This window comes from Crocodylus siamensis, chromosome 7, assembly GCF_052110815.1.
Source record: "Crocodylus siamensis isolate JL-2025a chromosome 7, ASM5211081v1, whole genome shotgun sequence".
NCBI classification, from domain to species: domain Eukaryota; kingdom Metazoa; phylum Chordata; order Crocodylia; family Crocodylidae; genus Crocodylus; species Crocodylus siamensis.
The window spans coordinates 53,455,892-53,560,012 of NC_143401.1; the positions used below are offsets into that span (position 1 = coordinate 53,455,892).

The 104,121-nt window shown below is 42.2% G+C and overlaps 3 protein-coding genes and 1 long non-coding RNA gene across 5 annotated transcripts; 3 read left to right on the plus strand and 1 right to left on the minus strand.

Moving 5' to 3' along the window:
• The first annotated feature begins 26,111 nt into the window (after positions 1–26,111).
• Positions 26,112–31,312, plus strand: SRGN (serglycin). Its single transcript, XM_090057582.1, has 3 exons — positions 26,112–26,245; positions 27,960–28,107; positions 30,135–31,312. The coding sequence occupies exons 1-3, from the start codon at positions 26,155–26,157 to the stop codon at positions 30,346–30,348; spliced, it is 453 nt and encodes a 150-aa protein (XP_089913708.1). The 5' UTR covers positions 26,112–26,154; the 3' UTR covers positions 30,349–31,312.
• A 5,338-nt stretch (positions 31,313–36,650) lies between these two features.
• On the plus strand, positions 36,651–63,081 carry VPS26A (VPS26 retromer complex component A). Of its 2 annotated transcripts, XM_090056978.1 has the most exons (9): positions 36,651–36,781; positions 39,577–39,726; positions 44,205–44,280; positions 46,368–46,524; positions 52,322–52,486; positions 53,146–53,252; positions 58,405–58,473; positions 60,218–60,360; positions 61,000–63,081. In XM_090056978.1, the coding sequence occupies exons 1-9, from the start codon at positions 36,779–36,781 to the stop codon at positions 61,111–61,113; spliced, it is 984 nt and encodes a 327-aa protein (XP_089913104.1). In that variant the 5' UTR covers positions 36,651–36,778; the 3' UTR covers positions 61,114–63,081. The 2 variants fall into 2 exon arrangements, with proteins under 2 accessions (XP_089913104.1, XP_089913105.1); XM_090056979.1 differs by lacking the exons at positions 36,651–36,781; positions 39,577–39,726; positions 44,205–44,280 and adding an exon at positions 45,134–45,205.
• Positions 63,082–63,391: 310 nt separating this feature from the next.
• LOC149859806 (uncharacterized) lies at positions 63,392–71,701 on the minus strand. The gene is made up of 2 exons (XR_016443472.1): positions 69,644–71,701; positions 63,392–65,607 (listed from the first exon to the last, which is right to left on the minus strand). It is a non-coding gene; the product is annotated as an uncharacterized LOC149859806 (long non-coding RNA).
• A 234-nt stretch (positions 71,702–71,935) lies between these two features.
• Positions 71,936–101,300, plus strand: SUPV3L1 (Suv3 like RNA helicase). The gene is made up of 15 exons (XM_090057255.1): positions 71,936–72,299; positions 82,433–82,510; positions 82,829–82,936; positions 85,126–85,240; positions 86,224–86,392; positions 91,132–91,243; positions 91,584–91,661; positions 92,720–92,811; positions 93,817–93,997; positions 94,399–94,492; positions 95,562–95,781; positions 96,169–96,249; positions 97,606–97,782; positions 100,157–100,305; positions 100,748–101,300. The coding sequence occupies exons 1-15, from the start codon at positions 72,068–72,070 to the stop codon at positions 101,235–101,237; spliced, it is 2,376 nt and encodes a 791-aa protein (XP_089913381.1). The 5' UTR covers positions 71,936–72,067; the 3' UTR covers positions 101,238–101,300.
• The last annotated feature ends 2,821 nt before the right edge of the window (positions 101,301–104,121 follow it).

The window sequence follows — 104,121 nt, forward strand, 5'->3', positions numbered from 1 at the left end:
AAGCGGATGGCAAATCGAAGCAGGACCCGGTTTAATATTCGACGTGGCTGTCGAATTGAATATTACCTGCTCTGCACAGCCCTACCTGGCACACTGACGCTGGGGAGTGAAAGCCCCGGTGCACTGGATGCGGCGGGAGGGCCGGTGGCTGGAACTTCCAGCCTGAACAGGCAAAGATGCCTCCAACCTGCCAGGCAGGGGCGGGCCAAGCTCAAAACATAGCAATCGCATACCATGGGTTGAGAAACACTGGTCTAGCATATCAGCTGGTATCTTACCTTTTTTAATATCTGCTTTTGAGGCATTTTCTTAGTCCTCCTGTAGCTTCTCCTTGAGGGTCTTCTGCTTTCAAATCTCAATTTAAGTCATCTAACTATAACTCTATACATCACTGAGTCAGGAAGCTACATCCGAGGGTAAGGACAACCACCAACATACCACAGAGTATATGGACTACATTTTCTCTTAGCTTAGGAGATGGAAGGGCACTTGCTTTTCTCCATTTCTTTTTTTTTCCCACATTCAACCTGCACAAATTAATAGCGTATGCAAGATGATGCACTTATTTATGCACTATCCTTGAGTTAAAGATACTAATTTGCAGTAAATATCACTTAAAATGTTTAGCAGGTAGAAAGACTGGATCCTTGACTGCTGGGATATCCTTGACTGTTTTCCAGGTTTGATGGCTACATTTTCACTGGTTAGTAGGTGTTCTGTTTATCAATAGCTGCTTCCAGTAACTAGGTAATCTAATTTCAGCTCCTTTATGCATGCGTATAATGTGCACAGTAATTATAATTAGAAGGTACCTCTCAAGAAGTACTGAAGCAGCAGGTGGTTTTGGGTTCTAAACTTTACATTCAAAACTCCTATATGTTGTTGAAACAGGCTTAGCCCTTCTCATTTTCAAGTAGCTGCATTGAATTCCATATAGTTTACACTTTGAGTATTTTTCAGGTGATGTTCTGTGATAAAGATGCCATTGCTCTTTTAATAAAAGCTAAAATGTGTCTTGTATAGCTTGCTACTTCAGCTCAACTGCTCTCTACATGCCATATAGTCTGTGGTATGTTGGTGGTTGTCCTTACCCTCGGATGTAGCTTCCTGACTCAGTGATGTATAGAGTTATAGTTAGAAAGCTTGTTTGGAACAACTGGGGAAGAGAAGGTTTAAAGAAAGCTACAATAAATATCATAATCATATTTTTTTATTATTATGCTGCTATGACTTGTTTTAACAGCCTTGTCAATGCTCAAGTTGGGAGCCAGGCAATTGCTAATCACTTAGATTTTTTAGATGAGTCAGATTTTATGTAAATGTGTGAAAATCAGGAAAAAAATGTACTTTGAGACATCGAAGGAAAGCGGTTTACTGCTATCTATTGACCAGCTCATCTCCTGGTTAATATTATTGATGGAGATTGGATGGCTGGCTTTGAAAAACTGTTTGTAGCTGATATTCTAAACTTCCTGTAAGTCACCATCTTTGGTTTAAAATGTATCTGTGGTTTTCAAGTTCTGATCTCTCTCTGTGTTCTCACTGCTTGTTATCACTTAGGGTTATTTTCTGCTCTTTGAAGATTGGATCAGATGTAAAATTCTTGTTTAAATATTCACATAAATGATTTCTTATGAAACCAATATCTTATCAGTGAAGCAGTTTTTCATTTCATTAATTAGACTGAATTGCACGTTCTCATAGTTGCACCAAGTCAGTGAGATTAAATGATACTGAATAGCATATGTATTACATGTACAACTCAGGCACCAAGAAGGCTATTCAAAGTAAATAAGAGTATCCAAACCTGATCATACATGTAACAAAGGTAAAAAATGTGTCTAGGACTGGGTTTAGCAACAAATTGGTCATGGGAAAGGTAGTTTATCATCTCAGTGCTGGAGCCAAGAATACTGATAAATTTGCAGACCACAAGCAAAAGGGGCTGTTTGAGCAGTGAGAGAGATGGGGGCGTGGGGAATGGTATTAGACTCTAATTCAGGTGCACCCAGTCTACATGCAGAGGAACTCAATGAATGCAGGTGATTATAAATTACCCATGTTGTGGACTCCAGTAAAGATTCCACTACCTTGGCCGTAGCCTCTCAGGGAATGGCTGTGAAGCTGTGTGTGTTTCTTTGGGATTCTCCTGTTTCCCTCTGGGTTGTGTAACCTTCAATTCAATATATCTTTGTCTTTCCTTTTTACTGCAGGAATTACAAGTCTGCCTGTTGGTCTTGCAGCAATACAACAATTTAATAAACCATTTTCCTGCCTACTTCTTCATCCTCCTTGGCGGCGGATGATATTACACCAGGTCTGACTGCTCACGTAGGTTCTTAGCCAGAATGCGGGACCTCCATCTAACCCAGGAGGTGCACAGCCCCACCAGGGGAGACGCCTTGTTGGACCTGGTGCTGGCCATGGGAGATGACCTGGTCAGGGGACTGCGGGTGCTCGACCACCTGGACGACAGTGATCATTGCCTGCTGGAATTCACCATCCAGCGCGAGGTGGCAAAGGCTTGCAGCAAGGCAGCAACCCTGGATTTCAGGAGGGTGAACTTCACCGAGCTAAGGAGACTAGTCAGGGATGCACTGAGGTCCCAGAGGGGAGGGGAGCCAGGTGTCCAATGAGAGTGGTCGCTCCTCAAGGAGATGATTCTCCGAGCCCAAAGAGAAGTAATCCCAACGAGGATCAAAGGGAGCAGGATGGCACACAAGCCCCCATGGCTCACCAAAAGCATCTGGGAATGTCTCCTAGCTAAAAGGGAGGCATACACCCAGTGGAAATGAGGGAACATCATCAGGGATGACCATACTGCAGTTGCTCAGGGATGTAGGGGGGCAGTCAGGAAGGCCAAGGCAGAGATGGAACTGGGACTAGCTTCCCAGATTAAGGACAATAAGAAGTCCTTTAAATACAAAGCGGGTAAAAAGAAGGTTCCAGGTAATGTGGGGCCCCTGCAGGACACGTTAGGAAACTTCATCGTCACACCAGACGACAAAGCCAACATATTTAACGATTTCTTTGCCTCCATCTTCCTAAGCAGGGACTGGAACAGCTGCCCCCTGCTGGGCCCCCCTCAGGCCCCAGGGGAGGCACACCTGGGCCAAGGGTTAGTGAGGAACTAGTTAGGGAGCTTCTGGAGGGACTGGATGTGTTCAAGGCAGCTGGTCTGGACGATCACCCTAGAGTACTAAAGGAATTGGAAGAGATCATTACAGGACCCCTGGCGCGGCTTTACGAGCACTAGTGGTGCTCTGGCATGGTGCCAGAGGACTGGAAGAGGGCCAATGTGGTTCCCATCTTCAAAAAGGGGAAGAAGGAGGACCCGGGAAACTATAGGCTAGTTAGTCTTACTTCGATCCTACGCAAGCTGTTCGAGAAAATTATGCTGGCACATATCCATGAGGGGCCAGCAGGGGATTTCATGCTTAGGGGCAACCAACACGGGTTCATCAGTGGCAGGTCCTGTCAGACCAACCTGGTGGCCTTCTATGACCAGGTCACCAAATCCTTAGATGCAGGGGTAGCAGTGGACATAGTCTTCCTGGACTTTTGGAAGGCCTTCGACACTGTCTCTCACCCTGTTCTCATTAAGAAACTGGGGGACTGTGGTGTCGACACCCACACAGTCAATTGGGTTGCCACCTGGCTGGAGGGCCGCACCCAGAGAGTGGTGGTGGATGGGTCATTTTCAGCCTGGAAGGACGTGGGCAGTGGGGTTCCGCGGGGCTCAGTCCTCAGGCCTGCACTGTTCAATGTCTTCATCAGTGATTTGAACCCTGTTCAAATTTGCTGATGACTCTAAGATGTGGGGGGATGTGGGCACTCTAGAAGGAACCAATAGGCTACAGTCAGACCTAGACAGGTTACAAGGGTGGGCAGATGAGAACAGGATGGGATTCAACACAGACAAGTGCAAGGTGATGCACCTCGGGAGGAACAACCGGCCCCATATCTACAGGTTGGGGAACTCCCTTCTTATCAGTACAGAGGCAGAAAAGGATCTTGGAGTCATCATTGACTCCAAGATGAACATGGGCCGGCAGTGTGGGGAAGCAGTCAGGAAGGGCAACCGTACCTTGTCATGCATCCACAGATGCATCTCGAGCAGGTCCAAGGAGGTGATTCTCCCTCTCTGTGCGGCACTGGTCAGGCCGCAGCTGGAGTACTGCATCCAGTTCTGGGTGCCGCACTTCAGGAGGGATGTGGACAACATGGAGAGGGTCCAGAGGAGGGCCACTCATGTGATCAGGGGGCAGCAGGGCAGGCCCTATGAGGAGAGGCTACGGGGCCTGAACCTGTTCAGCCTCCTGAGGAGATGGCTGAAGGGGGATCTAGTGGCCTGTTACAAACTAGTCAGGGGGGACCAGCAGGCACTGGGGAAGTCCCTGTTCCCCCGAGCACTGCCAGGAATGACCAGGAATAATGATCACAAGCTGGCAGAGGGTAGATTTAGGCTGGATATCAGGAGGTGCTACTTCATGGTCAGGGCAGCTAGGGTCTGGAACCAACTTCCAAGAGAAGTGGTGCTGGCTCCTAGCCTGGGGGTCTTTAAGAGGAGGTTGGACAAACACCTTGCTGGGGTCATTTGACCGCAGTAAGCTTTCCTGCCATGGCAGGGGGTCGGACTAGATGATCTACTCAGGTTTCTTCCGACCCTAGAAACTATGAAACTATGAATTGGAACATTACTTCATTTAAGTATCTGAAATAATACTTTATCCTTTCTTCATCCTTTCTCTCCATGTTTAGATTTTCTTTTCCTCTCTTGTCATGTCCACACAGTCTGTATACTTTCAGGGAGTAACTTTGTCTTTACTTCTCTCTCTCTCTCTCTCTCTCTTTTTTGTTAGTTCACTTTTTCCTCTGCACCTTTTAATAGCAGCAGCAATAGTCTTTACTTTCTTTCTCCAGTAGTTCAAGCTCCATTTTCCTTGATCGTTCTATAATGTCTCCTTCCCCTTGCTCATAGTTACCATCACTCTCTCTTGCCTCTATCTTTATTCCAGTTGCCCCCTTTATGAAGTGCAGCATTCACTTTATGTAGTGCTTTTATAACTATAACAACTTCAGAAAAATGCCCTGAGGTAAATAAGAAGCATCTTCCCAGGTATGTACAAGGGAAGCAAAAGGAGAGAATTTGGGTGACTAGAACAAGGCCATAGAGTAGATATCAGAAATGGTTAATATTACCATTCAGTCTAGTTGAATCTACTAGGCCATGCTGCTATTCAGCTAGAAATTAGTTTTGGTATGACAGGTGAGATTAGCCTCAGGGTTTATGGAGGCCCAGTAATGATGTTGAGAACAAATGCAACTACATTTTTGAAAACAGCTGACAAATGCTCTTGAATTTTACAGTTGCATATTGAAGCCATATATATACTGCAAACTTACCATGCCTAAAAAGGGCATCTTCTTGGGAAATTTGCACTCCAACTATGGGTCTACCTGACCCTCATGTTGTCTGTTCCTTTGATGACCTTCAAACCTACTTGTTTTCTTGCTCATGTAGAACTGTCCATCCTTCTTCCATTTCATTATTCCAGGCTCTCAGATTCTTTAAACTGGAAACCATATTACTGAAATACTGAAGTACATTGTTGCAATGACAGATGGCTGGCTGGGCTGATGCTTTACTACCTGATGAATGGGGGTTTGAAAGACTTACCCTTCAACCACATAGTGTCACTTGGTTTTTTTGCAAACACTGAATTAATGGGAATACTTTTGTTTCAATGGCTCCTCCATCCTATAGTGATAGATGGAATTAAAATACATACATTACATAGACATTTCTATTCTTTCTTCAGTGAGGAAGTGAGGAGGCTTTTATAATAATGTTAGTCTTGAAACTATTGACTCAGCATAGAAGAAGCTACTTTTGTCAGCAGTACACCAATGTATTTTTGGAGGTGTAGAGACTTACAAGAATGTGCAGGAAGACTGTAAACTTGTTAGGGCAGAAGTCATCTTTTTATGCTTGTACATTACCCATCTGTAGTTGCTACTAGTAATACACCAGCAAACCCTGCATTCCTATTTTCAGATATATTTGTTTCAACAGTTATTGTTGTTTACAATTCAGAGCGCTAGCTCTGAGCAACTCAACAGTACTAATGATTATATCAAAAATATTTTTGCAGCAGGAAATGTATGTGGGCTGTTATTTAACAAAATGTAAATTGTGCAGGATTTCAGTGAAGCAAGTTTTTAGAAAACAGACTGAGTAGAAATCTGGCACACGCAATACATAATTATTTCAAGACACAGTATTATAAACCTGTGACATCAGCAGTTTTCTGTTCCAATTTTTTAATATGTTTTTATGCAGGTGCATAAATATTGACAGATGATTCTTTGATCTTAGAAATCTGGAAGATAATTTAATCTTTGTTACAAGGTGAGCCTGAATGCTGTTTTAGGTCACCAGTATTCACCCCAACAAAGATAATATTAGACAGAGCTTAGGCTTCAGAATGACAAGAATGTTGAGAGGTGGATATTTAACTTATTATGATTTTACTTATTCAGAGTGCTAATTCAGCTTTACTTTTTTAAACTGTAAACAACACGTGACATAATGAGAAGCTCCAACAGCTGTTTACCAGCTACAAGAACTTTTAACTTCAAGTTCTCTGTGTACATACAATGTTGTTCTTATTATAGATCTGTGTAACATCCAGGAACTGTTTTCCATTCTTCACTGCACAAAAAGGGGGAATGCAAGTCAAGGAGAAAAATCTTAAGCTTGTAATTACTACCAATGAAGTTAGCAGCAGCACTTACATTGATAATATGTCTTTAAGTACACATGCAAACACATATCAGGCTGAAAGCAACGTTTTAGAGTGAATGTAACAGGCAGGCAAGTACAGACCAGGTCACTGAATACAATTGAAAAAGCCAACTTGTGTCAATTCATGAAGGGGAAATGGAGATCTTATAACAGATCTGTACTGAACTATTAAAAGTTAAAGTTTATCTTATTTTAACCACTACTAGTGAAAAGATGTTCTGATAAATTTGTAGAACTCCTGGGTGTGTTGATAAAGAATACTTTCTCTGTAATTCTTGATAAGGTAAACTTACTAGCTTTGCTAAATGTCATGCCTCCAGTATAACAAACTCCTCTATTAGCTGCAATTCCTCTTCCCAATAATTGAAGGCAGGTATTACAATAGCCATCAATTATCCTCTGTCTTCCCTTTGGTAACAAACCATCATGGGGATGGTAGGCAAGTAGCATTGACAGTAGCAGCTGCTGCTAATAGGGGAGTGAAGGTAGAGACTGACCCACTGACCTAATAACTTGCAGATATTTATCGTCTCCCCTGGAGCTAAGTCCCAAGGGTGTAGTTATTTGAGGCCTGCATGCACATTTACAAGAGTATTTTTGGTGTTTGTATGTTTAGCTTGGTGTAGGGGTAAAAGAGAAAACGGGAATAAAAGGGTAATTTCTCGCATGTGCAGAAAGGGAAACAAACATTTAATAAGCAGATAACTTCATAAAAGTCTGGCCTTGGTGTGATCACTCATATGTACAGAATGTTTTCAGAAACAACTGTATTTACTTGAATCCAATATGAGGGCTTCTTCCCCATTTAATGTGGTGGGGGAAGCACCTTGCCTTGGATTCAAGTATGAGGTGGGGGGTGGGAGGGCAGGCAGTTGCTATAGTTTTGGCTCTGCCCCCAGTCTCAGGCCTGGGTCAAAGCCAGAGCTGCTGCTGCCTGGCACCTCTCTCCCTACCCATGTAGCCTTAGGGCCCTCGCTTGCCTGCTCTCTCTTCCTCATTTCTCCCTCCTACCTTCCCCGTCTCCCTTTTACCCTTGCTCTGGCAGGCTCTAACCTTACTCCAACCTGGACATGAAGCATGTGCTTGCTCTAACCCCATCCCTGCCCTATAGGAGCAGCAGGGGAGATGAGGAATGGGGACCTGATGCTAGGGGGAGGGGGCAAGTGGTGAAGACAAACAGGTGGCAGAGAGCAAGGTACATGGATCAAGCTGCTGGACTCCCCTCCCCCTGCCCCCATGCCACCCTACTGCCTCCCAACCACCTGTGGTCTACTGTTGGCTCCCCTGAACTGCTTTCCCTGCTGTGGGAAAGATGACCCTGAAATAATAATTAGATTCTATACAAGGAAAATTATAACAAATTTGTACAATTTTCCATGTATAGAATCTAATTATTGCAGGGTTGTCTTGGATTTGGGTAAATACTGTATTTTATCATTACTATGTGATGCCTTAGTTTAAATACTGAAAACACAGAATGACTAGTCTTAAAAGGTAAACATAGAAATACTTAGGCCAAGAGGTATTGCAGCCTACTTTACAGGTGCTGATCTAACGCTGACAACAACCTGCCACTTAGTGTACAGGGGCAGATCCAGGGTGTGGCAAAGCCGGGTGCAGGAATAGCTGCCCACACTGTGGGAGCCTCTGGGGACTTTTTAAAACCCCAAAACATACAAGAATCCCACCTTTCATTCCACAAGGCCGGTCTCCTTCCTGCCACTTACTCCCCACCTGCCACTACTGCTTTCCAAGCTTCAAAGTTACTCCTGTCTGCTTCCCCCAGCTATGTGGGGGCTGGGTTCAGCTGGGAAGAGTCTCGGAGGCAGTTACAGTGAAGGGCAGGGTGTGTGGTTCCTACTCTCTGCGCCTGCTGCCATAAGTAGCAAGGCGGAGCAGAGAACCCAGCCCATCATCGCTGCTGCCACTGTCCCAGCTGAGCCCAACCCCCATGCAACCCTGCTGAAGCAGGCAGAGGGAGCTTTAAAACTTTCTCTGCTCCTGGGGAAGCAGCAGTGGCAGGTGCAGGAGTATGGGGGAATAGGGATGGAAGGAGACATGCCTTTTGAGCACAGTGGGGAAGGGGGAATTCTTACATGCTTTTGGGGGTTTAAAACAATCCCCAGAGGCTCCCACACCACAGTTCAGTCCAAAAAGGGGAGTACAGTCACACTACTGCACCCTCTGGGTTTGCCCTGAGTCTGTAATACCAAGTTGAGGGGAAAATTTATGTTGTAATGAAGGTAGTGAGTTCTTCTAACAAAAACCTACAATAGAACAGCTATGTAATATCTTTGACCAGCTGGACTGGGAGACGATTAATAGGTTGATCGTATCATCTACTCACTGCTAAAGTGATGTACATGGAAGACAGTACAGTGAGTCATTGCTAGGCTTGGCAGAATTTGATTTTTATTTTTTCAATTATTTAGACAGCTAAAATTGATGTTTACTCTAAAGCATTTATTTAGATTTTAATTGATTTTAAATTTTCAGGATTGCATGAAATTCAGTTGTGGGGGACAGGCAATTTAGTAATGACAGTATACGGTTAAAAGCTTTATAAAAATCGCATCTAAAAAATATCAGTAAATCATACCTGCTTTATATTATTCTGTACATTCATCAGGAAAGAGCTGGGCAGGCAGGGGTAGAAGAGGAGGTCAGTGGTACTCCCAGAGCTCTGGTATCTATCATGGGGTGAGGTGCTGGTGCTGGTAGCACCAGTGACAGCAGCAGCAACCGTGGCAGTGGCTGCCCTCACTGTCCCACACTTGGTGGGCCTGAGCCAGGCAGGAAACTGCTGCCACACAGCTGGAGCCTCAAATGCCCATGGCCTTCCTCCACTCCCTTTTTGGGTAGGGGTTTGTTTAAGTATCCTGTTATCTCCTTTAGGCTAATTGCTTAATTGAAGAATAGGAAAGTTAGGCCTCCCACTGTTTTCCTCTTTAACCTCTCAGCCCTCTGTCCCTCCAGCTCTCCTTTTCCACTGTCCAGTAAATGGGTGAAGGGTACTTGTTACAGTCCTCTTCTATAAATTTCAGTGATTGCAGACAGGAATATTTTCCCGTCAGACTGTGTGAGGTGAAAGTGCAGTTTATCAATGTTTACTGATAAAAAAGGGAATCCTGCCAAGCCTAGCCATTGCCTTCCTGGTTGTGTCTAACTAGAACTGCTAAAGGGTATTGCCTGTAATATGAAAACTTGGCCCTCCCTTATTAATGACATGTATTGGCATGTCAAGGGTTGTTCTATATGTCTGGTAAACTCCATCTAACTCAGAGGTGGGCAATTATTTTGGGTGGAGGGCCACTTACTGAGTTTTGGCAAGCCATCGAGGGCCACATGATAGGCAGCCAGGGGCAGATGAATATTAATTTTCTAAATTTTTTAGGGGCCCCACGTGCTGGAAGAATGGCCTGGCAGGCCACACCCAACCCTCGGGCTGCATTTTACCCACCCCTGAATTCTAACTCCTTCTACAGAGTCACCAAGGAGGAGTGGTATGATGATCCCTGCAGAGATGGAAGCAATCGGGAATCACTCAGCACATGGTTGTGTGAAGCTGGGATGGAGGAAGTGGCTCCTGGGCTCAGTTTTTTACAAAGGCATTTGGTTGCTAAGTTCATTCACAGAAGCAGGTTAGTTAGAAAGCTCTACAATAAGACCTATTTGCACTGTAGGCACCTAAATACCTTTATAAATCTGGCCCCTGGATTGTTTCCATCACTAAACAGCTGTATGTAATGCTCTGTAAAGATGTAAGTAAGGGTTGGGTTCTGCTTTGTCTCATGGTATGTGACTGCATATGGGGCGTTCTGTTTTTCCAGACTACAGATTTTTAGATAGCTGATTCATTCATTCTTAACAGCTACAAGCTAATTACCACAAAAGCAAACTCAGTTTGTGATGTTCTCAATAAGCTGCCATATTAAAAGGTTATATCCGCCTTTGTGAATTATTACATTTTTAAATAACTTTTTAGCTAATTCTGGTATTAGTTATGCTGGAAAGTGTTAATAGTTGCCATCAAGTAACTTTCTTTGATATAGAGATCAATTGCTGATGACTTTGAAGTGAGGATAAATAGAAGGAGCTAAAGCCTCTTTATGGAATTGGATAACAGGAGGGAAGTGAAATTTTCCAGGAAATCAGCTGTGTGATAATACCTAAGCAGAGAGAAATTGTGTGGGGTTTCCCTGGGACTGGTTGCAAGATCAGGGGCTAGGGGACTCTTTAGAAAGCTGGGTTGTAGGAAAAAGAGGCACTAGTCTGCCTTAGTGAAGGCACCCCCAAGAGACAGCAGGAGGCCAGAGCCCCTGGTGTACAGGACTGGCTGGAAAAGGCAGGCTTGGGGACCACAAACAAGGAAAGTACAGCTGAAGCAAACAACAGCAGGTAATCAGGGCCATGACTTCCTGTTCATCCTTTGTAAACATATAGGAATGCACCCAAGAAATTCCTCACAACTACCATCAGTTTCTTCTACTGCAACCAATGTGTTAAGGTCCCAAATATGGACCAAATACTTGGGCTAAAAGAGAGCCAACAGCATGTATCCATCTCTTCATCATCACAAGCTCCACTTACTATACACATGGGATTAAGCTTTATAATTCATATGGGAACATCATTCTTAAATCCCAGTTAATGATGGCAGAATTGGTAATTTTACAGTCTGGTCCCAATTAATAATATGCATGTTATAGTCCTTTAATGACCTGGGAGGTAAATAACCCTGAGAATTAGGACTAGCTGGGTGTTTCATACTTATTTAAATGTTCAAGATGTTTATTCACTGCGTAATGGTTATTCCTGGATTTTAAAAAAAGAATCCCAGACCTGCAACAATGAGACTTATGTGTCTGTTTGAAGGATCAGACACCTCATATTACAAGAAAAGCTGTCACCCCCAAACAAAAAAACCCCCAAAACTAATTATTTAGAAAAATGTAAAGCTCTTAATCTGCTTTCCATGTGATTTGACAATAATGTTAGTACCTTTATCCAGTAGCTGTAAGAAGTTAAGGTGGAGTAAGGTGAATTAGAAAGAAATACAAGATTTCTGAAAATGAAGATACAGCATACAAATTTGTAGGATGATACTTTTAAAGCTTTGATAAAATGCTTGAAATTCCCTTTCTAAAGGTCAGTTAAAAGTGCCAAAAAGAACCCCAAAAGCATGAACTGATTTTTAAACTACTTTCTTCCTAAAAATTATTTAGGTTGCAGGATTTGACATTTCAAATACATATGTAATCTATGACAAACTCATTGAGAATATAATGACTATTTTCTCCACTGGGGATTTAAAATATTTTGATTTGAAGGTTATTATCTTATTAGTTTTTAATATCTATACAACAGTGCATTACAGATGATATCATAGGTATGATATTAATATGCATACTGTGCCACATAAGAACAAACTGCATTAATTTATTTTCTAAGATTTGTGTTTTCTCCCTCAAGAACTTGTTTATTTTTTAAATTGTCTCTATTTGGGAAAGCAAATGATTTATTGGGAAATAAATAACTGCATGATCATCCAGTACTCGTATTAAATGTTTCACAAATACTATGCTGGTAGTGCTGGTAATCATGCATCCAGAATCAGTTCATATCTAAGCAAGTGAAAGTGTTTCACTGAAATCTGAAAGTGTGTGCTATTTCAGATTAATCCTACAGGAACAATAGGATGCTGTTAGGATACTATTAAATCATCCTGGCTAAGCAATGGGGAAACAGTCAAACTAGCCTTTTGAGGATACTACTGATTTTAACTGTTGCTTTACTCAGTTCAAATGACTACATGGATGAAAGGCAGGCAACAGTTGGGTTCCCTCTCAACTAAAGTATACAAATGGCGAGTAAGAGATGTTTCATCTCATTTCATTTTTACATAATTACAATTCAAGCAGAGGTATAGAAGATTGTCTCATCTGTGGGAAGCTGGAAGTGAAGCAAGGTTGCAAGGGATAAAGATAGTGTTTACCGAAGGATCATTCAGTTAAATCTTATAGCAGTCATATCTATTTACTTTACCCAGTTACAAGCACTTTAATAGGTTAAAATTTGCCAAAAATCTTCTTCAAATTTTGTATGACAATTTTTCCTTATGCCTTCATTTTGGTTGTAGCCTGTTTTGGTCCCCCTACTAGCCTGTGTTTTGCCTGTCTGACTTCCAACACAAGTGTTTTGAAAGGATGTTTGGTATTATGGAATGTGTGAAACATCTTATGGGTATTTGCAGTACAAGATGAAAAGATGAGAATGTTGCCATAAATAATAAATGTTGATATTTTTGTTCTAGTTATGGTTACTGCACATATCAGAGAAAACTGAGAGGGGGATTTTATAGCAGCCTTCAACTACCTGAAGGGGAGTTCCAAACAGGATGGAGCTGGACTGTTCTCAGTGGTGGCAGATGACAGAACAGGGAACAATGGCTTCAAGCTGCAGCAAGGGAAGTTTAAGTTAAATATCTCACTAGGACGGTAGCAAAACACTAGAACAGGTTACCCAGAGAGGTTATGGAATCTTCATCTTTGAAGATTTTTAAGACCCAGCTAGACAAAGTCTTGGCTGGGAATATATAACTGGGGATGGTCCTACTTGGGCAGGGAGTTGGCCTAGATGACCTCCTTGTAGCAGGCAAACTGAGTTAAGCTAAGGCTTTTAGTCATCATCTAAGCCTTCCTGGAACTAAGCAATACACTTGTACAGAATGACTTATAAGGCAGTGGAAAAAGTGAGTGCTGTACCTGGTTCACCTACCATACTAGTCGCATCAGTTTCCCTAAAAGAAAATGAAATCAAAACCTGAATAGGATTGGAGTACCTTATCTAAAAAGATGAGGTAAGAAACTTGAGGATTGGATAATTTGGGATAAGAAAGTTACAAAAGTAATGGGCAAACAAAGGGACAGCTGTGTTCATGCTGTTACTCTGGGAAGATGTGGGTAGTCATGTAACTTCTGCTTGAACAGTGGGAAAGGCAGAAACAAACATCCCACACACCCAGTGAAGGACCTGAGGCTCATACCACTGCAGGTCACTGCTGTGACATCTAGAGCAGTAGTCTCCAAAGTGGGGGGTGCGCAACATGATCCATTGGGGTGCAGGGAGAAAATATTAGAACTTCCATTTAGATGTATATTTATATAAATAAATGTATATTGGGGGTGCGTGCTCAAAAAAATTTTATTGATAGGGGTACGCAAATAGAAATATACATATATTGGGGGTGCGTGCTCAAAAATGTTTTACTGATAAAGGTGCGCGATCAAAAAAATTTGGAGACCGCTGATCTAAAGGAGCCACCCGCCAGGTTGTATTACAGGGAGGGAACTTGTAATAGTGTTTAGGAATTACTATTAAAGTTCACTTGATACCAAATTGGATGAGGGGCCATGTCAGTCTTTGGGGGTCTCTGGCAAAAGCAATCCTATTGATAACACTCCTGAGGTCCCTCCCAACCCTAATTTTCTGTGATTCTGTGATGTCAGTGAGATGTTGAATCCCCTTTGCCTTGTTTTCCCACCATCTGTTCTTCATCTTGCAAGTCCCCCTTTGGACCTCTGTCTTGAGTTGTTGGAGATTAACTTTCTTTTGTTTGAAATTGATGTCATTCTGCCAAGCACGGGCCTTGTGGTTGCAGTCTATCAACTCTTCGGTCTCCTGGTCATTCTCATCGAACCAGTCTTGATGTTTTCTGGTAGAGAATCCAAGTGTCTTCACAGGCACTGATGGCAGTGGACTTGAAGGCACTCTAAGTGCTGCTGACATTCTCCCGTTGTTGTTGATTGGAATTCATCATTTCTTTTTGTTGATGCACATGTGGAAGAGGTCTTGCTTGATTGGGTCTCAAGTCCTTCAATGCTGATCTTCCATTGGCATTGCTTCTGCTGCAGCCATTGTTTGGGAGCCAATCTGAGTGACGTAACCAAAGGTATGAGTCAGTGATTGGTTCAGCAATTGTCAGCTCCTAGCATAGTTCAGATGATACGGATACCTTTGTGATCCTAGGTACGAACAGAGATGTAGTCAGTCTGGTGCCAATGCTCAGATTGCAGGTGTTGCTATGATGTATTATGCCTGTTTTTTTCTGGCAGAACAGAGTGTTGATGGTGATGAGTCTGTTTCATGCATTTGATAAAGAGGAGGATGCTGTTGGAGTTGACTTTTTGTACTCCTTCCTTGCCAACGGTTCCAGTTCACAGGTTTGAGTTGTTTCCTACTCTGGCACTGAAATCACCAAGAAGAATAAATCTATCTCTGTCTGGAACATCAGAAAAGACTTAGAAATCCCTGCCTTACTGTATGGAACTGAGATGTGGACCAAGTACAGGAGACACCTCAAGTCATTGGAGAAGTATCATCCATGCTACCTGCAGAAGATCCTTCAAGTCCAGTAGAAAGACAGATGCACCAACATTAGCATCCTCTTGCAAGTAACCACTACAAACATCAAGGTGATGATCATCCAGCATCAACTTCACTTGAATGGCCATGCCTTCCAGATGCCTGACTCCAGACTCCCAAAGCAAGTCTTATTCTCTCAGCACGGTAAAAGCATTTGCTCAAGAGGAGGGCAGAGAAAATGCTTCAAAGGTGTCTGCAAGGCCAACTCGAAACAATACAACAGTGGTATCAGCTCATGGGACACTATTGCCCAGGACTGCCCCAAATGTGGCAAGAGTCTCCTGCATGGATCTCAATACCTTGAAACCTTATGACGACAAACAGAAGGCAGAAAAGCAGGCAGGAGCAACAGAAACTGTGCATTATGAACTGAATCGAGAATCACGAGCCCCCCACCCCACACAAACATGTGCCTGAGTTGCAGCAGAATCTGTCAATCCCAGCTCCATCAGTCATCTTCAGACCCACAGATAAGACAATCATGGAAGACGACCATCCTTAACTGTGAGGGATTGCCAAAGAAGAAAGAACAGTTACAGTTTAATCAAATGAAAGTAAGGGGATAAGGACTGCATGTGAACAGTACTCTAAGAAAGTTTATGCTTAAAAGTTTAGAGAATTATTAACAGAAGAGGAAGGCAGTTCAGCTTTTTTAAGTGAGGTCAATGCTAAGCGCAGTATCTATTTGGCTATGAAAATATCTGTAGGCAGCAGACATTGCCCAAACATTCTTTCAGAAAGTGTCTGTGTCAATTTGTTTGAGCAGGTTTCCCTCATACTCTGACCTGCTCAGTGTCTGTCTAGTAGCCTGTTCCCACCAGACCTGCCAAAGAAGTTTTTTGTATTCTGTACTCCCACTTTGACATTCCAGTGACAAGATGGTAATATTTACCCTGTTAGGATCAGATGGACTTCTAAAGTTTTATGGTGTTCTTTGGCGTGTTTATTATTGTGTTATCTTGTGGGTTGTTTGTCTGCTATTGTAAACTGCTCTGTGCCATTCTGGATTGGGCAGGATACAAATCTAAGCAATTATATTATTGTTATTGCTGCTGCTGGTACTACTACTAGTTCTACTAGTATTAGTACCGATGAGTACCCTTGGACAAAGGCAGGACACTGAGGAATCCATTTTGTTGATGGAAATTGTATTTTTGTTCTGAATAAATGGCCATGAAGTAGCATGTGGCCTTTTCTTGGTAGATAATGTTGAGTGTGAAGTGCATCACATGTAATCTTGTGCAATGGAAACAGCCTTTGTTCTTGCTGATTAGCAGCTTTGATGTTTTAGTCATATGGGCTTCTGTTTCTCTTATCTGATGTGAGACTTTATCTGAAAATTGGAAATTAATAAGATCTAAAAGTTAGTAATGACTCTGTTAACTATATTTTAAATCTTAGAAAAGATTGTTAATATTAACATTTGTAGGAATTTGGAAAACTCTTTTCTAGCTCTTTGCTTGCAAAATCAGGCATTTTACAATAAAAACCTGTATATCTGGGGTACTGAGCTCCTTGTGAGCTGTACTTCCTCCTCCTTAGCCATCTCTGCTCTTGTATTTCCCCACTCAGGGAAACCCTGACAATGACTCCAGGATATCCTCATCCTGCTCCTCCTTCCACTGATTTACCTTGTTCACAGAGCTGGTATTCTTCTCAGCTTGGGCCACCATACTTCATTATCCTACTGTTTCCGGAAGTATCTCTGCCTGTGTGGAAGCAAGAATCCCAAGCATTTAATCCAGCTTTTTGTAAAAGGGGTGGATTTTTGGCACTGAACTAAACAGACTGCTGCTGTCCTATGTCTCAATTATTATTTTAGGGCATTGCCTCATGCACTGAGGCAAATATGTGGTCATGAACTGCCTATCATGATTGATAGTCTGACTGCCAATAGATCTCCTTTTCTCCTCACACCTGTACATTGGCTTCAGACTAGTTAATAACAGTTTTGTAGAAAGGCCTACTAAGAGAGTACCAACAGAAATGCAGCTCCCTGCTGTAACTCAGAATGCTTTGCAGGAAGTATTCTGAGTTGCAGTGATCCCCCAGACTAAACAGAAGTTGGTCCCAGGGGGGAGGGGAGTCTAGCTGCTGGCTTCAAGTCTGCAGCCAGTTTCCCCCAGCCATGGCCAGGGCTGTCTTCTAGCTTGTCCCTGTTTCAGAATGGGAGGGGGGAAAGGGAGCTGAGGGAGCTCATTCTAGGGGTTCCCCAGCTGGCTCTGGAGCGGGGGTGGATAAATTGGAGTCCCCAAATCTGGGAGGGCTCCAATTCACATGCCCCACCTTCCAGCAGGGGCTGAACCCTTCCCCCTGACTGAACTCGCTCTGCTCTCTTCCCCCCCCGCATTCTGAAAACAGGTTGGCAGACAGTGCAGACAGAAGTTACAGAAGATGCTCTATTTTGAAATATCTTAATCTGCCCCCTCATGGAATGAGGGGTCAGATTTTCATCAGATCAGTTATTTTTTTAAGCTGTCTGCAGCTGTGCATTTGTTTGGTCATGGCTATAAACTGCTTTCTATGGCCAGATCAGGCGAAAATTATCACTTCTGTCTGTACCCAGAGACATGCCAGGAATAGAACCAGATTAAACTGAATAAATTAGGAGGTTCATCACTGTGAAAATAAGCATGAAGGTTCAGCTTTATTGTGTGTTTTCAGTGTCATTGTAGCCTTCCACCCACCTAAACGCTAGTACAAAAAATTGAGCAGATGACAGAAGAAGTGATGGTTACACTGAATTATACACAGTATATCTCTCTGCACCACTGACTCTTATGCCAGCTATCTCTGCCACCACTGGCTCAGGTAGAGAAAACCACAGTAGTTTATCATGCCAAAAGGAAGTCTGACTTGCATGGTGATTATATTGCCCTTTAGGGCTAGGAACAGACATTCAAAAAGCCTAAGCCTAAATTGATTCAATCTTTGCAGGTTAGTCTAACCTGCCTTGGCTGAACTGGTTTGTAACTGGACAGACATTCTCTCTGGACTGAGGAAATTCAGGCACATGCCTACAGTGGCTCAGGCTAGAAGCTGGGGGCTGCTAGAGCAGCCCTCCCTTCCCTTGCACAGTACTGAGCTGAGGGGGGGGGGGCATGGTTAGGCCCTGGCATGACCTCTGATTAGGGAGATTTGCCTGCACCATCCCAGGCTTTTCCCTGCTGGCTGCTCAAGGGGTGGTAGTGATGCTAGCACTCTGAGGAAAGCGGGGTGGGGTGTGCAGTGCATGCATCTGTTGATGATATGGAGCTTTTCAATTTCCCTCTCCCTGCTTCTTCATACTGTCAGCAGCAAACTGACAGGGAAGCCAGCAGGGAGCTGCTAACTGTTTATCACCTCATCAGCAAAACAGTAGCTTCTCTCCATTGGTTAAAACTCTTCTTAAACAGCTTACCAGCTGACCTATTGATTACCTCCAAAATGCCCTATCTGCCTGTCCCACTGAAATTGGACACACACAAGCACCTCTTGGCATTGACTAGCATACCACATGCCTATGGTCCAAAGGGCTGGGGTCCGTGCTGTGGAAGATGGGGAGGGAGGGGGAGATTCCTGCTTGAGCAGCGAGGGGGGGGGGGGGCGGGGGTAGGGCAGAAGAAAGCCAGGCAGACCCTGATGTACCTGTAGTCTTTGCCAGAGCCCCAGACAGGGAGCAGAGGGGAGGGGCCAGCCCTGCTGTGGAGCAGAGAGCCCTGCCGGGATGCTGCAGGAGTTTGGCTTATCTTAAGCAAGGGGTCTGGGACAGACGCTGTATAAACAGGTTTGACCCAAATCAGTTACATCTGATACCACATTCAACCAAGCTAATCTCAAACTGGTTTCAGCCATTTTCAAACCAGTTTATGTGCACTGAATACCTGCTTGGGTACAGGTTAGATCAGTTTTTGATCACTTAAATCAGTTTGTGTGTAATGTCTGCCCCTAGACTAGAACCTTGGATATTCATGAATGTAATGTTTCACAGTTGTCCCGGAGGACCACCAATTTTCTCAGAATTCTAATATTATAAAAGCCTAAGTCTGTCTGCTTGTAACACCTTATTCGTGCTCTGATTGGCTGACAAACAGCCAATTAGAGTGCAAACAAGCATTTAAACAGAAGCTGGTGGCAGTGGAGCGCCGCCATGATGGTGGGGACTCGGGACAGAGGAAGGGGGCAAGGCCAGCACAGCTGGCCTCGCCTTCCCCACCCTGCTCCCTGGAGGTGGGGGCAATGCAGTGGATGGAGCAGGTGGCAAGGATGAAGCAGAGTGCAGGGGCGAGTCCACCAGAGCTGGCCTTGCCCCACTCTTTTTTGCAGGTGATGGCAGTGGTGATGCAGGAGGGAGTGGATTCGGGATACCGCTGGGGGGTGGGGGCAGGCCACTGGCTTTGGCCTCGGCCTCCCCTCTCCCCTTCCATTGTCACCACTGCCTACAGGGCCTGACATGGAATGAGATGACAGTGGAGTGGGGAGTATTGGGCGTGCTGTCACGGCAGTGGTGGGGGGAGGGAGGAGTGGGCCCGGGCTCGATGAAGGGGAGGACTAGGCCCAAGGGTGGGGAGAAGCTGGGCTGCTGCGGCTGGAGAAGTAGCAGGCCTGGACCAACTGGGTGATGGTGGGGGGAGGAGCGAGCTTGGGCCCAATGTGGGGGAGGAGGCAGTAGCGGAGAAGTGGGACTGGGCCCGTGGCAGGGGAGAAACTGGCCTGCTGCAGTGGTGGAAGGCAGCGGCAGGGGGAGGTGGGCCTCTTTCATGCCCCCTTGGACCTGGTCCCATTTCTCCCCCAATTCCCCTTCTGCCCCGTGTCAGCTCTGAGCCTGCTCCTCCTGCCTGTCCCCCATCCCCGTCCACTCCCTCCCGCTGGTCATTCTTGATGGGCAGTTGGTTGGTAGTGTATATAAGGCCAAGAAGCTTTGTAATCCCTATACTGTACTGCAGCTCTGTGGAAGGCCAGCCCCCTCAGCTGGGTCAGAACAGCTTCAAGGGCATTCTTAACATACCTTGGCTGCAGACAGCCTCAAGAGGCTGAAATGTGACTGATGATTGGTATGGGGCAGGGCTGACAGAACTTATGGCCTACTCAGTGCAGGTATCAGTTGCTACAAGAGGAGCAAAAGAATGGAACATTGGCTCACTGTGAGAAATATAATCTGCATGTCTCCTTTTATACTAGCGGCTGCTGAACACACACTATCATCTCCTTTATTTTTCAATGGGTACAGATGAAACCTAAAATATTCAGATCATTCCTCAGTGGCCACAACTGCTGGCTCTATACCTTCCTTGTGCTGTTGGAATGAAACAAGTAACAGGGTCCTTAATCTCCACCTATCCATTCCACTTCCAGAAATTATTTTTCATGGTTACCATCCATCCCCTAAAAGATCCAGCCTACACTCCTCTGTCTCCAGGGCTTGCTCAAAGGACCAAAACAATCTGCTAGAGAACAAGAGGAGGTGGTGGAAGATGAGGGTAACCATAGCAAAGCAGAAAATTAATGTAATGGGTTGTGGTTTTAGGCAGTGAATCTCACTAGTGTCTGAAGTTTTAAAGTGTCACCCCAAACAAGGGAAAGGCAATCAACTAGTGTAAGATACAAAAGGTGCAAGTTTGGCTGAAGAATCTTATTTACAACTACATGTAGTGTCAAGAAGAGCTCTCCACTGTATTAAATTCTACAATGTTTGCCCATGATCAATGGGTAGTGGAAAGTTGATGTTATTGTAGGAGTAATTTCTATAACCTAAAGGAAATATATAGTCATGTTTAGTTTCTTTCCTACTGGTTTTGATCAACACTTCAAAATGTTCACACTAAAAATAGGAAATAGCAAGCAAGAGTAACTGTTAAATGTGGTTAGCTTTTTGGCATGTGATTTCTATCTGCATCCTTTATATATCTTCTGAGTTCACTGACAGGCAGTAGGATGCAAACAAAGATGGATGGAATTGAAATGAAATAATTTCCCTAATAAAACACGCTCGGTATCTTTGTATGATGTGGAGGAAAGAATCTGGAGTAAGAAATATATAAAATGCATTTAACTTGTAGAGCAAATTTATTTTATTATTGAAAGAGGTTTGAAAGCAACACAAACTTTTTATTAAACTGGTTACTCTGAGAGCCTTATCCTTGCAGCCTGATACCTCAAGTATTGCAGTAAGTTTGGGTCCTCCGTTTGTTCTACTTCAGAAAAATATGTTCTGAGATTTGGAATTCAATTCTAGGTCATAAATCATAGAATAAATTAGGCTTTTTCTTGGTTAAAATTATTTGGCAAATGACACTTTCATAAGCTGAAACTGGGACAATGCAAAAGAACAGTCATTCTGATTTCACCTTTTTACTATTACACCTCTAGCAATTGTTTTGCAGTTGTTTATAAAATGTTGCCCTATCACTTTACTCTTGCCCAGCCCATGGGTAAATGACTACATGAGATAAAAGGCAGGGGAAAATCAGACTTCTGAGGTGTTTCAGTGGAGCTATACCAGCACAGAACTAAATTACTATAATGAATATCTGTGCTTACTAGCTCAGCCACAGCTTCGTTTTGAGGTAACAAAAGCACCTAAGGCCTAATCTGAATCCACAATTGCCCTGGTCTAACTTGAGATGTGTCTTTTGATGCAGCTTTTATGTGGTCAAGGTTCTTCGGGTAAATGTGATATCTTTTATTAAACCAACTAAATAGTTGGAAAAATGGTTCTTTGTAAGCTTTTAGGGACAAATACCCGTCTTCAAGCATAGGGTGAGTCTGGTGGTGTTTTGTTTGCTCTCCTGGATGGAATGGAAGCCAATATGCAAATTGCAGCTCTGGGGTTATCTGATGTCAAACAGGTTATAATGTACCATCAATCCAATGTCTATATTTAGTCCATGATTTTCTGTATCCAGTAGATTTATGAAGTGAAATTCATAGATTTCATAGACATTAGGGCTGGAAGGGACCTCGGAAGATCCCAAGGGCAGGAAGTCAGCTGAGGTCACAGGATCACGGCAAGATAAAAGTCCAATTGACTCTTAAAGGCATCCAGAGTAGGTGCTTGCACCACCTCTGGTGGCAGTCTGTTCCAGGTCTTGCGGGCTCAGACAGTAAAGAAGTTTTTCCTTAGGTTCAGCCTGAAACGGTCTTGGAGAAGTTTGTGACTTTGACCTTGTCATCCCATGGAGCGCTCTGGTGAACAGGTATTCCCCCAGATCCTGATGTACACCCCTTATATACTTACAGGCAGCCACCAGGTCCCCCCATAGCTTGCGCTTTTCCAGGCTGAAGAGTCCTGTAGCTCTCAGCCTTTCATCATAAGGCCTGTTTTCCTGCCCTCTGATCATGCTCATGGCTCTCCTCTGGATTCTCTTAAGCTTCTCCACATCCTTTTTGAATTGCAGAGCTCAGAATTGGAAACAGTACTGCAACTGTGGTCTCACCAAGGCCAAGTACAGTGGGAGGATGACATCCTGGGATTTGCTAGAGAAGCATCTATGGATGCAAGCCAGAGTTTTGCTCACTTTGGCAACTGCAACATCACATTGGTGGCTCATTCATCTTGTGGTCAATCATGTCCCCCAAGTCTCTTTTGGCCATGGTGCTAGCAAGCGTAGCACTGCTAAGCCTTTAAGCATGCTGTGGGCTTTTCTTCCCAAGGTGGAGTACCTTGCATTTTTCAGAGTTGAAGACCAATCAGGTTTTCATCCACCTACTTTCCGAGCCTGTTCAAGGTCCGTCTGGATCACCATCCTGTCTTCGGGTGTGGACACTTTTCCCCAAAGTTTGGTGTCATCAGTGAACTGGACCAGTCTGCTTCTGACAGCAGTGTCCACGTTAGTAATGAAGATGTTGAAAAGGATAGGCCCAAGGACGGAGCCTTGGGGGACCCCACTGGTCACAGTGCACCGCAATGACTGGCTTCCATCAACTACCACTCTCTAGGTCTAACCTCGAAGTCAATTCCCTAGTTTGTCTATAGGCTCGTAAGTTTGTAGGCTCATTTACGAAAGGTGTTTTATAAATTCCCTTTGAGGATTAGAGCTGAGAGACTGGAGAGAGTGGTTGTCTTGTAAGAAGTGTGCACTCACAGGTAGCTGGGTGTTTTTCTGTTTGATAGATTTCTGGTGTGCGTTTATTGTGGTACACAGTTGTTGTTTGGTTCCTCCTATATATTTTCCATCAGGGCATTTAGTGTACTGGATGAGATGTGTTACATTTCTGGAAGTGCAGGTGTAAGATCCAGGAATGGTGATGGTTCTGTTAGGGGATGTAGTTATTGTGGGAGTGATGGAGATATGTTGGCAGGTTTTACATTTCTTGTCCTGGCATGGTCTGGATCCATTCAGTATACTTTGGACCACAGGAAATTTGCTTCTGGTGATGAGGTTGGCAAGGTTCAGTGCTTTTTATGTGGATTCTTTTAACTGATATAAGCCAAGTTTAAAACTATTGAAGTTTGCCCTATAAATTTACAGGCAGGATAATAGATAACCAATTTTTAAGTGACTTAAATGTGTTCAAGTAAGATTTTTCAGTGATTTTCATTAGACTGATCTACATGTGAACATGTAGATCAACTTCAGGAATGTGGAATTGCTTCCTAAACACACTGATATGCTAGAGGGTCAATCATGTAATCAACTCTTTAAGTTATATAAAGATGGCGGATGAATACTATTTAATTGGTTCAGTGCTTCTGAATTATCTCATTGTTAGTAATGTGCTGATCTTTGGCCACTTTTAGTAATTTCCTGCTTAGCAAAGCACAGTTTCTTCATGTGGTGAATAAATATATATTTAAAGTACAATTAACTACTTGAGCATCTATTAGCAGGGATCAAGTCTTAGAACTTTCATCTTGTACCTTTATGAATCCAGATAAAATACTTTGTAGAAATTCGAAGAGTGCACACTAGAAGAATTGTAATGGAATGCTCTCAAGGTTCCTCAGTGTATGAATTAAGGACCAACTCCAGCAAATAGGCACTAATTTAATCATGTGTTTTGTTTTTTTTCTTTTCCGTTCTGTGTTGTTGACTCTGCATTGATTCAGAGTTCTTCAAGCTGCTTCTTTATAGTTTTCCTCCAAAGTTGTTTGTTCCTAATTATTATGGAGATTCCTATCCTTGCACAATGCTTTTTCTTTCTGACATCTTTAGATGGGAATCTTTTAAGGCTTGTGACTTCAGAGATGTCAAATGGTTTTGGGTCTTATCCAACCTCCTGTCTAACCATGGTTGGAAGAGGCCAGGTTTTAAGAGGAGCTATCAGCACCAGTTGTCAAAAATAGTTCAATTGCTGCAAGAAATAGAACCTATACAGAATATTATTTGATAAAGAAAACCCTGCTCGTTCATGAGCTTCCAGGACCATTCTTGTGCATACATGCCCCTTCTCTTTCTCCCTGTATTTCAAGTCCCACCTTCATTTATCTTTTTCTTTATCTCCAGGTGCTTTTCTCACTTCCCATTTAACTGGTATGCTCAGTTCAGGCCTTCCCCAGGTTCAATCAATGCTGCTGCATCTGCTTGCATTGCGGTCTGCTCATGCTTCATAAAGGGATCCTGTTTCTTTAACATACATCATGGCTGTCCAACTTCTAAGCTGGCAGGGACTGTATGCAGCCCCCCCCCCCGCCATGCACCAGTTGGGACTGGACAGTAGTGGTCCACATCAGGGTAAGCCATGAGCACTCCATGTTGCAGCAATGCCTCCCACCTTTGCTACACCAGGCACCCATGTGGGCACCCCCCATATTCTTGTACTGTGTTCTCTCCATGCTGCATTGCATGGACATGATTACCCCTTCACTTCCCACTGAACTGTGAGACTCCAGACAGTTCTGCTGTGCACTGCACTGTCCTGGCTCCCTGGAGTGAGAGCAGAGGCAGTTGCCAGAGGAGAGAGGGGGAGCTGGAGGCCCCAACCGCAGTAGCTTGAGCAATAGGAGTGGTAAGCAGTGGCAGGGTGAGAGTCTTGGGGGGCCGCAAATTAATCCCTCATGCTCCACATGTGGCCTGTAGGCTGCTGGTTGGACAGCCCTAACTTACAGAACTCAAGCAGGTATTCCTATGGGAAATTCTTGTAGTTGGAACTTTGCGCACAGACTAACTTGGTTTTGTACTGGCTTCTGTAGTCATCTACTAGAGGCTTATTGTTCTGTTTCAAAACCTAGCTGACACTGGGAACTAGTTGGAGATTTTTAGTAGAATTTCTACTAGGAATTATTTTATACTGGGGAATTTTTTTCTTCTTATTCCTGTTATGAAGGTTAAGGTTTCTACCCTCTAAACACTTAAAAAAAAAAAAAAAAAAGACTTGGAATAGGAATCTTGAATGCATCTTTTTGCAAAGAATGAGAGTTTTGCAGCTTTGCTATTCACACTGATATTACTGTAAACAATAAATGTATCAAAGCTTCCAGGAGTTGTAGAGAGGAAAATTTACTTCTGGTCCTAATGGAATGCTACAGTTATCTAAAAACTGGGGATGTCAACTGCTCCTTTTTGTCTTAATATACATCACAAGATCATAGGAAAATTGGTCTGGAAAGGCCAGCTCCCTGAAGTCGTCATCCCTCTTGAATCAGGTATATGCAAGTACTGGATGTTTAAGAAAAACATATAAGCAAGCAGGTTTAATTCATCTTCCCTGTTCCTAATCATTTAAGTAACATCTTTTTATTATGGTGCACTCTGGTGACCCTATCCCATCTTTCTTGTTTAGCAAAACTTACGTTGACGTCTGGGGATTTTTGTCTGATTAAGAACTGAAGGACTAGGCTCTTGGCTCCTGTTGTAAATGTCTTACTTCAGTCAGTCAGGAAGTTGTGACGCAGGTTATGGGTTGGGTTTGAGGTTTGGAAACCTAGTCTTAAAGTTGATCTCATTGCTGTGTTGTATTTCCTAAGTGCGAAGCCTTGGTGAAGGCTGGTGGAGCACAGAGAAATGCAGGCCAAAATGCAGACTCTTGTCAGATCCAATGGGAGGATTTTCCTGGCTGTTTGTATAATCCTCTTCATGGGATACACAGCACAAGGTAAAACTGAATGGTTGTTTTTTCTATAATCCTTTTTCTGAACTGTGTGAAATAGGCCAAATAAGGAACCTCTGAGTTTGCAATTCAACTTGTTGTAGAAGTAATAAAACCAACCCTTTACAAAATAAAAACCATTTTGATAAATCAAGGTGAGACTTAATGTAGTGCAAGTGGTAATATCTACCTTTGGCAAGTAATTTCTGTATCCCTTACGCGCTTACTATGTTCCGTTAGAGCTTATTTTATAAGATTGTATAAATGAAGAACAGCAAATTTCAGGCATTCTACATCAATTTCTTAACCAACTCTTTGGTAGTGTCTGGAATATGTAAATATGACCAGAGTTATCTACAGATCTTATGTTTTTGAACTATTTATCATTTTAAATTTCAGAAAGGTCCTCCTTTATGTCCTTACTGTTTTTGAGTTGTTCTCATGGGGGGGGGGGGGAGACAGCACTAAATAACTTGCAAACAGAATGTAGTATCATAGAATGTTACTTTGTAAAAATAAATATTGTGCCAAATTTTGCCCTCAATTAAATCCCAACCATCTATTTAGTTTAGTATATTTTTTGAGCTATGTTTTTAATCTCTAAAGTGTTAAAAAGATAAGTCACATATTTAAGATGGCAATTAATTCTTATATTATGGCTTTACATTTGCTTCCTGGGGAAAAAGAAAATGTGCAAATATGAGGAAATTAGAGGGTTTATTCATAACAGGAAAAATTGCAAAATAGTGTGCTAACACAGCTAAAAGGAAATGTTGATTCATGATGACACCGACATCCTAGATTTATTTCTTAAAAGACATATCTAGTTTTTGAATTGTGTAGAGCTTAAAAAGCATTTATGTATGTTTTGTGTACAAATATTCTAATGATGAGAGAGATGCATTTATTAGATATGTACTGGTATTAACGTCACAAATATCATCTGGAATTTTTCACACAAATTAATCTGGGAATGGTCATAATATCTTTACAGCTATTATGAAAAGATTTTTTTACTATTGCCTTTTCAAAATATATACACAGTACAAAATAAAAAAATGAAGAGGACATAGTGCTACTTATAGAACATTATTTCCCTAAAAAAAGAAATATGTGTTCCAGGTGGCTGGCAGAGTGATTCAGTATGTAATATACAGGGTTAAAAGGAATTGTAATTACAGAAGAAGACAATCCTGAAGAATTAAGTGAAACTCCAAGAGGAGGGAATTACATGAGGCTTCAGATTAAATTAATGATGCCAAAAAAGAAGGTTGAAACGTTTTAATCTTATATACATGCACCTGTGTTTGTGCGCACACAATACTTCACAAAACTGGACTTACACTTCTCATGCTAAATTTGTCCATTTCATAGATGCCCATTTAATTGTGAAATCTACTCTTTTGGTGGCCTTTTCAATCCTCTCAGTTTTTGATCTCTCTGTGCCAATATAAAATCTGTGAAAGTTCATTTAGCTGTTCCATATAGAATTTCTTTAGTCCTTGAAAACTGTGCCAATATAGATGCAATTATAGAAACTGGAATATTAACTTTGTTATATTTTAATAGTTAAAAAATACAGTCAGATGATTTTTCATGGTTGGGAAGTCACCGAAATACAGCTATATGAACTGCTGTCCTCTAAACTTGTGCTTAGAAAGTCAAATACTTCTTAAGACTGATTATAATTCATATTAATAATGTATGATAACTTGATCAGGTGTTCCGGTGCAGAAAGCAAGGTACAAGAGAGTAAGATGTAGACCTAACGCCTGGATGTCTAACTGCATTGAAGAAAAAGGACCGCTGTTTGAAATGCCTGAAGCTGGAGCCAACAGAATCCTCCCTCCTATGGCTGATTCATTTCTGTAAGTAAATAAAATGTTCCTTCAGTATTTAGGGTTGGCATTAATAAATGTTAAATATGTCTAGCTTGAGGCACTTAAAACTCTAGTTTTAGCTTTATTTCCTGGATCATTATGCATTTGAATTTCCTCCCCTTGCTAAAAGTTTATTAATTTGAAAAAGTGTTAATACAGGCAAGATGAAGAATTGGACTTTTCAAATATAATTGTGTCGGCTATGACCATATTTTGCTAGGCTCTAAATTGGTGATTCTCAGTTGGGGTGCTGCAAAATCCTGTGAAGGGTGCCACTGGAAGTGTGGAGAGATTAGTGAGGTGTGAGGAAATAAGCAGATGAAGCCAGGCTGATGCTCTTCCTTCTTAGCTGCTCCTCTATCCTCATTGTCTGCCCCATCTACAAGGAGATAAGCCCGGTAATACATAACTTAGTTTTTTAAAATGGGGTGCCACTCCAAAAATTGTGGAGGGGTACCTCAGGCCTCACAAAGGGTGACTTGAGTCTCTAGAAAGGTTGAGAACCACTGCTCTAAATGAACAGGAATACAGTTTAGTATTTTATATATTCAGTCACTCAATTCTCCATTTGCCCAGTATAGTTTCCAGTGATGACATATTCTTGCTGCTTCTGAGGAAGGAAGGGTAGATATGTACCATATAGGGTAACCAAAGTAGATATATAGCACAAGCTTTTGTGAGATGAAGCTCACTTCATCAGATGCTGTGAGAGAATGTAAGGAAGATACAAAAGACAAGGTTGGAGGGGGAGACCATCTGGTTACAAAGAGAAAAAAATCTAAGAAAAACTAAACATATCTTTTCTTCAGCAGTACCCCGACCCAATTGTACAGCTCTGTATGTGGTGGGGAATGGAAATATTGTTTCCTGCCTTCTCTTTTGAGTAGCATGTTTTTATAAGCATGAGGCTTTATTGCAGTTGTTTTATTTTATATGACACCAAATGATCCTAACATTTCCATCTACAAAATATCCATTGACACTACTTGACCTCTAGTATCTGTGACTTGTGAGGCTTGACTAAAGGTTGTAATAAGTAAATTTCTACTCTTTAAAAACAGGCTGATTTATAATGGATTTTTTTTACCCCACAAGAGCGCTAAAACAGAAGAAGGGGCTGTAAACTTGCCTTGTACCATTTTGCCTCTTTGCAGCTGGGAACCATCTCTTTTTTCCAAAACCACCTGCCATTCGGTCTTCTTTTAATTACTTTTCCTTAATTCTTATATTTTTTGTCTTTTCTCACATTGAGAATTGGCTCAGTATTGGCTACTTGATATTGAGCAGAATGGCCAAAAAACTGTTCAAAATGTTAATGTTTGCCAGCGTAGGATAGCAGGCAGGTGAGATGTGGGAAAAAGGTCTTTTTTTGGCTCCTGCTGGAAGATGGACTAATAAAGCTTTCAGAAGGCTTGTGTATTAAGAGGGCTGATCAAAATATTTCATATTTTAAGCAAAAGCTAAAAATTTGCAACATTTCATGATTCCCTGGGGTTGTGGGGTTTTTTTTTTGTTTTTTTTTTTTTTAATCAACTCTATTTGGGATTGTGAGAGTGTGTCAATGGCAAACAGAGGTGGGAAATTAGGAGATAAATCATCTTGACTCATTTCCCCCACCCTAAACCAATGGTTCTTAACCTTTTTTTAGACTCAAGGCACTCCACGGAAACTGCCAGATCTTAGTTTCATTCTTGACTACAGAAAAACAATAGAGTATTTTTTCTGTTATAAAGAACACATAAAGACCACAACAGGTCATAATGGTTTGAACGTTATGGATTCTTATCTTGTAAATCATATCTCCATACCTAACAGTGCTAACGTAGCATGGCACCCTGGATGGATCTCAAGTCACACCAGGGTACCAACTACGAAGCACTGCTCTAAGCTCATGAGACTGAGTGAACTCAGTGAAGTTCAGTTTAATTAATTGCCAGTTTTCTTCAAAGCAGGTAAGGAAGATCTCAGGGCATGTCCTTAGCAAGACTTAGTGTCATTTTTGTCTTATGTTTCAGGACGAAGACATTTCAGGAGCAGCGTGAAATTTTTCCACTTTCTGAAGAGGCATCTGGATCTGGGATGGAAGACACATTTGAAACGGAACCAGAATCTGGGTCAGGAATGGATTACAATGTAGAGTATTCTAATGTGATACTTCCTGACTTAGTGCTCCGCCAACAAAAATCAGACCTGAAGGAGAAACTAACAGAAGAGGATTTAATTCTGTAAAAGAGAATTTTACCTCTACCATGAGGATGATTATTTCCCACACTTCTCTGTTGTATAACTAAGTGTGATTTACTCTCAGGAAAAAAGGAAATTTATAAAAATTATAAACAATTAAAATGTGCCTTATCTTTATTACTTTTCTTTATCAAGACTATGTAAGCTTATTCTGTGTTTTCTGTAAGTAAAATAGCCAGGCAAATACTGAGAAATTGGAATTTAAAATAGCCTTCATAATATCACTGATACAGATGTTAATATAGACAAAAAAGATTGTAACAATATATATTTAATAGGAGTAACTGTCCTACAGATTAATGTAACTTTAAAGTTAACTGTCTTGTTTCCTTTTATCTGGTTTTCCCGGATAATTTTCTCAATAAAGTATAAGTAAGCATTTTTGCAAAATTATTTTATCTAACAAATATATTCCATATTATTTTAACACAATTTTCAGTTTATTAATTGGTCTTTTTATAATGCCTATTATACCTCATTACAGTATATACTAATATTTTGCGTGTAACATGATTATATGAGACATGACCTTGCAGATCCAAGAACCACAGACCCTCTACATTCATTCTGTGAGAACTTTAACATCTCTAATATTAAAGAGCAACTTGTTATATTTTAAATTGTTGGATAGATGGTTGCAACTACTAAGTTCCAAATCTATTAACATCTAAATATAACCAAGGGTTGGTTTGAGCTACACTTTTTGCATACTGGGATAAAATCTAAAAAATGTGTGGGGAAATTGGTAATAAACATTTTTTCCCTGTAACCTTAATGAAAATTGTCTATAAAATATGTGAAAACATTATAATCTTAAAGAAGAGAAATCCATGGGTGCATGATGATATCTGTCAATTCTGAGGATTTATGCGCTTCTCTTTTTTCAGGTTTTAAATTTTAATTTAGAAATTTAAAATTAATTTGAAATAAAAGAATGTCTAGCTTTCTAGCTTTTGCTCATTATCTTTGACTTATACTGAAGGCAGTAGGAATTTTGCTACTGACTTCATAGGGAGCAGGGATTAGTTTTAGAATGAGCAGACAGGAAACTGTCTTTCACCTACTCAGGAAAAACTCTGAACTATTTGTCCTGCAGCTAAGCCAAATGTTTTATTTTTTATTTTTGTCATCCTGATGGGGAGAAAGGGTGGGGGAGCATTAATTTCACATTGTCTTCAATTGCTTCTGGTCCATACACACCTGCTTCATATGTTAACTGTAGCAAAAAGGGATATGCTTTGTTGTCTGCAAGGAAAACAACATGGTATATAGCAATAATACAATCTTGATAGGCTGGAATTTTATTAAAACAAATGACAGAGATATTTAAGGTTTCCCATATCTGCCCTTTAAATAAAATGAGGATGAAGCAGGACAACCTCCTGTTCCCTAAGAAATTATATGAAACATACATGGTTGTAGTGTTCTGCTCTTAAGCATAGATCAGATACAATTCTGTAGGTGGTATTGTAATGGTTAAATCTGTCATATTTCCTGCATAAATTACTCTTCTTAAAGTCCCAATCCTGAAAAGCACTTAAGCAGGTATGAAATCTAAATCCTTACTCATACTTGTGGTTAAACATGCCTTTACCTATTTTGTTGGATCAAAGGCCAGAGGTGTCAGCAATCAGAGGACTGAAACCCAAGTAAATTAGATCACAAGGTACACCAAGTAAGGCTTCCACCTAGTGGCAAAACAGCAAACCCACATTTCAAAATACTGAACTCAATTACATAAAAGATTCCTTTCACCAAGAATATTTATCCCAAAACATGGGCAGAAGGGAAGGGGATATTAATTTTCAGTATCTCGCATCTTAATTTCTTTGTGTATAAAACTGCCCCACATAAATTTTTGCTATATATTAAACCAAAAATTGATGTGGCCTTATTACCATACATAACCCAGCTGGTTCTGAATTTCTACTTGTTATATTTTTCTTGGTATCATTGCTGTGATCTCTAGTACCTTTTTGTAGACTGCCAAGAAAAAACCTAGGATCTGAATGCTCCAAGAAATATCTGGTAATAGACAAAGTTCTTGTAGTTGAGTCTCTTAGCAGATATGACTTAGCACTACAAATAGTTGGAAATACAAATATAATGGAAATCTATACACTTTACAGACAGCTATTCTATAATGGAAATAAAGTTCTGCTCTACCAAATAATAACAACATCAGTTAAACTTAAAACTGGTTTTAAGCAGACTTAGTTAAGTTAATACAGAGCATTGAGGGGTTTTTTTTTAACTTCATGAGTAACTTAGGTTGGCTTAATTTAAATCAACCCCTGATAGATTTAAGCAAGCAGTTTGCTTGTTCCAAATTGGTTGTCACATCTCTGTTTTTATCACGTGATTATAAATTCTGACCTGGTGTAAATATATTTGTATCCAAGCAAGTACTGGTAAATAAAAAAAAAAAAAATAGCAAGACAGGTTACAGCACCTTTGCTTTTAAACTCTGTTGAAGCACTTAAAGTCTGGGTTTGCAAAAAACATTTAAGCAGACCATTAATGGATGGATAATATGGCACAGAGCAAATTAACTTCATCCCATTTAAACTGACAGAATTTGGGCAAAATTGAATTCCCAGTATCACATGGGTTATGCTAATATAAAATATCATATCTAGTAAATATCCTAGATCCTTAAGATGAAGATATAGAGTGCAAAATGATCTTTTTCATGTCTATTAAAAGATTTTCTCCCTTGAGAGAGATTCTCTTCTTTCCCTTGAAACGGATCTAATACACCCTATTAGTAATCGCTCTTGGATCGCTCCTGCACTTTTTGCTGATGATTCTATCTAGCACTCAACCTTTGCCCATCAATCATAGCTGCAGACCAATAATTTAATAGTTGATGATCATGGAGTTATTTGAATACCTAAACTGAACTCCTCTTACTATGTCACCCAAATACCCCAGTCACAAGGCACTGGGGGAGGTTGTGGAAGAGAGGGAAGGATGTGTGGTGACATAGCAATATTTTTCCACCCATTCACTTTTCATTTCACGTAAGCTAAGGAAGCATCTTTCTAGCTTCAACCTAAGGAGGCAGCTTTTCATTTGTAAGCAGTTGTAAACCGCTTTTGGTAACAAAAAAAACTCAGACACATTTTAGTAATTAGATGTTGGAGTCCTGTGCTAGGGTGGCAGCCAAGATAAGCTGTCACCAGTGGGGTCGTTTACAGTTGAAACAATTACCCTTTATATGTGTATCTATTTACATAGACAGAAACAGTGCCCATTGCTGCAGACTATGCCTATAAGCTGAATACCTTCCTTTATTCCCGGAAACATAGGATTTATGAATGAAGAACATTTATAACTATATGGGTATTATACCATCTCACAGATACTTTGTGGGTTGTCTATATATATTTTTGTTCTCTCTCTTGTACTGCCCTCGTCACCATAGTGTGTGATGCTCATCTATAGTTCTTTCTCTTGTGCTTTCCTCAGGTGAAGCATGGTGTTTGTCCTGTATTTGTTGAAGTGTTTTACTGTTTTAAACATGAACATGCTGCTGTATGTTCATACTAGAGAAGGTCAAAAGCAGATGTTCCTTGCATTCAGAGCAGGAGTTGGTGAGGATTTTCATGGCCCTCAGTTCCTGTGGGCCCCTATCCACACTATTCCCTGAGCAGGGCTGGCCCACCATTTTTGGGGCCTCCTGCAAGGTATAATTTTGGGGCTCCCTGATGCAAAGAACCCTTGGGCGGGTGGGGAAGGTGTGCAGCTGCCGAAGCTGGTGGCAGCACGGATTGGTGGTGCTAGAGTGTTCACAGCATGGGCAGAGAAAGAAAAAATTATGGGGGCTGAGCATGCATACGCACATGCCCCCCATGGGAAAGTCTGTGGGGGGAGGGTAAAGGGCCATGGGTGGGGAGCAGCGTTGCCTGGCGCTGTGCCGCACCCGCCCCAGCTGCCTCCTCGGCCCCAGCTGTGCCAGGCCTGGCTGCTGTACCAGCCCTGGCCCTGGTCCTGCTAGCCCTGCCCCAGGCTGCCTCCTGGCTCTGGTCACACTGGCCCCAGCCCCAACTGCCTCCTGGCCCTGGCTGCGCACTGCCTGGGGTGGGGAGGGGTGCAGAGTGGGGCCAGCCTTGGCTGTATCACCGGGCCGGAGGGCTCCTTGCCAGGCAGCGAGGCACATGGCACTGTGCCATGCTGCTTTTGAAGGAGCGGCAGTGAGGTGTGGAGACAAGGAGCAGAGTGCCGCTCACAGCTGTGGCCCACCCTTGCTCCATACAAAGATGGGGGGGGGACATGCCCTCCTGATAGCCTTGACTGTCTGGTGCCGTGCATCTGGAGGAGCTGCTGGACTCCAATTGTCCCATGACTCGGTCTGGCCAGGGCCCGATCCACTGTAAATGGGGCCCTGGCTGGGCTGGGTTGTGAGAGGATCGGAGCCTGGCAGCTCATCCAGGGGCATGGCATGAGGGAGCTGGTTGGAACTCCTCCTTCCCTTTCCCCTTGGCTCTCATGGTGCGTGCAGCTGGGGGACCCGCTTGCCTGCTCCCTGGAAGAGCTGCCAGGCTCTGATTGTCCCATGACCCAACCCAGCTGGGGCTCTATTCATGGTGAATGGGAGCTGGGTCAGGTCATAGGACAATCCCCACAGTGCAATAGGGAGCAGGGCAGGGGTGAATGATTTGCCCTGTCCCTACCCACTCTCTCCTGCACTGTGGGGGGTCTCAGTCTGACCCCATCCCCCAAGCCCAGGGTGATAAAGAAAGATTAAAAGAAACTTACCTGCCTGTGTGCAGCTAGGCTAGCTGCGGTGCTGGCTGCAAATGAAGTGTATGAGTGTGTGGACCCCTCCTCCCTGCTGTAGCTTCCTGTGTCTAAGCTGCCTTAAGGCAATGTCTGCTGCTGCCCCGTTTGGGGCGGTTGAGCCCTGTTAGCCCCCGACTTCTGCAGCCTATGGTTCATGGCTGCAGGCGGCCCCTCGGCTGCAGGGTCCCCTGTGGCTGCAAGTTTCACAGGATGGGATGGGCCAACCCTGCCGCCAAGAAAGCTCTGGCTCCTCCACAAACTATTTCCTTGCAGTAGAAATCTTTATTGTGCCTGAGGAAGAGGTTGTTGACCATGGTCCTTATCCCAGAGCTTTAGGTGATTTTTAGCTAGCTAGGGCATAGGCTTTTGAGCACTTTGAAAATAAGGGCCAATTTTTTTAGGTTATGGATTATCTTTTCGTTAGATTTATATACACCATGGGGTCTACTTCAAACTGGGCCCTGTAGGAACTACTGCAGTCTGTAGGAATTGTAATACAGGTTTCCCTTGCTTTATGAAGGTTCTGTATGCGTGAATTCACTCTTATGCAATGACCTTTTTTATATGAAAAATTCATTGTACACGAGGTAAATTCACCCTTATGCGATCTGTGTGCTGGAAGCCCAGTCAGTTGCTTTGTGCGGTGCACGCCAAAATAGAGAGTCCCCTGTGTGGGTCTGTGCTCCTCGCTCATTGTCTGTGACGTTTCTACAGTTCCCATCCCCATTATGATAGTGGCCTGTCCTTGTGTGTACTGTCTGCCATTCGTGAGTACCAAAATTGTCTTGTGAAAGTGGTAGAAATGAGTCTGAGGGTCAGTACAGTTGACTTAGAACATATCCCTATTTGCTACATTATAAAGTGGGTTCCCTTTATGAGAATTTGAGTTATGCGCTGTTTTCCAGGAATGCGTGTACAGCGTAAAGCGAGGGGAACCTGTAGTGACACTGAAAGAAACTCATTCTGCTGGTACATTTCCAAATCGAACAGAGCAGTCTTTCATTTCTTCCCCGGTAGCGCATTAGAAACCCCTCCCCCTATTGCACATGCAGACACGTGGCAGTTGTTCCGTGTCAGCAAACTAGGATCCATGTTTGAAACCTATGGTTAAAGCCAATTTTTACTTTATTTACATCTCTGCCGCACTTGCTTAGATGCACCGTCGCTGCAGGCCACACCTAGCGCCTGCGAGGGCCCGCAGGCGACACAGTTCGGTTGTCTAAGGAGTTACCGCAGGTACATGCTCTCTGGCGGGAGCTAGTGGCGGATCAACAGTGTCCACCTCTGCATCTGTTTGCCGCACGAGTGGCTAAACCAAGGGACCCGTAGGGCGCACAAGCAGCTGGAGATACTAGCCTCTCCCGATTGGTAAAATCGCGAATCCTGGTTCCTCTGTGCGCAGCCGCGGGTAGTCAAGCAGGCGGGCCCCGCTCTACCGCTGCGACCACGTTGCGAGCGCTGGGAGCAGCGGGCAGCGCCCCCTGGCGGCCCCCCGGCCCGCTCCCCGCCCCGCCCCGAGCGGCGGTCACGTGCGGGGGCGGGGCGTGACGGGTGCTGGGTCACATGACAGGGGCGCGGGCCGGGGACGCTGCTGTTCGGGGCGGGAGTCGGACGTAGAGGGGAAGTGACCATGGTGAGCGCGGGCCGGGGGCCCGTTCCTCCCCCCTCCCCTTCCTCCGCCCTCGGCCCTGGCGCCTCGCCCGGCTCGGGGCTGTGGGGCCCGCCTGGGGTGGCCGGATTCGGCGGGCCCCGCCTGTCCTGCCGGGGCCGCCCCCCCCCAGCCCGTCCCGCGGGGCCGCTCCCCGAGCCCGGGCCCTGCTGTGGTCGGGGCGAAGCCGGGCTCGGCCGCCTCCCCGGGCAACGCGGGGCAGGAGCTTGGCCTCTGCTTCGCTTCCCGCCGGGCCCGTGGGATGCTGTGCGGCGGGGACGGGCCTGCCTGCCCCGGCCGCAGCCTTCCACGCAAGTGACTTCGCTTCTGGTGTGTGTCGGAGCCCGGCCTGTCCCGGCCGCGGCTTTCGGCGCTTTCCCTCGAACTGTGACAGGAGCCGCGGCCCCCCCGTCCTGAGACCCCCCCCCCCAGACTGTGCGCTGTGGGGCCGCCCCGCGGAGGGGTGTAGTACGGCTATTTGGGGATGCGGGCCCTGGGTACTTTGCTGCAACTCAGTATGGTTTCTGTGTTGCTGAAGTAACAGCGTGCTCTGGTGAGAGACCCACTCTCCACATTTCTTTAAAAAAAAAGCCTGCAAGGGGTCTCAGACTAAGCTATGTTAAGGAAAGCTATGAAAACTTTAAAATGCCTGTACAGGCGTTTTGGGCACAGATAGACGTGACACTCTGTCCAGTCTGGCCACAGAAAGCAGTTTATAGTCAAGAATAAACACAAGTGCACAGCTGCAGACAGCTTAAAAAATGGCCCATTACGTGAAAATCTGACCCCTCATTGCATGTGGGGTCAGATGAAGATGTTTCAAAACAGAGTGTTTTCTGTAACTTCTGTCTGCGCTGCCTGGTTTCAACTTCTCTCTTGAGCTGGTTGACTTATAAACAGACTTGTAAACCATTTTGGCATGAGCTAGGGTCATATCTTTATTCAAAGCTGTATCCTCCTCAGAATGAAATCCTAAACCAAGTTATAAGAGGAATAAATTGAAATCAAATTATTCATAGGTTTTTTTTAGGTGCTCTGCTACTAACTGCTTACGTGGTGCTGTGACTAACGTGTGAAATGCTGGGTGATCTTAAGTGATGCAGGGCTTGAATGTAACCTGTGTTTTGCTGCTTTTAGTGGTAAACATGCATAAAACTTAATAGCTCTTTTATATTAATGTTGAAAAACTGGAGGATCATTGATTGTGTGCATAGGGATTAATGTGCCCATGCTTCCTGGGGAAGCCAGTGGTGTTATAATAGTAACAAAAATCTTGTATACTAAGGATTGGGGCTTCTTGAGAAGTTATATAGGAAAGTGCATATATATTACAACCCTTTAATGTGTATTTTTTGTTTCTTCCAATGCACAGAAAGGCTTTGACTATTCCAAAAATGAATTGAAATCTCTATTTAGAGATAACAGACTGTTTTGTGCTAGATTTAAGCTCCTTTTAGTGTTGCTTTTCAGCTCTGGACTTTTAACTGTGAACATGGGTTAGGTGAAGCTAATTTACCTTTGGTTTGTTATGGCTCTTTGAAAAGTGAATTGAAGCAGTTTGCCAAAGAGACGGGTGAAGAAGCGACTTTCAATTCACTTAGTCCTCAAAATATCTTAACACTGAAGTGGTCCTTTGTCCTTTCTCTGGCATCTTGCAGTTTTCTCTGTCTTCTGTTACCCCATGTAATCTCACCAGTGCTAGTGCAAGAACTGTCATTTTAGCGATTTCTGCTCTTTAGGACATTTTAAAGTGATTTCATCACCCCCACTCCCCTTAATTGTAGTTGTTTTGGGATATAGTTAGTAAAATGAGGTTATTTATCTTAGGTTTATATTTACTGCCTCTAATTAAATGAAGGTCCACATCTAGTACTGTGATTGGTGATCTGAAACTTTTGTTCTGGAGCAGTTGTGAATCATTTAGAATAGTTTCTTCTTCCAAGAACTTGGGGATTAGTGCACAGTACTGGGCCAAACTTTTCCCAATCTTGCTGAGTTTCCTTTAGATTTCCTTTTGCATAGACTACAGCCTACCTGTTTCTGTCCCTGTGAACAACATGTAATGTGACAGTGGGCATATGACCTCAAACACGCTGCACTATTGTGCACGTGCACCTTCCTTCACTCCCCCACCTAACATAAAGCAGTCTAGTATTTGTGTGTTGCTGCACTTGAGTTAACTAGCAGTGCCTCTGAACACAGTAAGTTTACAATGTAGACATGCACTGCATGTCTTGTCTCCCTGACTCTAAGGAATCTCAAAGCTTATTTTTTAGTCAAGCCTTCCTAAATATAATTTAAGAACTCTTCTTCATTTTGGTGTAAAGATATATGGTTAGGATTATGAGGACTGAATTATTTGCAGTTGTCAGTTACGTTTGTCATTTGTTGCTGCCATATGCAATGGTGGCATTTCTTTTTAAAGTTCATAACTGGTTCTTCTTACTTTTTGTTGTAGATATTTGCCTGGACTTTTGCTTATGACTGACCTTTCTAATTATTTGCTAGCTGGGTTCTGTCTGGGTGGCCATTATGAAATTGCCTCTGAATATATTTAAAAAAAAAATCCTAGCCAAGTGATTTGGATAATCCTAAGAATTTTGTGTTTTACAGTTGCAGATTGGGGTCGGTCCTTCCATCTCTGAAGGGCACGTTGTGTAATGGGAAGATAACTTTAAGCTGGGAAAAAAGTCTAAGGCCATGATCCCCATGCCCCTTCCCCTAGCTGATCTCTACCCCATGATGATTTTAATTTTTTTTTTTTTTAATTATTATTTCAGAGTTTTCTTGGTGGCTTTTTTGGTCCTGTTTGTGAAATTGATGTTATACTTAATGATGCAGAAACACGAAAAACAGCAGAAATCAAAACTGAAGATGGTAAAGTAGAAAAACATTATCTTTTCTATGATGGAGAATCTGTTTCAGGAAAGGTAACTTTTTGTTGTTGTTCTAATAATACTTGCATGTGGTATAGAACACAAATGCAAATCAGATAGTATACTTCGAGATTAGTTTGTCAGCAGGAGGTAAACTGGTCTATAAGGTAGGTTGCTTCTGTCATTGTTACCCTTATGCAGAAGTATTTATTTATTTATTTTTAGTTTGCTTGTGACTAATGTAAAATTTTGCCTTAGCCAATAGTGGGAAAACTATGAACCTTCATTCTCATTAACAGCACAATGACATTCTCTAGCTTATAGCTTATTTTTGTTTAGCTTGAAGTGAAACCAAATCTAGTCATGTCAGTTTAACTTTTTATTTTAAGAAGCAGGCTTTATTGTCTGTAGAAACCTAACAGAAGGGAAAAGCAAAGAAAGCATCATTAGTGACATTCTTTTTTAGGGTCCCATTGGGCAGCTTGTCTTGCATATCTTGAGGTTATAAACTGTGTTTGAATCTTGAAGGAGTTTTCTGTAGCACATCAGAAGAGCAACCTACATTCAGCTAGCTGCTAGTTCAGGTGGAGGATTTTTTCTCACTGAGGGAGAAAAAGTTGAGGAACTCCAGCTTCCTTCCAGTGAGGAACCATAGGACTCTATCCTTCAGCATCATATTGAGGACTGTCTCGACTTTTACTGTGGGCTTTTCTTAACAAGGCTTTCTTTGTCTGAATAAACTGAAATTCACTGAAGAAACTGAGCCATGTGGCACATTCTTAGACTCTTTTCTAAATGGCTGTTTCACTGTCTCTTAGGCCTTACTGCTGTTAGGAAGCCCTCTTACTCTTCAGGTCTGCTTTCCATGCCATGACTCTTTAAATCTAAAGTTCATATTCCCCTAGGGTTTTTACAAAGACCTGAAATTTTCTCTCAATGTGTGTCAAGCTCAGAGTTGGCCTGCTTCCTAAAAAGGGGAAAATAAATAACTATAGTATTCATAAGCCTGCTGACTTTGAGAGAAAAGGGAAGACTGTCTGCCTTGCTCAGCAGTTGCTGAGAAATGCCTGATGAGCTTTGGCTAAAGCAACTGCAGCTGGATCAAGAGTCTTAAGTTACATGAGAGGCTGGCAATCTTCTTCTCTCTCTCCTCTTTGCCTTTTACTCTCAAGATTACAGCTTGCATAGTCTTACTGTCCCTGTCCTGAAAAATGTAACTTACCTGCCAAGGTCCAGGAATTTCTGAGGTCATCATTGCCCAATTAGGAAATACTGCATATATTTCTGATAGCTGGTGTTTCCAAGGAATAACTTTTAGTCCCAGGAAGATGAGAGATCTTAATTTTTACTCCTAAGGAAGATCACTAGGCTTTTTATTTAAAAACAAAACACATAACCCCTTGTCTAAAACTTAATTTTCCATAACTTTTGCCTGGGTTTCTCTCAAGTTGACACCCATCACTGGCTCTCTTCCCTGCTGGTGGATCTGTTTAGTATACGCAAACAAAGTTAAATCTCAGAGCAGCATGTTTCAAGGGTTGATGTGGGTAGGAGGGGAACCTAAACTCAACTGGCCAGGGAAATCAAGTGCAAAGCTTCTGAAACCACAGGATTCGCATCTTAAAAGTGAGTATCTGTCAAAACACTGTTTTGTTTTTTAGGGGGAACATGTTTTAAAATTGAACGTTTTGTTTAAGTTCCTGACCGCTGTGCCAGATATCATGAAAGAATCTGCTGCTTCCTGTGGGTAATTCTGGAGCTGATGCTCAGAGTAGAGAGGTTTTGGGTGTGAGAGACTCATTAGCTAGTTACAGGCTTGCCCTTGTGGTTCTCCGTTTGTTTAAATTAGATCATTGAGCCCTCAAAGGTATCTGTTAGGGCAGTGTATTGGTTATGTGAAGGTTTCTGCAAGTGAGTTTAAACAGGAACTTAAAGTCAATAATCTTGTTCTGGGGACTTAGCAAGGAGTCAGTGTTTTGTTTTTTTTTTCTCTCATTGCTGGAGCAGTTGAGCTGCCCTGTATATGGGATGCTTATAACATGGTCCTTCATGGGTTGTTTTATTGTATAATATGATAAGCTCCTGTCTAAAACGGAAAAGAAATTGTCTTGCAGTGTGGGAGGACAGTGATCCTTAGCTTACAGTTTAATTTTTATCTTAGCCCCTTCCATCAAGTGAGCAGGTATTTCAGGTTGTGTTAATGATATTGTATTACTGAATGGTTAAATTTTATAAAGCTATGGCAGTCTGTGTTCTAATCTTGCTGTACAGCTGGGGGTGGGGGGCCTTTTTGAAGCCTTGCAGCATACACACTTGGAATTTGGGGTAGTTACGGTAGGTATAGGGGTTGCTTACACCTCTAGCAATTAAAGATTAATTGAATAAGATGGAGCTCAAAGGGATGCTGCAGGGTGCTAGTTTCTCCATGTGAAATAGGAAAGTGGACTACTGTTAAGCCCTTGTAGAAGAGATAAGAGGAAATATAGTGTTTCTATTATGTGGTTCACCTCCTGGCCCTGCCCATGTTACTGTGCTGTAAATTGCCTGCAGTGGGAAAGGCTGATGCAACTTGTGAATCCTTTCACAAAGGTCTTGGCTTCCTCTCCCTTTACTAGATGGGTGAGACCCAGCTAGCTTTGCAGGAGGCCATACTTGCCCTGTGGCTTTGCAAGGAGGTCAGGAAAGAGTAAAGGGGTAGTACTGTAAGTGAGCAGATGCTGCATAATATGCATTTACCAGAAGTCTTGAAAGCTGCGGTCCCTCCTTGTCCTTCTCTCCCCCCCCACCCCCCTTTTCTTTTTCCTGGAAAAAATGAAATGTAGTATGTGGCAGGATAGGAGTTGAGGCACTGTACTTCAGAGCAGGGGTTGTAAACTGGGGTATGTTAGAAGGCCTTAGGCAGGCAGGTGGGGATGGACTGGCACCATGCACTATCCTGCGCTGCCACACAGGTGCTACCCACCCGGCAAGATGGAGGGAGCAGGGGAACCTTGCATGTGGTGGTGGCTGCTGCTGCTCTGTGTCCACCTGGCTGCCTGCCTCTCTCCCTCACTCACTTGCCGGAGGTACACTGCTTTATGTCTCGCTGTTGCGCGGGGTATACAATGATTCAAAAAGCCTCAAGGACACAAAACTTCAGAGCATCAACAAAACTTAATAAGTGTGCCCTTAAACCTTTTGTAGGGACTGACAGCTGTTCAGTATTGTCAGTTAAACAGTTGAATTTTAGGTTTGGGGGTGGGGTAGTTTGGTATTTGTTTTGGGGTTTGTTATTTTTAAGTGAAATGGAACACTACCTTTCAGACTCCCATCAGTACTACTTAGTGTATGTATGCATTCATGCATGTTTATGCTAATGTGTTTTATTAGGGAAGAACTTTGTGCGAGATGCCAAAGTTGATTGGGCTCCTCTACTGTGAGGCTTAGATGCCTTGGTAGACTTCTTGGTGTTTATTGTAGGTTGGGTTTTTTGTTTTTGTTTTTTTTGAAGGGGTGGGAAGCTGTTAAGACTTCAAATGTTTGCCAGTGAAATGAGTCTGGTACAAACAAGCTGGGGTGGGGAAGGGGAAGGAGGAAGCTGATAGGGAGTAATGGCATAGTGCAGAAGTGGTATCCTATGAGAAGTCTAGAAAATTTTGCTGCTCCTCCTGAAAACAGGTGGCAACTGCTATTTGCAGTAAGGAGAGAAGAATCTCCAAGATCCTTTCACTAAATCTGGTTGTATCGGCATTCCTTAGCATGCTTTCCACTTCTCTGTGAACCTTTCTGCTGCAGACCTCTTGATTTTTTTTTTTTTTCTTGTATTTATATTCTAGACCCAAGCCTTTGAGGAAGCCATATATTAAAGTTGGATTGGGTTTACATGTTTGTAGGACTTCAGGTGGTAGTAGTGGATGAGCCCATATCTAGCTGTACTTTCATGTTGCCAAATTCAACTTCTCTTCCTTAGATGTTCCCAGTAGTAAGAACTTAATCATCATTGTAATAATTTGAGTAGCAACACTGGCTTGAAGAGCTGCCAACTTATCTGCGTTAGTGCTGTTTAAAATAATGACCTTCTAGAGTTTTAAATACCTGTATAATTTGTTTTGAGCAGTTAATAAAGATAATCTTTTGGCAGCTGACCTCGTCTAACATTATTTCTTGGTACTCTAGTCTACAGGATTGTACCAAGAAGAGGGAAAAGCTGGCCAGTTAGGTGACAGTTATTTTAAATGGAAAGCTTGGCCTGCCAGGAGTAAAGTACTATGTAAATTTCTATATACATTTCTGATGCCATACTGGAGCATTACTAATTTGAAGATAATATTACTATCCTCTGGACAGTCTTCATATTTAATTTAAATCATGTTCTTTGAGTAGACAGTATAAGGCAAGACAAGTTGCATCCTGTAGGGAACAAACTGATATAGAAAAGTCAGGATGGAGACATCTTCCTGGGCTTGACCAGATAACTGATAATTGTCAAGATGGTGTGCTGCACTACAGGTAAAGCTTGGAAAACTTGAATAAACCTTTTTTGGTCTTTGCAGGTGAACATATGCTTTAAACAGCATGGGAAGAGGCTAGAACACCAAGGAATTAGAATTGAATTTGTAGGACAAATTGGTGAGTTTTTTACAATGGAGTATAGATGTGTAGATGTGACTTAGCTTTTTAAATTCATGATTGTCAGTTGTGTTAGTCAGTCATCACAACTTCATCAGGTTAGCAAAACAAGTTCTGCAGGAAGATATGTCCTGGTTACTTTTAATATACTGTTTATGCTTTGTCAGAAATTGGAATAAAGGGGCTGCTATTCAATTCTTGCCCTTCAAAGCCTATTTTTTAAAAAGATGAGCAAGAAATAAGGGGTCTTTCCAGACTTCTCTGACTGAGAAGAAAGTGTGGCTGACACTTGATCAAACACTCTAAGTTCATTATTGCTTCACTGGGACTTTTAGAGTCGTCATTTACACCAGGGCTGCCCAATCCAGCTGTGGGTTCAGGCAGTGGAAGCTAAAGGGAGGGGGAACCTGGAGGTTGGCAGCAGTTGCTGAAGCAGTTGCAGGAGTATCATTTGGATTGAGGGCCACATGTTAACTTCTTGAAGCTGCATGTGGCTTGTGGTGGCTCTGATTTGCAGACTCAAATTTAAGACCTGGAAAACGGGTATGTTTTTATACCACCAGTGGCACTAGTTTGGAGAAAGAGGTCCATGAATTACTGTATCCTGCTTATTCCTTATCTGGCCTCTATTTAAAGCACTAAAACAAAATGCTAAGCTAGTGGTTCTCAACCACTTTAGATTCAAGGCAGCCCTTTATAATTCTTGTGAATTGAGTGGCACGCCTTTTAAAGAAAAAAAACAACTTATTACAGTGCTTACCTCCTTGCAGGGGGAGTGGGGGGTGGGGCAGGGGAATGGCCAGGTGAGGACTGAGCCTGTACTTTGCTGCTTATGTCCTTGCACCTGGTTTATCTTGTTTCACCTTTCAGAGAATGTTGCATTACCCCTGGTCGAGAATTGCTGTGCTAAGCATTTGCCTACCAGGTAGGTATAGAGAACCTTTAGTCTTTGGTTGCTTCTTTAGAAGGCTGCAGGTTATAGGAAAGAATGGGTAATATGGCCTACAGTTCAATATTTCTGGAAATACTTCTGCGGCATTTTTAGCTCTCTAATGTATAGTTACATACTGTTCCCTAATGTAAGTGTCCAAAAGCCTCTAGAAATGATGATCCTATAATGTTTCTTGGTAATACAGCATTAGGAAAGCAGATGTCTGTCCTTCCCATCCCCCTCCACCTTCAGATTTAGACACTTGAGTAAAGTGCTGTGAAGAATCATCACGTGTTCAGGTTCAGATAATTTTTAGTAAGCAAAAGTATATACCATTTGTCTTTGGAGTTTAATATATTTTTTCTTCCTTTCTGAAATGTCAAAAACCAGTTTTTATTGTATTCCATGCAGAATACAAATCATGAAAAACAAGAAAAAAACCTAAATTCTGATTGGTCACTTGTAATTAGTTATCATTACTAGTCCCTTTGCAGTGACTAATTAACTAGATTTTTCTGTAAGTAACTAAAATGAAATAGCTGTCAGAATAAGCAAGTAAAATTATATTTTGCAAAGTCACTTTTATTAGGTTCACTTTGTAATATACAAGGAAAAGTAACTTGTAATGGATTTATCTCCTGTGTTGCTAATACATTTTAATTTCAGCAAAATCAGCTTAAAGTTGTGGGATCTTCTTGAAAGGGGGAACATGTTTAGCCTAATGAATTTACTGTAAATTCTCTGGCTAAAAACCTGAATTGAGCATAATAAAATACTTTGATTGCTGTTAATAGATAGTGGGTAATAACTATTTACATTTCCACTTCCTAGACAACAGCTTTAAGTTTTCTTCTCTTTGAACTTTAAAAAAATGTATATTGAGAGAGCCATCAGCTTAAATCTAACAACAAAATGAAATGGAAGGTGCTGTATTCAATTGTGGTGAAAATGGAGGTCTGCTTGAACTGAAATAAATGGTTAACAGAATTTATCAGTGATCTACCTTTAGACTGTTTTTTCTCTTGCTGACTTATGAGATTAGTTGGTAGTCATGGTCCTGTTCTAAATGGGGAGGTTTTTAAACTTTAAGTGGTATTTGCTTGTTTATTTATAAAATATACCTTCCTTTGACCTTTTTCTTGCTTCTACACTTCAGAACTCTTCAATGACAAGAGCAATACACATGAATTTGTAAACCTAGTGAAAGAATTGGCCTTGCCTGGAGAACTGACACAGAGCAGAAGTTATGACTTTGAGTTTATGCAAGTTGAGAAGCCATATGAATCCTACATTGGTGCCAATGTCAGATTGAGGTATGAACATGCACTTAAAAATAAATAAATAAAGCCCCTAACACAACAAAACAGCAGATTTTAAACCTGATAGTACAGCTGTTAAGATATGAAAGGTCAGTGTGGCCTGGTGTTCTGTTGAAAACTTCAGTGTGCCCTAACTATGTGCAGTCTTGGCTCTCTTGAAGTATCTATTGGGGAGGTGGGGAATCATTAATGCTGATTCTAGTTTGTAGTACTGGTAAATCCTTTTTGGCAGATAACTCAGTGGTAAGGGACTTGTAATCTTCAGGGATTTCCTAAAAAGTTAGGATTCTTCTGAATTGGACTTCTTCAAGGTGGGGTGTATATATAAAATAGTTTCAGTACGTATTCAACAAAATGTAGTTTTGTCAAGTATATACGTGCTGTTGAATTTTAAAATATTGGCATTATGTTAAAAGTAAAATTTATTGTTTGTACATGCTGGCGGTGGGGAGAAAAAGGAGGGATGCTGATCCTGACTTGTAGGAAGGGGTTGGGATTATATTGTTTTCAATTAATGAACTTCCGTTTGCTTACTGGCGATGGCAGGATCACATGGAGGGTAAACCAAGGATCATTCTTTACCGGATTTGTTTGTAGAAAGGCTTTCCACAAGAAGTAGCATTTTTTTTTTTTTTTTGGCTCTGTTTTTCTGTTTTCAGTTCCATTCATACAAACTGGTCATCTCTGAAGGGTTGACCTCTTTTTTTCTCTGTTTGGTAAAGAGGCTATAGGTCCAATTTTAATAAGAAGTTGGCTTATAAAGATTTTTTTTCTTTTGCTCAATACATTGTTTGAATTTGTTTTCTGTTCTTATGCTTGTTAAGAAAATAGCACTTACTGGCACACTGCTTATATTGATCTGAACACCAAAGTTAAGACTTGGTGTCTGTGGAGACATCTTATAGAGAAGAATATAAGGAGACCTTTGTTTTATACCGTTCAGAATAATTCTGGATGTAGATTTAAAATTTCTAGAAAAAATTAGTCACAGGCAAGGATATTTTGGGGATTTTTTTTTTTATATACCAGCTGCATAATTGGCAGAAATCTTAGATAAGTGTTTGAGCACAAGATATGCTTCCTTGGGTCTGGGAAAGAAGCAAATGCAGTTTGAGCTAAGTATCTGATAGAACCTGTATAAAATGCCCTATGTCAATAAAAACAGTCTGCTTAAAGAAGTGGAGCAGCACAGTAGAATGGTAGTGAAGGGACATAAAAGGAAAATGCAATAGAAAGGATAACCTGACTGGTGGAAGAGCAAGACTGTTCAAGAGGGAAGTGGGTCATTATCATGTGTGAAGTACAGTGAGATTAGCAGTGATTGCAGGTGGATTGTATGGATCAGAGTCAGTATCTTAGTCTTGTTTTTAGAGTCCAGTAAACTTACGAATTTTTATCTCAAGTTTGTCTTCTGAAGATATTTTGTACACATCCCCTGTGCACAAGGATTGAGGTCAGAAATGAAGTGCTCTCCCATTTTTGTGTGTGTGTGATCCTTTTTCTGTGTTCATTCTGGTGCACAGGCTAGGTTTTTGTTTTTGTTTTTTTGGTCTGGTTTCACCCACATAGTTTCTCTGAGGGCACTTAGTGCTCTGGATGAGTTTATACCACATTCTGGAGTAGATGTATGTGAGGATCCCTTCATTTACATAGTTTTGTTGAGAGAGGAGCAGCATTAAATATGGATGCAGTAGAGCTGAATTGCTAGGTTTTGCATGTATTAAATCAGAGTTGGGTCTCATTAGGTGCCTGTTGCTCAGTGGCGAGCATGCTTCTGATGATGAGTTTGGCAAGATTAAGGGGGTTATCTGAAATCTGGTGGAGGAAGGGTTGGACTCCAGAAATTTTTTCTCAAGGTCTGGTCCTTTTCAAATATAGATTGTAATTGTTTGATCCTTCTTACTGATTCAAGTGTGGGATGGTTACAACCAGTGTTGTCTGGTCAGTTGTTTGGGTTTTTGTTTGTTTTTATAATATTGTTGGGTATTTGGCTGACTCAAAGATATGGGCATTCTTGCTGGGTAAAGGCAGCTTTCAGGTTGGCTGGGTGGGCATTGCAAGTATTCTCACAGCAGATGGAATGGTATCTGGGGACCTAACTGTTCCAGCTTTTTTTGGTGCGTTTGGGATGATTGCTACTTTGTGGGTGGAAGTATGGTGGTCTGTGGGCTTTTGTGTATAGTATAGTTTACTGGGTGCCATCCTGTCCTATGGATTGTGCTATCTAGAAAATTGCTGTTTGTGGGTGCGTCCACACGAGCATGCATGTGTCTGTTGCCCTGCCTCAAACCGTTTTGAGGCGGGGCAACAGGTATGTGCATGAACAAAAAAATGTTCCTTGCACTGCAAACTTTTAGTGTGGGGAGAAAATTTGACTCCTGGATATGCAGGGGTCTAAAAAAAGCGAAGTATAAAAAAGTGGGGCAGGGCATGGTCCCTGACCCAGTTGGGGGGGCGGGGAGGGGGACTGAATCCCCTGTTGGGGGCCGTAGCCCTTGTATGGGGCCATCGGCCTGTGGGAAGGCTGCAAAATACATATTCTTGAATTCGTGAAACCTGTATTTAGAGTTCACTTTATTATTATAAGAGACTTACTTTAACACTGTAGGTATATCAATAAAACGTTGTCCAACTGATCGCTGTCTCTGTCTCTCTCTTTATAGTGGTCGTTTGTTTTACTTGTGGAGGAACATGGATTTGTGGGTATTTTAGAGAGTGACTTTGGGATTTTTTTTATCAGGGATTTTTCAATTTTCCAATAGGAAACACCAGAATTCCTGTTAGGTAGGCTGGTGGCAGGACCCTTCTTGCTCAGAGCTGGCACCTTGGTCCAGCCAAATGGGGCCAGGAGGACATGCTTTGACAGTGCAGAGCAGGCCACCACACCCAGAACATCTTCTGGGTGATAGCTGCCCAGATGGCCGGGCATGGGGCACAAATGGCAGTAGTGGCGCACAGAACCCACCCCGGCAACCGCAGTCCACTGGCAGCTGGCCCAGAGGGGCAGAAGCCTCTACTGGCTCTGCAGTCCCCATCTGAGTCTGGCAGGTGCACAGCAGGTCACAGCCAGGCAGCAGCCCCCATGGCCAGACTGCTGCAGGGAACTTTCAGGGCTGCTTCAGCAGTCCAGCTGGCACGAAGGGGTAGTGTCCCCAGGTACCACTTGGCTAGGCCCCAGAAGCTCCTGAGAGCTAGTAGCCCTGAGCTACTTGCCAGGGTGGCTTTTTATACTGCTGGGGACAGCACAGGTGCTGGTCCCAGGCTCTAGCTCCCTCTGGCTGAAGATCTGGGAGGAATCAGGCAGGGTTATTTTGCCCCAAGTGGCACAATTTGCTCCACAACAAAGTGCCTGTCCGAGCACATGCGCTGAGGCAAAAAGCCCCAGCTCAAATTTGCACTGCTTCTATTTGAGGTGCTGCAAGCGCACATACAGTACAGTAGTTGGTGAACGCACCCTGTGAGAGTACTCTAGTGAAACTTTGATTAAAGGCTGGTAGCTGAACCTGTGTGGAAGTCTATAAGCAAGTCCAGGTGTTCTGCCCCAAGTCATGAAAATAACATAGCTGTGGTGTGAGTTTTTTCTAAAATTTCTATTTCCCATTGTTGAAAGTGAAGTTGTAGGTGAGGATGAAGTGGCTGATTTTGTGTAATTGTATGCTTGACTTCATAGATGCAAATTTGAGTATAGTTTGTGTTCTTGTCGGCATTTCAGGAAAGCAGTTGTGCCTTCCTGGTATGGGGTGGTTGGAGATTTGGAGATATCCATGGTTGGTAGTATGGCCTTCTTGAGGAGAGGTGGTTTATGTTCCAGATCTTTTGATGAAGTCTGTCTCGCATAAAAAGTGGCTCTGAGTGATTAAGCTTTCAGGATTTCTATAGATCCTTGATTAGTTTTTCAGTAAGGGTACTGCAGATGGATATGATATGTGCCAGGATTTGGAAGCATATAAAATGTTTCTGGGATGGGAGAGTGGGGGAGATGAGTATGAACAAGGTGTGTGTTTTTTGTTTTTTTTCTTTTTGTTAGTTTGTGTTGTTACCCCCCTCCCCCCCCCCCAGCTAGTATGGAAACTATTTGGATAATGTCTTTATAAGGTGCAAATACAGGTACTGGTATGAGATCCTCCATAAGTTCTTTACAGTAGTTGGTGTCCAAGTTACTTGTGGTTCCATCTACTGGGAGTTGTCAGTTGGTGGTGTATGTATTTTTTGTTTGTTTTCAGTCTGACCTGTGGTGGGACTGTGGTCCCAGGTAGTTCTGTCCTGGTTGTGGACGTATTCTTTTAGGCAAAGTTTTGCAGTAGGGTTCTCCACATCTCAGTATTTTGTTAAGTTGTTTCTCTGGGCAGACTTTTTGGAGAGCGAGGAAAGAAGCATTGTGGTAGGTTAATGATGATGGTGGTCCAGATAGTACTTTCTTGATTTTCTCCTTTGTTGCTGGTATGCTGTGTGAGGTGGTTCTTGTAAGGAGGAAGGAGTGAAATCACAACGTTGGATAGATGTCAGTCAGGCTTTTGGGTAGGTTTGGGCCTGCTGCATAGTAACAAAGTATGTCTCTGGGTTGTGTCTTTTAGGTCAGTATCATAGGTAAGTACGTCCTGTTTCACTTAATCCCTTTTGGAGTAGGTGAGGTGAAGATGATGACGTCTAATTTTTTATGAGGTTCTCTTGTATAGTTGTTGCATATTTGGAGCTGTTTTAGTTGAAGAGTTACAGATGGTAAGTCCCCTGGGGAGGCTGATCTGTTACCTGCAAAAGTTTAGGAGGAAGGTGTAGCCTGGTTGCCTTTTTATTTCTATGTTTGATTGGGGTTTTGTTTTTTTTTTGTTTCCCCCTTCAAGTAGTGAATTTTCCTCTGCAGATATCAAAGTTTTGATATTTTCCATGTAGTGGTACTGTTGCAGTGATGTAGCTGTGAAAGTCCAGGAAATAGAATCAGAGAAAATTTAAGGTTGGAAGGGACCTTGGGAGATAATCTAGTCCAACCCCCTGCTCACCTTGGGACAGTCCCCAACTAGATTATTCCAGTCAGGGTTTTGTCCAGCCAGAGCTTAAAAACCTTCAAGGCTGGAGATTTCACCACCCTTCTATTGAGAGAGTTTCCTAATATCCAACCTAAAGTTCCCTTGCTGCAACTTGAGACCATTGCTCCTTGTTCTGTCATCTGCCACCATGGAGAACTGTCTGATTCTGTCTTCTTTGGAACCACCCCTTAGGCAGTTGAAATCTGCTATCAAATCCCCCTTCAGTCTTTTCTTCTGCAGACCAAATAAGCCCAGTTCCCTTGGTCTTTTCTCAGAAGTCATGTGCCCTAGCCCCTGAACCATTTTTGTTGCCCTCTGCCAGACTTGCCCAACTTGTCCACATCTCTTTGGGGGGGTGGGGACAAAACTGGACACAGTACTCCAGATGTAGCCTTACCAGTGCTGAATAGAGGGGAATTGATCACTTCCCTCAATCTGTTGGCAACACTCCTAATAATGCAGCCCAGTATGCTGTTAGCCTTCTTGGCAACAAGGGCATGCACTGACTTGTGTCCAGATTACTGATATGACAGCCTAGGAGAGAGACTAGGATATCTTTGGGGGAGATCTATAAAGCAACACTTGTAGCCTTGCCAAATAGTGTTTGAAATTCTGTAGATTGGGTTTAATAAGGAATTGAGGTTTAATTACTAAAAGTAAAATCATCTGCTTATAAACTTATTTTTAATTTATGTGGCTACCTTGGTCACTTCAGCCATAAATAATACATTTTGCATAACTGAGTTTCTACTAACTGTACTTTTTAGGTACTTTCTTAAAGTGACAATAGTAAGAAGACTGTCAGACTTGGTAAAAGAGTATGACCTTATTGTTCACCAACTTGCTACATATCCAGATGTTAACAACTCTATTAAAATGGAAGTAGGCATTGAAGACTGCCTGCATATAGAATTTGAATACAACAAGTCAAAGTAAGTACAGTTTTAAAAAGCACAAGTAGAAATGCTGAAACTGCAGTTGGGATGAGGAAAGTATGATGTAAATTAAGTCCGTAACATCTGATTACAGTGTTAGTTATGTATTCTGAGATATTTAAAAATTACTTAAATACAGGTGCAAGATAAAGGCAAATATTACGTTTCTGCAGTAGTTGCTAGGTGCAGTATTAGGGTGCTAATGTCCATTCTCTTGAAAACTTGCTAGTAGTTTTGACTTGGCTTCTGAAATTGTACTATCTGCTTAGATGACTACAGTGCATTCTCAGCTGGAACTATAGTCATGGGAACATTCTAGCCCAGTGTTTCCCAACCAGTGTGCTGTCATAAATGAACAGGTGGGCTGCACAGTTTTGCCATGGCAATGAGCTACAATAGGTATGAGGATGGGGAATGCCTTAACAGGTGTGCTGTGGGAAATTTGGATTAATGTAAGCATGTCTGAGGCTGGAAAAGTTTGAGAAACACTGTTCTAGCCTCATATAGGTAGCTCATAAATTAGCTTAGCAGAAAAATCAAACCTTCCTGTTTCAGAAATAAGCTATTTAAGCAGATACATTATTTTAAGTTTTTGAGCGTGTAAAATTGGCATTTGGTGAGCCTTTAACTTAATGTTTTCCTTGTTCTCTCTAAAGGTATCACTTAAAGGATGTGATTGTTGGAAAAATTTATTTCCTCTTAGTCAGGATAAAAATTCAGCACATGGAATTGCAGCTGATTAAGAAAGAAATCACTGGAATTGGTAAGATGAGTAAAAGTAAAGTGAACTAGTAACTTGTAGCATGTTAGTGTCCAGGGGTGGCCATGACACCCCCGGTGGCTCTGCAGCCATGCCCCGTTCCCACCCCTTAGGGCAGGGGTGGGCAAAACATGGCCCGTGGTCTGCATCTGGTCCGCGAAGCCATTCTGTCTGGCCCACAGAGCCGCTAAAAAATTTAGAAAATTGAATATTTATCTGTCTTTGGTTCCTGTTTAAAAAAAAAAAAAAAAAAAATCCAGAGGAAGCCTAGCAAGCTCCTGGAACAGCAGGGCCTGTCTGGCCCTCCCCAGCCAGAAGTCCCAGGAGGGCCTTCTGGCCTGGGACCATGTGACTGCACTGTGCTGGAAACTCAGGTAAGGGGGTGGGGAAAGGGAAGGGGAGGACTGTGGGCAGGGAAGGAGCCAGGGAAAAGCTGCCCCTTGCCCACCCTGTGGCTGGTGCTCCCTGCTGCAGTTGCTAGCAGCCTGCGTGGGGCTGTCCTGAGCAGGCACAGGCAGCCCCATGTGAGTTGTGAGTAGCTGCAGCACAGGGCACTGGCTACAGGGTGGGCAAGGGGCTGCTTTTCACTGTGCTCAGCACCAGCTTGTAACCCACCCCCACTGCCAGCCTGGGTCCCATGCCAGCTCTGGGCTCACCCGTTAGGGGCTTTGCTGTGGTGGCAGCAGCTGCGGCCCCACTTGCCGCACTGGGCAGTGTTTGCTCCTGCTGCCTGCCCAGAGCTCATGTACTGGGCAGCCTAGAGGTGGCAGTGGCAAACGCTGCCTGGCGCAGCAAGTGGGGGGGCCGCAGCTGCTGCTGCCATGCATAGCCCTGATGGGCAAGCCCGGACCTCGTGGCTGGCAGCGGGGGTGGGTTACAACCTGGTGCTGAGCACAGTGAAAAGCAGCCCCTCGTCCGTCCTGTGGCCAGTGCCCTGTGCTGCAGCTGCTTGCAGCCTGCATGGGGCTTCCTGTGCCTGCTCAAGACACCTCTGTGTGGGCTGCAAACAGGGAGCACTGGCCACAGGGCAGGTGAGGGGCCACCTTTCCCCTGCGCTCAGCACCAGCTCCTTCCCTGCCAGAGAGCAGGAGGCCAGGGCTGCGCACTGCCCCCCCTGCCTGTATCACAGGGCTGGGGGGCAATGGGAGCGAGTGGGTGCACGGGGCCCACACCAGTGTCCTGGGGCTAGCACTGGCAGGGCCCAGAGCAGGGTAGCAGGAGTACAGGGTCCCAGCTGGCAGGGGCTCTTTGGAGTTGGGCCAGCTCCCCCCTCTTCCTGCTGGTGCAGCCCAACCTGGCTCCACAGACCCCTGTCAGCCTGTGCCCTGCTCTGGGCCCTGCTGGTGCTGGCTTTGGGACATTGGTCCCAAGATGGTGAACAGAGGGTGGGGCACCTGTCACGTGGTGGGGCTATCCATGTGGCCCTCAACAGCTTGCCAAAACTGGGTAAGTGGTCCTTCTCCTGAAATAATTGCCCACCCCTGCCTTAGGGCACCTCTCCTGCTGTGCCTGGTATTATGATAAATAGGGAGGCTGCCCAAGGACCTTTGCATAGCCCCAGTCTGACTGAACTCCTTCACTAGGGTTTCCTGGCACCCTACTGGTCCTTTATAGTCTCAGGCCCCTCACTAGGCTGCTCAAGTTATAGCAGGGCACCCAAATCCATAAGGGCTAATTAGGTGGCTCCAAATCCTCCCCTACAACATGCCTCATGCCTTGCAGGTGGTACTGTAATGTTGTTTCCTCTGTTGGGGCCTCTACCTCCTCAGCCTCTGCCCCTTGAATCTTGCTAGGCCTTCTAGGCGGCCCACTGTATCGGACCCAGCTCTGATGCGCTAACTCTTGCTTGTTGTTTCTAGTCATTAGGCCCTTGGCCCCCATCTCCTGTGCCCCTACCCCTCATGTGACTGTTTTACTCTCTAGTGCCAAGCCCCTGGCCCCTGTCTCACTGTAGCCCTCTCAGGAGTTGGGCCCCTGGCTGCTGTGACTGCTGCCTTGCATTATGGCCACTCTGGGCTCAATACTCACTAGAGCAGCAGTTCCCAATCTATGGTATGTGTACCATCAGAGGTATGCAGATGACCTGTCAGTGGTATGCAATTACAGACTTAATTATAATTACCTTATATTACAAAATTTTGTGGTTGTACTTAAGGTTGTATCATTTTAAGTTGGTGGTATGTAATCTGTCAGTTTGGGAACAGCTGTACTAGAGCCTTGAGCCTGCTTCTGGCAGGGCTCAAGGCTATTGGGTGCCCCATGGGCACTAATGGGACTTCCATAACTGCTCCTTAGAATCCCAACCCAAACGGCTGGTATAAATAGTAATGTAAATATAAACCCCCAGGCTATAATATAAATCGCAACAGTGAAAGCAGTGCTCTGCCCCTTTAAAAGGACAAACCTTCTTTTACCCTTGGGCTGGCATACCTCTGAGCCTGGCTCCTTGTGAGCTCCCTGAGCCTCAGTGTTCCTGCTGGCAGCAAACAATCAGATCAGTGTCCCTAAGTGCTGCTAGGAGCTTCTAACCATGCAGCTAGCAGGGCTGGATTGGCTTGCCAGCCCAAGCCTCAGGCCTATGTACCCCCAGGCCTCTGCCTCCTTCCAGTCAGGTGACTGCCTGGGCTGGCTATAGGTGCCTGCTAATTGTCTCATTTGCCTGTTGCCCTGCCTAGCCTGCAGAGCTCCCTGGCTAGGTTGCTGCTTCTCCTAAAGTATCAGAGTCCCCCAGGCTCTGTTACACTTGTATGTCAGCATTGTTGTTGATACAGACCTACTAGATAGGCAAACTCAAGTTCTGGTTTTGGTTCTGCAAAAATATTCTTTATGCTCCTGTTTCTGTAGGGTTCAGAGTGAGATTAACTGTGTACTAAATCTAGTTACTTTTACAATAGTGTATATCTTCCACTTTATAGATTAGTCTACAGTTTGTTCTGAGGATGTGTAAATTTATCTCAGATACTGTCTTTTTAAATTTAAGTCCCTAACAGAACTCTGTAACAAACATTAAGTATACCCCTGAATGTTTAATTGTTGCTTTTTTTTTTCTTCTTTTTTTTTAATTTTCTAGTTGAAATAGGCAGGTTGTTATAAGATTGAGGCCTGTAGGTAATGTCTTTTTGAATACCAGACAATGATGAATAGTAGAGGTGTACTGTATAATACAATGGTCTAATATCAGATCAGTACTGATATAAAGAAAATTGGCTGTATTGGAAATCAGCCCAATGCAGCCAGTAATTTGGCTGATAAATGCTTGTGTGTGCATGCAGCTGCAGCAAAGCATTCAGGCAGTGAGGGCCAGAGCTCAGCAGTGTGTCGAGACCTGCATGCAGCTGGTAAGTCTGGTGTGGTGGAAGGGGAGGGGGCAGGGAAGGGGCATGGGGGTGCAGATCAACACCCTCTGGTGAGCAAGGGGGCAGGGGCTTCTCAGCCAAGGCAGGGCAAAGGATGGAGCTGTGGCTCATTTGGGGGGGAGCGGCGCAGCATGTGCCTCTGGATCTGGGTGGGGGGGGCAGGCTGCAGCTGTGGGCTGGAGCCAGGGCTGGGTTGGGCTTGGGGCAGGGGCTACAGAGGGGGCTGCAGCCACCCCAAACTTCTCCTTAGCCCTGCTCCTGGCGCTGCCACTGCCACGCACATGGCGCAGCCCGGGCTCTTCCTGGCACATGGGTGGAAGCGGAGAGTTGATCCAGGGCTGTGCTGGGTGTGTAGTGATGGCAGCGCTGTGAGTGGAGCTATGGCGAAATTTGGGGTGGCTGTAGCTCCTGCCGAGAACAGCCCTGTCTCCAGCCCACAGCTGCAGACTTCCTTCCCTGCCCCACGCAGATCTGGGGGCATAATTTCTCCCCCCTCCCAACTCCCCTGGTGCTCTCTTGGGGTGCAAGCAGCAGTGGGATCTGCCCCCTTCCCCCTTGACAAGCCCTGGCTCTGTCCCTGCCCTGGCTGGGCAGCACCTGCCCCTGTCCCCTCCCTCACTGCAGGGGGGCCTTGGTCTGCACACCCCTTCCCTCCCTCCTCCCCTTCCACCACACCAGACTTACTGGCTGCACGCAGCTGTATTGGAAATCAGATTGGTATCAGCTGATATGCCTCCTTAAAAATTGGCTATTGGTATTGGCCCCCAAAACCTCTATTGGCGCACCCCTAACGAATAGCCAGGGTAAACATTTTGAAAGTCAGTTGGCACTTCATCTAAAGTAACCACAGGATCCTAAATTACATAGTTTTGGTTTTTTTAGAAGCTTTACCCTTTGTTTACTACTTCATCCTTCCATTAAAGTAGATGTACGCAACTACCTTTCTTCAAAAGCACTTGCCATGTGTGGTAGCTTATCTGCTTTTAAAAAAGCCTGGAAGAGCTATTTAAAAGACCTAAATTTAAAATATTCAGCAAAATGGGAAAGGTCGAACTTGAGGACAGCTTGGAGTTCAGGTATGTTTGTCAGGTTTCACTCATTTAAAGAGGTACGGATGCTGCTGCTTTTAACTGACATCCTGTCTTCAGATATCTGCAATTTAAATGGGTGTTTACAAAAGTGAAAGGAACTGTTTTGTAATGTCAGGATTTTTAAAGGCCTTAGTCACTATATGTACTTCCACGATGGACTGCACAAGTCTGTAATATGTAAAGCAAACAACTAGTTTCTGAAACTTGGCTGCTTTAATGGTATGAAGATGAAAACAGGGTAAAAGTTTTTTGGTGGTTTTTTTGTTTACTTTGCACATTCTGAAGGCCCTACCCTACCTTGCTGAGCTACTGGTGGTAGACTGGACTTTCGTTACAGAGATACTCTTGCTGTTCTTTTGAAGGATTACTCTTCTCTAATTATCTTAGAAAATTGCCTTCAAGTTGGTAAAATGAATTCTAAAGAGGTGGCTGAATTATTGCAAAGCATAACTAGTCTTACCCTTTGAGGATCAGAAACCCTCTTGGATGCGGTGTGGTGAATTAAATTAAGGAATGAAATGGTTTTCCTTTGTCAGAAGACAAAGATGAACAGAATTGTGTCACTTGATTGTGAAATACTGTTGAGTTGGGATTGCCATGATAGGACTCTTGTTTTTAAGGCCTACATTTGGGGGAGGGAGGCAGCTATTAAGTAAACATTCACATTTAAATTATCAAATGAATACAAGGTACACTTTATTTAATCAGGACCCAGTACCACAACAGAGACTGAAACCATTGCGAAGTATGAAATCATGGATGGTGCACCCGTTAAAGGTAAATATTTATGTTTGGAGTGGAGATGATCATAGTATCTAAAATGCATTTGTATCTAAAAATGAGTTTGCTTTTGTATGGACAGAGTTGGTTATCTTGGAAAACTAAATTTCAAATTGGGTTATAGAAGTGATGCATTGTGTAACGGAATATCCAGAACTGGTAGTGGAGTAGTTGTGGTGATCTACAGATTGGGGCTTCATTAATTTCCTGGGATCAGAAATTCATTCCTCTTCTAACTCCAGCAAAATCTGTATCTGTGGATGCTTAGATTTTGGGTTCTCATTCAAACTTATCTCTACTACACTCAACTACCTATCTAGGTAGTTAAGAATTTCACCTTCTCTTACCTGGTTGTATTGCTTCTGTTTTTAAAGTTCTGACACAGTATTTCCATCTCTCTTCTTCATATCTGCCCTTTGGAAGCAGACTTTTTCACTAGGCTTCTACGCAATTGTCAGAGCATAAGCTTACAACTAAGTGCTCTAAGGCAGGGGTAGCCAACCCATGGCACACGTTCAGCAAATAGCACAAACAGCCTGTGTCTGAGATGCATGGCAGAATGGGGAGAAAGCAGGGAGAACAGCAGTCGGTAGGGGAGGGAGCACAGCAATGCAACAGATTCAGCAGGGGAAGGGGATTGGAGTAGCACTCAGAGAATACCAGGGCTTAATTTGTAGCACTCCTGCCAAAATGGTTAACCCCCAGCTGCTTTAAAGGATTGTGGGTAGCAGTTGAACTATAAATATTTGGTTGCCTCTAAACTATGTGGGAAATATTTCTTTAGGTCTGGTATAAATGGGAAATTTTTATACTAGGCTAGCTAAAGTTGTGTTTGTTTACTCATTGGGTTTTTTGAAGAACTTATTCTAGCTGAATTGGATCAACACTGTTAAATAGGCTAACATAAGTCTGCTTAAACTCCTGTGCTGGAAACCCTCACCTTGGCTTAAAACTAGTCATAAATGTGTCCCTGCAGGAGTAGTCTTTAGTACAAATTTGTGTGAACAAGTCCTTGGAAAATTTATCCTTTCTGGGATATGGCAGCAAGCACCTTGAGAGCTGGAGATCACAAAGACTTGGTGCATCCAATCAGTGAAGCAGATCTGGTGCAATTCTGATTTTTGAAAAAGGATGTGCATTACTTCAGATACAAATTTGCTTCTAGAGAAGAGATTGGGGAAGACAGGCTAGGACTAGAGGGAGAGAAGGGATCAGGAATTAAATCTGAGAACTAATAGAAGACAGGAAAACAGTAGATTAATCAGGAGGGGAGGATTAGGTAGCTTTTTTAGGGAGCGCCTCTCAGCGGTAGATTAAGCCGTCCTTTCTGATAGGGATATTTAGAGGCAGTGTTGCAAAAATTTCAGCTGAAACTTGCATCCATGACACACATTCATGTGTTTAAGACATGGCTAAAGAACACTAACTGATCAGTGATGAATTACGCTGCTGACCATGAGCTAGCAGCAGCAGTTTTTCAAATAGTTTTATAAGGCTCAGACTTTTTCTGTGCCTTCTTTTGATAGATACCATTGACTAAAGAGCTCTTAAAAACTACTACTCAGCCTATAGCAGTGGTTCTTCTTGCAGATGACCTTTTGCCTTTAGAATCTGTAGAGTGTATTTGGGTAATTGCTAGGTTCCCCACAACTGAGTTGTATAGTCTGTGAACTATAGTCACATAATTAGTTTCATTTTGGAGGAACTTAACTTCCTTTGTTTTCCCACCCTCTCTCTTAAGGTGAATCAATTCCTATAAGACTCTTCTTGGCAGGCTATGACCCAACTCCTACAATGAGGGATGTGAACAAAAAATTTTCTGTGAGATACTTTTTGAATCTAGTGCTTGTAGATGAAGAAGACAGACGATACTTCAAACAACAGGTACAGTGCTGTGCAAACTAGAACTTTGTTGCATGGTCATTTCTAGAACTGTGTGGACAGATTTAAATGTTCCTACTTGGAAGTGTAAACAAGTTATGTCTTCATGCTTTGAATGGAAAAAGCATGTCTTCTATTTCTGGCTTTCAGCATACCTAACACTGTACAAAACACTTTACAAGAGGTGCTATAAGTAGGGACCTGGCTAAATCATGGCAGAAGTTCATGGTGCAACAGCACTTCTAATTTTGCATTTGGCTGCATACCTCCCCTCCCTGCCAGTGAGTGGCTGAGAGGCAAAAACTGTGGCATGATTTGCTTTTTGGCCACTCAGCGGATGGGGGATGAGGTGATGCAGACAGAGAAAGTGGGGGACTGGAGGAGCTAAGGTTGGGGATGACTCTGTAATCAGGAGAAGTTGCAAAATATATGAACAGTCTTGAATGTTCTGAAACTATTTTGCCTCTGTGAGTATCTCTACCTGAATTCATAGAAAAAACAGTTTGCTGTATAGTTGAGGTGAAAATGGAAAGTAATTTGGAAACACTGCATCAGTAGAGGCTTATGATTTTGTATTGTGATCGGGGGTTAATATTTTAAACAAATATGGATGCTAAATGAGTTTTTGCTTCCCTAAAATAGGAAATAATTCTGTGGAGAAAAGCACCTGAGAAACTGAGGAAACAACGAACTAACTTTCATCAGAGATTTGAATCTCCAGAATCGCAAGCATCTGCTGAGCAGCCTGAAATGTGAACTGGTGTAAGGTGAAGAACATTTGTGACACTTGCAGGTTAAAGATGGTGACAGCCTGTAGGAAAAGAAGGCCAAAATTCCCATTACAACTGTCTTCCTTCATCTTACAGTGCTGCATTTACCATAATACTAAAGCATTCTTCAGTTAAACATTCAAGTATGTATATACCTTCAAAATAAAAGTGCTTTCTCAAACACTGGAACTTTCTTAAGCTACTATTTTATACTGCACATTTTATTATTTGATAATGTTATGCACTTGGATATGCATAAAGCTTAAGCTAGTAACTTCCATGCATGTGGGCTGGTGTATTTAATTTTTGCTTGTCACTTACGAGGTATTGACTAAAGTGTTTTTCCCCCCTCCCATGTCACTTACTGCACGCATACCTCCAGTGTTGCTTATCTGCCTGTCTTAAAACTAACAGATAAGTACACTTGTTTCAATTACACTAAAAATTCAGGGTTTATGATGGACCTTTTTTGTTCAAAAAATATTTAAAGTAGTCTAGATCATATACATATTGCAAACATGATCTGTGTGGAGGCTTCTGAAATCATGCCATGGTTCTTGGAGGCTTTGAATCTCTTATCTTTAACAGGAATATTAATATACACTGTTCCCAAGAGGAGCCTTTTAGGTGTTTGATTTCATTCTAGCACATTTTTCTTAAAATTGCCATTAGCAACGGTCATCTCACAGATTCAATGATCACTGCTAATTAGTTAATGACAGGGATGTTCTTTGTCTCCCTGTTGCTCTTTCACTCAGATGATAGATGGATGGAAGTGTTTTAAACATCCCTGTCACTTTAATCATTGAAATGGAAAAAAGAGTGGGCGCTTCCACAATGGAAAACTTTCCTGCTGTTAAAACAAATGCAACCTGTCTACTCTCTCCTGTTCCAAGTTGAAAGACATCTTACAGTAGGTACATGAGTAGTGCTAGGCACACCCAGAACCACTGTTGTGTGCATGCCTGCAATTGAGAGCCTGATAGCAGCGATGGGTGTACGCCAAAAAATGGCTTTCTGATATCTTTTGGTATTTGGTACATCTGGAACAGCAGCAAGTGGCAGGGCATGTTTTCATGGCAGTGCTGCTTAGCCCCATTTTTTCTTGGTGTCAGCGTGTTCAGTGTAGTGATCTCAAAGCTATAAAAAGTTGCATGCAGTGCTTACCTAGTTCTTGGATGTGTACATCAGCCTCACTTTCACTGCCTACTCCCTTGCTGTTCTGAGGGAGGAGGAAAAATAACAGACTTCCAAATAACATTTTCATTTTAGTCCTTTTAGGTCTATTATGTGGGGGGGGGATGAGCTGCTTTCAAGGAAAACTTATTTTTGGTTTCTTTTTGTTTTTAGTTGAGCTCCAAAAAGTTAACTTGTCAAAACAGATCACTGAATCTTTTTTTTTTTTTGTGCATTTGAGTCTGAACAAACTGCTTGAACAAAATAGCCTCAATCTGTTCACAATTGAGCATGTAGTCTGTTATCAGACATGTGACTAGGGCACAAAATGAAGCCTGCTGTGTGGAAGACTGCGCTTGTAGTTCACTTGGCCTATAAACCAAGACTCTTTCTAAACTTCAGTGCAAGTGTCATTGGTAACCTTACTTTATGAGTAAGCAAAGTAATTGAATTACATTTCTGTAAGAACTGTTTTCCTACTTGGCACTTTGATAAAGCAGACAAAAGATTCTCTTTACTTTGTGCAAGGGAATTTCTCTTAAATGTGGATGTCTTTTGAATGAGAGCAAATTTAACTCCCTCATGTAAGTGCCTGTTCAGAAATGAAAAAGCCAAATATTTTCATGGTCACTTGCATGTTGTAATCTGGAAAATATTCCAAGAGATTTTGAAAACTGATTGTATTTAACCAGCCTCAGATTGTGCAACTGTGTATAATAACTGAGAAACATACTGAGCCGCTATTTGAATTATTAAAATAGCTGTATTCTCACTAAAACATTTTGGATTGTCTTTGTTAATGGAGATGTATAGTGTATCTACTGAAGTCTACTACTTGAAGCAGGTTTGAATACAGTTTTTTATGAATAAAAAAACTGGGGTTTTGTTCAGGAAGACTTCATGGTATATGGCACTTTTTGAAGTACAGTAATGGTATGTTGCTAACCTTAATTTATTCTACCTCAGTAAGAATCTACTTCCTCTGACACCTGTTCAAGAACCCTTGGGAACTAAGTTAGTCTTAATTTTATTTTTTTAGTGTTTTCTGGCAGTCCCATCTGTGGAAGAAATCAAACTTTGCATTGTGGTTGAATCAGAATGGACAGAGCCAGCTTTTCTTTATTTAGGGCTATACTGCAATCATGGGGAGAATTCCATACAGCAAGGGGAATCACCCACTTGTCTGTTTCGAAGGATTTCTTGGAGTCTCTAAGTTTACAAGCATATTTATACTTAAGACGGAGCAAAAAAAAATACAACCTTGGACAGTAAATCACTGATCTAACACACACAGACATACAGGCTGTTTACTTAAAGGAGAGTGAGACATTGTGCTTATAGAAATAGTTATCAGTTTCTGGTTTCTCGGAGAGAAAAATAAACGTAACATCAGTACACAGGGTGATTATATCAAGACAAAAACAAGGCATGCAAGATTCCTTATCTCAGAACATTTAACTGAAATAAGCAGTATCAGCATTTCTGGTCTCTGTCTGTTTTTCTAGTCAAGTAGGCCAGAAGCCCAACTAAATTTACTCCTACATTCCCTAATATTTTTTTTTCCAGCAAGTTAGCTACTTACAGCCATTAGCCTTTTAACTTCTAGTTTTTCTTTCTCTTTACTTTCTCCTGTGTCAACGTGAAAATTATATACTTCGTTTCTGGTTGATGGGCTAGTTCTCATTTGCTTGGTAGCACAACTTAAGCAACATTGTATTTTAAACACTAGGCATACTCCAATAAAACCAACAAATAGTATCAACAAACTATGAATGACGGTAGAGCCTAAGGAACTGAAAATAGAGCTAAACTGAGAATTCAAATTCCAACTATCTGACTCATGCAATTTAGCTGTTTCTTTTAGAGTGTTTACTTAAATCCTGGATTTCTTCTGAATTATTGGGAATATAAGTACAACATTCTTTACCTATTAAAGAATAGACTCCTGCTTTGCTGGCTAGTATATGATCTAATGCAAGTCAGTTTTGCAATGCCATTTGCCTTATTTCCTTCATTTCTGTATTTATTTTGTCAAAAATAGCAGCAGTAGCATTAGCAGTCTTTTCCAAAGATGCTGCAACTTTCTTTATCTTGGACATAGCTAAGCCTGCGCCATAGCTGGGGAACATTATACCCCAAAATCTTTGATTTTTCTGTAATTCCGTGAACATTGCAAATTCTTCCTTTAGGTAAGTGAGATCTAAAAGTAAAGGCAGGATATGCTGTGGAGACATAGCATGTTCCTCTCCAACCAGAGGGAAGATTTTTATAGGCCTTATCTCCACACACAAAATAGTGACCAGCTAATGCAGTAAATCCACTTGTATTACAGTTCATCATTTTTTAAAAATAACCTGAAAATCCTTTGATTAATTACATAACAGACAGAATACTGGTGTCCCAGGAACCGTTGATCCATGCACCTTGGTTATTAAATTCTGCTTCATGTTTACTGACTCCTGCAACACGAGATCCATTACAGGTCCAACAAAACTTTCCAGGGGTGGCATATGCTAATCGTACATAGTCAGACTGGTTGCAACTTACATTCTGCCAGGTTTCGCTCCCATGAAAATTTGAATAGTAAGGGGCTAACATCTGAGTTACATTCAAGGGTCCCGGTATCATGGGTATCCCTCTGGTAGAATAGATAGGGACATGACTACATATCCAACACTGAGAGACACTTAAATCTATCCCGATTTGATTAACTAAAGACAAGAACATATTTTCATTAAATGAACTTCTTTGTTGGTGTGGGAGTGTAGTTTGGTTTACAGAGTTTCTTATAACTGATGAGTCAGTTCATATAAGATAGCCCAAAAAGAAATACTGAGAACTACCCAAATCACAACTAACCAACTCCACGTCAGGAACTAGGTAGAGGCCTTTTTCCTGTCCCAAAGAGCATAGTGGTATTGTTGGGGCACATCCTTTTCGCTCTGTAGTGGCAAATCCTCTTTGCCAGTAGGCGCTTGGCTTACTACTGGTCTTGAGCTCTCCTGCTGGCAAGCACTAGGCTCACTACCGGTTTATGGAGACTGATTACAAGATTGACATGGAGAAGACTCTGGGTCTAACGGGACTGATGTTTTCTTACTGTGTGAAGTATGGATCCATGTTTGGAATCGACACTTTATTGCAGTGTTGGTGGTCAGGAGTTCCTGGAATGGGCCTTTCCAGCAAGGTTCCAGCAATGACTTTCGTTGATGGACTTTTATATGGACCCAATCTTCAGGCAGGATAGAATGGCATGGCTCATCTGGTTCTTTGGGGAGAGCTGCCTGTTCCTGTGAATGAAAAGCTTTAACACACTTCATTAGTGCCTTACAATAGTCCAGAATGGTATCATCAAGTGAATATGTATCGCAAAAGTGGGAGGCAACAGGTGGCGAAGCAGGGAGCCTCATGGGTCTTCCCATTAGAATTTCATGTGGGCTAAGCCCAGTCTTTCGGTTAGCAGTAGATCTTATACTCATAGGGCTATGGGAAGTGCATCTGGCCGTTTTAGGTGAGTCTCAGCATAAACTTTGGCCAGTTTATTTTTCAGAATGCCATTTTGGCATTCCACATGGGCCCGAGGCCTGTGGATGGTATGGGCAATGAAAGTTCTGTTGGATCTGCAGGACTTTGCAGACTTCTTTCATTATCTGTCCAGTAAAATGAGTTCCTCTATCAGAGTTTAGGGATAAAGGAATACCAAACCTTGGAATAGAATCTCTGAGCAACTTTTTGCTTACAGTGATGGTGTCACCTTTTGCATATGGGTAGGCTTCTACCCATCCAGAAAACATGCATCGAATAACAAGAACGTAGTCATAAGGACAACATTTCTGCATTTGAATAAAATCTAATTGTAAATTTACAAATGGTCCCCAATGTGGGGGATGTGCTGCCGCCTTTGTTTTTACAGGCTTTAAGGGAGGTCGATGCCAAGAGCAAATCATCAACATATTGCACAAGCACAGAATTTTTTTTTAAATATTATGTCATCTAGATCTTTTTCAGAATTTGAGGAAAAAAAAGAGAAGAGGATTCAGTATAGCTTTGGGGCAATTGCATCCAGGTATACTGAAGTCCTTGACAGGTAAATGCAAAGAGAAACTGGCTATCAGGGTATATAGGAATAGAGAAAAATGGAGAACACAAGTTAACAACAGTAAAATAACAAGCATTAGGAGGAATACAGGACAAGATAGTAGCTGGATTTGGTACAACAGGAAAAGTAGGTAAAACTGCAGAATTTACTGTATGGAGGTCTTCTACAAAACGATAGATAGGTATTCTTTCCAGGTTTTTTTTTTTACGGGAAGAATAGGCGTATTACAAGGGCTCTTAGTTGGGACAATGATACCTTGCTTTAAAAGGGCAGTTATAACAGGGCATATCCCTCCTTCAGCTTCTGGACGTAAAGGGTATTGAGCAACTTTGGGTAAAGGCCTAGCTGGGTTTAATCTAATTTTTACAGGCTGGGCAGTATGGATTTGTCCTACTTTAGCATGCTGGGACCAGAGAAATGGAGGGACAGCTTTTATGATTTCTTCTTGCAACACAGAAAGATCAGGGAACTCAGGCTCAGGAGGTGAGCTAGCTAAAGCGGCAAGTACCGCTATCTCATTATCACAGGGAACATCTAAATAAACACCATTAGGAGAAAAATAGATAGTACAGCCGAGTTTACAAAGCAAATCTGCCTAATTAACAGGAGAACAAGGACTAAGGAGAAAGGTATGTTGATCAGAAATAGGATCAAGAGAAACATGTAATGGTTGGGACCAACAGGATGAGGAACTATTTGATTTGAAATTCCTACAGCGTTTACAACAGCAGAGGAGAGGGGAGTTGTGGAAAATTCTTCAGCTCGAAGGGTAGAGCGGCTTGCACTGGTGTCTACTAAACATTTGTAGAGATGCCGTTTATCACGCAGGAAACGAAGGGATCATCTTGATTAAGTGGGAGAAGTGGGGCTGTGATGATGTTACTATTCCTCAGGCTGCCCTAACAGGAGGCTCTCTGATTTGGGACAGAGAATTGAGTGAGCAGAGGTGGTGGCGAGTTAAATGTCATCCCTGGCTGGCCAGGCCAGTGAGGACATTGAGCCTTCCAGTGTCTTGGTTGGCCGCAATAATGACAAAACTGTAATTATTTTGGGACTGAAATCCTCCTCGTCCCATCCCACGACCACATCCCCTGCCTCTGAACTGTCCTTAATGGAAACCTCAGCTTCTGCCCCTGCCTAAAGTCTGTAATTGTAATAACATGAGCTTAGTTTCCTTGGATTCCTTTTTCTTTTCCTGGCAGGTTGTACAATGATTTGCAATGGTGACTAGTTCTGCAAGTGGCTTAGTCTGCCAACCTACAGCAATTGTTCACAACTGTTCCTGGACTTTAGAAAGAAGTCCATGGACAAAAGCAGAAGCAACTGCTTTTGTGGCAGTTTCAGCTGCACTTTTCAATACCAGAATGTCTTTCAAATACTTGTTTCAAGCGGTCCATGTAGTCTGCTGGGGATTCTCCTTTATTTTTGTTTACAGTTATGTATTTTGGCCGAGTCAGTTTTCCTGGGGCAAATTTTAAGCACAACCTCAAGGAGGTGTCTTCAAGCATCTGCTAAGCGAGCTCCAATTCCGGGGTCTTGAGTAGGCCAAGTAGCTTGTGCGATGAGGGGGTTGCAGACCTCAGAGGGCAGAACACTTTTCATTAATTGGTTCAAATCTGCCCATGTTGGATTATAACAATGGATTACATTTTCTAATTCATCTCTAAATTGCTGGGGCTTCTCCCTGATGTTGGGAAATTGTTTAACCAGGTTTAAGAGATCTCCTGGGGTCTAGGGGACCATTTGCACCTTGCCCTGGAAGTTGGCGTAAACGCATAAGCTGAGGCTTTTTAGATTTTAAAGAAGGGGCTGGACCATACTGGGTACCAGACTTTAAACAAGAGGAGGAGGTTGAGATTTTAGGAGACAGATGCCATGCCTCCAGTGGACGTGAGCATGCCCCAGGGGCAGGTGACGGTTGTTGAGTGATAGTTTTCTGGTGAGGTGGGCTAATCCTGCCAGAAGAGCCTATTTCTTACTTTGGACTTCTTCAGGTTCAGATTGTGCCTGGGACTGATATGGGGTAGTACATTGAGAAAATCTATTATATCTTCTGCAGATTCATTCTCAGTTATTTGTGGATAAAGTTGTTTTGGTGCTGATGGTACTGTTGATGGGGGGTCCCCTTTTGGTGCATTTTTCTAATTTTTTTTTTATCTGAGATTTCAATTTCTCTTGGGAGTCCTTAAGTCTCCAAACTTAAAGAGGTTTTTTCTGGAAGCTTCTTTATACTAATCAAAAAAATGTGTCCCACGGAGTCTGTAGTATATTACTACCTCTTAATTCAAGGTCTTTGTGGAGATGAACAATTTTACTTAAATGTTCCCTCCAGGGGAAACTGCCAGCTAAAATCATCTCTGGTATACCAATTCTATTTGTCTAGAAACTTACAACTTTTATGGCCATAGTGTGTGTACATGTATAATGCTGGAGTCCCTTTTGGAGGAGCCGGTATGTCTTTAGACTCTCCGCTCCTCATATCTTTAAACTCATTTCACACAGGTCTTTCATACAGGAATGGCTTATTCAGGGTGTCCCGTCAGGTTGTGAGATTTGCTAGTGGCATAGAGATGCTGTGGCTAAAGTCCAAAGACAAGACTCCACTGCAATAATGGCACACCATGCAGTTACTCACGGTCAGACACAGCTCACTTATGAAGGTGGGGAAAGGGTAAACTTGTCCACTGGGTCACGAGGTTCCAGTTGGGCGCCTTTGCATTCAAAACTGCCCTTCTGGACAGTCTTGGGGTGGCTGAACCCAACCATAGTCTCAGACCTGGTCAGTGGCTCATATTTCTCAATTCATACTCTTAATTCACACAAGGGAATTTCTGCACTGGGGCATGAGGTTCAAGACCATTTCTTTAGTCTCAATCTTGGTCAACGCTTATCGTGGAAAACACTCAAAGAGTTTCCACCTTGCACCCTTGCTTTCGAAGAGCACACAGAACAAATCTGTTGTCTTTGGGGCAGCTGTACAAGGTTTCCACTCCTGGCCTCAGAGAGACCTCATAGTTCTTTACAGAACTTAATTCACATGGGGAAATACTTTCATTGACAACAGCAACACAGAGCCTTTAACCTTAACTCTTTCTACTCACAGTTACTACTTACACGGTGGGTCTGACAGTTCTGGCAGAAAAAAAGTTTGTATAGGGTGAGCCTCAAGCAGTGAATCAGGAAGACACAGAGACAGCCTCTCACTGAAAAGCCCCAGTAGAGATTTCAAAAGGTCTCTTACCTTGGTTTGGTGCCAGGCCTTCAGTGAAGAGATGTCTGTGTTCCAACCGATCACTCCAGGCGTCTCTATCCGAGTCACGGCACCAAATTGTGGAAGAAATCAAACTTCGCGTTGTAGTTGAATCAGAACTGACAGAGCCAGCTTTTCTTTATTTAGGGCTATACTGTGATCACAGGGAGAATTCCATACAGAAAGGGGAATTGCCCACTTGTCTGTTTCGAAGGATTTCTCGGACTCTCTTAAGTTTACAAGCATGTTTATACTTAAGACAGAGAAAAATAAAATAAAATATGACCTTGGACAGTAAATTACTGATCTAACACACACAGAGAAATACAGGCTGTTTACTCAAAGGAGAGTGAAACATTGTGCTTATAGAAATAGTTATCAGTTTCTGCTTTCTCAGAGAGAAAAATAAACTTAACATATATACACAGGGTAATATATCAAGACAAAAGCAAGGCATGCAGCATTCCTTATCTTAGAACATTTAACTGAAATGAGCAGTATCAGCACTTCTGGTCTCTGTTTTTCTAGTCAAGTAGGCCAGAAGCCCAACTAAATTTATTACCACACATCTGAATTATAATATACCTCTGAAGAGTCAGGCTGCATGACAAATCTAGAGATTGAGAATAGTTTCTCAGCCTGAGTTTGTTTGTACTTTTTTAAAGCAGTGTGTGAAAGCCTGTTACACTTCCATTACTGAGCTGGCTCACAACTAATTGTGACTGAAGGTTTTTGAGTCTAGTGTGGCCTTTTCTTCTCACAACAGAATTTGGTTCTATTTTACAATTGCACATGCATAAAACATTTTGTTTTCTGTTATACATGCACAAAACAATTACTGCACAAATATCAGATTTGGTTCAGTTTTAGATCTTTGAATTGAAAGCCTGGACAACCATAAACAACACTTCAATAAAGAAATGATGACATCTTAATCAAGGTAGTTTAATTAAATTTAACAACTATGTTTCTTTCTTGAAATGGAGGCTCAGATAGGCCTGTTAAAATTGTGAGTCAAGCTCCTTTAGACCATTTCAAACTGGCTACTATGTTAACAATCTGAAGTATTAAGTTGCAAAAAATCTTGGCTGTTTTAGAATTGTGGATGCTGCTTGACAAAATCTTAATGGTACTGTATAGTTTATGGGAAAACCAATAGTTACTAAATGGCCGATTGCCCCCCTTTTCAGGTTAATTATTTATTTTGGAATTTGTTTTTCATTAATTGCCTAACCTATCCTGTTTGTACTTTAATGTGGCTGTTACTAGGAACATCAGCCCTGTGAATTTTTTTTTAATGTGCAAATTCTTCCCTGAATCATACGGGGGCTCAGTTTAGCTATTTCTTAGGTTTTGCCCAGTGGCCTCCCTCTGACTTTTAGACTAAAGATATCTTTCTCCCCTCCCCCTCAAATGCCTTTGACTCAATGTTGTTGTTCTCTAAAATAGGGATTGTACTTTTTTTTTATGATGGTACCTGTCACTTACACAGACTGAGCAATAAATGAAAAATGGGAGTCCTGAATGCTTTCCCTTGCCCTCTGATACCCCCATTCATCATACTACAAAACAAGAGCATGGCTGCAAGTGTCTCTATCAGAGAAGGCTGCAGAGTCCAGGGGCTGTGAAAGCTGCACTGTAGGAAAGCAGATGGGGATAGATGTAGGTGCTCTTCGAGTAGGAGAAAGCCTTGCTGGGGGGCTGGCCAGAGCACCTGCTAGGCCGCGGACTGGGCAGACATTTATAACTTTTATATCGGGTTTGCAAATAAAGAATGTTTTCTACGTAACCTGTTTGACCTCCCGCGCTGCCCTCGCTGAGGAGGGAGCTGGGAGTCGAGGGCAAGCGCGGAGCTGGCTCGCAGCAAAATGTCCTACCCCTGCTGGCGCAGGTGCTCGGGGCAGGCTGCGGAAAAGCCTGGCGTCGAGCTCGGAAAAACCAACGCGGCTCCGGCAGCGGCGGAAGCGGCCGCGCGGGCCCGGGACGGCGTTAGTCGGCCCGGCACTCGGACACTCGGCCAGTGCGAGTCCGCACCAGCAGGGGGCGGGGTCTGCCGCTGCGACCAGCGCGCATGCACCGTCCCCCTGTTCCCCCTGACCCCGCTGTCGGGTCCTGCAGCGCTGCCTGCGTCAGGGTTCATGCCTTAGGAGAACGTCGGGCTAGCAGCGTGTAAGTGGCAGGCGGGGAGCACTCCGCTTTTCTCAGGCACAGGCCAGCGCAGCTCCGCCATTATTTTCGCTCTTCGCAATCACCTGTTTAGGCAGCTGGCGGTCAGCCCTTCTCGGGGCCTGGGGCGCTCCGTGATGACGCCACAGCAGCGCCCTCTGGCTGGGAGCAGCACGGCCCGGGAGCTATGTGATGACGCCATAGGCACGGCCCGCATACTGCCTGGAGAGTTGCCCTGTGCAGCCCCTAATGTCGGTGCCGCGCGCTGCGTGGATGCTGTGGCGGCTCCCAGTCCGCGCGCGGCCCTCCCTGCACCATGCCGCCGCCGCCGCCCGCGTGCCCAGCCGGGCCGCCGCCTCCTCCGGCGGGAACGGGTCGTGGGCGCCCAACACGTCCCTGTTCGTGCCGCTGAAGCTCAGCCCTGAGGGCTCCGGGGTCGGCGGCGACGTGGGCGCAGAGCTTACGCGCTCGCTTGACAAGAGTAAGTGTCTCCGCGGGGGGCGCGGAGAAGGCGGGGAATCAAGCGGGGACCAGAGCTCGAGCTCTTGCGTGGGTTGGGTTTCACCTCGCAATTTGAAAGCAACGTGCCGTGTTCCCATGGCAGTCAGTTCTTGCCTGCTCTCCCCTTGGTGCTTCCACTGGGAGCCGCTCCCCTATGTTCCCAGGTGCTTGTTACCTGCACACCAGCGATGCTCAAGCTTTTGACTTTGCTGCCTTAACCCCTGCTCTGGTCCTCACCTCATTTAGGATGGAGCAGGGTCATGGCCCCAGTCCCATCTGTGTTGGATTAGGGCTGTCACTGATCTTGGCCTTGGCCCTGCATGGGTCCTGCTATCCCAGCCCTGGACGTGCTGCCCTGGATATCCTACCCCAGGCTATTCCTGGCCCCAGCCCTGGCTGACCCCAGGCTCACTGAATTGGACCCATGGCCTCAGTCCCAACCCTACTCATGCCAGATCGGGCCTGGAACCCTAGCCGAAGCCCCCACCCTGTACCTGAGGCCATATCTTCTGGCTCATGGGGCTTGGAAATCCCCAAGACCCATGGACCAGATGATACGGCTTTGCAGGCCAGATCAGGCATATGGGCTGGGGCTTGAGTACCCCTGTTTTAGGCTCATCTTTGGACATATGGTGTCATGGACAAATTTCTTATCTCTGTGAAGCTCCCAGCACAGTTCATTCAGCTTCTGAGACTCTCTAGGCTCCTCTGGCCCCTGGTTTAGGCTTATATGGTTCCTTCATCCTCCCCCTTATGATCATCTTATCCGTCACTGTTAGCAGGGTGCTGCTAACTCCTGATCAGCAGTTCAGCCTCCTGCTGTGTCTGCAAGCTGGATCCTGTAATCCATTTAACTGAGCTGCTCACACCTGCTCCCATAAGGGGGAGTACATTAAATTCTGTTTACCTGTTACCTGAAACAGTTATGTTAAGCTATAGATACAAGCAGCCCCTTGTAGGATGGACCTCAGCCAGCCTGCCAGGAAAAAACCAGTTTCCCATGTTTTTTTTCCTTTAAAGGAGAATCTGTTTTTAAAGTTTGATCCATTTGTAAAGTTTATTCATGACCCTTTCATATATTCTTGCAACCCACAGGTTGAGAAACACTGCTCTAAGGCACTAGAATAATGTTTTTTAACTGAGGTGCTACAGCATGGGTACCACCACCGCTGCTGCTGTGGCCAGGTGAAAAGGCATCCACAGAACCAGATTAGAAACTGGATGCAGCAGGAGTGCCCCTTTGTGCTACAGCCCTTCCTGCTCTAACTTCAGAAGTGTTTTCTGGAAACAGAAGCATGTGGGGCATTTGCAGCTGTCCTACCCACCTCTGTGTCTGGGAAGAGCATGTTGGATTGGACTGGGAAGGGTTATGGGAAGAGTAGGCACTCTGCTGGTTATTTTTGCTTTGCAGGTACAGTTCCACCTGGCTAGGGTGGTGACAGCACCCTGATTGAAAGCCACTGACCTTAGGACAGGAGAGTTCACAGATATGCCAACAGAGCTCATGGTATTTTAATGCTTATATGAAAAAAAATGAAATAAGATTGGTGTTCATTACAGGAAGCCTTGTTCCCGCTCAAACAGTCTGCCACTTGAAAGTGTTCACAGCTGCTTACTTTCTGTAAATCCAAGAGATGAAAAATGTGTTACATAAATTAAGTCAAACTGACATGGTTTGTCCTAACTTATTTAAGTATTTTACCTTTATTCCACTCTACTCCATTCATGTCAACAGGAGCCTCTCAAAGACAAAAAGTAGAATAGCACTTTAATTTATTTTACACTCCAAGCTTCCTTTCTAACTCAATTAAAGTAATATAAACAAAGGAGTAATTCCACTGCAGTGAACTGAGAATTTCTTGTGTAAGTGACACAAAAATCAAACTTTTTGGATGGGGGGAAGGTTGTTCTTTGTTTTTAGTAAGGTGAGTGTGGACAGGAGCCAGCAGTTGCACTATGTGCATGGTGGCATGTAGGGTGTGTTGGGAGATGTGGCTGAGTGTATGTGAGAGGGTTGTCAGGGTGGGTGGGTAAGGTGTGGGTGTGTGTGGGGTTTGTGAGGTGAGAGAGTAGGGGGGATCGGGGGATTCCCCCCCCTCCAACACACCCGCCTCCTGGCACACAGCCCCTGCCACTGATGGCGGTGGCAGCAGCAGGCCCTCGGGATGTTTGTGGCCTGTGCAGGCTCAGCCTCCTGCTGGTGCACAGCTGTAGTCAGTTCTGGGAGCTGCATGAGGCAGTAAGGAGCGGCTGGCCTGCCTGCATCATGCAGGGCTTGCATGCTGCTGTGCTACTGGGGTGGAAGCCCTGTATGATGGAGCTGGCTACTTTCCCTGTCCCCATGTGGAGCTCATGGGACTCAGCTGCAGGGCCAGGGCTCCTTGCCACTTCTGGCAGAGTCCCATGAGCTGCATGTGGTAGCAGGGAATGGGACCAGGCTGCTGGCTCCATCACATGGGGCTTCCCCCCCCCAGTGACGCATGAGTGCTGGGACCTGGCTCTGCTCCTTGCCACCATATGCAGCTCCTGGAAGTGGCCAAAGCTGCACATCCCTAGTTGGCTGCATCTGCATCTGCATGGACCACAAACACCCCAAGGGCCTGCTGCTATTGTCACTGGCAGCAGGGGCTGTGCGCCATAGGAGGGGGGGCATTTTGGGGGGTATCCCCACCCTCTCTCACATCCCACACCTGGCCCACCCATGCTTCTGCTGCCCTGCTGGGCTTGGACCCAGGCTCTGCAGTCCCAGTCCCATGTCCCTGCTCAACTGCAGTTTCCCTACCTTGTGCCCAGATCGAGCTTTGCAGCAGGGCCATGAGGTGGAGCTGCTGGAGGTTGAGCAGTTGCATACTGGCCAGGGCCCTCATGTGCAGAAGGGTTGGAATGAAGTGTGGGTGGGCTGGGCAGAGTATGATTAATTGATGGGTGCCCACGGGCCGGGTGAAATTACCTGGCAGGCCAGATGTGGCCTGTGGACCGTATTTTGTGTCCCTGGCCTAGGGCAAGAGTAAATTGAGAGAGAGTAAGGGAAACTAGGGCCAGAGCCCTGAGAGACTTCATCTGTGGAGAAAGCACCAAGAGGAGCTACTCCGTCTTGTAGATTAGAAGCATCCTTTCAAAGATAATCATGTGAACATTAAGGTGTGGCAAGTGAGAGGCAGGAGGTTAGGGAGGCTGGAGAGCAAAGCAGGATGGGTGGGGCCACTGGGGTGTGCTACAGCCAGCCTCAGATGTCAGGTCCTATTACAGGTGAGTTTTGGAGGAAGAATCTGATGTGTTGTTTGGTTTTTTTACACCTTAATTTGGAAAGGGCAGCATGATTATGCAATATGCTTCAGTAACTCAGTTGCGTTTTTGTGGGCAGTCATTTTCATATACAATAACCCTGTAATTTCTACATCACCAAGTCAGGTCCAAGTCTGAATTATACTAGCTTGCTCGTGTTCCACAGGGTAGCATTTCCCACTTGCCCACTGCAAGGTGTTTGGATTTTGTTCAGACAGACATGTTTAGACTACCTACTTGAGAAACTTACGTATGCCACGTGTGGATCATCTTTAAAGACTAGTAAGTTGTCTGGCTGTGGTTTGTCTCAGCTGTTGTCTTAGTTTTTGTCTGTTTTAAAAATGAGCTGCTACCACAGTGCAGGGTTCTATGTCTTTCAGTGGTTAGGATTATTAATAGTTAAAGCTAACTAGAAAACTGTATTAATTTCAATGCATTATATGCTTCTGAAGCTGAAGTGTGACAGAAACAGCACATAATCTTGGGCTTCTGCCTTGCCAGGAAGTAAAAGGAAATGTTTCCTCAGTTTGTTTAAGAAGTGATGTACAACAGTTGCAGTTTCTGCCATCTCTAATTAGTCTAAATTAAAACAACCACCTTCAGCTCCTGTACAAAATGAAGTTTATTTTCTACATTTGGGGACATTTTACCATCTTTAATTTTTCCTGAGGTTGAGGAAGGTTGTGTGTGCCCAAAAGCTTGCAGAAAAAGATGATTTTTTTTTTTGAGATTTTTTTAGTTGGTCTAATAAAAGGTATAATCTCTGAACCAAGAGTTCAAGAGTTTTGCATTTTTTTGTTTTGTCCCAGACCAACATGGCTACCAAATACATCCCTAGAAAGGCCCCATGGACTTTCAGGGGTCATCATTTTCTTTTGTTTTTGATGCCTCTATGTAATGCGTGTTTCCCCAGACCTCTGAAGCTTTCAGGCCATGTCCTTTTGTTTTATTGCTTTGTTATTAAAAACATCGTAAATCACTATTTTGTCAATTTTTAACATACTTGGATTGTTATTCAGGGTCAAACTTATTTCATCAAGGCATGTTGTGAAAATCTTTGGGACTTTTTTTTTTTTTAACAAAACATCAGTCTTAAATCTTGATGTTGTGTGAAATTAAAGATGATACTATTTCCAAGGAATACATTATCTAACTTAAAATAACTTCAGATACAAAATATACTAGATTATGAAATACTTTCCTAATTTAATGGTTATATAGCAGTTAGTGGTATCAACATCAGAACTGGTAAGCATGTTATCTCGATTGGTTGGTAGCAAGCTAAATAATTGGGGCAGGGGAGGGAATCACTTTCCAGGAAGAGAATGTATGGCCTTTGTAAGTGAGAGACATGATTGCTTGGGAGAAGTCCTAAACTACTGTGCTGTAGCTGCCTTTATTTCAGTATGTTTGACAGCTTGAGTACCAATAAATCTGATCTCAATTTCATTGTTACATCTTCTAGCTTCCTTTATATCCCTCTGGCAAAGAAATGTTTGTGTACAGTGGAATTAAACAAAAGCAAATAGTGATAGCAAATAGTGAGGTTAACTGGCTGAGTGTTCTGTAGTGCCAGTATTTGTATTAGTTATATCAAAGAAATTATATATATAATGTATTAGTGTATGTGAATATACGTATTCAATGTGCATTTTTGTGTTGGTGTTTTTTCATTTTGTTTGTTGTTCCAAATTTATATAATGTTTTTGGAAAAGGAGGATTAGAAACTGTTTGATCTCTGATAATTTGTGGGCAGAGTGGGGCATGGCAAATCAGCCTAATCCTTTTATTTCCCACAAATAATGGCTATTCTAAAGTTGCCTAAAGCAGGGTTTCCTCTTCCCCCCCCCCCAACTTTCTGTGCTTATCTTCACTGCAGATGCTGGGTGACCCCTCTGCAGTGATGGTAGGCGCAGAGAACAGCAGGGAGGACTCTTGAGGAGGGTGCTACAGAGGGGGCAGGGGGCTGTTCATAGCTCCATGCTGCCTGATCTTCTGTGCTGCCTTGGCCTGGTGCTGATCCAGCTACTTCCTGGGACAAATCTGAGCTAAATATTGTTGACCTGGTTTAAAGGGCTGAAGTTATGTATCCCTAGGATTATGTGGAACGCAGTGCAGAAACTGACTTGTGTTCAGTGTTATGCATGCCTCTTACACTTTCCTTTTCTGTCTTTTCTCTCCCCTACTTTTGTGCCCTTTGTCTTCCTAATTTCCAGCTATTTTCTTTTTCACAACCAGTCTCTTTTTTACCTTGAATTACTACAACTGTAGTCTCCCATTCTTGTCTTCAGCAGGCATGCTTTCAGGCGTGATCACCCTTCTTCAAGCAAAGGAAGTCTCTGGTGTTCTGAGACTCCAGGGAATGAGAGAAGCTAAAAGCATGACAGGATGTCAGTGAGAATGTAAATAGGTTGAAATTAGGAAAACAAAAGGTAAAGCAGGGAAGGGAGGGGGTAAGCCAATTTCCTGGAGTCTTAGAACAGTAGAGACTCCCTGTGCCTGAAGAAGGGTGACTGTACCTGAAAGCTTGCCAAGAACTTTTTTTCCAACTACTCAGTTGGTCTAACAAAAAATGCAACATCTACTCAGATCCTTGCCTGCCTATGTTCTGAAAGATTCATCTTTTTTTTTGGTTACTACTGTTTTGAATAAGGAGGCTGGCCATTCTCTCCAGTGAGCATAACTCTGGCATGAATTCTTTGTTAATTTTAATGAGTGACTAGCCAAAGATTCTGTGCGACTTGCAGTGTCAGTCTAATGATTAAACCTCCATTGCATGAAGGCCTTTATAACAAACTTACTGCTTTCCTCTAAATCTACACAGCCTGCAGATTCACACTTACATGTTTGTGATTTTTTTTCTTCTTCTTGTTCTTTAGGACATGTAGGTTACATCTGCTTTTAATCTGAGACCATCAAATAGAATAAAAGCACGGTGGCTAAACTGGCTCGCAAGCCGCATGCTGCTTGCCTGCCTGGTACTTTCAGCTCTCCAGAAATTGGCTGAAGTGTTTCCCCAAGGCAGCTCTGGAGGACAGCGCAGCCCAGCACCTCCTGCTGCTCTAGCTTTGCCCGCAGAGATCATGTCCCAAGCCTGCCCACCTTCCTCCTTCTCTCTCTTCAGGACTGCGGGCTCAAGTGTTGGGCTGTCACGCCACTTACCCTGGGGTGCGCTCCCTGTGGGAAAAGCCTGAGTGGTTCAGTGGTATAGGGAGGAAGGCAAGGCGGGTGATCGCCTTCACTCCAGGTCACTCAGTACCCCCTCCCACTCCACTGATCTCTGGCTCTTGAACTTTGGTGGAGGATTGGATATGGCTTCCAGGGTGAGTAAGTCTGGCCACCCCTAGAATAAAATGGAAGAGCAAGATTTTTTTTTTTTTAATGCAAAACTGCATTTTGATACTTTCTCTTGCTGGAGTAAATGCATATAGTAATACAAATACATATTTGATTAACAGTCTACCTGTAGCTAGAAATCCTGAATTTGTTTATCAGGCATACTATAAGAAAAGCACTGTATTTTTGGTCCTCTTCCAGTTAGCTTTAGTAAAGATAGTTGATTTATTTAGAGAGCATTAGATTATGTAGCAGAACTTAAATTCGGTTGGCTAAAGCAGTAAAGATTTGAATTTTGAGAATAATCCTATTAAATGTGTATATTGTTGGCATCTTCTTCAGGAAACAGGATATTGAGTGCATAGGGAAATTGGAGGCAATTAACTGTATTTCAAGAATAATAAAGGGGGAGGTCAGCTCTCTGCCTATAAAAGAGGTGAAATGTCAAAATGAAACACAGTTTAGATCAGTGTTTCCCAACCTTTTCTATCCATGGCACACTTAAATAAAAAAATTGCTGTATACTGCCCGCGCCCCCTCCTCCTGCCTCCAACAGATAATGTAGCTGCTGTTGCCACCAACCACTGCCCCATGCTGCTGCTGCAACGCGGAGCGGGGGGGGCGGGGCACACTGGCTGGAGCCACGTGTGTCCTCCCCCCCCCCCCCCCGAATGCTACAGGCAGAGCATTCATTTATTTGTGTGACTTTTCCAAAATCCCATGGCACGCCTGTTCACAAATGATGGCACACTGGTTGGGAAACGCTGGTTTAGATAACCAAATAAAGTGTACAGAAATTGCTTATTTCTTGGAACATTTAGTTTCAGCTTAGTCCTAGAGAGCTTTACAGGTTGGTCAAGAAATAAGTATAGTTGAACAAGTAAGTAATAAATGATCATAATATAACTGAACATTTTTGAAGTAGGAATAATAACAAAAACTAGCACTATGGTGTGAGATTTTAAAAAGTAGGAATTTGGCTTTGTCATTTTTTTAAACAAGACTAAGTGAAGGGTAAGGAAATCAGAATGACTTGATTCAGTGTAGAGTTTGCTTAAGCATATTGTAATTGTCAAGGAATGCATATATATCCTAAAGAAAACAAAACAAAATCATATTTATATGGCAAGGCTAAAAATGTTACTTGAGTAAAGCTGATATCCTTCAGAGGTACATACTTGTAAGAGCGAAAGAAAAGAACATGAACTATGCCAAGTAAAATCCAACATGGATATTAACTATTAAAGGGTTTGTGAAGAACAAATCACCACAGATTTAGAAATAAATAACAGGAAATGTTTTGAGTGTATTGGGGTCAGAAAACATCAATTAGTCGTCTGGACTAGTAGGGCATAAAAGGACCCAAGCAAGGAAGATGATTCAGAATTATAGGAGAAGTTGCACAATTGTATCTTCATGCCTTCAAAAGGTAGTAAGAATAAAGTGCTCTTGGAGGCTGACATGTTAGAAATTGGAGAGTCTTGTACAAATTGATAAAATTAAGAGCAGCAGGTCTTGAGGTCTCAAGGAATTTAAGGAGTAGCCGAGTTGCAAGGAAAAAAAACCCCCCAAATACTATCCTCTTATTGAAATGAGTTACTAGCCCAGAAGACTGGAGAACAACAAATGTACTTAGCACTTAGCTTGAAAACTACTAGGAATTGTGAACTGTTGATCTTTGCATCCAATCCAGGAAAATGGTTGATATTTGATTATTTAAATGAATTGAAACCGTATAGATAAATATATATGGGTTACTAACCTGCAGAAATTCTGTAACTGAATTGCAATGTTAAAAAAGCTTTGACAGAACAATTCTTAATTCTTTTAAGCAGTTAAGAAGCGAAAGCTGAAGTATTTTTCTTGATTTAGAAACTGCCTAAGAAAAAATAATCAAATACAAACTACGCTAGAGTAGGAAAGGTTGTAAGTATATTGCAAAACCTGTAAGGGTGATGGGTGCATGCTCTGGCTATTAGCCCATGCTGAAATGAATGCCAACACAGCTATACACTGTTCTTGCTGTGTTGGGTAATTAATGCTAGAATGCACGGGACACATGCTGAAATCATGCTTTGATTTGGCTGTTTGGCCATTCCCTTGACATGAAGGGAAATGGGAAACAGAATTGTATAGAAAGGAAGAGTAACCTTGAAACTGAGGGACCTGGCATTAAGTAGCAAATACCAAAATGCTTGACCTCTAATTTTCTGATATGGCAAATGAGTTGTGAATGTGGATTCATGGTCATTGTAATGTTAGTTAATAAGTGAAACGTATGAGAAGCAAGGGTAGGTGATATCTTTTATTGGACCAACTGCATGGTTAGGAAAGGTTTAGGCAAGCTTTTGGGCACAAGGTGTGCTTTCTTAGGTTGGGAGGGGTACTGTGTGCCTGAAAGCTTACCTAAATTTCTCCTAACCATGCAGTTGTATCAGTACAAGATATCATTAGCAGAGATCCTTGCCCATTGTCACCATCTGGAGAAAGTCTGAGTTCTTTTTAGGCTGCTGTCAGGGAGAAGCTTGGTGCTGTTGTGATAGTGTGCGTCTCCACGCACCACCTATTAACTGACTTGGGTGTTGTTTTCTCTGTGGATTTGGGGGGCTTTATCTACTGCAGGCTTTCTTTGCCTTTCACATCAACCCATCTTGAGGATTATTTTCTCGGAAGTAATTTCACGCAAACCTTGTAGAACTTGTAAATTCTGCCCCAGCCCTGATGTAAATAGCTTTTTTATTTCCTGAAACTTAAAAAAAATCCCAAAAGCCCCCAAACAAAAAAACACTTGGAAATGAACTAACTCATTCTCTTTGATTGGGCTTTTTACGTTGTTACTGTTACAAATATTGATAAAAGAAGAAATAAGTGACTTGAATAAAGCCTCTGATAAAGTCTGTCAAAAGACTATTAGGAAAGTAAGTGGCCATGGTTAAGGGTTGTCAACCATCGTATGTCAAATCAGGATCTAATACTAATCAATGGAAGTAGGAGGAAACTTCCTTCAGTGTGTTGACTGTTTACTTTGTATTTTCTTGTGCCTTTCCTTTGAACTATTAGAGAAGGGCTAACTGAGTTTGATCCAGTATGGTAATTCCTGTGACCTGTATTGTCAAATTTGCCATTTCTGATATGTGCCTCAGGTATCAGTTGCAACCAAATAAATAAAAATGCATTTTATTGGACCAACTGAGTAGCTGGGAAAGATGATGGGGACAGGCTTTCAGGCAGGCTATACTTTTCAGATCCAATAAAATGTACCACAAAAAAAACCCTCTTACCCCTCGTACATTTCCTGGACCATCATACTAGAACAACACTCAACCCTGTTACAAAAATAATATTTGAAATTTTTTATCTTGCAAGAGCTTAATTCATTGCATTTGATTTATTGAGTTGAAGAAAATGCTGGAATTTTCTATATTTTATTTTTAAGCAAAGGTAAATCTGGCATCTTAGCTGAATCAAGAAATGCTATTTTGTCTGTTACAGGTGAAGTTCTGAACAAATTAAATATGTTTTACAAAAGGAAAGAAATGCAGAGACTGGGAGCAGAGAATGGACTGGATGGTAAGAGAGAGTATATTTCTGATATGCAGTATCTTTTCTTAAATAGAGGTAACTGGATGCTTCTTGTGAGTAGCTTTTCCCCTCTCCTAGTAGAATAACTGATCCATGTGCTGCCATTTTGCTGTTGAATAGCTTGGATTTTGTTTTACTTCTTGGGATTTTGAAAAAAATTATGTTCTTTGAAAAAATGTATATTAGGCTTATTGGTAGCACTTATACTGAAGAAATGTTACTTAGGTTGACTCTTTAAATCTTTTGTTATTATTTTAAATCTAACACTGAGCTTTTCTTACCCCCATCCCTTCTTTACTCCTGCAGCTTATCTCTTTCACCAGGCATTTGTAAGCTTTAGGAAATACATCTTGGAGTCCCAGTCCTTGAGTGCTGATGTACATATTATTCTAAATGATATATGTTGTGGTGCAGGCAAGTATAAATAGTGCCTTTATATTTTTCTTTGTTATTTAATAAAAATATATTTATTTTTCTTTTCTTTCTTTGCTACCTCCTCTGCTTTTTATAACGGGGATAAAAATGGAGCAATTCCCCCTGATGTGGGAAGGTGCACCCTGTCCTTATATTCTCCAAAATGGGAGAAGAGGGAACTATTGTTGTCTGGGCCACCTTGTTGGTGTATTATCCTGTATGGTGTCCCTTTTACCAAATTTGTCCAAAGTATCTGTCTTCGGTTATATAGGCACCATGGTTAAATTTTTTGAGGAAAAAAGCTGATGACGGTGGTCAGCTTCTCCATCCCATCCATTATCATGTGTAACTCCTTTGGTGGTATTTAGGGACACTTTCTGAGCATTGTGCTGTACTGTTGGGTTTAAAAGCTTGAGTATGTGCTGCTCTTCCTCTTGTATTACTTTACTTTTGCCACTGCAAAAGTTAGAGAGGGTATGTTCACTTCATTTACTGCTTTGCTCATGATGATTAATATAAAATGCCTGTGCCCACGAAGAGGAAATGTTAGTTGATGGCTGTAGAAGTTTCGTAGGAGCACAAATAGATTTTTTTCCTTTATTTTAAAAAACATATTCTACAGAAGCAGGTGATACTGCTTCATTAAGTGATGATATTGTTCAGATGTTAAATACGACAGTGGTTCTTTGCATTTGAAATATAATCTAAAGCTGCTGGCATATGTTACACTTAAGAAGTGATTAACTAGTTAATTACGTCTTAAATTGTTAGCCGGCCTTAGGTTAATACACTTAATAGTGTGATTAAAACAAGGAATAAGCCACAAAATGTTTACATAAAAAATGGGTAATAACTTTTGTGGCTGATTCCTAGTATGCCATTATGTGAACACATGGCCTGGCTGGGCCCATGCCTAGGAGTCCTGTCAGCTGATCAGGATGTGCCCCCATGGTTGGAGTACACTTGATGGGCCTCCTAGCCATAGGAGTTTGCTATTTGCTGGTGCAGGAGGAGCCCAAAATCATGATCCGAGGCTCCCCCTGCACCATCAAAAAGGCATGATGGGATCTGATAGTCAGTTCTACAGGCATGGCAGGAAGCATGATTGTGGGGATCATGCATCAGATCCCATCATGTCGTGCATGTCAGCCAGGGTGCTGGTTATAGCAGGTCAAATTATGAATCTAATTTATTTTCTAGCATTATTTTTAAAGTCTCATTATACTCAGTGGCAACTAATATCTTTGAAGAACTCAAGGAACTAATTTTACTCTAACATGCTTCTATACCACTTTTAGAAGGTAATGTTAATGTGCAAAGTTGTAGGATTTTTTTTTTAAATTTTTTTTGCTGATGAGAGAGAAATTTCTTGGGCCCAGATTAAATGTTGAAGGTGAGAAAGGAAGGTGTCATAGTTCTGAGTTAGAGCATAAAATGACTGCATTTAAGTTTCTGCTCTGCCTGATGCAGAGCAATGAGTTGAACCTGGGTCTCTTCCATTACAAGTAAATGCTATCATCAACAGACTGCTCTTGACTGAAGGTCTGTTTCTCTAGCTAGTGCTGTTCTAATTTTCTTTCTCTGCATTAATATTAATGTAAGAGACTGGTTTTTTTTGTTTTTTGGTTTTTTTTTAAGCTCAGTGTTTGGGGCACTCCCCTGACATATTGGAAGTTTGGGGACTTAAACCTGGTTTTCCTGGATAAGTGACCTGACGACAATGCTACATGCTATTCTTAGCATTTGGAAGTGGGGGATTTCTTGCTTTCGTAATTGCCCTTTAAAAAAAAAAAAGAAAGGATGTGGATTTGTTCCAGTGTAGGCAGGTGATTTAAAGATTTAAAAAAAAAAAAAAAAGTCTTGCAGGACAGAGAAAGTTTTTCATACCAAATGCCTTTAAAAATTTGTCAAGTATCTAAAATGAATACTTGAATTACCAAAGTGGTTGTGTTGATGGATTTTTTTTTTAACATATTGTGTCTGCCTTAGGTTTAAGTCCATGTTGTAATGTTACTTTGTCTTTTCCCAGCTGTGAGATGGAAAAATAATATTGGCGTCTTTGTAGAGTGCTCTGAAATGTATGGATGAAAAACACAATCCATGAGTTGGATAGTATTATTAATCTCTGTTCAATTGACCTATCTTTGGATGAGCAAGTGTACAGATTCGTAACAGTGTTTGTCTTTCAGGTCATGTGGATGACCTCTTTCCATTTTTCTTGAACCATGCTAAACAGATCTTTCCTATGTTGGACTGTATGGATGATCTGCGCAAAATCAGTGACTTAAGATGGCCACCCAACTGGTTAGTGCTTTTTACATGTTGCAGAATTTCATATTGCTTCTTTTAGTACCTGCAGTCTCCTTGCAGAAGACTCTTAGAAAGTTCACTTTTTCTAAGGAGGATGTGCTTAGTGCTGTGGTTAGTTTTGAACACAAATACTGGGGCTAAGAATGTCAGTGCCAGTACAAATTGAAGATAATATATGGCTAAGAGGTCACTAGTTTTTTTTATTAATTGGTTTTGGTTTAGTTAAAGCTTTGCTATGTAATGTCCAACTGTAAGGTAGATATTAATCTCATATCTGTGGTTATCCAGTCTTTGATAGTTAATGGTTTTGGAAGAACAGGCAGAAGCTTGAAATCAAGAGTCATGGTGACATTTCATAGAGTCCAGTGTGGGCAAGAACCATCTTCTGGGGAATACCTATTTTTGTAGAAATTTTGAACCTTTTGTTCATAAAATAATTTTTCTACCCTGGCTCTTGGGCAGCTTTCACAGTTTCCTTGTGCCAGAAATTTGACTTCCTTGGAGTGAAGTCTGTTGCTATTCAGCACTGTGCCAGTGGTTTAAGAAGAAAATAAAAATGACTTCACCTATGAAACTACCACCACATCACCCTTTCCTTCTGTCTTTCCCCCTCAAGTGATATATATATTTTTAAATGGAAATTGCCTCTTCACAGAACATGTTATTCAGTAAATAGTACCTCAGGACCTAAAAAGTAAACAAGAAAAGATGCAGTAGTAAGACAATAAAGGAATTATTTCTTGAGAATTAAGCGCGCATATTTTTATTTCAGTTTTCTCTTTAATTGTAAAATGATCAAGTGTGGTACTAGTACTTGACAGATTGTTAAAACCTCTTTATATTTGTTAAGTATTAAAGGGTAGGAGGATATATCAATGTTAATAATTGGCATTTTAAAATGAGTTGATTGACAGTTTGGGTGAAAAATCAAATTAAATTTGTGTTGTTTATTAAACTATATATGTTTTGCATTTTAGGTATCCAGAAGCCAGGGCTGTTCAAAGAAAGATAGTCTTCCATGCAGGCCCTACAAATAGTGGAAAAACATACCATGCTATCCAGCGATATTTGTCAGCAAAATCAGGAATATATTGTGGTCCATTAAAACTGCTGGCCCATGAGATCTTTCAAAAGTGTAATGATGCTGTAAGTATGTTTAAAAATCTTTATGTGCATTTGTGGGACTGTCATGGTATTATGCAAACCATTTTATTTTAATAATTTTGGAAAACACTTTGAAAGAGTCTACGACAGTGTAGTTTCTATTATGATGCTGTTAGTTTATGTTTATACCAGTGGTGCACCTTCAGCATAGAAGGCATAGAATGGGACAGTATAGTTTCAAAGCATTGTTTCATTGCATTCATCCATGTAATGTAGTCTATTGCCTATTATTCCCACTTCGTAGTAACTCAGGCCGTTCATGGTTTGTTTTTCGTGTAGAGACTATAGCCCTGGTTGCTTGTGATCTTGTGTTAAGTAAATCACCCATGGGCTGTGACCTGAGGACAGTAGGGTTCTTTTTGACATGTCCAGTCAGTGTTTGTCTCAACTGAATTCAGGTTCAGTTAAATAAAATAGAAATTGTCATTGGCAAACTACAAAACCTTATTTAAAATAAGTTACCTTCGTTGGTCGTCATTATTTAAAGCAGTCCGAGTATTAACTAAAAAGTTATACGCAATAGTAAACCATGTCTTGAGTCATACTTACTTGGGCTTGACAGAAGGCAGGAAGAAGATGGAACATCCTCAAGTGCTTGTTAAATGCAGTTACAGGGAAGTATTTCTGTTAAAGATGATCTTCTGGACAGGACAGTGATCTTTAGTTAGTGGCAACTTTTTTTCTTATTCAGTATTAAGTTACTTTCTCTTCTGTTCAAATGCCCCTGGTTCAGCGACTTTCTCTCTTCTTGTTTTAATTTTTACATGAATGTCAGTTGATGTGCAATAAGTTATTCCAGATTCTAGAAAATAATATTTAAAAGATAGTATGATGTTTCTTTGGATTCCTTGTGCAGGAATCCCATTAGATTTCATTAGTTCTGTTGATTTGCTTCTAGCATCTTTCATAGATTTTTTTTTTTTTTTGCCAGCCTGTTTGCAGCTTCCTAATATTACAGCTGTTACAAAGTATTAATATAAAATACTTCATATGTTTCTATATAAGCTACTTATGAATTTTCCATATTAATTATCTCAGTACAGCATTCTGATACTCAGTGGTTCTTTAACAATGGCAAGCCTGTAATCATGCTGCTGGTTTCTAAAATGTTACTTCCCTTAGGAAGTTCTAGCCCCAAGGATCCAACATCTCCTTTTAAATAAGTAATGAGAAACAGTATGATGTGTAGGTATGTGTTTCTTGTTAGCAGTGTATTTGTGGAACTAAAAATTGACTTTAGTCAGAAGTTCATGGCCACTGTGGGGTTTGTATCAGGGATGCTCAGTAGGCCTGTACAAATAGGGAAGCATTCGATTTTTGGATTCAGATCTGGCCGATTTGGAGGACTGATTCAATTTGGATCACTGTCCTGAATTGATTTGGCGCTGATTCAGGGAGATTCGATGACTGGATCAGCTGGGGAGAGGCAGGCACAGGTGGGTGGCCTCAGGTTCTCCCCCAGTTCATTTGACTGTGCCTGCCTTTCCCTGGGTGGGGGGAGCCACTGGAGAAGCCCCCATGGCTCCCCATCCCCAGCCTCCTGGCACTAAAAAAAACAAAAAAAACAAAAAAAAAAACGAGCCCTTGCTCACTAGGTGCACGAATGGTGATTGGGGCCTCTGGGCACTCATGGTAAGACCCACCCATGGGACAGTGGGGGGCAGAGGGGACTTCCCCCCTCTCGCTTGGCATCTGTGTGGCAGCTGTCACTTTCCACAGATGCAGTGTGGCTTGGCAGGGTGCTGCCATGTGCTGTCTGGGATCTGGGGCCACTGGAGCTGAGCACTGCCAGGCTCTGGCTGACATGTGGAGCTGCCCCAGTTCCTAGACAGCGCTTGGTGCCCTGCCAAGCTATGCTGCACCTGTGCCATGGGGCAATTGCCATGTGGGTGCCGAGTGAGGGGGGTAGCACTCCCTGCTGCCCCATGCTGCACGGGGGTGCTCTGTCATGAGCACTCAGAGTCCCTAATTGCTGCTGCCAGAGCTGGTGAGTGTAGGGCTTTTTTTTTTAGTGCTGGGAGGCTGGGGTTGGGTGGGGGATGGGGCCACTCAGGGCAGCCATGGGGGCTTCTCCAGCTGTGCCTGCCTCTGCCCAGTGAGGGGAGCCGCAGGGGCTCTGTCCTGCTGCCTCTTGCCTAGCTGTCACAGGGCGGGGTGTCGTGATGCAGGCGCGGCCCGGTCCAGGCAGCAGCATGGCATAGCCCCCACTCCCAGTGCTGCCACACCCATATCAGCACTGGGAGCGGGGGCTCTGCCCTGCTGCCGCTTGCCAGCTGGTGTGGGAAGTGCAGGATGTAGGTACAGCAGTGCTGGGAGCAGAGGCTCTGCCGTGCTGCTACTTGCTCTCTTCCACCTGGAGTGAGCCACACCTCTATGCTGCTCTTCTCCCCCACCCCCCCGGCTGGGCAAGAGGCAGCAGGGCAGAGCTCCTGCTCCCCGTGCTGCCACATCTGCATCCTGTACCCCCTCCTCCCCCCCCCCCCCCCCGAGTAATGTCCCTCCTGCTCTGTCCTCAGCCCCAGTCCCTCCCTCCCCCACGCCCCTTCCCTCTCTGAACCCCAACAGACTTACCAGCTGGAGGCAGCTGTCAGCTGCCTGTTTAGTATACGGCCGAATCTCCGAATTGTCCAGATCTTTTATGAAGCTTTTCTGAATTGATTCAAATGTTTGAAATCAAATTGGCGCTTTTACTTAGTTTTCTGCTTTGTTTCGGATTTGGAGATTCAGTAGTTGGGCTGAATCTCCTCCAAATCGAATCAGCTGCCGAAGCTTCGCACAGTCCTAGTGCTCAACCCCCGGCACAGGCCAGATCTGGGCCACCAGCACAATGTAATCCAGCCTGCAGGTCTCCCCACATATTTGGTGGGGAGCTCTGCATGCTGTGGCCCTGTAGTCTAGTTTAAGCGGTCAGGGCAGTGCAGAGCCCAGTGCCAGCACGTGGCCTGATCTGGCCCGTGAACTATCCCTGCACCATTTATCAGGCCTGTGTGTCTAAAAATGTTAGTATCATTGGTGTATTTTATTACTGATGTTAAAACATATCTCATTCTGGGATTGGTTTAAGAAAACAAAGATGTAATGATACTTTTCAGGAATGGCGATCCAGGAGAAAAAGAGAGAATCTTATTCCATAAATGAGCAATATTTCTTTGAATTTTTTCTTCAGTATAGAACTTAATTACTTACAAAATGTAAGTCTGAGTTACAAAATGCAAGTCAGAGCAGCCTAATGCAAGGAATCCCTGTATTTGGATAACCTCTGTTATACAGTATGTCCAAAACCATTTCATTAAGATCAGTAGCTTTTTAAAAAATAAAGGAAAAAACAAAAAACTAAGAAAACAAATGACTTTTAAAAGTGCAGGACCATAGGGATTGCAATAATATTTGATCCAATGTAACAGTGTTTGCATTTCCCTTGTCCTTTCACACCTCCTGAAATTGACCAATACAGTACATTACAACATAAGGCCCTTTGCCCCAACTACCCATACTCTATAACAGGGCTGGGCAGTTATTTCAGGTGATGGGCAGCTTAACGCGTTTTGGTGAGCTGTCGAGGGCTGTGTATGTAAAATCTTTCAGAAGATATCATTTTAACAAATTACTGATTAAAAAAACAAAACATACTAAAAATGAAACATCTGCTGTAATGTATTTTAATTTTATTTCCAGAAATAATTTTTGTCCTGACTTAAGGTTTTTTTTGAGTAATGTATATAGAGGTGATTTGCATAATAGCTCAAAATAATCTTATTCTTCTGTGTTGTGTATGAGGTGGGGGGTGCCCATGTATTAGGTCCTGGGAGCTGGCTGGAGGTGGGGAGGGAGGAAACTGGAGGCACGTGCAGCAGAGCACACCTGGGTAGTGCAGTGAAGGTGCAGTGTCTTCCTGTCTGCCCTCCCTCCATGCCTAGTATGTCCTGTGGCTGCCCCTGTGGACCTCTATGGGGGCCTGAGCCCTACCCAGGGCATCCCCTGCTGTGCTCCCACCCATGCCCACTGTTGGCACTGTCCCAGGCAGTGCTGTTTTCTACCTGCAGGTGGCTGCTCATTGTGCTAGGTGGCTGAGTGGGGGGAAAGGTGGCTGGAAGCTGGATCCCTGTGTACTGGGGCAGGAGCTGCCCAGCTGCAACTTCCTTGCCTGGCTCAACATGTGGTGCTTGACATAGCTCCATGGCTGCCACTACTTCCCTGTGCTACCTGCTGCCTGGAGCTGTGCAGCAGGGGCAGGAGGAGGAGCCACTGGAGGTAGGAGGAGCTGAGCAAGGCTTGGATGGCTGCAAGAGCAGCTGGAGCAGCCCTGTCAGGAAGCTGTGCATGCTAACTGGGGCCCAGGCTGGAGTGGTGCCATCAGTGGGTGCAGGTGGGAGTGCAGCTCAGGCTGCCCCAGGTGAGTGGGCAGGGCTTGGCCCCATGTGCAGTGCCATGGGGGCAACTGCAGGCTGGATGCAATCAATTGACTGTATTGCCCACTCCTGCCCTATACACTTTCCCACCAGACAGGAGTACTACCCTCAACTTCCTTTGCTCATTTCTTCTCCATTTTTAAACAAACCAATTTTTTAACAGCTCAGAAGATTAACAACATTGTTCTTATTTTACACTGTGTATTTAAAAATGTAGCACACTTGGGCTTATTTCACAACCTTTCTTGTTTGGGGTTATGTTACTTTTCTTTTAGGAAAGGAGTTTAACATTGACTCTCTTAATTTTCGTAGAATGTGCCATGTGATTTAGTCACAGGAGAAGAACGTGTATGTGTTGATCCAGAAGGCAAACCAGCTGCCCACATTGCTTGCACTATTGAGATGTGCAGTGTTAACACACCCTGTAGGTATTCATTTGCTTCATATACAGTACATAGCAATCTTTAATGTAGCAGTGCTTAAACCTCTTAGGGAAAATTTAACTTCAGCAACCCATTATCGTCATGCATATCCTGTATTTATTGATTTTTAACTTGGTGATTTCTTAACTATCTTTTAACACTATTTTATGAATGTTGAATGAGGAGCAGGTCATCTTAGGACTATCTTGGAATGTAGTGTGGATGAATGAAGAAGGATGGAGCACTGCTGGGTCTGGATGTTCCTTCAGATGTAGTGTTGCTATCTAGGTGCCTTCCTCTAGTGAATCGTCATAATTTGGTTGTGTGTTTTTTTTTTTTAAGGTGAAGTGGCTGTCATTGATGAAATTCAGATGATCAGAGATCCAGCAAGAGGATGGGCCTGGACCCGAGCACTTTTAGGTATGCCTGTCAGTGTTGAAAGTATGCCATTATTGCCATAAACTAGCTAAAAGTGTATGGATTGCCGTATAAATGTATGATGCAACGTATATATTGTAGCATTGATTCTTCACAAATTTAATTTATAGAAAGGGATCTTTAGATAATCAACTTTCTGTAATGTCATTTGTCGCGTTTACTTTTGTTTCCATAAATATTATCTGAATTATAATTTTAAACGCATTTTATTACTATGTTAACACTATCTGCCTCCATTTACTTACCTGTTTAATTAGTAGAAAGCATCACTTTCATATATTTATGGCACTTTTGCATAAAATGTTACATAAGTATTTAAAACATTATAACTTTAGATGATTCTTCAGAATTCTAATTTTTTAAACATTGGTAATTGCATGCAGCATTTCTATAATCTTACATTAAATGACTAACTTGTAGAAATTGCATTTTGTCAGAGAACTTATTTCTTGCAGGAAAATTATTTTTAAATGAATTTTCTAATTTTTTCAACATTAAACTTTGGGGGTTTTTTTCAAAATCTGTAATATCACATTTCAGAACGTGGTCTTCTCACTCCCTTTCCACGTTGACTCTTCAAAATATCACCTCCTTTAAAAGTTCAAATGGATGAGAGAATTTCTAACTTCTCCATCCTTGAAAAGATGTTGAAAGGCTGATGAAAAGAGGTAGTTTTACTTTTCTGTTTGCAAATGAAGCAATGAAACCTTAGGCATACATTCATGCTGTTAGTGGCTGAGTTTTTGCTCAGTGAGAATGTCAGCAGAGACTTACTTTTTGGGATATAAAATATCATTTAATTAGCAAGAATCCTGCCATTTGAAGGCATTGCACTTTGGTAATTTTGGTACCTTGCTTCAGGTAAATTTGTGTTGCTGGTTACAGAGGAAAGCTAAAATCAGCAAGGAAAAAAGGGTTCTCATTAATGTGTTCTTGGGTAGTATTTTTGTCTGTTTTCGTAATTGTCTGTTGGTTATAGATTCTGTTATTTTGTCTAAACACTTACCTTTTGACTCTTTACCTAACTTCATTTTTTTCAGGGATTCCTGCAACAGAAATTCACATTTGTGGAGAAGATGCTGCTATTAATTTGATAAGAGAGCTCATGTACACAACAGGAGAGGAAGTAGAGGTAGATTTACTACTTTTTTTAAAGTTGGCATAAAATTGTGTACAAAACATTTTAGGCTGTCTTTTTGTTAAATGCCATTTACAACAGTGCAAGTGACTGCTGTAAACTCGATTTGTGAAAATACTGGTTGGATCTGCTGTACCTGGCTAACATTTTGATAAATACAACCTCCATTTAACTCCTAAATCAAAGGAAGGCTTCCCAGAAGTTCTACAACACTAACGCTTTTGAGGGGAAAAAAAGAATTATACCATTAATAAGGAAACAGTGGGTGTTTTAGTTTCCTTGGCTTTCCAAGAGGGCAGGCTATATGTGTGCATCGACTTCATACATTTCCCTTTTTGTAGAATGCAATGCCCTCCTTTTACTCATGTCACATTATTGTTATATATTTTCCCTTAAGAAACCAAACAGTAGAAAGGGGATTTATCTCCAGGGAAAAATTATCAAAAAGAAATGGATGAATTCCATTTATCCACCTTCATGGAATCATTTGTCAGGCAAGAAAGAGTCTTCCCTAATATTTTACAAATATAAATCCTGCTCTTGCAGGTAACCTTTCTGAGAGAATCCAGCAGAAATTTTTCCCAGTCAGTAGCTTGTGAAATCTCTTGCTTTGCAAAATGACAGTAGCTATAATCTTTGAATAGTTCCTATATTAGACGTTTCTTTCTTCCTGGATATTAATGTTGTTGCAAGTAACTAGTTTGTCTGCAGTGTAACCTAATTCAGTGCTAGAAAATGGTTTGTAACGTCTGAATGCTGTAAACATTTTAAAGTATTCTCTTTGGAAATGCTCATGAGAGGTCCATTTTAGGTTGCATGGCAAAAGGAACATTTATCAGAAAGAATGGTTTTTATTGGCTTCCTGGTACTTGCCTTACTGGGATAACGAGGCACTTCTAGAATACTGGGGTTCTGATTACAGACTGAGTAAAATTTGCAGATGTTACAAATGTTGCGAAGAATTTGTGTCTTTCTTTAACAATGGCTGTTTAATCCTAGGTCAGAAACTACAAGAGACTTACGCCTATAACTGTGCTGGATTATGCACTAGGATCTTTAAATAACCTTCGTCCTGGTGACTGCATTGTTTGTTTTAGTAAGGCTGATATTTATTCTGTGAGTCGACAGATTGAAGCGCGAGGATTAGAATGTGCTGTCATATATGGCAGTCTCCCACCAGGTAAAATACTAACTTTATTTTCTTTTAAAAAGAAAAACTCCTGTTTGTTCCTGCTCCTATGAAAAACATTTAATAAAAAGATTTAAATATTACCATCTATCTATCTATCTAGATGCTGAGTTAGAATTAGTAACAAGTAGACTTCCATTGTCCAGCATTATAGTAATGGAGTTGGACCTGTGTTATTTGCACAAATCTAACAATACATTATTTTATTTTGATTAGTTTGTGGAGGGACTGATTTACAGCTGTAGGAAAATTTGAAAAAAATAATGTTGATTCTTCAAACGTTTCTTGTTTTGTTAAATTACATCTAATGTGGGGATATAATGATTTTTACGTTTCATTTTGATGGGGAAATTCAGCTACTTAAAAAGTACCCATTACTGATTCTGTTCTAGGGACAAAACTTGCCCAAGCCAAGAAATTCAATGACCCTGATGATCCCTGTAAAATTTTAGTTGCTACAGATGCAATTGGAATGGGGCTCAACTTGTAAGTACTATGAACAAATTAAGACTAATATGTTACATAGTTTTGTTTTTCCCAGTTGTTGATAAAGTGTTGAGTGCCCTTTATGTGCACAAATGTCTGAACAATGTGGTGATTAACTTGACTGGTTAGATCTAATAATAATATTTATCAAACTGATTTACCACATTTAGCTCAAATCAAGGGGACTTCAAATTTAAGATAATCCCCATAATTAGGTTCTAAACATGGAAAATCATAAATGTGTTTTTTAATTTTTCTCTGTCCAGTACTATCTAGTTATTGGTGGGTCTTCTTAAATTTATCCCACTCACCACTGCCACAGCAAGGAAAGCAGTGGCGGGGGTCGTCCCCCCCCACCAGTTGTCCTCCTCTGGCATCTGCCCATAGTGCCCTTTCCTCCACTCCCCTTCCTACTCTGTGCCCCGGCTCTGGCTGCGGCCTCTGGCCCCAATTGGGGCTGGAGCTGGTTCAGCTGTCTCCCACCACTCTGCACTCTCCTTCCTCCTCCTACTCCCTCCCATTCTGTCCCTCCTTCCTGTGCTCCCCTTGGCTCCATGCATCCCCTGCCATGCTACATAAGCAATCCTGGCTCCCTCTAGAACTGCAGCAGCTTCTTTCCTGGCCCATAGTTGAATCTAAGATGAGCATTTTCCTCCATTTGTAATGAGGCAGGGAGAGAACCTCCTGTTAGATTTGAGTAAATATAGTAGTTTTGATCATTTAGACCTAGTCCTGGAGGTTCTGTTTGGGAATGGGATTTAGCTGAAGGTGGGAATATTTTCAGAAATCTGCTGTCAGTACCAAGTTTGAAATGTAGTTTTTTTATGATGTTGCCAGTGACTGAATGGACATGGAAATATAATTGCCCTTTGTCTTTCTGCTAGGACAGATTGATGGCAAAGTAAGTAATTCGTTGCTGTTCCCATGCTGTGTCTATTCTGTGGCTATATTGCAGTTGTCATGAAGACTAAATTCACATTAAAATAATATCCATTGTCCAAAGACATAACAACTTTTCAAGAAGAAAGGACCCTGCCCTGATTTATTTTGTGTTTGTTTAAACTTTCAGGAGTATAAAAAGAATAATTTTTAACTCTCTAGTAAAGCCGAGTATCAATGAAAAGGGAGAAAAAGATATGCAGGCAATTACTACTTCTCAGGCTCTACAAATTTCAGGCAGAGCTGGAAGATTTACTTCTATGTTCAAGGAAGGAGAAATAACTACAGTGCATCAGGATGATCTTAGGCTTCTGAAAGAAATTTTGAATAGGCCTGTGGACCCTATACAGGTAAATGGCTTAATATTCTGATTTTAATGACATACTTTGGAACTGCATTGGTACATTCTTTTCCAGTATTGCACTCTGTTAAATCTAAGTTAGAAAAGCAACTTGTACAATGCTGTCTTGACTCTGAATATGGGGGACACTTGCAGGTTCTATAGATTTGCATGTCTCTTTCATGCTGAGCCTGCTCTTCACAATTTCTCTCTGCTTGAACTTTAAGTTTTTCATCAAATTCATCACAGTAGTTTAGTGTGGCTAATTCTTGGGAATGCTTTGATTACTTGCATTTTATCTTGCAAGAAATTGCTTTTCAGAGACACTAAAGGTTTATTTTATTTTATTTTTTTGTCAAGATTTATTGAAAGTTCTTTTTTTCCCCCTCCCCTTTAGGCAGCTGGTCTACATCCTACTGCTGAGCAGATAGAATTGTTTGCATATCATCTCCCTGATGCCACTCTGTCAAATCTCATTGTAAGGCTGATTTAATTTATTTAAAAAATAGCTGTCACCTTTAAAAACCCTTAAATGTTGAAATAGAATATAAACTTTACAACAGTGAGGAGATAAATAGTTAGCATCTCTACCTTTGTTCTGTTTTACAACAATCCAGTATAATTCAAAAGCCAAGGTGCTGCTTTGTGGGTTTTATCAATCAATTTATTTTTCTTTCTACCAGTGTAAATACTTATGTCACTAAGGATAAGGAAGTCTGCGGGTATTGTGTGTGTGCAAGAGCATTAGCTGCAGCAATCACTTTTTATGTTCCATTAAGAGGACTTTTTTTTTTGTTGGAGATGTGGACACAGCTCCTTGGCTAAAATATATATCACTATGTTTGTGGAACTCCTTTAAAATGAAACTGGCTACCTAGATTTTGCTGTGTCTGGAAGCTACATTTTTTTTTTTCTCTTATGATCTTTGTTCTTTGATGAGACGATGTCTTTTCTTAAAAAATGGTCATGTGTATTCTGGTGGAACCATTTGATCCTATCCCTATTTAATTTCGATTTAGCTCATATGAGAAGTGATTAATTTATGTTCTTCAAAGTGCACACCTAAATATTTTTAAAAGTACTAAGGAAACCTTTAATTCTGTGTCTTAAACATCATTTAGATTAAATTCTTCAAAAAGGTGACCAGAATCTTAGAAAACCTCCGAAATATCTGAGAATTGTCAGGGTGTGACAAGATTTTTATTAGTTGACAGTACTAAGTTATTTAAGTATAATGTCCAATCTTAGCTGCATTATAATAGAGTCTGTTGAATCCACACAAAGCACAAACTTCTAAGCTTTTTTCCCTACTTTCTAAGATGCTCCCTCCCCCACCCCCACAAAAGAATGTTTCAAACAATCTTAATCTCTTGTAGAATTTTAGTTACTTTGTGACTTTTTGCATTGTAGTAGATCTCAAATCCTAAAGCAAAACTAGGAATAGTTAAATGATTGACAGATTTATTTATTTTTTTATTTCAAAGGCTATATTGCAGGTTTATCATCATTCATCAACATGACCCAACAGATTATTAGTGTAGAAACAGCTAGCAATGTGTGAATGAGTTGTATACCCCAATAATACTGTTAGCTATAACTTTTTCACGTGTTCTGTTTTTTAATGAACAATTAAGCCCTCTTTCCTGCTTCTGGTTGAGAGAACAAATACACATAGTTAATATACGTTAAATTAGATATTTTTAAAACTGTCTTTTTAATACAATCAGACTTCAAAAAACCTTACCAGCCATTGGCAAGACTATTTGAATACTGACAGCCTTCCTTTGTTATAACTTCAACTAATAATTGTATTTTACTTTTTTTTTAAAAATAGGATATTTTTGTGAGTCTCTCACAAGTGGATGGCCTCTACTTTGTCTGTAATATTGTTGACTTCAAATTTGTAGCAGATATGATTCAGCACATTCCTCTAAATTTAAGAGCAAGGTATGTGTTCTGCACAGCACCAATCAACAGGAAAGAGCCTTTTGTCTGCACCTCACTGTTGAAGGTAAGTTTGTTAGATATACAGTGTTTATAATAGACTAGATCATTCTTAACAGAATATATCTTTTTCCTGATTGTTGCACAAATGGTATTTTAAATGTGTTTTTAAAATGGTCACAGAGAAGTAGAAATATTTTCTAGGTGGAGAATGATAAAGAATATACAGTGGTATCTGTATAGTTAATATCAGTAATAAGTACTTTTTGCTCTGGGAGCCCAGTTCTTATTTTGAGATATGAATTAAAGTAAACAATATGATTTTCCATGTCCTTTACTTACATCACAGAATCTTATAATTTGCACAGTGAATAATCCCTGAAGTAGTAATGGTCAGGGATAAGGTGCACAATCAGTTGTGGTATTACCTTTGCACAACCCTTGCTAGCAATAGCTTGCCTACAGTCAGAGAGTGGCACTAGCGTTTCATTTTTCTGAGCACCAGTCTGTAAACTGTGGAAGAGTATAGGCTCATGCTTGAACATTGATGTGTTAAACTCAAGTAGCGTATAAAACAAACAAACAAAAAAGCAGATACGTACTAACCCAATACGTTGCCAGTTCATTCTGGCTTAAAACTAGATCGTAAATCCATACATGATCAAATTTACTGGGTAATCTTGTAAAGCTCAGTTTGAGTAATCTTACCTTATGCAGTAGCTTTGCAGAACCAAACAATTGCTTTGTTTTCCTGTTAGCTTTTCAGATAGTGCCTCCTTTGTTTTATCTTACTGTCTGTAGAAACATCTTTTTCTATAGTCAACCTTTAAGTTAAAATTTTAACTTTAAATTTTGTCTCATGTCAGCGAATCAGTGTATGTCTCTGGGTTGGGTGAAAGTATAGACCTATGCTTTAAAAAAAAGACTAATTACTTCCCACAAATTTGAAAGGCTTGCTTGAACTGCCTAAAAGGGCTAGATCTTTGACAAATGATGAGCACTTCACCTAAAATCATTAAATGCTTCTGAAAATTGAAGGCATAATTCTTACTTGAGTGACTTGTATGTTTTTTGGGTGGCTGAATTCTGCTACAAATTCATTTTTAGTGGAGAATAGTGCCATTATTGTATTTGGGGAATGAGTATGCAGCATCACTTTCTCAACCCAGAAAGTGGCTCTGAAATAAGCATTGTTCAGTAGAACATGAGCAGGCTGCTAACAGATTTAAGACAATGGACAAAGGTCTGTGTGGCTGACCATGCTAGGGAAGATCAACCACAAAAGTTCTGCTCTGTTTTTCTGGATAGTTTGCACTTTTTTTTAGCTGTGTGCATGGTCCATATACAAATTGTGTTAATGAGGTTCAGGAGGGGAGGGCTGGCTCCAGGGTTGAATAGTTAAATAAAAGAATGCATGTCATCTGAAGAAGATTCTGTCCTGCATAAATCAAAGGATACATTATACAGAATATTATGTGCAGGCCAACTTTAGAAATATCACTTAAAGTACAGCAGCTGCATAATTATTGTACTGAGTTGCTTTGATAATTTAATTCCTTATTCTCCAGTAACTGCTGCCTGTTGTAAGTCCATATAATAGAGCCCGAGATCACAGAAGTGTATGCAGCCTTGTTAATCAAATTTTGTTTGGTGAAGTACTATAGACAAAATGTTAGAATGTGTTTTGTGGGGGTTTATTTTCCATTGCTACACAACAGAACATGTATAACCTAAAGGCTTGTTTGACATCTTATGGGGTTTTGTGTGTATTTACAAAGTAGTGGTATTTTTAATTCATGCTAACAATACAACCTGTTCCGTAGTTTTTTGAGAGAAAATTTGGTATAAGAATTTAATACAGGGCTGTCCAAATTCTAAGTACCCAGGGCCCCATGCCTCGTGGGCTGCATAATGTGTTGGGGCGGGGGGCAGCACTAGTGAGGGCCACAGGCCCTTCAGGTTGCATGTGCATGCAAGTGAGTGTTCTTCACCCTTCTCCCTCCCACCTTCAGGCCCCCCAGCTGCACCATGCATGCATGCAGGCAGGCTGCCCTCATACTGCTCTACTGTGTGTGTATGCAGACAGGTACTCTCTTATGCATTGTGGCACCCTGCCTCGCACTCAGCTCCCTGCAGACTTCACTGCAGCATAGTGCTGTATGGGTACTCTAGGCTGCCAGCAGCCTCTGGAGCAGGGGCATGCAGCAGAAGCCAAGGGAGGGAGGAGGAGCCCTGAGACCCTGGATGCTGCTGCAGCCCAAGCAGTAGGGGTAGTGATGGCCAGGTGGGAGCCTGGGAGCTGCACATTAACCTCTCAGGCTGTGTCCATCCCACAGGCCACCAGTTAGACAGCTCTTGTTTAATAGATAACTCTGTTGTAAATGCATTTGGTTCTCATTTCCCTCATTAATATCAAACCCTCTTGAATTTGTTTCTTAAAGTTTGCAAGACAGTTTAGTAGAAACAAGCCCCTGACATCTGACTGGCTCTGCAAGCATACAAAGTGGCCATTCACCCCACCAAAGAACATCAGGGAACTTGTACACCTGGAATCTGTTCATGATGTCTTTGACCTGTATCTGTGGTTAAGGTACTGAAACTCTAAACTTTAAGATTTATTTTGGTTTTGTCCTAATTAAGGTAATTTTGAGAGACGGGCAAGACGTATTGTAAGTCAGTCCAAACTTAGCATTATTTGGGGTCACATGCCTTGTCCTCCCAGGTAATCTTGGTGGAACTCCAGATGCAACTGCGTAGTCTGTGCAAACAATAGTTTCTACAGAATTCTATTTAATTGTAGAGTTGATGATACGTAATATGAAACAGTATCAAGAGGCTCATTGGTGGGAGCAGATTGGAAAATATTTTTCAATTTCAGCCTTTTGCTACACAGCACTTAAATACTATATACCTGAGAGACAAACTTGGTATCAACTTGTTCCAGTGATGTATAGCAATACTTATGGTAGTTAAGTTTTAAAAACTTGTATTTTTTGTGTTTTTCCCCCTGTCCCTCCCTCCTACCCTTTCAGTTACCGATTTGTGGACATGTTCCTGGATATTGACAGGGTAAAAGAGATCCAGAAAGAACTAGACAATGTTATACAGAATGGTGTGCGCAACATTACAAGGCTTATCAGAGTTTCAGAAGCTCATATTTCTGATCCCCTGGCTGTACCAGATAACTTTCCTTGGAAAAAGACTGAAGTTAATGACAGGATATTGAGCTTTGAAGATCTTCCGGTAGAAAACCAAGAACAACTCCCAAGTGACAGGAAGGTCCTAGGACAGAGAAGAGCAAGGGGACCAAAAGCTTTGGGTAACAGACCTGCTGAAGTACAGCCAGATGTGGAAAACCATGTACAGGATTCTCTTGCAACCAGGCTAGTGCGTGGAGGACACCTTTCCAAAGAAGTGCTGAAGCAGTTGGAGAAAGAGTGGCAGCTTAAGTACAGTAAGAAAAATGTCCCTGCTACAAAGGGAAATCATCAGAATGCTTCAAAGGGGAGCGTGATAGAGTAGTAATAAAATCATGTCCTAAATCTATGTAACTTTTATGCACAAAATAAAAACTACTTTAGTAACCTTTCTTGGTATTTGTTTGGTTTTACTAGTGCAGCTTCTCAGTAACTTCTTTTTCTCCTTATGATGGTTTTATGATATTTATGCCTCTGGCAGATATTAGTTAAGACCACAGGTACCTTATGAATTGGGCCATAAGTAGTACCCCTGCTACACTTGCCAGAACTGGCTTCAGTGCTGCCCTGGGGTTGAGACTGACAATCAGCTGATTATTGGTCCTAGCCTCAGGACTGTATCAGAATCTAGAACTGGCTCTGGTGCATTCTTAGGGCTGGTGCATTCTCAGCCACGGGACTGCTCAAATTCAGTCAGACTGTGTGTACTTGGCTTTCAACCTGCTGGTGCTGAAGTGGCCTGGGATCTCAGGCTTCCCTTATGCTGGCAAGTAGTAATGGCCCCGTTGGGTTCTGATCCCTGATTGCAAAATTGTGCATCCTGCCGTGGATGTGTGGTGTGGTGGAAGGCACAATTGACATTGTGGATCAGATCCAGTTGTACTGTTAGTTAAACATGAGGCAGCAGTTTTAGAGATGAAGTCTCATAAGCTGAATAGTTAGTTATTTTTATGAACTCTGATTTTGTTAGCTTGTTCCACACTTTCACACAGTCATGACATCAGCGTAATAAAACTACTGTGTTCCTATATAAACGTTTGTTTTTAAAACATCTTTGTGCAATATACACTTGCATCACAAATAGAGACCAAATGTTTCCCTAATAAAGAGGTAACTAATCAATCCACTCCTTTACCAAAGTGCAGAGTTCAAGAGATAAGTGCTATAAAGGGTAATGTACAACGTCAGTGGAAATTGGATTAGAATAGTGAAATGAATTTTGTGGTTTTCAACCTTTGCCTGCCTTTTAATCTGTAATAATCGGGTGGAAAGCTTTTCTTTGTTGATGTCCTACATGTAGGGAGGATTAACAATGTTTCTCTATTACAGAAATTCTGGAATAAAGGTCATAGTTCTTCCAGCTCTGTCATCTTAATGCTACCTCTTTAACAATTCTGAGGAAAGGTAGTTTGCTATTATTCAGGCAAAGATAAAAAGGTTGGACTGTTTTTCTTTCATTAAGAGGGGAAGAGACTTGTTGTTAGTTCTTTTCCCCTCAATGTGTTTGCTTTATTTTTGTGTAATTCCAGATCCGATACAAATTAGAGTTCAGTATCCAGTATCAATGATCTTTGTACATCCAGAACCCTGTTAAGAGATGCTTACCTAGATAGCATTTTATTGAAAAGTAGGTTACTTAAAACAAGGGAGAAAGGTCAAACTCGCTGAGGCTATTGTCTGTATAAACACAGTTTATTTTGTCTATGCAATTTTGCTGTTTTTTGAAAGGGAGAAGTTAATCACTGTATAACGTTCTCCTGTCTTCCAGGCATAGGTTAGTGTTCTCGTGCCCTATCTCTTATATTCATAAGTGGTCTATGATCCTGGTATCTTGGTCAAACTAATTAAGTTAATTTTGAGGTGATGTTACTATTGGTGTCTTGATAGAGGTCAAAGACCAATATATTTAGACACCGAAATTGTTTCTCTTGCCTGTAGAAATGGTCTTCCAGCACTGAGGCATGTTGGCATGTCTTTTGAGAGGCAAGCAATGTGGTTACTGTGGTTGTACCTGTTTTGTGGGCATAAGATTTGAACGCGTTCACTCTGAAAGTGCCATTTCTCATTAATTGCTGAAAAAGTAAAAGCAGGGTTTAACTTTTTAAATAAATTTCTCACTTTTATAACATGTCTGGAGAGAAGCCTTTTGAAGGCTTGTGAATTTAAGCAAGTTTTCATTTAGCACAGGTTACAGTGCAGTGGAATCCATAAGCTCCTGCACTGAAGCAATCAGTGTTGATGTATAATTTCTTTTCATTTCCTATTTTGAATGCATTTTATATTCTACCTGTGGTAATCATGTAAGTGAGATAATCTTCACCAGATGTGAAATGTATATAATTGTTTTCCAAGTCCATGTAATATCTTATTTTATTTACAGAGCCAAGTGGCTCTTGAATGGATTATTGCAAATGCTTCTGCTGCACTTTTTGTTCAATAAACAGAAAAAATATATATATGCAGGTTCTCTGTGGTTGAGCCTCCACGAAATGATTGGGTTAAAGTTGAATACCTGTTGTGCAAGATGAAGAGTGAAAATTGGAGTCCACCAGGCAGAAAGCTTTGTGCTCTCATATGTGATGTTGTGGACAGTTCTGGACTTCGCAAATGTTAGGGGTGTGAGTCAGTATGCAGCATGAATCCATGCAACCATTACCAATATGCTTAGTGACTTATGTCCATCTTGTTCTTCTGTAGCCAGCAGCAGGTGAGTGGTGATTCATGGTATGGGCATCATTGACGTTCCTTTTAATTTGGGCCTGAAGGGCTTCAGTCCTAGTCTCCTTCCTAGCTCCATTACAATTTCTGCTTGTCAGTGACTTCGCTTTGGCTTAACATACAATTTCAGGATTAAATCCTTTGACAGATATTCCAATCCAAATAATTGAAACCAGTTGGACAACACTAAGTATTCTGTGATCATCAGCTGGGAGTAGAACATGGAGACATGTTAGGAAGGGAAACTTAGACCATTACACTTTTATCAATTTTACTTGCCCCTCTACACGTACCTTTTCTTAACTTTCAGGCTACAACCTTCAAGCCAGATTAATACCCTGAAAAACTAAGGCTCTTAATTAACAATGTGGGGCATGGAAGGCTCACATTCCTGGTATACTCTGTTCCTACTATGTTTTGATATCCACTTTGTCCTTCATAAGTAGTTTTGCTTATAGTTAAATGTATGTTTTGCATAAGGAAAGAATTAG

Bases quoted from the DNA above. Each gene is read 5' to 3' on its own strand.
- SRGN (XM_090057582.1), top strand. From the start codon at position 26,155: ATGCAGGCCAAAATGCAGACTCTTGTCAGATCCAATGGGAGGATTTTC. The intron at 26,246-27,959 runs GTAAAACTGAAT...TAACTTGATCAG, and splicing joins CATGGGATACACAGCACAAG to GTGTTCCGGTGCAGAAAGCA. The intron at 28,108-30,134 runs GTAAGTAAATAA...CTTATGTTTCAG, and splicing joins CCTATGGCTGATTCATTTCT to GACGAAGACATTTCAGGAGC.
- VPS26A (XM_090056978.1), top strand. The intron at 53,253-58,404 runs GTAAGATGAGTA...TTATTTAATCAG, and splicing joins GAAAGAAATCACTGGAATTG to GACCCAGTACCACAACAGAG. The intron at 58,474-60,217 runs GTAAATATTTAT...CTCTCTCTTAAG, and splicing joins GGATGGTGCACCCGTTAAAG to GTGAATCAATTCCTATAAGA.
- SUPV3L1 (XM_090057255.1), top strand. From the start codon at position 72,068: ATGTCGGTGCCGCGCGCTGCGTGGATGCTGTGGCGGCTCCCAGTCCGC. The intron at 82,937-85,125 runs GCAAGTATAAAT...TTTGTCTTTCAG, and splicing joins TGATATATGTTGTGGTGCAG to GTCATGTGGATGACCTCTTT. The intron at 97,783-100,156 runs GTAAGTTTGTTA...TGTTTCTTAAAG, and splicing joins TCTGCACCTCACTGTTGAAG to TTTGCAAGACAGTTTAGTAG.